Source organism: Myodes glareolus, chromosome 1 (genome assembly GCF_982192425.1).
Source record: "Myodes glareolus chromosome 1, mMyoGla1.1, whole genome shotgun sequence".
In the NCBI taxonomy this organism is placed as follows: domain Eukaryota; kingdom Metazoa; phylum Chordata; class Mammalia; order Rodentia; family Cricetidae; genus Myodes; species Myodes glareolus.
Window position 1 is genome coordinate 55,196,091 of NC_142026.1, and position 138,574 is coordinate 55,334,664.

General features: G+C 49.9%; 8 protein-coding genes and 3 long non-coding RNA genes across 22 annotated transcripts in view; 8 read left to right on the plus strand and 3 right to left on the minus strand.

Moving 5' to 3' along the window:
- The first annotated feature begins 9,416 nt into the window (after nt 1-9,416).
- LOC125403107 (uncharacterized) lies at nt 9,417-18,236 on the plus strand. Of its 2 annotated transcripts, XR_007232839.3 has the most exons (4): nt 9,417-9,552; nt 13,766-13,844; nt 14,568-15,710; nt 16,563-18,236. It is a non-coding gene; the product is annotated as an uncharacterized LOC125403107 (long non-coding RNA). The 2 variants fall into 2 exon arrangements; XR_007232838.3 differs by having other exon boundaries at nt 14,568-18,236.
- A 336-nt stretch (nt 18,237-18,572) lies between these two features.
- Fam187b (family with sequence similarity 187 member B) lies at nt 18,573-31,758 on the minus strand. 3 transcript variants are annotated; one of them, XM_048438297.3, is made up of 2 exons: nt 31,025-31,758; nt 18,573-18,996 (listed from the first exon to the last, which is right to left on the minus strand). In XM_048438297.3, exons 1-2 carry the CDS (start codon nt 31,735-31,737, stop codon nt 18,609-18,611), a joined length of 1,101 nt encoding a protein of 366 aa, XP_048294254.1. In that variant the 5' UTR covers nt 31,738-31,758; the 3' UTR covers nt 18,573-18,608. The 3 variants fall into 3 exon arrangements, with proteins under 3 accessions (XP_048294254.1, XP_048294253.2, XP_048294255.2); XM_048438296.3 differs by lacking the exon at nt 31,025-31,758 and adding an exon at nt 25,324-26,474; XM_048438298.3 differs by lacking the exon at nt 31,025-31,758 and adding an exon at nt 25,452-25,557.
- Nucleotides 31,759-32,694: 936 nt separating this feature from the next.
- On the minus strand, nt 32,695-36,779 carry LOC125403110 (uncharacterized). Its single transcript, XR_007232841.3, has 4 exons — nt 36,640-36,779; nt 35,472-35,928; nt 35,147-35,360; nt 32,695-34,852 (listed from the first exon to the last, which is right to left on the minus strand). It is a non-coding gene; the product is annotated as an uncharacterized LOC125403110 (long non-coding RNA).
- Nucleotides 35,696-51,353, plus strand: Lsr (lipolysis stimulated lipoprotein receptor). 2 transcript variants are annotated; one of them, XM_048438300.3, is made up of 10 exons: nt 35,696-35,835; nt 36,715-37,059; nt 43,150-43,269; nt 46,551-46,607; nt 47,166-47,312; nt 49,784-49,948; nt 50,062-50,121; nt 50,219-50,350; nt 50,504-51,135; nt 51,226-51,353. In XM_048438300.3, the coding sequence occupies exons 1-10, from the start codon at nt 35,742-35,744 to the stop codon at nt 51,259-51,261; spliced, it is 1,788 nt and encodes a 595-aa protein (XP_048294257.2). In that variant the 5' UTR covers nt 35,696-35,741; the 3' UTR covers nt 51,262-51,353. The 2 variants fall into 2 exon arrangements, with proteins under 2 accessions (XP_048294257.2, XP_048294258.2); XM_048438301.3 differs by lacking the exon at nt 46,551-46,607.
- Nucleotides 51,354-51,890: 537 nt separating this feature from the next.
- Nucleotides 51,891-61,564, plus strand: Usf2 (upstream transcription factor 2, c-fos interacting). 3 transcript variants are annotated; one of them, XM_085695357.2, is made up of 10 exons: nt 51,891-52,437; nt 52,701-52,747; nt 52,864-52,982; nt 53,132-53,332; nt 53,685-53,835; nt 53,923-54,010; nt 54,316-54,374; nt 60,520-60,614; nt 60,714-60,842; nt 60,927-61,564. In XM_085695357.2, exons 1-10 carry the CDS (start codon nt 52,376-52,378, stop codon nt 61,014-61,016), a joined length of 1,041 nt encoding a protein of 346 aa, XP_085551483.1. In that variant the 5' UTR covers nt 51,891-52,375; the 3' UTR covers nt 61,017-61,564. The 3 variants fall into 3 exon arrangements, with proteins under 3 accessions (XP_085551483.1, XP_085551563.1, XP_085551641.1); XM_085695437.2 differs by having other exon boundaries at nt 53,132-53,251; XM_085695515.2 differs by lacking the exon at nt 53,132-53,332 and having other exon boundaries at nt 51,895-52,437.
- A 1,794-nt stretch (nt 61,565-63,358) lies between these two features.
- On the plus strand, nt 63,359-65,092 carry Hamp (hepcidin antimicrobial peptide). Its single transcript, XM_048438302.3, has 3 exons — nt 63,359-63,517; nt 64,747-64,806; nt 64,895-65,092. The coding sequence occupies exons 1-3, from the start codon at nt 63,431-63,433 to the stop codon at nt 64,997-64,999; spliced, it is 252 nt and encodes an 83-aa protein (XP_048294259.1). The 5' UTR covers nt 63,359-63,430; the 3' UTR covers nt 65,000-65,092.
- A 6,324-nt stretch (nt 65,093-71,416) lies between these two features.
- Mag (myelin associated glycoprotein) lies at nt 71,417-86,461 on the plus strand. Of its 3 annotated transcripts, XM_087906535.1 has the most exons (12): nt 71,417-71,507; nt 73,384-73,447; nt 74,345-74,417; nt 74,546-74,914; nt 76,761-77,057; nt 77,427-77,684; nt 78,944-79,204; nt 83,674-83,961; nt 84,521-84,617; nt 84,899-84,998; nt 85,256-85,300; nt 85,941-86,078. In XM_087906535.1, the coding sequence occupies exons 3-11, from the start codon at nt 74,372-74,374 to the stop codon at nt 85,286-85,288; spliced, it is 1,749 nt and encodes a 582-aa protein (XP_087762661.1). In that variant the 5' UTR covers nt 71,417-71,507; nt 73,384-73,447; nt 74,345-74,371; the 3' UTR covers nt 85,289-85,300; nt 85,941-86,078. The 3 variants fall into 3 exon arrangements, with proteins under 3 accessions (XP_087762661.1, XP_087762657.1, XP_087762658.1); XM_087906531.1 differs by lacking the exon at nt 85,256-85,300 and having other exon boundaries at nt 85,941-86,461; XM_087906532.1 differs by lacking the exons at nt 71,417-71,507; nt 85,256-85,300 and adding an exon at nt 71,513-71,602 and having other exon boundaries at nt 85,941-86,461.
- A 21,191-nt stretch (nt 86,462-107,652) lies between these two features.
- Cd22 (CD22 molecule) lies at nt 107,653-123,590 on the plus strand. 4 transcript variants are annotated; one of them, XM_087906550.1, is made up of 14 exons: nt 107,653-107,755; nt 111,425-111,482; nt 111,684-112,019; nt 113,576-113,875; nt 116,385-116,642; nt 116,789-117,052; nt 118,807-119,064; nt 119,321-119,587; nt 119,668-119,931; nt 120,965-121,061; nt 121,160-121,235; nt 121,679-121,797; nt 122,130-122,214; nt 122,855-123,590. In XM_087906550.1, the coding sequence occupies exons 2-14, from the start codon at nt 111,446-111,448 to the stop codon at nt 122,984-122,986; spliced, it is 2,493 nt and encodes an 830-aa protein (XP_087762676.1). In that variant the 5' UTR covers nt 107,653-107,755; nt 111,425-111,445; the 3' UTR covers nt 122,987-123,590. The 4 variants fall into 4 exon arrangements, with proteins under 4 accessions (XP_087762676.1, XP_087762672.1, XP_048294267.3 ...); XM_087906546.1 differs by having other exon boundaries at nt 107,655-107,755; nt 111,684-112,061; XM_087906557.1 differs by having other exon boundaries at nt 107,693-107,755; nt 111,713-112,061.
- On the minus strand, nt 122,355-128,679 carry LOC125403114 (uncharacterized). The gene is made up of 3 exons (XR_007232842.3): nt 128,486-128,679; nt 125,173-125,218; nt 122,355-122,501 (listed from the first exon to the last, which is right to left on the minus strand). It is a non-coding gene; the product is annotated as an uncharacterized LOC125403114 (long non-coding RNA).
- Nucleotides 128,680-132,627: 3,948 nt separating this feature from the next.
- Nucleotides 132,628-138,104, plus strand: Ffar1 (free fatty acid receptor 1). Its single transcript, XM_087906570.1, has 2 exons — nt 132,628-133,009; nt 133,838-138,104. The coding sequence occupies exon 2, from the start codon at nt 134,148-134,150 to the stop codon at nt 135,048-135,050; it is 903 nt and encodes a 300-aa protein (XP_087762696.1). The 5' UTR covers nt 132,628-133,009; nt 133,838-134,147; the 3' UTR covers nt 135,051-138,104.
- Nucleotides 138,105-138,167: 63 nt separating this feature from the next.
- LOC125405030 (free fatty acid receptor 3) overlaps nt 138,168-138,574 on the plus strand; it is a 2,467-nt gene continuing 2,060 nt past the window's right edge. Inside the window, exon 1 of the mRNA XM_087906296.1 lies at nt 138,168-138,574. This exon is cut by the window's right edge and continues 549 nt beyond it. The gene's annotated coding sequence lies outside the window, so the exon portion shown is untranslated.

Sequence of the window (138,574 nt, forward strand, 5' to 3'; positions counted from 1 at the left end):
GGTAAGTCTACGGGAGAGATGACTGCAAGAAAGATCTGGGAGGTGGAGCTCTCCTTTTGCTGCTAACGTAAGGATGGGGTTGCTGGAAGCCGTGTTTGCCCCTAGGAGAAGAGAATACACCAGCACAGGAAATCAATATTAAAGAGGGAAAGAGGGGGGCTGAGGAGGAAGAGGGAAGGGAAGGAGGGGACTCAGTGGATTACTTAAGTACATGGATTCAGTCAATTCTGAGACACATACTCCCCTGAGTTTTCCAAAAAAAACCAATGAATTCCCTTTCCGCTGTGTTTTCATCACTCCTTCTAGAAGGCCTGATACAGGTCTCAGAGAGCTGCAGAAGCTGTAGCTGAGATACCCGACCCTGGAGGGATGTGGGCAAAGGCTTCCTTCTCTTGGAAATCACTTCTACTCCAGGGACTCCGGGTCTTGGAGACCTGAGCCTGGGCTGCAAGGCAGAATTGAAGTGCAAGGTCAGAGGCCAAAGCCGGCAGAAACAAAAGGAGGGCAGAGGGCGGAGCTGGGTTTGCATCTTTAATGAGTACATCCATTTTCTTTGATGCCTTTGTAGGGACAGCCCTAGCTTCATTACCCTGCTTATTAATTCTGGCCACTATTCAGGAAAGGTAACTTCCGTCCTTGTGTGGTCTGGGATCACCACCCCCACATCCCTGTCTCCTTGGTGGGATTGACTCTGGAAAAGGTTGTCATTCCTACTTGTGAAAAAGATGGGAGGGGCGCCAGGCAGTGGTGGTACATGCCTTTAATCCCAGCACTTGGGAGGCACAGGCAGGTGGATCTCTGTGAGTTCGAGGCCAGCCTGGTCTACAAGAGCTAGTTCCAGGACAGGCTTCAAAGCTACAGAGAAACCCTGTCTCGAAAAAACAAAAAACAAAACAAAAAAAGAACCAAACAAACAAACAAAAAAGGAAGATGGGAGGGGAATTCCACTGGGGGCTGGTGGGCAGGAGACTTTAGGGGAGAAATGCTTTTGTTTGTAAGAAGTAATAGTACAGAGGAGCTGGAGAGATGGCTTAGGAGCCCAAGCTTAAGCCTCTAGGAGCATTGGTTGCTCTTCCAAATTTGGTTTCCAGAACCCACATGGTGGCTCACAGCCATCTATAACTCCAGCTCCAGAGGATCTGATGTCTTCTTTTGGCCTCTGCAGGGACCAGGCATGCATGAGATGCACATACATATATGTAGGCAAAACACTTATACACCTAAAATATAAATAAATAGATACCACTTTTTAAAATGTAATATAGACAACTGGAGAGATGGCTCTGCAGTTAAGAGTGTAAACTGCTCTTACAGAAGACCTGAGTTCAGTTCCCATCAGAGCCAAGGGCCCACATTGGGTGGCTCACACCTAACTACATATAACTTTATTTCACTCCAGGAGATTCCATCTTCTGAGCTCTGCAGGTACTTGTACACACACGTGCACACACGCACACACACACACACACACACACACATACACGTATACGCACACACGCGCGCACACACACTAATAAAAACCTTTTTCAAAAAAGTAATATAAGAGATCCAGGTATGGTGATACACACCTGTAATCTCAGCACTTTCAAGTCCAAGACAAGTTCAGAATCAAACTGGGCAATTCAGTGAGATGCTTTCTCAAGAGAAAGAGTAAAAACAGGGCTGAAAGCATGACTCTGTGGTAGAGCCCCGGCCCAGAATCCCCCAGTGAGGGGCTGAGGCCTGGCTCAGTGGTAGAGCCCCTGCCTAGGATCCCCCAGTGAGGAGTGGGGTGTGGCTCAGTGGTAGAGCCCCTGCCTAGCACCAATCAGGCCCTGAATTCAATCTGCAATACAGTAAAGAAAGAAATTCTCCTCCCTCCCTCCCTCCCTCCCTCCCTCCCTCCCTCTCTCCTTCCCTCCCTCCCTCCCTCCGTCCCTCCCTCCCTCTCTTCATGTAGCCCTGTGTGAATCAATAGCTGCTGTGGAACTCTCTGCAGCTCTCTTCAACACCACACTGACATCTCTGCTTTTCTCCCATCTGCATGGGAAATGAGGGGATGGTAATAACATAATTCTGATTCAGAAAAGGAAAAATCCACTGCTATTTACTCCTCTGAGTCTACATGTCAATTCAGTGTTATTCTCAGGGCAATAGATTATGAAGAAATACAGTTATTCCCAGTTATGACTTTAGAGAAGTATGAGTTTCCCTTTACAAGACGCTCTGAGCCCTCTGAAGCCGCCTTGGCCTACAAAGAACACAGTCGTGTGGGATGTGGGCAGGTATGTATGCAGAGGCCAGAGGAGGGCGCTAAGCATTCTTTATCAAATGCCTCCTTATTCCTTTGAGACAGGGTCTCTCAGAACTGGGAGTGCAGGTGGAGCTTCAACCATGCTCCTGTCTTTCCCCATCATGTTGTCCAGTGATTTCCTTAATGTGGAAACATTTCATGCTGGAAGGAAATTCCTAAAGACTCAGAAAGGAAACAACTCAGAAGTCCTAGGAAGTTCCTGAATGTGACCAGATACAAAAGTCCCCTCCCACCCCCCAGGTCATAAGCAGTAAGAGTGCTGGGGAGAGGGGATTCTCTGACTATTGAGCTCCCAGCAGGTCGGCAGGGAGCTCCAGGGTTGTGACTTTTAGTGAAGCAGCTGCCCCTGAGTCACCCATGCTCCTGCATGTGACCCCAGTCAACTCGCTACTTCACCAAGCTGGACTTTGATCTGTGTTGGGTTCCTTTTCTGGGCTGAGTAAATGTTTGTTGGTGTCTCCCCCTTAATCACCTACTGTGAAGAACAAGACCCAAGAAACTAAGTGTTTAAAAAAAAGGGGGACTGGATGGTGGTGGTGCACGCCTTTAATCCCAGCACTCAGGAGGCAGAGGCAGGTGGATCTCTGTGAGTTCGAGGCCAGCCTGATCTACAAGAACTAGTTCCAGGATAGGCACCAAAGCTACAGAGAAACCCTGTCACAAAAAAACTAAAGAAGAAGAAGGAGGAGGAGGGGGGGGGGGGAGGAGGAGGAGGAGGGAGGGGGAAATAGAGTAGAATTTGAGAATATATATATATATATATATATATATATATATATATATATATATATAAACAAAATGATGAGTTGTAACCATGGCAGACATTTTGCCACCACGAGGGAAGACAAGTCAACATGGCAAAAAGACTGTGTCCCTGAGGATGCCTGCTGCTGCTACGGACTGGTTTAGGGGAGCCACTCAGACCGTAAGGGAATCAGGGCGAAGGCACAGGAGAAATCAGGATACGACGGAGGAAATTGACAGACAGTCACTCTCAATGTATTTTTGAAAATGCTGCTGTGTTTTACTTACTTCAGTGCAGGATTATATATTTTTTTTTTTACAATCAAAGAACTTGGCAAAGGCATACATCATCAAATCATAGAACAGAAAAGAACAGCATAAAACAGTTTACAAAAAGAATCTTTGAAGATGCTTTGACTTGGGTACAAGGACTTCTGCTCTCTCACACTTTGCAAAACAAACTCTCTCCTCTTGCCTTCATGGAGATCACTGCCCTTGAGCTAGACCATCTTTATCAGCTTGCAGGTGGCTGGTTGGTTTAAGTTAAGTGACCTTGTGTGCCTGGGTGAGAAAGAAAAAGGCTACTATCTCCCTGGGAAAGCTTTCTGCTAGGAAATTTCTAATACATAGTCTTGAATCTCTCTGAAATTTACTTTATATCACTAACTTCAACTCTCCTTCTTTCTCAATTCTCAGGCTCAGATATTGTCAGCTTAGGTTAGGTCTTTTCTTCCCACAAGAAAGGTTTCATAGGCCTTCTATTTACAACTGTACATATTTCTCAGGCAAATGCCTAAGGCTTCTAAGGTTTTTCTTAGTAAAATTAACTCCTTTTGTTCCACATCATCAAGGAATTGTCCTAATGATGATTCTGCCAATTCCCAGAACTGGCTACTTTTTTAAGGTTTTAATTAATAGTGGAGTAGAATTCAAGAATGTCCTCAGCAGTCTTGTTTGTATCCGCAACTGCCTGGAATAGTCTGATCTGTTAGCAATATGCAAGAATCACAAAGAACACATAAACAAGGGAAAAGACAGACATATAGCACCAAGTACAGTCAGGTCGAGTCAGTACAAATGGCAACTCAGGTGGCACTACATCACAACTGATTGCCACGGGGCAGCCAGGGACTCAACTCCGAGGAGTGCGAATCCCTATCCTCTGGCAACACTTGCTCATCCAGTCAGCATTTCTGCTACACTGGCAAGACAGCCGTGGATGTAGCATGCTGCAATTGGTGTACTCATCACTGGGGGTGGTACTTTCTTTCTTCTGTGAAATTACCTGTATTATAAGAAGCACCTTAGTTCTCAGAGACTTGAAATTTGTTCCTCCCTCATGCGCAGGCAAGACTTTCTCACACGGTGTAGTCAAGTGAGTGATGCCCATAAGGTGTGGGTACACTGATGTAGTGAAGACAAGTAGACATGTGGCCCAGACTGGTGGCCTCTCTGAGCGTTCTCTGCCTGTCCACATTGAGAATTCTTGTCGTCCTCTAAGCCCAGTCACAGCTGCGGGTGGCAGAGGGGGCCCCCATACAGAAGGGAACTGTAAGTGGTTTTTCTGCCAGTGCTTGCCTTCTTTTGGGATAAACACCCCAACCAAAGCAACTTGGAAAAGATGCAAGTTTCACCTGACAGATTACAGTCCATCACTGAGAGAAATTAGGGCAGGAACTCAAGGCAGGAGCTGATGCAGAGGCCATGGAGGATCGCTGCTTACTGACTTGATCCTCATAGCTTGCTCAGCCTGCCTTCTTATAGAACCCAGGACCACCAGCCCAGGGATACCACTCACAATAGGCTGGTCCCTCCCACATCAATCACTAATGAAGTAAATGCCCACAGGACTGTATAAATGCCAATCTGACAAATGTGCTTTCTCAACTGAAGTTCCTCTTCCTGAGTTACTCTTGCTTATGTGAAGTTGACAAAAACAAAACAAAACAAAACAAAACAGAAAAAAAAACACCTGACTAGATAAATCACCAACCCACAAAGTCTAATTGTGATCATTCCTAGAACAGTTTGTTGTCAACCCCAATAATTCAACAGTAGAGTTATAAAGAACAGAAGAATCATGAAGAGCCTTTGGGCTGCAATAGGGTTGGGGATTATTTTGGATGAAATACGACAGCTTTATTGCTGGTGGAAATGCTATCATAACAGTGTTTAGATTATGTAAATGGTTGCTAGGTCAGAACTCAGCCAGTGTCTGCTTTTTTGTGTACTTGTCTGTTTTATTTTGGGGATGCTAGGGATTAAACACGGGGCTTTGCACATATTAAGCAAGGACTCAGTCACTGAGACATGCCTCCAGCACCTCACTGGCAGATTCTAGGCATGTGCTCTACTATTGAGTCATGACCCCCAGTCCTTCACTGGGGGATTCTAGGCAGGGGCTCTACCACTGAGCCACACCCCATCCCCTCACTGGGGGATTCTAGGCAGGGGCTCTACCACTGAGCCACACCTCAGCCCCTCACTGGGGGATTCTAGGCAGGGGCTCTACCACTGAGCCACACCCCAGCCCCTCACTGGGGGATTCTAGGCAGGGGCTCTACCACTGAGCCACACACCACTGAGCCCTAGTCCAATTCCATTCTTGAACATTACAAGGACAACTAATAGGGAAACATAAGCATGATCAACTTTGAAGAGTCCCTGCCAACCTACTAACCTGATGGAACATAGCTGTGGGCAAGATGGTTTATGTGAGCTAACTCGTTTCTCCTCACTTCTAACCTGAGAGGTGAGTGTGGGTCCTCCACAGAGGCAGGCAGTGTGCCCCAGCAGGATACATGGGAAGGGCTGGGCAGTGAGTGGAAACCTGCCTTCTGAAACAGGAAGTCAACAAAGAAAGGCTTTGTGGGTAACCGATGAATCACACCCCAGCGGTGTAAACATCGTGCTACGAAGGTCTCTCACCGCAGAAGCTGGGCCTGTTGTTGGCCCGAGAGGAAGGAAGGGGTGGTTAGAAAAGAGATGGGGTGGCATGACCTGCAATAAAGACAGGAGGCCGAGGTTATGAGGCCTGACCTGGAATCGGTGGGGCTCCCCTTGTTCAGCCTTGGCCTTACTCCTTAAACACCCACACCCTCCTGATGGTGGCTGAAGCCAGAAATAATAAAATCAGAAGTGAGGATCGAGGCTTGGGGACCAGCCTGGAAGCTGAGACACACAGCCTCATAAAACCTGGAATATCCCCCCCATATGTAGCCAGGCAGAGCCTTCCTAAGTGTCCCTGAAGCTCTCCAGAGCCAGGCTGAATAGCCACAGCTCAGCAGCTACAGGAAACGCCTATGAAGCCCGTGCCTGGCTTCAGAGGCATCATCACTTGACACATGTGCCCCCCTTCCCTCCTCCCACACGAGAGTGAAGCAAACACAGGCACTAACCTTCCTTCACACCCTAAACTCAGGAACAAAGAAAGGAGACGCTACAGAAAACCACTGTACCAGGGACCCCTTCGTGTATCCTGCCACGGAGGATCGCCCAGCATCAGACCCTCCATGGTGGGGACTGCTGGCTCATTCATTCGTCATTGCCTTTATTGCCCTCTCTTGACCTTTAGCCACACAGAACCTGGCATGGGTAAAAGCAGCGACTGTGCAATCCAGAGGGCACCAGAGACAGCAAGGACGAGCTACATAGTCGCCTGATGGCTCTGTGTGTGCCCAGCCTCCATCTGAACAGTGGGCTACCCATGCTGTTTGCTACAGAGTCCGCCAAAACCAGGTGACTGCCTCATGGGGAGGAGCTGAGACCCCTGAGCCCCTCAAATACCAGTTGTGTAACAAACAGGACCCTGGCATCAATAAAATAAGTAAGCGGGCAGAGCAACCCACACCTATAGTCATAGGTACTACTCTTGAGGTTGAAGCAGGTGCATCAGTTGAACCAGGAGTTGGGTGACAACCCTGGACAACATAACTAAACCATATCTAAACAGCCGAGGAACAAGGAACAGTCTGGATGTGGTAAAATACACCTGTAATTCCAACATTTCAGAGGCTGAGGCTGGACCATTCTGAGGTCAAGGCTAGGCTGGGCTACACAGTGAGGGGAGAGAGAGGGGAGAGAGAGAGAGAGAGAGAGAGAGAGAGAGAGAGAGAGAGAGAGAGAGAGAGAGAGAATATGGAGAGACAGAGGGCAGCATTTTACCAACATAGAAGAGGATGAGATGGGAGGAGGCTGAAGATAGATGAAGGAAAACAAGAAAACCTGGCATGGTAGAATGTTTCCAGAGAGTTCTGAGAGAAAGACCTCAGTCCCCCAAGGAGCTGATGGTTATTTGGTGAGCTATGAGTCTACATGGTTTCTGTTTCACCAACTGGTTGTGGTGTGGCTATGAGGAAGCAACCACACCGCTCTGAAACTCAGTTTCTCTTCTGGAAAAGGAGATGACAGTCTCCATGTCTGCAGCATGGCTGGAGAACTGAGTCCGTGCAGCCAAACACGCTCCTGCCTCCGTGGAGCAGCAGGCGGCTTTCCACACAGAGATGCCGCTGCGTCCACCCAGCTCACGCTTGGCAGACAAATCAAAAGACTATAAATAGACATGTCTCAGTTCTCATAAACGGGTTAAATATGACTTGGCGTCTTGCCCAGGCTTCCTGTTAGGGTAGTGGGTGAGGACTGTTCTCTGCAGGGGTCTGCTGGGCGTCAAGGTCACCGGCAGTGGAGAAGGCGGGAACTGGACTTCAGTGCAGGTGATGTCCCTCCTAGACACAGATTGCCTCCAGCACTTTGAGCCCTGGCAACAGCCCTGCCCAGTGACTCAGGCTGGGCCACTGGCCCGGTTGCCTGGACTCACCCTTCTGGCCCAGCCTGCATTAGGTCAGCCTGTCTGCAATGAGTCCTGAGACTCTGGATAAGCAATGGGGGAGGGGAGAAGAGCAGGAGACAGCACACTGCTCCAAGAGAGCTTGGACTTCCCTGGGGTCCCTTCCCATCTGGCTCCAGGAAGAGCTCAAAGTGGATCCCACCCTGGCACCCTGATACTTAGAAGTACGTTCTGGAGATAGTACTGGTGGGTCCCCAATGCCTGGGCTGAAGTCCCAGCTGCATCAGTTTTCCCATCTGTAGAAGGCAGAAAATAACAGTACCTCCTACACAGGGTAAGGGGATTTCCTGGCTCTCGGCATAGAGTATCTGTTCTGGATGGCAGAGGGTGTGCCACTATCATTTGTTTTGTAGGAAGAGTTTTTCTGTCCTGCAGCCACTTTCAAACAATCACTCAGAGGCTGAATATTAATTACAAATGCTCGGCCAATAGCTCAGGCTTATTACCAACTAGCTCTTACATTTTAAGTTAACCCATATTCCTATTCATGCTTTGCCGTGTGGCAGTACCTTTATTAGCATGGCATGTTCATCTCTTGCTCCCTCTATGTCTGCTGGTGACGTCATCCCTTCTTCCCATCATTCTCAGTTTGGCTCTCCTGCCTAACTTTATCCTGTTCAGCTATTGCCCAGGCAGCTTGTTTATTAAACCAAATATAGTGACATATATTCACATGGTGTACAGAAGGATTATTCCATAGCATTGTTTTGTTTTAATTTTGAAACAGTGTCTTACAATGTAGCTGCCTGCTGGTCTGGAATTCACTATGTAGCTCAGGCTGGTCTCAAACTCATGAGATTTACCTGAGTGCTGAGCACCACCATGCTCTATGTTATGATTTTTATTCATTTATTTTTATTTATGTGTAGGTGTGTGGTGTGTGTGTGTGTGTGTGTATGTGTGTGTGTGCGTGCACGTGTGCATCTGCTTGTCTGTATAAGCATCACATGCATACAGTGTCAGAGCATCTCAGAAAAGGATGTTGGATTTCCATGGAACTAGAGTTGTAGAAGATTTGAGCTGCCATATGGATGTTGGGAGTCAAATCTACTGAGTCTTTGTCAAGAGCAGCAACTTCTCTTAACCACCGAGCCATCTCTCCAGTCATTGTTATTTTAAGACAGGGTCTTACTGTAGCCTAGGTTGATCTTAACCTTGTAATTCTGACTCTCCCAGATATGGAGAGTCATACCTGTATGGGTATACAGGTATGTGCCACCCTGCTTGAATTAGTATGACTGTTTTTAGTTAGCCCTATATGGTACTCAAAAGCAAGTGCTATAACATAGATAAAGTGGTGCATAGCTCTAATTTCAGTTGATGGGAGGTGAAGGCAGGAGGATCAGAGGTTCAAACTGCCATCCTTGGCTCATGGCAAACTCAGTGCAAGGCTGAGCTATCTTCTACTTTCTCTGAAGGGTTTCTGAACACAGATGAGAACCACAGGGGAGGCAGAAGGAGCAGGGAAGGGACCCAGTTCAAGAACAACAGGATGGTGAGGCAGTGTGTCTCTGTGTTGGGGGCGGTCCCAGCTGGGCCACTTCCTTTCTGTAGAGAGTGCCTGCAGAAGGCACGCAGCTTCCCTCCCCTGATACAGCCTCACCGTGTGACTTTGACTGTCTGTCCCTCACGAGGTGGGGTCCATTCCCTCATCCCTGTGTCTGACTTGGTAAGTCATCTGGCCGACAGGCTGTGGTGAGAGAGATGCTGCGTGGGACTCAAGCTCGAGCTGTGAGAAACCTTGCAGCCTCTGATTACTCTTTTGATCATTTGCCATGACCTTTATGAATAGGACCAGCCTGGCCTGTTGGGAAGGCGGAGATGAGAGAGGAGGCATGAAGGGGCTGGGCAAGACCCTAAGAAGTGCCTAACTGAGTGACTCAGGATTTGACCCTGTGTCATATACCTAAGAAAAATAACCTAATGGGGGAAGGATTTGGTTCCGAGTTTGAGCATTCTTGGTTTGTGGCTGGCTGGCCCAGTTGCTTTCAGACCCGTCGCAAGGCACAGCCTCATGGTGGCTGGGGTGTAGAATAGGATCGAGATGTTTAGTTCATGGCAATCAGGAAAGAGAAAGGCGGGGGGGGGGGAGTGCATGGGGAAGATGAAGAGAAGGGAGGGGAGGGAAGGAGAAGAAGGGAAGAGAGAACAATTTATACCTCCCAAGGACACCCTCGCAAGCAAGCTACTCGCTCAGAAGAGGTCCCACTTTCTAGTTTCTGTCATCTCCCAAGAATTCATTTAGAAATTCATTTCTGTCCTCTGGGAAGAGGGAAAAAGAGCTCCCACTCTGCGAGTTTGATGGCCTAAGTTTGAATCCCTAGCACCCATATTAAAAGAAAACTTGAATGTGGCCGCCCGGGGCCTGAGTCCCAGCTTTGGCGGGTGGAGACTGTGGATCCCGAAAACTCATGGACCAGCCAGTGGGGCTCAATCCGGGAACTTGCGGGTCTGCTTAAGATCCTGCCTTAAGGCAATTGGTGGAAGAGTGATAAAGAAAAACCCCAGCTCCTGTTCTGGCCTCTGTACACATGCAGAAGGGTATGCATACCCATATTCTCACATGCATGTGCACACCCACATGCTCACGTGCATGTGCACTCGTACACACGCGCACGCACACGCAGTTTATGAAGTTGTCCATGGATGAGTCCATTGATCAGCTCAGAGCCCTCATGACCCAGTCACCTCCCTGTGATTGCATCTGACCACTGGGGTCCGGGTCTTCTGGGGGACACTTCAGGTCTAATGTACGTTACCAGTTGAGTTCAGCCTGCAGCATGGCAGGGAAGCCCTTCGCTACTGTTGGAAGGCGCTGAATCTGGGCTGGTCTCTTGCGTAGCAGTAAGTGATTATTACATCTCGTTCATCCCACTTTTGTCAGATGTTAGAAATATCATCTGACGGTTTATTTTCAAAGGTGCCTGAAGCCAGCTTAGGTCCAGCTCCAAACAAATAAAAACACAAGGCTGCTGCCAACACCTGCTAGTCTAGCTATTCCCTTTTACCCAAACTCCACTAAGCAAGGCCCCATTCCACCCCAACACACACACACACACACACACACACACACACACACACCTAGAAGTTGAGAGTAGAAAAGTACAGCGAAGCTTGCCTAGTAATAGATTTTCCGTAGCCCCCAGATAAATAGGTTTCTCTGTCGATGCAGTAAGCCAGATCGGGAAAGTGAAAGAATACCAATATATACTGAGCAAGGCAGCTCCTGGGTGAGCTCTCCAGTCCCAGAGATGGAGGCCAGAGACGTCATAGGGCCGATCTAAAGCAGGGAGCTTTTACAGCTTGTAGGTGAGGGGTGATGTCGTGTCTGCCACAAGCTGAGTTTATGCCCAAGTGTGGCCAAAAGCTGAATGCTTTAGGCAAGGACTTGGGCAGCTGGCAACTTCAGGGGAGGAAGCTGCAGTGGCCACCAAGAATGCGAAACTGGGTTTTTTGGTGCCTTCCCTTTGCTAAGAGATTCTCTGAGTGGGCAGGGTTTGGAGAGACAGAAATGGGGCTGACTGTCACCCCTGAGACAGGCAGGGGTGAGCTGGAGGCTCCAACTGAACACCTACAAAGTCATGTATCTGATAAACTTTAAAATAAACATGGGATTGGAAAATTTCTCAACAGCTAAGAGCAGGCACGGCTCTCACCCAGAGGACCTGGGTTTGGTTCCCAGCACCCCCATGGAGTTGCTTATGAGTACCTATAATTCCATTTCCAGTGGAGTCAGTGCCTTCCCAAGGCCTCTGAGGGCTCTGCATGCGCTCGGTGCACATAAACACATGAAGCTACACGCACATACACATGAAAACAAAAATCTTCCTGGCGGTAGTGGCATACACCTTTAATCCCAGCACTCAGGCGCCAAAGGCAAGTGAATCTCTGTAAGTTCAAAGCAAGTCTGGTCTACAGAGTGAGTACGAGGACAGCCAGGGCTACAAAGAGAAACCCTGTCTCAAAAAAATAATATTTAAAATAAAATAGTGGTACTAGAGAAATGGCTCAGTAGTTAAGAACACTGACTGCTCTTTCAGAGGACCAGGGTTCAATTCGCAGCACCCTCATGATCGATACAGCCATCTGTAATTCCAGTCTCATGGGATCCAGTGCCCTCTTCTGGCCTCTTTAAGTACTGCATGCACATGGAACACAGACATACATTCATAAACATGAAATAAAGAGGGTGTGGTGATGGCACACACCCTCAATCCCAGCATTGGGAAGGCAGAGGCAGGTGGAGCTTTATGAATTCAAGGCCAGCCTGGTCTACAGATTGTATTAGGGCTACGTGGTAAGATCTTGTCTCGAACAAAGAGAAGAATCTCAAAAGATAATTATAAAATAAAATAAACATAAGGCTGGAAAGATAGCTCAGTGATTGTGAGCCCACACTGCAAAGTGAGTCAGGTTCCCAGCACTCATGCTGGGTGGCTCACAACCACCTGTGACTCCAGCTTCAGAGAGACTCAATGCTTTTGGGCCTCTGCAGGTACCTGCACACACCTGCGCGCAGCGCGCGCACACACACACACACACACACACACAGAGAGAGAGAGAGAGAGAGAGAGAGAGAGAGAGAGAGAGAGAGAAGGAACAGAAAGAGCTAGTGTAAGAATCTACCCTCCTGGCTATTCTGAATGGGAGCAAGGGCCCTGGGAGGGTTTATCCACTGTTTCCTGCCATCACCCCTACCGTTTTAGGAGGACGCCTTACATGACAGTAAATAAAACCGCTTCCTTTCTCTTCTGAGTCTCTAATACTCTTACTATGAAGCAAGGACTGCCATTTCTCACGTCAGGCCCTTTCTAAAATCTTGGACTTTAGTCCCAAGCTGTTACCTGGAGACTCTGTGTTAGATTGCGCTGAGCCTGCTCCCTGACTCTCACCCCCATGTGTGGCCTTGCAACTTTCTTTGGTTTCTTGGATCTATGCCACCACCTTGTGGACAAGTCTGGGTTGCCCTGCTGGAGAGACCACATTGAAAACTCAGGGGATCACATTTAGTCTGACTTGCAGAAAGCCAGCTTCCAGATGAAGAAAGCCCTGCCAAGCACAGGAAAGCCAATGGATGATATGATAGCTAATCTTATATAGATAGATATAGATACAGATACAGCTAATCTTATACAGATAGATATAGATATAGATACAGATACAGATACAGATACAGATACTGATACAGATATAGATATAGATTTGCTGTTGTTGTTTTTCCAGATAGGGTTCCTCTGTGCAACAGCCCTGGCTGTCCTGGAACTAGCTCTGTAGACCAGGCTAGCATCAAACTCACAAAGATCTGCCTGCCTCTTGATTGGCTAAAACCTTGTAGATTAGTGGGCCCACCTCTGAGTGTGCCTGTGAGGACATTTCCAGGAACAGTCTGTGAAGGGTTTGATCCAGCCACGGTTTAGCCAAGGGATGGATTTAATGTGTGAAAAGACAGAGCAAAAGCGATGGCTCAGTGGTTAAGAGCACTGACTGACCTTCTGGTGAGCTCAGCTCCCTTCAGCCAAGCTGGACAGCTCACAACCAAGTGTAACTACAGTTCTGGGGGATCTGGCATCCTCTTCTGACCTCCACTGGCACCTGAAGACACATGACTTATGCTCAAGGGCACACACACACACATACATGCAGAGGTATACACAGGCACATGCACACACAGACACACACACAGGCATACACACACATGCACATCCACACACTTCAGGGGTTGTGTGGCTGTGGAGGTTGGTGCTTGGGAGATATCTTTGAGAGGCGTGCTGTGTCTTGCACTCCCTATTCCTCCTCTCAGCTTCCTGGCTGGCATGAGGCCTACAGACATCTTGTTATGCCCTTCTGTGACAATCTTTCTGCCTTGCTATTTGCCCTCACAGCAATGGAGCCAGCAGGCCATGGGCTGAAGCCTCTGAAGTCAGGAGCAAAATACATGCTATATCCTGTAAATTCTCTCAGGTAAGTTCTCTCCATGACAAAAATAAGAATCTAACACGAAACCCACAATTGCTGCTGACCAGAGAAGCATGTGCATTCCCGGAGGGGTGTCTTGCTGACCTGCAAACATGTAAAATGTATTTTTACTGTTATTTTAAATCTCTGGTTTGGGTGTGTTTGACTTCACAGCCATACTGGTACATGACTGTTTGACCGTTTCAACTATGAGGAAAGGAATTCACTTTTCTGGGTCTCCGTTCCCTCCTGTCTGTTATTGTACTTTTATTAACTTTGTATGTTGCAACTCTTTCAGAAGTTGGGCTTATCACAGAGAAATAGCAAATTTCTGACCCAGAACTCTGTTTAGCTAACTAGAAAAAAATATTAATTCTATGGTGACAGACAGAAGTGGAAAGAATGATAAGCCTAGTAAGAGTTTTAGACGGAACATGTGTCAGTCAGGATGCACCAGGCTATGCTTGGTAACAAACATCTTCTGTGTCTTAGTGGCTTACAATCACACGAGCTTATGTCCTATGTACATGTCTGTTGTGGACTGACTGGAGCTCTGGTGGCTGACATCTCTGATACTGGGGCCTCCACACAGAAAGCAAAAGAACCCTGGGTAATCTCTCTCTCTCTCTTTCTCTCTCTCTCTCTCTCTCTCTCTCTCTCTCTCTCTCTCTCTCTCTCTCTGGAAATTTGATGTAGTCTGAAAAGGTCTTACGTTATTTCTTCCCACAGCTTGTCTACCAGGGCTGGTCCATGACCTCCTGTACTCTAACAAGGTCATAAATCATCTTATCCTATGCCGAGGAGGTAGAGAACCAGGGAGATCCTGGAGCTGCTCCAGGGGCTGTTCTAGAACTCTCTATGTGGTGGGAAGACTCAGTTCCTGCTGGCTGGATGATCAAGGACTTGGGATTTTGTTGACTGTCACCTGGAGTCCACTTGCAGGTGTTCCTACAGTCCACAGCTCTGCAGTTGTTAAACGGCTGAGAGAGTTGGCCTTCCATCACTGTGACAAAATGTCCGAGATGATCAACTTATCGGGAGAGATTTATTTGACTCACAGTTCCAGAGGCCTCGATGCACGGTTGACTGGTCCAGCCAGTGGCGAGGGAGCATGCAAGGCCACATGGCACAGGAAGCTGCTCATCTCATAGCAGCCGGGAAGCAAAGAGAGATGGGAAAGCACCAAATCCCCTTCAAAGACACACCCCGATCCTTCTAAAGGTTCCTCCATCTCCCAACAGCCACAGGCTGGGGGCCAGCCTTCACCAGGTGGCACTTTGTGGGGCATGGATTGAAACCACATCAGCTGTATACGACATCAAGCCATCAGACTCTGCAAAAGTCTGAGACAGGATTGTGCAATGTCACATCATCATGATAATGATGACCCAAGACCTTTGCCAGAAAGTCAGAAGCAAGGGACCAGAGAAACAGCTCGGTAGTTACAAGCACTCACTGCTCTTCCAGAGGATATGGGTTCGAATTCCAGCACCCACACGGTGGGTCGCAACCATCTATAACAGTAGTCCCATGGGATCCGATGCCCTCTTTGGTGTGCAGACATATGTACAGACAACGCACCTATTTATGTAAAATAAATGTATTTTATGAGAAGCCAGCTCCCAGGTCCAGGGAGCTACTCTCCTCTTCTCTGTAACATAATGCCTGGTGAAGGCAACTTCAGGAAAGATGCAGCACCTGGTCACATCACATCCGCAGTCGGGAAGGACAAGCACCCACAGTTAGTCCCTGGAAATCCCTTTATGGGCACACACAGAAGTGTGTCTTCTAGGTGACCCTAAGTCCCTCAAGTTGACCATCAAGCTCAGCCATCAAGTCTAGTCCACATTCAAGTGAAAAAAACACACAAAGGTGTGGGCACCGGGAGGTGGGAAGTCACGGCAGTCACCCTGGGGTGCCAAGACCTCCCACTTTGGTTTTGTATCTTCTGTGCTGTATAGACGGGCCACTGGCTCAATGAAGAGGCTTCAGCTCTTTGTCATGGTTTCTTCTCCAGCTGCCATAGCTGGGGGTCTCTGCTGGGGGGGTGCTATGGTGTGTATGTGTAGGTGTGTGTGTACAAGTGTGTGTACAGGTGTGCAAGTGTGTGATGTGTGTATATGTGTGTGCACAAGTGTGTGCAAGTGTGTAAGTGTGTATACAGATGTGTGAGTGTGTGCAGGTGTGTGCAAGGGTGTGTTTGTGTACAGATGCTTGTGCATGCGTGTACAGACATGTACACCATGTGCACAGGGCACCGCGTGTCCTGCTCTGTCACTCTCATTCTCCACCTTATTCCCTAGAGGTCTCTCACTGAACCAGGAGCTAGGATGGCATCCAGCAAACCCCATGGACCCCTCCTGTCTAACCTGAGTCCCACTCTGAGGTTATAGGCACACGGTGGCCATACACACCTCCGTTATTTTAACGTGGGCCCAACCCAGCTCCTTAAATTCTTACCCACTGAGTCATCTTGCCAGCCCCTGAGGTCTCTTTTGAATGACCTATCCATCTCCCACCCTTCCCCCAAGCTCACTGTGTGACCTCAGGCCAGTTGCTTGTATCTTCTGCGCTTTAATGTTTCCAGCTATAAAACAAGAGGAGGTGAATAGTCTCAGCTGCCTAGTGGTGGCTTGTGGGGACACGATGTTTATGGAAAAGTCTGCATATTGACACATGAAGAGGGCCAAACATATTAACTATTTTTATCATTGTTATTCTCAGCTTCTGCCTCAGTCAGTTCCAAACGACTCTGGAGGAACCTTCTCTCATTCTGCAGATATCACGGGGAGCCTTCGGTGTGTGGTACGTGGGGGTAGCTCTACCCCGTCTTCCTGGGCCCACGTTCTGCCCTGGGAGCCCTTCCTATATGCCCTGTCAGGACTTCACCGTGCAAATTTAGGACAATGAGTCTTAAGAGGCATTAATATTTCATGCTTTGCTCTGGTGTTCTGCTAAATCGTGTGTGCAGTTTCTGGGAACAGCCAGGCCCAGCTGTTCCTGCCGGTCAGCTGAGCACGGCCCAGTGTCTTGTCCCAGTGTGGCACTGGAGGGCTCTCCTCTCACCACAAGAGCCTGGAACAAGATGTGTCTAAGCTAAGGATGCAGGGAGGTGTGGCTGAGTCTGAGGCTGTGGCACAATAGAGGAAGATGTCCTGAGGGACAGGGAGGGAAAGGCATCAGAGGACCCGTGCAGACTGGGGACACCGCAGAGATGCCCGTGTGTGTCCTCCATCTTGTCCTTGGGAGGCAGGGTTGAATGAAGAGGCCACAATATACCACAATAGACGCGCCCTGTTGTGAAGCTATTAATATTCTTTCTGACTGACATGTTCCTTTGGGGGAGGGAGAAAAGAGACCCAAAAGATTCAGGAAGCAGAGGGGATAGACAAGGCTCAGGAAGCTTGGAAAGTTCCATGATTCACAAGACCCGCCCCGTGGTTGCACAAGCAGTAACCATTCTCTGGGGAGCAGGCAGCCCTGAGGGAGCTGTCTACAAGTTCTACAGAAAGCTTAAGAAAGCAGCTTCCAAGCATGACATCACCTGTGCTGGATCTCATGACATCACCTGTGCTGGATCTCATGACATCACCTGTGCTGGATCTCATGACATCACCTGTGCTGGATCTCATGACATCACCTATACTGTGCTGTGGGACAATGATTTTACCCTGAAAAGATTTGTTTCTTGTACTTGTTTAATAAAATGCCGATTGGCCAGTAACCAGGCAGGAAATATAGGTGGGCGACCAGGCAGGAATTGGAGGCGGGGCAATGAGAACAAGAGAATTCTGGGAAGAGGAAAGAGTCAGTCTGCAGTGGTCATCCAGACAGAAAGGAAGCCAGACACAGAGCAAGCAAGAGGAGAACGCTTCACTGACAAAGGGTACCAAACCACATGGTTAACACAGGAAAGAATTATGGATTAAAATGTAGGATGTAAAAGTTAATAAGAAGGGGCTGGAGAGATGGCTCAGTGGTTAAGAGCACTGCCTGCTCTTCCAAAGGTCCTGAGTTCAATTCCCAGCAACCACATGGTGGCTCACAACCATCTGTAATGAGATCTGGTGCCCTCTTCTGGCCTTCAGGCAGAGTACTGAGAATACTGGATGTATAATAAATAAATAAATCTTTAAAAAAAAAGTTAATAAGAAGCCTGAGCTACCAGGCCAACCAGTTTAGAATTAAAGTAGACCTCTGTGTGTTTCTTTGGGGATGAACGGCTGTGGGAACAGGCGGGACAGAAACCTCTGTTAATAATGCTGGGCCTCAAGAGTGACATTATCCATTCTGGACCTTTGGATGATGCCGCTGCTTTAGAGTCACCCTCATGCATATAAGCACCCACATCATTCCTCCTCCTGTAAGGAACCCCAATAAACTCACTTGTTCACCAAACTAGGCTGGGGTGAATTGATTCCTTCAGTCTGTCATTAGTGTCCAGTCCGGGATGAATAGATGCTTGTTCACACCTCCCTAGAGAAAGTCACACCACACAGCCCGAGAAGATTCCTTCCTCTGAGGAACCCCAGAGTCCCAGCTCTCCTGTCTAGACAGTCTTGCCTCAGTTTCCTTATCTGTGCATTGGGGTGACCAACAGATTAGCTGAGCAGGGCATAGAAGAAGGAGTGAAGTGACCATTGGATATGAATCCAGGTCTGTATCGGCTCACACACCTCCAGGGGCTAGTGCAGGGCTGCTGGGCATAGCTAGAGCTAAGGATGGGACAGTGGAGAGAGGCCAGGTCCCCTTGGGTACAGAGGGCTCAGTTTATTTCACCAGGAGGACCAGATTCCTCCTCTTGCCCCGGGTGGGACGAAAGACCACCTTACAGAGAAGCCCCCCCACAACGAGAACAGAGACCATCAGGAGCATCAACTTCAGGCCCCTGAGGACGGAGTCTGCTTTGCCTGGCTGGGTCCTGGGCTGCCAACGCCCCTGGCCTTTGGTTTGTCTCTCGGCCTCCAGCAGCTCCACAGAGACTGCGGGGTTGAACTGGGCTATCAGTTCCTGTTCCACGAAACATCTGTAAATGGCTGGCTGGAAGATCTGCAGCTGCTGGCCACCGCTGACCGGGTTCATTAAGCTGCCTGTGACCTTGCCAGAAAGCTGGTCCTGCCAAGTCAGAGCAGTGTCGTTGGCTTCCCAGTGAACCGGCCTGAATGGGAGAAACAAAGAGTCAAACTTCAGGGTCCTGCAGAGAACGGGGGACAGAAGGGAGCTGGAGACAACAGCGCCCGGTTCTCTCCATGGAGCACTGTAAACGTCACCAGGGGGCTACTGGGAAGGTATGGCCCGGGAAGCTTCCAGACATTCCCCTCTGACTGGCTGGGTGGCCACTAGTTTCCATTTCCTCATCTGAGAGCAGGGCTGTAGTGGTGGCACCTGCCTCGGAGTAATTTGAAAGACTTTGGGAAAACCGTCCCCTCCATCGGCGTTGCCTCCCCTCTGCTTCCTCCACATACAGTGAATGCCCAGACACACTAGCACACTAGGACTTTCCAGCCACGCTGCCCCAGGCCTCCATCTTTTCCCTGCCATCTACCTGGAGCACCGTCCCCCAAAGCACAACTTTCTCTCGTCTCCTTCTGCCTTGGCAAAAGTGACCGGTTCTCAGAAGAGCCTTCCTTGACCACCTCCCCACTTAAAATTTTGATCCCTCCCAACTGCCACCAGCCCTTAGCAGCGTTTAAAACACTGCGTTTCAAGCTAAATGGGCGCGCACCAGGGATCCCTGCACTCAGAAGGCTGAAGCAGGAGGATGACAAATTTGATGCTAGCCTGGGCTACATAAGGAGAATCCCCATTCTCAAAAAGAGAACTCATCAGTTTAAAACGTCGTGTGGTCTTATTTGTCTGGAACGAAAAGGAGAGTTAATTAATTGGAGTAAGTGGAAGGCTATGCTCTTTACACTGTGTCCTGGGCATCCAGGACATCACTGAGTAGGTGGATGAATCGGGTCCTCCTGTCCAGGGATGACAGAGGGGATCCTGAGCAAACAGGGATGTGAGGTTAAGAAGGCCTCTGTAGAACACGAAAGTTTTGCCAGACCAGATCCTGTGGCCAGTGCCCTCTCAAACATCACAGTTAGTCCACGAGGCCCAGACTAGTCTTAAGCTGGATAGTGTCTATCTGAAATCTCTGCATTTTCCAGAATCTCAGAATGTAACCTTACTTGGAAACTGGGTTATTGTCAATGCGTTACAATGACATCATATTGGAGTAGAGTGGTCTTGAGGTCCAAAGTGTCTGGCGACCTTTTGGAGCCAAGACAGATAAAGATACCCGGGATGGAGGCCAAGAAGTGATGGAGGCGGGGATGGGGAATGAAGCTTCCAGCCCGGAAATGTCAGAGGATCTCTGGTTCTCATAGAGGTTAGAAAAATCAGGGGTGGAGAGGAAGGGCAGACTCCTAACGGTTTGCTTCTGACTTCCAGGCTCCAAAGTAGTAAAAGAATACAATTATCATCATCACCGTCATTGTTGTCTTTGTTGTTGCTTTGAGACAAGGTCTCATGATGTAGCCTTGGCTACCCTGGAACTCATAGGAATCGACCTGCCTCTGCCTCCCAAGTGCTGGGATTAAAGACATGCACCACCTACCCAGCCGGTTTTATTGTCTTAGGCCACCCCAGTCTGCGGTGCTTTGTGCTATAAATGAATGCAACTCCTGTGGTCAAAAGTATCATCAGTGGACAACACATCAGAGAAAAACAGTTGTGGGTAGTCATATGGGTGCTGGAAACTGAAACTGGGTCCTATGTAAAAGCAGCGATTGCTCTTAACTGCTAAGCCATCATGTGTATGTGTCTGGGTACGTACATGCATGTGTCTGTATATATATATATATATATATATATATATATATATATATATATATATATATGTATGTATGTGTCTGTATACTGTATGCATGTGTCTCTGTATGTGTACACATGTGTCTGTGTACTGCATGCATGTGTCTCTGTATGTGCATGCATGTTTGTGTATGTGAATGCATGTAAAGTGCAGGTTCCTGAGGAGCAGGTACTTCTGGAGCTGAAGTTACAGGCAATTGTGAGCCACTTCCCTAGTCCCCCCACCTTTATTTCTTGAGATAGGGCCTCTCTCAGTTCTGCTATGCTGGCCAGTCAATGACCTCCAAGACCCTCCCAGCTTCCAGGGCTGGTGTTGCAGGGGCAACATGCCTGGTGGGTGTTGGGGTTTTGATTTCAGGTCCTCATAGTAGTCCAGCAGGCATGTTACTGTTATGGGGAGGTAGGTCCCCCAATATGGAGCATTTCAACAGTGAGGCAGGCGCAAGCCCTGAGGGCAAAGCAGGCAGCAAAGAGCTGGTTGCTGATAGCTGTCAGCGCAGCAGCAGCAGAGGCAAAAGAAAACAATCACCTCTGCTAAGAGACCTCCCTCCCAAGCATAATCGACAGCCAGAGGCCTGAGCAAGATGCCTTCATGTGTCATCACTACAACATGGACAATTTTCTCTACCTCTATAGAGACCAAGACCAGAGCAGACCTGACTCAGAACTTTCGCAACTTTTGCCGGATTCAGGGTTCTTCCTTCTTCAGATAGGTTTGACATCTTTACCCTGATTGGTCCCATTTTCACCTTATTTGTATATGTACACTCAGTCAATCAGGACCCGGATGGTTCCCTGGCACCTCTATAAAATCAGACTCCGGGGCAGGGATGGCGCACTCAGGAGGCCGAGGCAGAGGCAGGTGGATCTCTGTGAGTTCAAGACCAGTCTGGTCTACAGGGTGAGCCAGGGCTACAGAGAGAAACCTGTCTCAAAACTACAACAAATCAGACTCCCTGCAGTTTTAGGGACAGGATGACTGCCGGAGTCAACAGAGCAGGAGGGAGAAGATTGTCTCCAAGACTCTTGGGGGCTCCCTGGACCCAAAGCAAGGAGCTCGCTCCAGGACTCTGGCAGCGGCTGCAGGCAGAGAAGCAATTTCCTGCCTCAGACTCTGAGACTCCCACAGGAATGAACTTGTGTCTGTGTTGCTTTCCATCCTCTTAGACCTGTGCTGAGACCTGCTGCTCCAGAGACCTGCGAGTGCTACTGTAAACCCTTAGCACCTGCTGCTACCAAGAGTTCAAGCCTGCTCCATTGATCAGACTGCCACATTGTTTCCACACTTTAAGACTGACAACAAAGTTCCTCCACTTTATCTTCTTCCCACTCTGCCCAATCCATTTTTGGAGGAGGGTAGGACAAAAACCAGGCTGAAGGTGGGAGATGGTCTCCACTGGCTACTTCCTTACAGGCCCAGCCACCTTCCCAAGGCTGAGCCACCTTCCCAACCTTCCATGATCTTATCAGTTTATGCATTGATCAAAAAGCTCAGGTCTAAGGAGAGGGTCCTGCCCTAGTTAGCTTTAACTGTCCGTCTGACAAAGCTTAAGATCGCCTGGGAGGGACTGCCCAGATCAGACTGGCCCTGGATGTGCCTGGAGGGAATTGTTTGCTGATGTATGAGGACCCAGTCCACTGTGGGCAGCACCATCCCCTAGGTATGCGGTCCTAGGTTGAATAAGAATGCCAGCCACACGTGAACCTATAGCAAAGAGTATCCTCCCACGGTTCCTGCCCTGATTTCCCTCAATGAGAGGTTATGACATGTAAGCCATAGTCAACAAAAACCAATGAAGATAATCAATATTAGCAACTTGGAAGGTTTTTTTTTTTGTCTTATGGACACTTTTGACCCAGCTGGAGATGATTTTTCTGGCCATTTCTGTCGCCTACATTCTGACACTGACGGCGGAAACAACTATACTTGTATTATTCCCGAACCTCAGACTCCATACACGCGTGTCTTTCTTCCCCTTCTCCCTGTCCTCCCTGATTTTTGCTCCAAGCACCTTCCTCCAGATGCTCCAGAATCTCAAGGGCCCAGAGAAGAAAATTTGCCATGTTTCTGTGTGACCCGGCTTTACACGACTTGAGAACTGAGCTTCACAGAGTGTGTGAGTCTTGCTGACACTATGACCACATTGAAGCTTTTTCCCAGTATGGGGTCATCGCACACCCAAAGGTCCCCTAGCAGCCGACTCCAATGGCTCAGGCCAGTGGTTTTGTGACTTTTACCTTGACCCCCCCAATTGCCTCTCTGTAGCCATCCCAGGGTGGTGATTTTGTAGGGAGCCTGACTAAAATTCTTCGGTGGACACAACTTTCCTGAAAAATGAACTCTCCATGGTGGTGACTGTCTTCTGGCGGGTCACACCAGGCCTTTACCAATAAAGTCTTATGCCTGCATTGTTAAGGGCATGCTGAGGAAAATGACCCACAGAAGACACGGGGAAGCCTTTGGGGCTTGTGGGTCTCACTTGATTGCTGCCATTTTATTCTTTAGGGATATATAATGTCTGTCCACACTTAACCACAACACAAGTTCACAGAGAATCATGGGAAAAATCTTTTTCCTGCCTACCTTCACTCAGTCCTCTGCTCTACACCTGAGAAATGAAAGTCAAATAGATGATTTAAAAAAAAAAAGGTTGGTGGCAAAGAAGTTAGGGAGAAAAAACACTTCATGTACATCTTGGACTCAGGGGACTTTTAGGCCCATATAATTATGGTTTTTATCAAGTTGGAGAGACGGCTCAGTGGTTAAGAGCACTGGTTGCTCTTCCAGAGGACAACCCAAGTGGTTGCTCACAAGCATCTGTCACTCCAGTTCCAGGGGATTCTATGAGCTCTCTGGCCTTTTCAGGCAATAGGCATACACATGGTGCATGTACACATATGCAGACAAAACACGAATACATATAAAGTAAAAATAATTTTATATTTTTATGATATGTATTAATATAAAGTAATAATAATTTTAAAATTGGCCTACTGGAAAATCACTACAACCTAACAGTTTGCTGAGTTTTGGCAATACCCATTCTTGCTCTTTAAAGATGGGGCAACAGAGGTGGAGAGACCTGCGAGTCTGGTTAGGAACACTGTCTGCTCTTTCAGAGGACTAAAGATACATTCCCAGCACCCACATAACAACTCACAACCATCTGTAACTCCAGTTCCAGGAGATCTGACGCCCTCTTCTGGACCCCAAGGGTACTGCACACACATGGTGCCTATACACAGATGTAGACAAAGCACTCAGCACATAAAATAAAAATACATCTCTAAAAAACTAAAGAAGGGGTTTCTGGGATTCCATTAACTTGGGCCTCTTTCTGATTATTCTCACATACAAAGAAAATGTGAATACTGACAGAAAGCCATCTATCAGGTAGCAGTTGAATTTTTCAAGCATCCTTTATCAGTCTAAAGTAGCTTCCAATCCCTCCTCCTTTTGTTGCGACAGGGTCTCACTGTACAGCCCTATGTGGCTTAGAACTTGATATGTAGATCAGGATAGCCTCAAACTGAGAGATCTGCCTGAATGTGCCTCCCCAGTGCTTGAATGAGAGGTGTGCATCACCATGCCTGACTCAGCTTTCTAGCCCTTTGGATCAGCCCTTTGATTGTAGTACTGGACTCTGACAATGTACTCTGACAAAGTACACACAAGTACACACACACACACACATGCTAACACGCACACACATGTGTGCACATGCATACTTTAAGTATTGCCACTAATCCTAAATATTTAAATATCACAAAAGTACATTAATAAATAAAAAGTTTTGTCATTTAAGGCATATTTTAACATAATTATGTAGAATTGTGAGATTGCTTTTCTTCATGTTGAGTACAATGACTTTATTTGTTCTAATAAAATGTTTAATAGTTATAGCATATAACTAAAAAGAAGAGGAAAGAATAGTACATTTAAAATAGTCACACTGTTTTCAAAATATTCACAATCTTCACTCACAAAATGTTCTCCTACATTCCTAGTGACTTCCTAGTGACTTTATGTACAACCATGGACTATCTCATACCTAATGCTCTATTAAAATGGTTTTATCAGAGATTAATCCTATAGATTCCTCTATGTGACTCTTACAAGCTGAGCAGATAAACCACCAGAGGCAAGAGGAAAAGTGATTTAACCAGAAGACCTCAACAAGGCAACAAAAGCCCCGACTAGCACCTGCTCTTCCTTTGCTTATATTTGCACCAAGACTGGCATCAACTGTGTTCACAATTCCAGAGAAAACTTAACTGATGTCTTTGGAAGGTCATGTAGTCAGTGAGCAACACGGTTCCCTGGATCTTTGAAGACTCTTGTTTCAAATAATAAATAGAAAAATTAATGAGTGTGAGGCTCTTAAGGATGTTAAAAAAAAAACTCTTCCCATACAGTCAGGATACTTTGGGACACATATTATTCTAGCCACGCATTTCAGAAAGGTATGTTCCAGCATCCTTGACTTCCTACCCTGCTCTCACTGACTACTGATGACTGCCAATGGAGCTAACCTGCCAAGATACCCCTACTAGCCTGGCACAGAGTCACCACAAAGAACCCTGGGACTGGGGACCAGGATCTGAACTGGCAGAAGGGTCCCATCACCTGTAGATAGATGCAAAGGGACAGATGATCTCTGTCGATACTGATTCCTCCGTGAGCCTGAAGCTATCGAAGATGACATAGTCTCCACCAAACATATAGCCTTGGCACATCTCATAGCAGAATTTCACCTGCATCTCCGGCCTCACTCGGTCATAAAGGGTCTTTGTATCTCCCAAGTAGATCCCACAGGGTACAGGCTCCTCCAAGGGTTCCTTAACATAGCAGTAACCCAGGCGTTTGCTCTCGCCCAGCCGTGTATGCTCGCCCGGGTTTTGACAGTTGTTGCATTTCTGCCAAGGTTCCCACCGGGTGTACAGTATCTCTCCGTGGCCCAGATTCAGTGTGTCATTTGTCAGGGGCTCCCGATTCAGGCCTAGGTGCGTGACATGCAGCCTGGTGACATCCTGGAAATCAATCTTATACCCCGTCACTCGGATTCCATTCTCGTCCTGGCATTCGTAGAGGCCTGTGCTGAAGGGTGATGGGTTTTGGATCAGGAGATTACTCTCTGGATCACTGGAAATACCAGAGACGCTAACGGGTTTGCCATCCAGGTTCAGCCCGAAAAAGAACCAGCGTGCCTTGGAGACGTTGCATTCCAAGAGAACATCATTGTTGGAGAGGAGGGCCAGTTGACATTCCTTGTCCTGGGGACATGAGACAGGCAGGTGGATCCCCAACACCGGGAGAGCAAAGCTGAGCAGTATCCACAGGATGGTAAGCATGGTGGACTGAGAAGGTGGCTGTGTACTGGCCACCAGCCTTGACACTGTGAGGTCATTCATGAACTCAAGCCTTTGTTGAGCAGAGAAGTGAACAAATAGGCTCGAAGCCACCACCTCCCACTGTGACAAGTTGAGACGTAATTTGTCTGGTCAGAGTCTTTCTCTGTCATCTGTGTCGCCAAGAGGTGATTTTCATGTCCAGGGAGTGGCACTGGTCTCACACGTGTGAACATTCAACACACTGTTCCTGTATGTGTAGACTATGTCCCAGACAGATTGTCTCTCTGTGTAGCCCTGATTGCCTTGGAACTAGGTAGCCCAGGTTAGCCTCAAACTCACAGAGCTCCATCTGCCTCTGCCTCCTGATGGTGGGATTAAAATTAAATAAATTTTAAAAATATTTTTTAAAAAAATATTTTCATGTATGCGTATGTATGTTTATGTGAGTTTTTGTGTCCTGTGTGTGCAGGATCCTAGAGAGCAGAAGAGGTGTCAGGTCCCCTGGAATTAGAGATACAGACAATTGTGAGCCTCTGTGTGGGTGCTGGGAACTGAACTCAGGCCCTCTGGAAAAGCAATGTTCTTTAAAAAAAAAAAAATTTTATTCTGCGTGGATTTCACATCATTTGCATCCCAATTCCATTCATCTCCCAGTCCCCTCACTTCTGCCCTTTGCCCTTGCAACCGCCCCAAAATTCAAAAAAAAAAAATTTTTTTTTTCAAGACAGGGTTTCTCTGTAGCTTTGGAGCCCGTCCTGGAACTAACTCTTGTAGACCAGGCTGGCCTCAAACTCACAGAGATCCACCCGCCTCTGCCTCCAAAGTGCTGGGATTAAAGGCATGCACCACCACCGCCCGACCCAAAAATCAAAATGTAAAAGTAAAATCAAAAAACCAAAAATCAAACCAAAACAACAAAATTAAAAAAAAAAAAAAAACTCGGCCTGGAAGCTGTAGTGTGGCCAGTGAGTCACACAGCATATATACTCTTTAGTCCAGACATCTTCACTTGTAAGTGTTCATTGCAAGAAGTCACTGGTCTGGTTCCAGGCCTCTGGCTTCTGCTGCCCTATCAGTAACTGAGGTCTTCTTGGGGATCCTGTTGTTGCCTGTGTTGTGGAGATCCTGCAGCTTTGGATCTCAGGTCCAGCCCCTTCACCTGCTCCAGCAGATCACAGATGAGGTGGATGTTGGGACGGGCTAACTCATGGCTGTCCCACAGTCCTGGTTCTGGGCCTGGGTTGATCAGTATGCCAGCCTTCCCTCACCATCACCACCCAGGTGAGCTCTCCAGCCCTGCCCCGGCTAGCTCCCCCAATGCAGCAAACAGCAAGGACAGGGGCCAGTTCTCCTGCCCTCACACCCTCAGGCCAGCTCACCCACACTCACACCACAGCCAGCTCTACCATTTTGCCCAGGGGAGGCGCAGGGCCCATTCTCCAGACTGCTGCACCTGGTGGGGGGACAGGACCAGCTCTTTCCTTCTAATGCCACTGAGGCCAGCTCTCCCACCTGTCACAAGTGGCAATGGGTGGGGGGGGTCATATTTCTCTTACCCTTGCCACCCCATGGCATATGAGGGACAGGGTGGGGGCATCTCTTCTGCTCTCATGCCCACAGGCCTGACTCACCTGTGCCCCCACTAACAGGGTCAGCTTTAGTGTGCTGCCCAGGCAAGGTGTAGGGCCTGCTCTCCTGTGTGCTGCTGCTGGTGAGGGGCAGGGCCAGCTCTCTCAGCTGCTGAAGGTGGCAAGGGGTAAGGGGTAAGGGGAGGGAAGAAAGTTTTTGTAACCAGTGATCTTAATCACTGAGCCAACTCCCTAGTTCTAATCCCTGAAAGAAAAAAAAAAGTCTTACTTCCATGTGTATAGGTATTTTACCTCTATGTGTGTCTACCTACCACATGTGTGCCTTTTACCCGAGGAAACCAGAGAAGGGTGCGGGATTTCCTGGCGAGGAAACCAGAAGAGGGCGCGGGATTTCCTGGAGTCACAGCAGCAAAGCTCTTCCCCCCTGAGCCCTCTCTTGAGCTCCCTGACACACTTCTTAACCCTGAGGTAGAGCTGTGGCCAAATCCTTGCCGGTTCTGATTTCCTGTATCTCTCTGGGCACCCCATTCATGTTAACTTCTGCCCTGTTTTCCAGAGCATTCCAACCAAGCAGAGGCATTCCTGTTTCAGGACCTTTGGACATGTCGGTCCCTAACTTTGCCTCCAAGATAGCTGCAAAATTCAATTGATCTTAAATAAATACGTACTGTTCACAGTTTCTTCTGGCCCAAATCTTTCCCTAAATACCTTCTCAGACAGGAAATTTGAGATGATCCAGACATTGTAGCAGAAATCCAGTAGGATCATTGTATCTGGGGTAAACGTTAGCATGAAATAGTTGTTTGGTACTGTGTTGGGGCAAACCTCTGAATGAATAGTTCTTTTCTAGAAGTACTTCGACCTTGAAGAACTCCGTGTGGGAGACGACAGTTCTTTTCTGCTATCTACAGCGTTGTTTTTCTGGAGGAACGGAGAGCCCTTGCATGACTTTAGTCACTGGATGGTCCTGGCACACATGGATATCCTCGATTCTTTGGTACAGCAAACAGTGTGCGATAAGGACTGATGTGGGGGAAGGCCATGATGATTTCCTTCAGAAAAACATATAGGGTAGGCCAGGGACTTTACTCTGAGGAACTTGTTTTACCCTCCCTCCCTAAAAAACAGCTTTTCAGCTTTTGTATAATAATCAATCAATCAGCCTTTGATGATTGTTCAAGGTTCAATTCACAAAACTTTCTCCCTGAGTCTTGGAGTGACCCCCTTCTACAACCAACCCACACAACACAAAACACCCGGCAAGGCATGATTTTCTGTGGTCCACCCACTGCAGAGATATTTTGGTGAATATCAAATGCCAGCCATCAACTCTTTTTTTGGTGGGGGGGTCGTTTTTGGTTTTGCGAGACAGGGTTTCTCTGTGTAGCTTTGGAGCCTGTCCTAGAGCTAGCTCTGTAGACCAGGCTGGCCTTGAACTCATGGAGATCCTCCTGTCTCTGCCTCCCGAGTGCTGGGATTAAAGCTGTGCACCACCACTGCTCTGCACCAGGCATCACACTTAATAAAGAAACAAGGCTTCTAGCAACACACATCACACAAGGTCAGATGTTACTATCTCTGCCAGTCACAGGAGTTACCTTTGAGAAACTTGCTAGAATGCTGGCTATGGATTAACTGTTCCTAAGGGAAACAGCCCCTGGCCATTCAAATGTCCTCAGCTAGTCCTTAAGAACCGTGCTTTTATGAAGATTTTTCTTTAAAACTACCTGATTTTTGTTTGGTTGGTTGGTTACTCTTGTTTTTGTTGTTGTTTACATGTATTTTCCTGTGTGTGTGTGTGTGTGTGTGTGCATGTGTGTGTGTGTGTGTGCATGTGTGTGTGTGTGTGTGTGTGTGTGTGTGTGTGTGTGTGTGTGTGTGTATGGTGAATCAATGAGTTTATTGGGATTGCTTACAGGAGCAGAAATGACTCAAAGACAGCTGCATCAACAAAAGCCACCCCAGCACCGGTGACAACTCACAAAAGCTGGGAGCCTGGAGCCCACTGCACAGCCCACTGACAGCTCAACAGGTTGGAGAATGTCCTTTCCAGGTGCCTCAGATGGTCTAACCCTCTTCCAGACAGCTCAGCTGGTTTCTGCTTCTTCCAGGCAGCTGGTTTGATCTCAGAATCTTTGTAGTTTTTATTGTTTACTCTGGCAGGAAGGGACCTAGTGAATCTGGTCAGTTCCAGGGATTTCCTGAAGCTATTTTGAGTTATTTACCTTCCTGTAACTCCAGTGCCAGGCAATCTATCGTCCTCTTCTGGCCTCTGTGGGCACTGCACACATAGCGTGCACATAAATAGATGTAGGTAAAACACCTATACACATAAAATACAAATAAATCTTACATTTAAAAATGAAGTAACTATGAGATTCTTATGATGATTTAAAAACCAATAAAAAAGAAACCAAAATATCATCCACAGCTGTAACAACCAAGGGCAGTCACCAGGAAACATTTGATAAACCGTCTTCCGGCAAGTTTGGGGGTTGGCTTTTTTGCTTATTTGTTTTGCTTGTTTTTGACTTTTATTTATTTATTTATTTTTGAGATGGGGCCTTACTACATACTCTGGCTGTCCTGATAAATCTATGTTTTTACCAATAGCTTTTGCATGCAGCACTTATAACTGTTGATACTTCTTTGTCTAATAATTATTTTGTCATATCATGACCCTTCGCCTACTTACATAAAATATTGACAGAGGAAGAAACAAATATGTGCCAGGTGTGGTGGCGCACACTTTTCATGCCAACATTCAGGAAGCAGAGCCAGGGAGATCTTTTGTGCGTTTAAGGCCAGCCTGGTCCATAGCAAGTTCCAGGCCAGCCAAAGCCACATAGGGAAACCCTGTCTCAAAAAAAAAAAAAAAGAAAATCCCAGCACTTGGGAGGCAGAGCAGGTGGATCTCTGTGAGTTCAAGGCCAGCCTGGTCTACAAGAGCAAGTTCCAGGACAGGTTTCAAAGCTACAGAGAAACCCTGTCTCGAAAAACCCAAAAGAGAAAGGACTAAGACACATGTTACTGGTGCAAGGAGAGAACATGGGCAAACCATGTTCTTCAGGGTCTAGTCAGCAGACAGGACCCACATCCATGTTTCCATTGGCTGAACCTGAACCTGAGTCTCTGGCTCCAGGTTGCCTGTGCTGGCAGAAAATAGATCCTTTTTCAGTTACCATGTTCCTCAGCATCTCAGAGATCTCTGGTGCGACAATGTCTAAGCAAGCCAGTGACTCTAGGCTCTCACCTATCATGAAGGCTTCTAGGTATGGAGGAAGAACTTATCTACTGGATGGAGACCTCCCCCTAGCAGCAGACAGACCCCAGAGAACAGGACTGATGGAGAGCCAAGAGAACGGCTGTGGGCCCTGCTCCAGTTACCTGTAGATGGAAGCCAAAGGACAGCTGAGCCACCCGTGGTTGGCGGTTTTGTCCAGCTGAAGAGTGTCAAAGACGAAGTATGGCTGGGTGGTTTCTGTGATGGTATCACAGGGCACCTGGCAGGCTTGTAGCTGGAGTTCAGGCCGCAGGCGGGTGTGGGTCACCTTCTCCTTTCTCAGGTAGAGCCAGCAGGGCATGGGTTTTCCTAGCGGCTCCTCCACGTAGCAGTAACCCAGACGTTTGCGCTCACCCGGCTTTTCGCAACGGTTACAGTCTTGCCAAGGATCCCAGTGGGTAAAAACGAGTACCTCTCCTTCTAGGTTCATGGTCTCATTTTCCAGGGGCCTTTGGCCCAGGTCTTTGTGTGTGATATGCAGCAGGGCTATATCCTGAAAGTCTATCTCATATTCCACCACACGAGCCTTGTAATTATCCAGACAGCGGTAAAGCCCCGTCTGGGACGGCTGAGGGTTGGATAACTGCAGGTTGCTCCCAGACAGTATCTTCACACTGGGCATGGAGTTGATCAGGGACAGTTTGTCGTCCAGAGAGGAAGAAAAATACCATAGTGCTTTGGGGTGGTTACACTGCAGAATCACGTCATTGCCCGAGAGTACGGCGTACTGGCACACATTCTTATGGGGACAGTTGATTAGTTTCTGGGCCCACAGCACAGGAAGAGAAAGAGTAGCCAGCCACAGAGTGGCCAGCATGGCTGAAGACTACGGGAAGAACTTAAGAACCTTCTTGAGTACTGTGATGTCACCCATAGAACTTGGGTGCTAAGCCCTGTGTACCAGGGTCCGGAGGGTTTTCAGAAATACACATCGAACATATAAGACTTAGGCTGGAGAGATGTCTCAGCAGTTAGGAGCACCAGTTGCTCTTCCAGAGGACCTGGGATTGATTCCTACCACACACACACACACACCAGCTCACAACTGTCTGCAATTCCAATTCCAGAGGACCTTCTGCCCTCTTCTGGCTTCTGTGGGCACCAGACACACATGTGGTGTACAGACATGCATGCAGGCAGACACATGAACATAAAACAAAAACTGAACTATGTATGAGTAAGATATAACTTGATGTGAGATTCCTCTCTGTATGCTGTGAATATCATTGGTTAATAAAGGAACTGCTTTGGGCCCATAGCAGAGCTATAGGGGGAACAGAACTAGGTGGGGGAAACTGAACCGAATGCTGGGAGAAAGGAGGTGGAGTTAGGGAGAAGCCATGGAGCTGCCACCGGCGACAGATGTAGTGAAACTTTACTGGTAGGCCACAACCTCATGGCAATGCACAGATTAATGGAGATGGGTTAAATTAAGATGTAAGAGTTAGCAAATAAGAAGCTAGAGCTACTGGGCCAAGCAGTGATTTAAATAACATGATTTCTGTGTGATTATTTCAGGGCTTAGTAGCCAGGAACCAACAAGTGGCTTCCTCCAACAATAATTTACATAACCCCAGTAAGTAGATAGGATGAACTCAAAAGGCAAATTATCCACCCTCACATATCCAGTACATGAAGACAGTGCGTGCTTTGAATCCAAACATACACTATAGTTCACACGTTTGAGTCGCAGATGGTGGTACTGATGTTGATGGTATTGAAAAACATTAGTGTTTATCCCACCGAATGATAGGAAAGACCATTACCCAAACGCTTGGGTTAGATTACACAAGCTTTATTTTCTGTCAGGGCCATCAGTCTAAAGGTGGGGTTTAGTAGCAAACATGGAAGAAGGTTGGGTTTATATTAGCCTCAAATTTCAAGGCCAGGGGGTTTTTAAGAATTTTTAGTTATGTAGGAGGAGGAACATCTCAATATTATGTGGCAGAACATCATACCGGGCGGGGGGGGGGTCAGAATATAGGTGTGGGACATGTCAACTTCCAAAAAATGGGTCAAGACATGGTCAAATTCAATTTTTCAGAAAACAAGTATGAACGTACTTTGGCGAGATGGCTTTTAATCTTAAGATGGAGTCAGGCTGGTCCATCATTGGAAAGCGGAACTCAGTTGGCAGAAGTAGGGCAGTCCTTGGGTCTCCCTTGTCCCTGGCCCCTTCCTGTCTGTCTGACTGTTTCCTAGCCTCTGTGAAGCAAGCAGCAAGCTTAGTTCTCTGCCTCACCAGCCTTGAAATGCAAGCTCCCAAATGATGTGGCCAGCCAAACATGTCCCAAAACCTTTGATAACATGAGCCAAAAATAAAATAAAGATTTTACAAAACAAACAAAAACCCTATTTCTCACAGGCCTATGTCTCGGAGACAAAAAGTGTCTGACATGGGAATGGGACAAGGGCTTCGTGTCCATCAAAAGGGTGACACACAGATACTGAAGTCCAGTGGGAAGCCCTGACAAGGACCACCTCTCCTACTCCTAGAGATAGAATTTTTGTTTGTTTGTTTGGTTTTTCAAGGCAGGGATTCTCTGTGTAACAGTCCTGGCTGTCCTGGAATTCGCTTTGCAGATCAAGCCAGTCTCAAACTCACTGAGAGCTGCTGCCTGCCTCTGCCTCCTGAGTGCTGGGATGCAAGCCTTGTGCCACCACTGCCCGGCCATAGGAAAGATTCTTAAATCATCATTAAATCATCCCCTTGGTGTCAAGGGGATGTACTAATCGTGACAGTCTAGAGTCCATCATTCCGGAATCTTAGTTTTATAACCCCCTTCTTTTTTCACATTCATACCCAGCACTGGTTAGTGGGGAGGGCTCCCCTGCAAGGTCCCCACAGACGCTGTCCGAAACAACACTGGTTGCTGGGGCAGGGGAAGGCATCCTGTCGATTAAATGCTCTGGACTGGGAGGGGAACCCGCTCTACTTTTGTACAGATGCTACTAACCATAATTGACCTAATGTAGCCCCCCCCCCATAACTGCAGGAGGGCCGGGAGATACAGAGGTGGAATATTTACTAAGCAACGTTGTCTTTAGGACAGGAAAAGATAGGTGGAGAAACTGTAGCTAGTAAATACCAGATGACAGTAAATGATTCGAGAAGGAAACAACGGGAGAGAGACGTTGGGGAGAAGCCTGCCCTGGGAGGAAGCACGCATCTATCTTTGTGTAGAGATGGGGTATATAAAAATGCTGAGTGAAAATGGGGTGATTAGAATGGGTTCTAACCTAATACAGATTCTCTTTCCTACGTTGAAGATGATGGATGACCAAGGTCCTAGGTATCCATAACAATGATAATAGCAAGGGTGTACAAAACACAAAGTAATGCGTATTACGGGTTTAGAATTACAAACGGTAGCAATGATGGCTATGATGATTTCCTCTATTTTTAAATCATAACGGCTCATAAGCAGGGTGAAATTTTATGAGAAGGGTTTGCCTTTGAATGCGACCCTGAGGAAAATGGGATGAGGTGTCCTCAGCAGGAAAGAAATTCTGGTAGCGACACCAGCCATGTGTCTGATTTGGGACACACCAGGTCAGTGTGGCCAAAGCCAAATAAGCGAAGAGAGCAAAGTGACGTTGGGGAGGGACAATCAGGCCGGTATGAGTATTTTGGATTTTTCTTGGGAGTAAGGAGGGGCTACGGGATATTCCTGAGCAGAAGGATGTGACCGAGTTTTACAAGACAGAAGAAAATGATAGTATTCCCAACGCACCGGTCAGTTCACAATCTCCCAGAATGCGCTTCCCCTCGACGCCACCAGGGAGCAGCAGTGTAACGCTGAGAAGGCCGAGAGCCGCTGGCCGCTCCCGGGGTGCAGGTGACGGCCTGGGAACCTTTGAACCGAAACAAGTCTCCCGGCCTCCAGTCTGGGCACAGCGCCTTTAAGCGTCAGAACTTCCGGAAGCCTGACCTAGAGTAAGGGATGACCGAAGGGGAGGTGGAGAGGGAACCACAAGTAAGTAAGGAAATTGCCAAAGAACGACTGCAACTTTTTCAAAAGTTCCGTCTCCACGAGCATCGCCTGCGGGGCCAGAGCATCACTTCAAGGGGGGGCCTCATTGATACTTGAGTCAGCCAACTTGGGAGCCCAGAAAGCCCGCGACACCTCCCCCACCGGGACGAAAGTGGGAAGGCAGGCAGCGTCACCGACACGCCTCTGCCAGCCGGGACCTTGCTCGGCCTGGCACCTCCCCGCAGGGCGCACCTAGGCGGGTCCATCGGCGCCGGAGACAGGGGTGGGGACCGTCATCGAACAGGTGCTCAGCAGGGCCGGCCCCTCTCGGCAGGTGGAGCACCCCCAGGGGGTCTCTGTCTTCCGGGAGCGCGGTCCTATCAACTTTGGCCAGAGCAGCAGGTGGTTGCACATGTCGCCTGGGGTGCGGGCGCCCTCCGGGCTAAGTGGTCACTTGGTTCAGACCCTGAGGGCAGGAGCGCACCTGAGTCAGCCCACTTCCGGGGAGGGAGACCCACAAGCCCCTCCTCCGCCGCCCACCCCCAAGCCCAGCCCCAGGGCTCCCACCCTTGTGTACCTGGGCGGATCCATTCCTGGGAGTGCACAGGGGGGTGGAGTGACCCAGAGAGCCATCGCGCACCGGGTCAGTTGTCCCGGGAGAGCCGAAGACATGAGCTTCGTCCAAGTTTTTTTTGTAGGTTAGAACTCCTTCAGTGTGGAGAAAATGGACTTGGATTAAGGGCCGGGCGGAGCAAGTACCCTTCTCGGCCTTGGTGTTCGCCGTGCCCCCTACTCTTGGGATACTTGGGAGGGGACGCGCGGGCTCCGTCGCTGCTAGACGGCCGCGATGGCGCCGGCGCCCAGCGCGCCTTTTGAGGCGCCTGGCTCCCGCCCGACCACTATGTTCCTCGTGTGGCTCTTTCTCATCACTTACTGTCCAGGTAAGGAATGGGGGGTCCCCGGTGCTGTGGGACGGCGGGAGGGCACTACAGAAGGTAGATGGAGGGCTGCGGTTTTCACCGGTCCTGGAGGAGCTGGAACCAAGAGGCGGGGGTGATGGCTAGTTCGAGGGCACAGATTCGAGACCACCAGATTCTGCCTAGCTGGGGAGACCCCTGTGTGCCAGAGGAAGGGGATTTCTTTTATTGGCGCGTCCAGCCCGCTCCTCCGCCTTTGTTGGAGATAACAGGAAGTGAAACTCTGGGGATTCTAAGCCTGAGAACTGTACCCTTTGTGGGACAGGAGCAATGCCCTCCCCCGCATCACGGGAAAGCCAGGCACTGGAGTCTTGGGTACACCCCAAGAATTCTAAGTGTTGGGGTAACGGGGAGAGAGCACTCGAGGGCTAGATCCGACGTTCCCTGAAAAAAGAGCTCGAGAAAGAGTAGTCCTGGCTTGGAGTGGGTGTGGAATTGGGGACTCCCCACCCCACCCACCTCCCGGGTATCTGTAGGGTGAACTTTAGAACCTGTAACCATCCTCCGCTGGCCAGTGCGCGCTTACATTGAATATTGGCTCAGTTGGGGCCCGAAGGGTTCTATTTGTGTTTGGGTGTGCATTTTGAGGAGTCTCTGAGTAGGAAAAGGTGGACAGAGTATTCCAGGAACCTGGCCTATGGGGCTACATATATATCACTTTTCAGCCCCAAGGGTGTGTAAAATGGGCCACCTCATCCAATTTGCCTCACCAGTTTAAGGGATTAAGGAGCAGTATGCCAAGTGCTCTAAAAAAAAACCCGCACTCACTGTTAAGTGGCGTGGCTCCTTGCTGGTGCGGGACCCACTGAGTTCAGCTCTCTCTGTTGGCTCCTCTGCTCCCAGCTCCGGCCAACACCATCCAGGTGACCGTGTCGGACCCCTACCACGTGGTGATCCTGTTCCAACCGGTGACGCTGCCCTGCACCTATCAGATGAGCAGCTCCATCTCAACCCCAATTGTGATCTGGAAGTACAAGTCATTCTGCAGAGACCGCGTGGCCGATGCCTTCTCCCCCGCCAGTGTGGAGAACCAGATAAATGCCCAGCTGGCAGCTGGCAACCCTGGCTACAACCCCTATGTGGAGTGCCAGGACAGTGTGCGCACTGTCAGGGTGGTGGCCACCAAGCAGGGCAATGCCGTGACCCTTGGAGACTACTACCAGGGCAGGAGGATCACCATCACAGGAAGTATGTGGGGGCGGGGCTGGAGGAGGCTCGCTGGGGTGGGGGGCGGGTGAGAGGGTTTGAGTGTCTCGATGGGATAATGATGGGAGGGATCCTTCCATTTACCCACACATCCATCCTATCATCCGTCTATCCTTCTATCCCATTACCCCACAATACAGTCCCTACCCTGTGACAGGTGTGTTCCAGGCTCCGGGAACACAGATAGAGTTAAACCATCTGATCACTCTCCTATGAAGCTCACAGTGTTGTAAGGCAGAGAGATTCAATGTACAATGTCAAAAGCTTGCAGATTTAAGACAAACAAAAGCCTGTTATTTTATAATTGATACTAAACATGCTAGCAGTGAGAAATAATGCTTCTGCCAGCTATGGTGGCTCACACCTGTAATCCCAGCACTCAGGAAGTTGAGGCAGAAGAATCTCAAGTTCAAGACCAGCTTGTGCTACATATAGTGAGACCCAGGGCCTGATTCAAATTTACCTGGAGTGGATTAACTCAGGAAGACCACACAGCAATTGAGTGGCTCTGTTCTATTATTGTCATTTTTTCAGAGGCCCCCTAGAGACAAGTGACTTGATGGGGTGTCGCCCAGTTGATAACAGCTGTGTCCTAACTCCACCACTGTAGATCTAGTCTTCAATCGTTCATTCATTCATTCATTCATTATTCTTGTTCTCTGGTGTTGCTATAGATGGAACCCAGGGCTTGGAACATACTAGGCAGGGGCTCTACCACTGAGCCACACCTCCAGCCCCTCACTGGGGGATTCTAGGCAGGGGCTCTACCACTGAGCCACACCCCAGCCCCTCACTGGGGGATTCTAGGCAGGGACTCTAGCACTGAGCCACCCTAACTCCTCACTGGAGGATCCTAGGCAGGGGCTCTACCACTGAACTATCCCAACCCCTTACTGGGGGATTCTAGGCAGGGACTCTACCACTGAGCCACACCCCAGCCCCTCACTGGGGGATTCTATTCAGGGTCTCTACCACTGAGCCACACCCCAGCCCCTCACTGGGGGATTCTAGGCAGGGGCTCTACCCACTGAGTCATGCCCCCAGCCCCTTACTGGGCAACTCTAGGCAGGGGCTCTACCACTGAATTATATCCACAGCCATTGCCTTGGTGTTTACCGTGGATCTGCTGTGTCCCAGGTGCTGATAGACACACTGGGAATAGAGTGGTAAGCACAACAGCTCCAGACCCTGTCCCTGCCCCACATTACCTTCCAGAAGTCACACTGCTAGTGAAAAGACTTGGGAAGACTGGCAGCACTGGGCATGGTAGTGCACACCTGTAATCCTAGCCTTGGGGAGGCGGACCACCACCCTCAGCTATGTAGCAAGTTGGAGGCCAGCCTGACTATGTGAGCCCCTGTCTCGGGGAGTTTTGTTAAGTATGGGAGATTTCTGATAGTTTTACAAGGTCCAAAGAAAGTAGCATTTGGCGGTGTGTGTTTAATGACTTGGATCTTTGCTAGTGTGATCTGAAGGGTAGAGGAAAGACATAGGGGCAGCCAGGGACAGCAGTGGGCCAGGGGTGCAGGCTTCCCAGGTAATGGATATGTCCATCCGTTCCTTGTCTCACAGGCAGCGGGGTGGCTCTTAGCAGATCCCTAGAAACCAGGCCGTAGAGTATGCCCTCTCCCCTGCAGGCCACAGATGAACGGCAGGGTCCCAAGGGATCAGGTCTCAAGGAATTGCCTTGAATCTCCATGGAAATCCTAAGCTTCCAGCTGCCCTTGAAGCTGGGGAGAGGTTGGTTTCCTTGGGGGCTTACACTGGGCCTAATTGCCCGATCCTAATCAGGACACCACAGACAGAGATTGTCCTTAAGGGCTGGCTGAACCTGGGTCTGTTCTGAGGGACACAAAACTTGGGAATGCCCATCAGGATATACCCTGGAGGACCCTCATGACCAGACTGGGTGTCTCCAACTGGATTATTTCAACAGTGGTAGGTAAGTGGCCCTCCTTTCAAAAGTAATCATGGGAACATCTTTCCTCTTCATCCTTGAGGATAAAGAGAGGAGAGGTGGGCCTCTCAGTGGCATCCCTAGGGTCATCCACTCTCCTAGTTTTAAGAGTAAAAGTGACTGTGGCCTGTTCCCAGCCACTTAGGAGGCTCAGGCAGGGGAGCAGAAGTTCAAGGACACTTAGTGAAACCTTGTCTCCAAAAGCAAAGAGTCAAAGGGGCTGAGCTGCAGCTGGTGGCACCGCGCCTGTCTAGTGTGGGTAAGGGCATAGGTCCCCAGGAGCTGCACAAGAAAAAAGTGATGGGAAAAATAAATGTCCGCCACCTCCCAGTGCCTCTCTTCCACTCCTGCTTTGGGGGTGTGGGGTGTTTTATTGGAGGCCCTAGTGTTAATCTCTTCAGGCTGCTTAGAGCCACGTGCCCCCATTTTCAGCAGCACTGAATAGGACCCTAAGGACCTGAAATCTTGACCCTTCTCTCTGCCGTGTGCAAATAAGGAGTCAGGACATAGCCACGGAGGAGCCCAGCCTTCTTCCCACTGGAGACCAGTATCGTGGCCTCTCACCTCACCCCCGTGGAATCAGTGCCTAGCCCCTGTGATGTCAGGGGCCAGCAGAGACCAGGAACAGGGTGTGCCCCACAGGAAGGAGGTGGGCCCAGGCCTCAGGAGTGATCAAAAGAAGCCGGAAAGCCTTGCTGTTCGTGGGTTCTGAAAACATCAAATGGGCCAAATACAATACAGCAAGGCCCAGAGCTGGTCCTAGAGGCCCTTGGTTGTAATGCCTGGCCTGTGTAATCACTTCCTGCAGCAGGGGGTTCCTGTTAGCTCCTTCCTTCATCTTTGGACAGGACCTGCTATTGAATCCGTAGGAGTGGGCACCATGGCCAGTGGGCCTCCCTGCCAGCCAATTCCTTGAATCCAGGGTCCTCTCCAAGAGCATTAACCATGGGTGCCCCAGTTCACGGCACCCAACACCCACTGTTGTACCCCAGATACATAAATGGGAAATCCTCCAGAGAGTACAACAGAAAAATCTGGAATGCTTAGGACAGTCTGAGTTACTGAGTTTCTGAGGGTTTTGTGAAAGGATGGGAGTCTGCATTGGAGGGATCTGCAGGCACACAACCTCAGTCAACAGGGGCCAGAAGCCTGACCTTGGAGGGACAGTCGGTCTTCACTCCTCCAAGGTCACCCCCGGGCAGCCTTCCCAGAGTTGACCGGCTCCCCACTTCCACGCCTGGCACTTTCTATGCCTCCTAGGTCATGTCCTTTAGACCACACTCCCCATCTGATAGACAGCCTGTGTTTTAGCTCTGGTCGGAAGCCCTCTAAGGACAACTTTGTTCCATGAAGTTTCCAGGTTCTTCTCAGAACCTCTGAACATCTTATTACTGGAGAACTCTTGAGAGGGTTTCTGGCCTTGTCTTCTCTAGGATTTCACTCAGCAGCCCAGACGGGCACTGAATTCACCGTCCTACTTCAGCCTCCCAAGTGCTGTAATTATCATATTTGTTTATATTTGTGCAGTCACACCTGGCTCAAGCTTTTGTTTTTATCATTAACAAATTAACATGTGAGTTCAAGGCCAGCCTGGTCTGCACAGTGAGTTCCAAGTCAGCCAATCAAGAACTAAATGTCCCTTTTATGAAAAAAAAATTCCAAAACTAAAAATGAATTATTTAAATGAGCTAAGTGGCATTATTTTTTTTGTTCCCATGCATTTCCTTGGCCGAGCTCAGTAAAAGCAAGGTTCTCCAAGCACCTTTGGTTTGCTATGAGATTATATAATCACATGGAAAATGCCTTTGAATGTTTCTGAGAGGTTAAGGCTGGTTGTTTGTTAGTGCTGTAAAATAAGTGTACCGTGGAATCCCTGAAAGGACCAGGGAAACCCAGGGTCCCTTAGCCACACTGAGAACCTTCATGCACTTTTTTTGGTTTAATTTTAATTTTGTTTGCTTCTTTGTTTGTTTATTTCAAGACAGGGTTTCTTGATTGTCTTGGAACTCAGAACTCACTCTGTAGATTAGTCTGTCCTCAACTCAGAGATCTGCCTGCCTCTGCCTCCCAAGTGCTGGGATTAAAGGCGGGCGCCATCACATCCAGCTCAAGCTTTGCTTTCTAATGAAGGTTACTTAAACACTTCCTGGAACATGCAGTTTGTTGGGGGTCAGGGGTTGAGGTGGTCTCCCTATGTAGTCCAGGCTGGCTTCAAACTCTCCATCCTCATGGCTTAACCTCCCCAGTGCTAGAGATCATAGGCATGTGCCAACCATAACCCCAGCCATATTGAATGCTGAGTGAATGGGACAAGCAGTAAAAGCTAACGAGAGGGATGGCCCTCCATGGAATCAGGTGACTGAGGCCAACTCCGTTCTTCTGACATTGTCATAGGTGAAGAGTGGGGATTAGCACATGAGCAGGGTGTCAGGCTTCAGTGAGCCAGCAGGGGAGCCTTGTAAATTGGGGTGGTCTGGGAGAGTGCACCTCCAGGTTGGGGCTTGAGAAAGGAGAAGCAGCCTCCCTGGATGGAGTAGGCAGAAAGGATGACTGAGAGCCAGTGAGATCATGGGGGTGACATGGACATAGCCAGTGACCAGAGAATGTGCCAAGGGCTTTGCAGGACTGTGCTTGGCATGATCCAGGTGGGTTCTGGAAAGGGGTTTCTTTTGAGGAAGCTTAGACCTTGGTAGCTGGTGTCCCAGTAGCTGCCAGGTACCATGGATTTGGGCAGCCACAGTTGACATGGGTGTGGTGGACAGGTTGTCATGCAGGCTCCTAGGTCCATGGGAGCCGGTGGCAGGCAGGTCATTAGGAGCCTAAGATCGTGGCCATGATCCCCTGGGGTTCTACCTGCTAGAAGAAATGCTTACCACTAGGGCAGAGTCTCCAAGCAGAGACTTCCCTGTCAGGTGGAGGAAAGGATGTAACTAATTAGGGCCTGAGGAGTCCAGAGGAAACCGGATGTGCTAAAAGACTTTCATTAGTGGTGTAATTAGCAGGTTCCTTGCCTGGGGCTGCTTCAGACCAGAGCGTCCCCAAGCCCTGGGACTGGCCTGGAATGTGGGGGACAGGAAGGGAGGGGGTGGGCTTGGAACTGGGAAGGTCTCTCCCACACCTGTCACACCCACTCCTTGGTGCCCAGGCATCTCCTATCTGGGATCTGCCCTAGTTAGCGTGGCTTCCTTGTTATGCGCCCAGCCTCAAGGCCTGCCAAAGGAGGTGAGACTTGGTAAGACTTGAGTCAAAAGCACAGACACTGGAGTCAGACCGCCCCTGCCTTTGCCTGGATTAGGTCATCACTCCACACCACACGTCTCACCCCCAAAACCATAATGAGAATGGTGCTCCCCTGCTAGGCTTGGTTTGGGCTAGTTTTGTTTCCATGTCAGTGCTGGGTGAAGTCAGGGTCTCTGTGTGCGAGGCAAACATTCTACCACTGAGCCACAGCCCTCGCCTGTGTTTATTTTGAGGTAAGGTCCTACTATAGCCCAGCTTGAGACCATGCTGCCTCAGTTTCCGGGATGCGGGATGAGCAGCCTGTGCCACCATGCCTGGCACCCAGATGTTTTCAAAGAACCCATTTTTGGTGTTCAGAGAAGTACATAAAAGGTAGTGTGCACTTGGATGAACGATGCTGTTGTAGCTTGGGTGGACTGTGTCTGCAATCCCAGCACTTGGGAAGCTGAGTTTGGGAGAATTTTCAGTTCAAGGCCACTGCTACTGTATCAAACAAACAAAAATCTAATGATTTAGTACTCAATTCACGTGGATGATTTTCGCCTATAATGTCTGTGCATCATATGCATGCCCGGTGCCTGGGGAGGTCAGGGAGGGTACCGGATCCTCTGGAACTAGAGTCATAGATGTTTGTGAGCTCTTTTGTGTGGGTGCTGGGAACTCAGCAAGTGCAACAAGTCCTCTTAAAGGATGAGCCATTTCTGCAGCCCCAACTAATGATTTCATTTTTACTGGACTCACTGCAGCCCCATCCCTTGCTGCCTTCCCATGGTATGTGTGTCTGTGTAGGGGGGGGAAACGGATGGATGGACACCCAGCCCCTGTTGATCTCAGTACCACCCCCTGAGGTGTCTTCATACTGTCTCCTGACCCAGATGCTGACCTGACGTTCGAGCAGACGGCCTGGGGGGACAGTGGGGTGTATTACTGCTCTGTGGTCTCAGCTCAGGATCTGGATGGTAACAACGAGGCCTACGCAGAGCTCATTGTCCTCGGTGAGTCTGAGTCGGGCTGGTTCCCAGGGCCCTGGGGTGGGGGAGTGGGAACCAGTACTCCTCTTGTCCCCTCTTGTGTGTTCACCCTCTGTCATCCAGCTACCATGCTGGGCCCTGTCGCCTGCTTGCTACCACTCTGTGGCACTGCCAGTCACTTGGGGTTCTCTGTGCCTTGCACCCCGGACAGAACCCTTCCCTGTACGGCATTTCAAAACAGCCAGAGTCAGAGTGGAGAGAACCGAGGAATCTATTGGTCTCTGATTTTAAAAGCACACACATGGAGGCAGAGGCAGGTGGTGGAAGGGTCCAAGAAATGCTGAAGAAGACCCCAAACTTGAATAATATGTAGAAACAAAGAGCGTTTATTTTACAGAAATAACAAGCATGTGGGGTCAACCATTTGTACACAATGGCGATCCAGAGAGGAATACACAGGCTCCATTAAAGCATAGCTAGAGGAATTCCATAGCTAGGGGAATAGTTAGGTCATCTTAAACATAATTGGTTTAAGTGGGGAGCAGTTAAATTAGCACATCTTTGATAGGCTGAAGTTTTGGGTTTTTTATCTTTGGATAATACTTGGGTAAGTCTAGATATGTTTCAGGGGGATTACAGGAACTGTCCTTTTTTGGGTCACCACCTTGAAATACTGTGGGGCTAGCTCAGGACTCCCGTTTGAGGCCAACCTGGTCTACAGAGCGAGATCCATGGTAGACAGATCTACAAAACAGAGAGACCCTACCTCAAAAACAAAAGTAGAAGGTGGGCAGAGTTGATCGGCAGCAAGAACTTCCTTGACCGCAGTGTGGGGGGGTTGGGGTTGGTCCTGGGTCCTCTGTGACCTGGAGCACTCAGTAGACTCCAACCTTTCCATTGCTCAAGGTTACTTAGAAAACCTGATAAAGCAAGTACGTTACTGTACTTGTACTTGTACAGTACAAGCTGCTACATTGTCTCCGAGAGGACAACAGCAAGAAAAGTCCACAGGTGTTTGAGAGGGTGTATTCTGAGAGGGAGGTGGCCCATGCTGGAATCCCTGCCCTCGGGAGGCTGAGTCAGTAAGATCAAGAGTTCTAGGCCAGTCTTAAGCCAAATAGTTCCTTTCAGGACAACCTAGGCTATATTGAACTTCAGGGTAGTCTGAGCTCCACAGTGAATTTCTAGCTAGCCTGAACTACATAATGAGACCTGTTTTAAAAGGGAGTGGGAACATTTTCTTTTTTGTTGTTGTTTTTGTTTTGTTTTCAAGATTTAGTTTGTATAGTGCTGTTTTGCCTACATGTTATGTCTGTGTGAGGGTACCCTATCCCTTGGAACTGGAGTTGTAGTTATGAGCTGCCACGTGGGTGCTGGGAATTGAACCCAGATCCTCTGTATAACTGAAGTTGGACCTACCTTCGGCCACATTCCCAGGACCACAGTGTACCATGAGTCCCTCGTCCAAACACAATGTTTGTCTTTTGTTCTTCTGAGGGTTGTGCTGTGTGTGATTTATGCGGTATGTGGAAATTTGAGTGTGTCTAAACAAGATGGACGGCAGGGGCCGGGGAGAGTGTCCCCAAGGTCTCCAGTCTGGCCAAGTGGTTTCTTTGCGTGGGCCAATCAGAAGCCATCCCGTAGTCTTACCTGGCATGTGCTGGATGTGAGAGAAGCTTCGGTTGCGCACTGCCATCCTCATGGTGGGATCAGGTCCAGAGAGAGCACAAGCCACAGGACAAAGGGCAAGTGGTGGAATCCACCCTCCGATGACCTAGGGACCTTTATTGGCATGTGTCATCAACAGTTCTTGGAGCTACTCAGGATCTCACAATGTTTGTGGTTTATATCTTATGTTAAAATTGAACTAGGAATGTGGTTTGAAACAGGCTATGTGGCCCAAATTGAAGTGGTGATCCTCCCATCTCTCCTCCCTCATTAGCCACACCACTGGCTGAAACCGGCAAGATTTTTAAAATCCCAAGGTAACTCGACTGTACAATACTAGCCACTAAGGTGATGGTGGTGCGTCAGGGAGCCTCAGAAGGAGATGGGGGTATACTTAGTGTCAGGAGACAAAGTTCTGGCCTCCTGGACCACACATTGTTTTGGGTTTTTAACTCGTTTATTTGTTGTGCGTCAGGATCTCCCGTAACCTTCATCAGGTAGCTAAGACTGGTTTAAATTCCTGTTTCTCCTGCCTTGGCCAAGTGCGTGTGCCCTGAAGGGAGGTGTTTTGGTGTGGAACCACAGTTTCCTGCGTGTGTGTGTGTGTGTGTGTGTGTGCGCGCGCGCGCGCGCGCGCGCGCGTGCATGTGCATGAGTATGCACTCTCCTATATGTTTGTGGGGCACAGGACCTCATGGCACCTGGGTCTTGAAACTCAGGACCAGACATGATTTTAAGGAGTCTTCATGGCTCCTTACTACACTGGGAAAAACTATAGTGGGCCCGAGTGTAGCTGGGTGGTAAAGCATATACTTAATATTCATGAGGTCCTGGGTTCAACCCCCAGCACTTCAAAAATATACTAATTGTATTTCACAATGATGTTGCTGTATAGATAATTTATTATGATATACTTGGTATCATTTTTCTTCATATTTTACTATTCAAAATTTAACTTTGATATAATCTTTATTTATTCTGTTTCATACCAATATATAATGTTTTGATTATATGCATGCATATGCCCCACACCCCACTTCCAATTTACCCCAGATACCCCCAACCCGCTCTCCTCCCAAATTCACCTGTTTTTAAAAAATAACCTGAGTCTTGTTATTATTAACTAGATGCTCATGGGTGTGGGACCATCCACTGGAGTATGGGCAAACCTACTCTGTGGCCACATCCCCAAAGAAAAAGTGACTGACTTCCTCAGCAGCTGTAAGTTGGCTAAAAGTTCATTTTGAGCCCTGAGTGGTGGCTCCTGCCTATGATCCTGGAACCAAGGAGAGCAGCAAGCTTGCTTCAAGTTCAAGACAACCTGAGCCACCGTGTGAGACCTTGTCTCAAACCAAACAATAAACAATTTTTGGTGGTCTCTAGAGTATACCTACATGCCTGACAGGACCTGTATACGTGGAAGATGGGAGTGCCAGGCTGAGGTCAAACCCTTCAGATGGGGCCCTGTGGCAGGGTAGAAGGCGTGCATATACCTCCAGTCAGGACTGTCCTAGGTGACCATTGTCTCTTGTCTCTGCTCAAGGCATGTTTTCCACTGTTGAAGCTGGCTGTTCTTAAGGGTGTTGGCTTTGGCTGGCCATGGCCAACATAATCTTGTTTCTCTTTTGTCCCTTCAGGCAGGACCTCAGAGGCCCCTGAGCTCCTACCTGGTTTTCGGGCGGGGCCCTTGGAAGGTATGGGGTGGAACCCCTGTTAGATTGCTTCTGTTTCTAGTACTCTCCCTCCCTAATCTCTTCTCGCTGTGGACCTCCACTAATGCCCCATTCTGTGACATCTAGTGGCCTGGCTGTGGGCTCGGGGTGGCCTGGGCTGATTGAACAGGTTCCAGGGTGCAGGCAAGGGACTCGAGTGACTGGTACCTGCTGTGTTCTTCTGGGGTTCAGGTATGGGCTGTGGCTCTTTCCCTTCCTAAAGGCTACTTTTTGTTTGTGTTGCTCCAGCCAGGCTCCCTCTTGCTCCCTGCTTTAGCTGTCTGAACTCAGGATAAGGTCTCCCATGTGGTGACTTAACCTGACTGCAGTGGGGTTTGTGTCCCTTTGTCGCTATGCCCTAGTCTTGGGCACAGAGAACCAAGCGGTAGTTGCAGGTTCTCTGAGAAGCTTTGCAACTAGTCCCTTGTCCCAGAGTTGGCTCCACACCACCCCGTGGAGCCTGGGTGTCCTACCCATCCCTGTCCATCTTTATCATTACTCAGGCCTCCCAGCTCAGGGCCCGTTTTCCTTTCTCTGCAGATTGGCTCTTCGTGGTCGTGGTCTGTCTGGCGAGCCTCCTCCTCTTCCTCCTCCTGGGCATCTGCTGGTGCCAGTGCTGTCCTCACACCTGCTGCTGCTATGTCAGATGTCCCTGCTGCCCAGACAAGTGCTGCTGCCCTGAGGCCCGTAAGTGCCCCTCACCCGCTTCCCCCAGTGAACTCTACTGGGCACATGGGCCTGCCCACCGCTCTGCAGACTGAGGCAATGTGCAGAGCAGGCCGCGCAGACCTATTACTTACTCTCCGTTATCAGTCACTACACTTTTCATTTCCTTTATTTTGAGGCTTCTCTTATGGTGTTGGGGATTGAAGCAAGGGCCCTGCGCATGCTAGGCAAACACTGCCACTGAACGACAGCCCTAACTCTTGAGGTTGTTTTCTTTTGAGAGGATAATTTATGGCTGTGGTTCAAAAAACAAGATCACCAAAAGTAATAATGTCCAACATTATAAGATATTATTCCCAGGAAAGTAAAGACCCCTTTAAAACAAAATCCAGGTGGGTTTGACAGTTTTCCTAGGCCGTCCCAGCACTGTGGGAAGAGAAGGTAGAGACAAGAAAAGCTGAAGTTCAAGGCTAGCGTGGGCTACACAGAACCATCTCAACATACAAAACAAAAACCTCAAGGTAAGAAAGCAAGCAGGGTTTGTAGGGCACATCATTTCTTCAACTTTAAGCAGCACACAGCACTCAAACTGCCCCTCACATGGAGCCTCTGTATTGAGACATAGCCCCCCACATCCAGGCGAGCACCTGTGAAGGGCTGGGAAAATGGGACCAGAAATGAAGGAAGCACCTACCTAAAGCAGAGAGAAAGAGAAGGAGAAAGTGGGTAACTCCACCCCGTGCCTCTTAGGGGACTAAGCTGCTGGCCCTTTAGTCTTCCCTGGGAGGCTGTTCTGTTCAGATAGGTCTGCCCCTTGGTGTTTAACCCAAAGAAAAGAACAGGCCAGATGGGGCTTTGTGGCCAGCTCGACGCCTGACAGGCTGACACAGCTTGGGCAGAGCTCTGCACAGCAGAAGTTTGGGGGTTTTCATGTTATGTGGGCCCTATGAAAACCCCCAAAACTTCCTCAATTACTCAAACTGACTGGCCTTAAAACTCTGTAGCCCACCAGGTGGTGTTGGTGTACGCCTTTAATCCCAGCACTCAGGAGGCAGAAGCAGGTGGATCTCTGTGAGTTCAAGGTCAGCCTGGTCAACAAAGCAAATTGAGGACAGCCAGGACTGTTTCAGAGAGAAACCCTGTCTCAAAAATCTGAAAAACAGCAACAAAAACTTTATAACCCTTTAAGACTGGAGAGATTAATCCAGTATGGTGGCACATGCCTTTAATTCCAGCACTCGGGAGGCAGAAGCAGGTGGATCACTATGAGCTTGAGGCCAGCCTGGTCTATGTCAGGCAGCTCATAACTGCTTATGACTTCAGCTTCAGAGTATCTTATTCCTTTGGTCCCATGGGCACTTACAGTCAAATGCACATACCCATCCCCCAACACACACACACACACCAATGAAAAATAATGGAAGTAACTCTTTAAAACAAACAAATTCCAAGGACCCAGGGCTGGTGAGATGGCTCTGCTAGTAAAGGGGCCCTACTGCTAAGCCTAACACAGTCTAATCCCTGGGACCCACCTGGTGGAAGGAGAGAACAGAGATTTCTGCAAGTTGTTCTCTGACTTCCATAGACTGCTGTGGTGCACACACACTAGACATAAATGATGTTGGTAATAAACAGGCAAAAAACCCCTCTGATAGGCGTTGAATATGTTGTGACCCTCCTGTCTCAGCCTCCTAGGTAGCTGGTATTATAGTCCTACACTAGAAAGCCAAGCTGGACCCAGTGAATTGAGTTAGGAATTGCCACCAGTACCCAGCCTCTAGGATTTACCCTTGAGCTGTCAAGCCAGAATGAGCTGCGTGGATAGGGGTGGGTGTGGCCAGCAATTGGAAACCCTGGAGGTATGTGCTACTCCAGGGTGTGGGCCAGGTAAACTTCCAAGGCTCCTGTGTGCTTGCCTCACTCCACAGTCACGACTTTTCCATAGTATAGTCTAGGGTGCCTCAGTTTATGGAGACACTAGTGGTCCCAGAAGGGGGGGGGGACTGTCTCTCTAAAGGGAGTGACTTTGCCTACTATGGCCTTTAGGAGCAAGGCTGTCAGGCTGTCATTCTTATTTAGGTCTGTCTTGACTACAGAATGAATCTAAGATCTTCCTGAGTCATTTATGAAGCCTCATCTCAAGACAATGGGGGGGGGGGTATTGGGAACATGGCTCAGTGGTGAAACCGTTACCTAGGAAGTCTAAAGTTCTGGGATCATTACAGAACACAGACACATGATCACCCTAGAGTTTCACATGAAACCTTTCCATTGTCATCTGTTGACAAATAACCATAACATGCAGATTGGGAGCCTGATCTACCAGTGTGCACCCCTATTCTCAGAATTCCATGTGAAGTCAGATAGGAAGTGGAGACCTACAGTATTGTAGGAATGGGATGGAGGGCAAACTCAGGTTCCCCCAAAATCCTATTCCAACATGAGACAGCATAGCTTCTGATCACCTTTCTCGTGCCAATTTGCCCTCCCAGTTTATGCTGCTGGCAAAGCAGCCACCTCAGGTGTCCCCAGCATCTATGCCCCCAGCATCTACACCCACCTCTCTCCTGCCAAGACCCCACCGCCGCCGCCTGCCATGATTCCCATGGGCCCTACCTATGGCAGGTACCCTGGAGACTTTGACAGGAATAGCTCAGGTAAGGCCTAGGGGAGACCAGATGGGGTGGGATAAGGCTGGAAGGGAACATGGACTATTGGGAGTGCCCTGCTTTGCTCCAAAGAGTAACTGCTGACAACCCATCTCTACTAGTCGGTGGCCACAGCTCCCAGGTACCTCTGATGCGTGATGTTGATGGCAGTGTATCCTCAGGTAAGAGCCTGTTGTTTTGAGGTTGAATGTGGCTGGAGAGTTGATCCACATGCACCCCCCCCCCAAAAAAAAACAATCACCTTGTTCCTTTCCACAGAAGTACGAAGTGGCTACAGGATACAGGCTAGTCAGCAGGATGACTCCATGAGGGTCCTATACTATATGGAGAAGGAACTAGCCAACTTTGACCCTTCCCGGCCTGGCCTTCCCAATGGCCGAGTAGAACGGGGTGAGCTGCAGACCTGAGTCTAGGGGATGATGCATGCTTGGTAACAATGTTGCATGCACTCCTTGCCTGCTGTGCTCGCAGGGAAGGGTGTGTGCCTCTGGGTGACAAGGCTGGACTTATCCTTAGTCCCACTGACATCTCCCTTCTCTACAGCCATGAGTGAAGTCACCTCCCTCCATGAAGATGACTGGAGATCTCGGCCTTCCAGGGGTCCTGCCCTTACCCCAATCCGGGATGAGGAGTGGAGTCACCACTCGCCTCGAAGTCCCAGAATGTGGGAGCAGGAACCCCTTCAAGAACAGCCAAGGGGTGGTTGGGGATCTGGGCGGCCTCGGGCCCGCTCTGTAGATGCTTTGGATGATATCAACAGGCCTGGCTCCACTGAATCAGGAAGGTCTTCTCCCCCAAGTAGTGGGAGGAGAGGACGGGCCTATGCACCTCCCAGAAGTCGCAGCCGGGATGACCTTTATGACCCCGACGATCCTCGGGACTTACCACATTCCCGAGATCCCCACTATTATGACGACCTCAGGTCTAGGGACCGGCGTGCGGACCCCAGATCCCATCAGAGATCCCGGGATCCTCGGGATGCCGGCTCCAGGTCCCGGGACACTCAGTATGACGGACGACTCTTAGAAGAGGCCTTAAAGAAAAAGGGGTCTGGAGAGAGAAGGAGACTTTACAGGGAGGAAGACGAGGAGGAAGAGGAGGGCCGCTACCCCCCAGCGCCTCCACCTTACTCAGAGACTGACTCGCAGGCCTCACGGGAGCGGAGGATGAAAAAGGTTAGCTAGGTCCCTCTGATTTCAGATTGCCCCCAGACCCTCCTCCTCCAGCCCGTCCAGTTCACATTCTTTTCTTTTCTCTTTTTGCAGAATTTGGCCCTGAGTCGGGAAAGTTTAGTCGTCTGATTCCACGTTTTGTATGTAGCTTTTATACATTTTTTTAAAACTGGAGTACTGATGAAACTCTTTACCAAGCCTAATAAAGTACTTAATCACAAGTTCTGAGCGTCTGTTTTGCTGCGCGACATGGGTGGGTAGACTAGTGCAGGAAGGGACCAGACAGGCCTTCTGACTTCTCCTTGGCCTGCCGCCTGGAGTACGTGCCCCATGCCGCCTCCGCCCTGCCCCGCCCCAACGTGCGCATGCGCCCCGCGTTCGGGAGCGCGCACGCGCGCTCCCCCTACCCCCATCGTCTGGGTTCCCCTCACGACCTACTTTACAGTCTTGAAGCCCTGTGACCCCGGCGATCTGAGCCCCGCGTCCTTGTGGCCCGGCATTCTAGCCCGGCCCGCGTTCCAGCCCGCGGTGGTCCCTGTAGAGTTCCCGGGCCTAAGCGCGTGCGCGCCCGGCCGCCACCAAGAGACAGAGCGCGCGCGTTCCCCGGAGCCTGCCCTCCCCCTCCTCCCGCGCGCGCGCCCGGCCGCCCCGGGATCGCGCCGTCACCGCCACCGCGCGCGCGCAGCTCCAGTAAAGAAGGAAAAAAAAAAAGGAAAAAGAGAAAAGGGGGGGGGGGGGTAGATAGAAAGCGGCGGCGGCTGCAGCCACGATCCGCCGCCGGACCGGGCCAAGCCGGGCGGCGAGCTAGCGAGCCGGTGATCCAGGGAACAGGGCGGTCGCCATCCAGGCTGGGCCGTGTTTAAAAAAAAAAAAAAAAAAAAAAAAAAAAGCTCAAGTCGCGGCGGCGGCGAGCGCTCAGGGAAGCAGGCCCCAGGCCGCGTGCGGCGGACCGACCGACCGACGGGCGGGAGGGCGGGGGGCAGCTGAGCTGCGGCCCGGAGCCTCAGGCCGCCCGAAGCCGGCGGCGGCGGGCGGAGGCGGCAGGAGGAGGCGGCGGCTGCAGGAGCGGCGGCGGCGGCATCTCCTCCTCACATGACCCCACTGTTTGTCCCCGTGATCAGCGCGAGCGGCTCCCGTGTCTCCTCCGTCCCCTCCTGCCGCGCGGCGTGAGCGCCGGGCTCGGGCCCCCCCGGCCGCCCGCCCCCTCCCCTCCCTCCCCTCCCCTCCCCCCCCCGCCCCCCCCATGGACATGCTGGACCCGGGTCTGGATCCTGCTTCCTCGGCCACCGCTGCTGCTGCCGCCAGGTAAGCGCGCCGGCGGCTCGCGCCCCTCCGCGCGCCCTGGGCCCCGGCCCCTCAGCCCCGCGCGCGGGGGCCGCCATGATCCCGAGCGGCCTCCGGGCCCGGCTCAAAATGGAGGCCGCGGGGAGGGGACCCGGGCGGGGGCTCGGCAACACTGTTGACCCTGGCAGGGCCCGGGCCTGGAGGGGCGACCGGCGGGCCGCTGAGCCCCGGCCGGGCTGCGGGCCTCGCTGACCCCGGGCCCTGCCCCTCGTGTGCCCCCGCAGCCACGACAAGGGACCCGAGGCCGAGGAGGGCGTCGAGCTGCAGGAAGGTGAGTGCTTGCGGGGCCACGGGGGCTGCGGCCCGCGCCGGGGTTGCAGGCCGGGGACGCCGGGGAACCCCCCGCGTGCCCCGCTGAACGTGTCCCCTGCCCTGCTGCCCCCACAGGCGGGGACGGCCCGGGGGCTGAGGAGCAGACGGCGGTGGCCATCGCCAGCGTCCAGCAGGCGGCGTTCGGCGACCACAATATCCAGTACCAGTTCCGCACAGAGAATAATGGAGGCCAGGTGAGGCGGCCGCTGCCCGGGAGCCCCGCGGGCCAGCGCCGGGGCGAGCTGAGGGAGGGTGGATGCGTGCGGCGGGTCAGGGAGAGGCCCCCGACCTGGCCCCTACCCGGGCCCTAGCGTCGGTCTCGTCGCTCTGCCGCCCCCTGCAGGTGACATACCGCGTAGTCCAGGTGACTGACGGTCAGCTGGACGGCCAGGGCGACGCGGCCGGCGCCGTCAGCGTCGTGTCCACAGCTGCCTTCGCGGGGGGGCAACAGGCTGTGACCCAGGTGGGTGTGGACGGGGCAGCCCAGCGCCCCGGCCCGGCCGCTGCCTCTGTACCCCCAGGTCCCGCGGCACCCTTCCCGCTGGTAGGTGGCCCGCAGTTGCCGGGGAGGGGCTGGGGCGGGGGAAGCCCCATGGGGTCGGGTGTGTGACACACACACATGTTCTCCTGGCCGTCGAGCTGGGTAAGGTTGAAGTTTTGCACAGAGATTGGACAGGTCTCTTGAATTTTTTTTTTCTATAAGACAGGGAAAAACTTAGAAAAAAAAATAAGTAGAGTAGCTGAGCTAGTGGCAGTTGAGTCAGAAATGAGATACTAGAGAGAAAGGTACCCACAGCGGGCTTCCCCCTGACCTCACAGCATAGTAAATAAACACCGACCCCAACAACAAAGGTGGGGAAACCCTGGCTAAGAATGGCCTGTGTCCTTGTCCCTAGGCTGTAATTCAAAATCCATTCAGCAATGGTGGCAGCCCAGCCGCAGAAGCAGTCAGCGGGGAGGCACGGTTTGCATATTTCCCAGCATCCAGTGTGGGAGATACCACCGCTGTGTCTGTCCAGACCACAGACCAGAGCCTACAGGCCGGAGGTAAGGGGAGGAACGGTAGCGCTAGGGAAGTCACTTAAGCAGTTCCGCCTTGACCTCTCACTGATGCTCACTGCACATCTCCTGCAGGCCAGTTCTATGTCATGATGACACCCCAGGATGTGCTTCAGACAGGAACACAGAGGACAATTGCACCCCGGACACACCCCTACTCTCCGTATGTGCCGTAGTCCCATTGTCGGGGGGCCAAGGAAAGGGAGGGTTTTTTTTTTGGCCTAACAGCTGGGTCTGTCAGTACAGAGCAGGAATGGGGTATGGGTTTTGTTAGCTTTTGCTTTTGAAGTACCCGTTTAAAAAAAAAAATCTGGACTGGAGAGGTGACTTAGTAGTGGAACGCTTGCCTCACATTTTGCAAAGCCCTGGGCTCTCCCCCAGTGCCATGAAAAAAAGGTGTTTGCAAGTCTGATAGCTTGGTAAATACTTGAAGAGACTAGGTATCTGCTATTTCCCCTTCTATTCTAGAAAAATCGATGGAACCAGAACTCCTCGAGATGAGAGACGAAGAGCTCAGCACAACGAAGGTGAGGATGGGGGTGTGGTCCTTGGCCAGCTCCTGGGCTCCAGGGCGCTCTGAGCCCATCGTCTGGCATGCCCAGATACCAGAGAGGTGTATGCTGAGTGCGTGGGTCAGGGCTGTTGGGTGAAGGGGCAGTAAGCTGTTAAGAAAGATAGAGGACACGAATTGGGTTTGACCAGATGTTTTCTCATGCCCAGCCTGTGATCTTGATTTGCTCTATTGGCCAGCCTCTTAAAATGGCTGACCTCACATCCACATGTGTTTTTTACCCTCTCAATCCCTTGCCTTCCACCTGTAGTTAGGCAGCCTATGTGAAAGGAAGTTGCTCCTCTGACCAACTGAAGCCAGAGCCTCCCACTCTTCCGGGAAGCTTTGCGTTCCACCCTGAGGTCTTTTGTCTGGTAGTGCTGTTCCTTGGTCTCCCAGCCTTGATTGGTCACCATTGTAAAGCATGTAACAGGCCCTCAAGGCAAGGCAGTTCTGACACCCAAACTCCATCACTCAACAAATGTTTGTTGACCCTGGATCCCAGTCAGGGCAGCAGCATAGGCCCTGTGCCAAGACCTCAGCCTGTCCTAGAGGCTTCAGTCAGAATTGCTAACAAATAACGAAGGGCACAGAAGGGAGGTTTCCCCAGGAAGATTTTTCTGGGAACTTAGCAAGTAGAGAGGAACACAGGCCAAAGAGAGTCAAGATGTTTCAAAGATGCTGTTTGCTTGTCACTGAGGTTCTGTGTGGTTCCTTTGAAACTGAACCAGGATGAAGGCCTCGGACCCTGAGTTTCCAGGGTGTTTTGATATAAATAGGAGTATAGGGTACTGCTGTTCTAAGCGGCTGGCAAGCTTTTGGCCAAGCATACACCCAGGTTCACCCCAGTCTAGACCTCAAGTGCAGTGGATAACAGCAGAGACAAGGTCTGGGCTCTCACCATCGCTGAGAGGAGACGACGTACACACTTACCATGTGCCCTCAGCACTGGAAAGAGACTGCTGAATGAGTGGAACAGAGTACTTCAGAGTCCTCTCAGGGACCCGAGGAGACACAGAGGAATGCCCAGGCCCCTCAGCTATAGACACTTGAAGTTTGAGGAAGAGCAGAATGGGGAAGGGAAAGAGGAAGGTCTTAGGGCTGGGAAAGGACCTGCCAGGCTGGCTCACACCAGGTCTCTAGAAGCTCTTCCCAGAGCGGTTGTTCTGACCCTGGGAGTATAGTCTGGTGATGGGGACACCAGTGTGGGGTCTGTGTGTGGAAGCAGGATGATAAGGTGATGGGAAACCAGAGACTAAGAAGTCACATGTTAGAGATGACTTCTGGGAAGGGGGAGGCCTGGTCCAAGGTAGCAGGCTGTGGAGAATGGGCATAAGGAGAAGACTCTGGAGCTGCTTGGTTGAAGTTTAATGCCCTAATGCCCAGGTCAGGTGGCTTTGAAAGGAAAGGATGAACTGGGGCTTGCGGTTGGTTTGGAAGTGATGCAGGGGCATTTGAGGGTCCTCTGGTGCAGGCTGTTACAGTTCATCTACCCACCTCAGGCTGGTTTTTCAACCTTGGCACCTGTGTTGTCCTGTAAAATGACTAAGACCCTCAGTGATCCTAAACCCCCACCCCTAACTGCAGCCTCCCACTGAGCAGGGCGGCCACCCGCCCTCCAGTTCATTCTGCCTTACCCTGGATTCATCCAGCTTGGAGCCTTTGTTTTTTCATCCTCCAACAAGCAGTTTCCATAACCTCTCCACCCCCACCCTCCAGCTACAACCAGCCGTCTGGCTTCTAACCTGTAGAGGTTTGAACTACCATCTGCCTGTCCTCCTTGTGGCTTGGCAGTCTGGCCTACCAGACTGGCTCCACTGAAGGTCACCTGTGACGAACTCATTGCCAAATCTACTGGCTTCCTTTTCTGTCTGAGCTCCAAGCATCTGCCCCTGCCTGTTAACCCCAGGTCTACCTCCACTGCTTTTGAGAATGTCCCTTCTTTTCCTGCTCACTCTTATTCTAATGTCGCCTGCCTTTGTTTCTCCTCCCCACCCATTCCTACAACAACCAGCTCTTAACCTGCTCTCCTGGCTGAGCCTTGGGGGTTCTGACTGAAGTCAGAGGGGAAGGCAGATGGCTGTCTTACAGCAGACTTCCTCCAGAACTGGGAACTGGCTTTGACTGGCTGTTCCTGAAGGCCTAGGTCTGAGTCCCTTTTCCATCTACTAGTAAGCACCCCCCACCCCCCACCCCCTACCCCGGCCAGAGGTGCAGAAAAGCTCCCCTAAGACTCATCCCAAGCACCCAGAAGTCTTACTTTTTTTTCCAGAAAGGTGATAGTTGCCTCTTCCCAACCTCCTAGGACTCCCCCGCCCCCCATGGTACCACAGGATGGGGTTTCTTTCTCTTCTTTGGGCATTGGAAATTGCCACACAGAATCTCCACGTCTGGCTGTCCATGAGACTTAGCCCAACTTACCCACACAGAACATGCTGTCTACCCTCCCAAGAGCCTCCATGTATGCAGCTTTCAGAGTTCTGCCCTTGCCTTCCCAGGACTCTACTAGCATGAGTTTCCCTGAGGCTTCTCTTTCCTTTCTCCCTCTGGCTTTTCTGCAGGGGTGGGGGTTCGGAGCTCCAGAGGGCCCTAAGGGAGCAGTGAACCTTTGGCTGCTTCAAGGGGGTATGTGGGGAGCTGTTGTTAATGGTAGCAGAAGTTATTGTCTCTGGAGGCGGAAATGCAGTCTTTACATGAAACCTGACTTTAAATGCTGAGCCTGGTTGCTTTTTCTATTTTATTAATTTCACTGTGGTAGTCTTTCTACTTGGGGTCTTAATTTATGGTAGTGGTCTTGTGGAGAGTTTTTTCTGATGGCCCTGGGGTAGAGCCTAGGGCCCCGTGCTGGGGAAAGTGCTCTCCTGTAACTAACTATCCCCAGCCTTTTCACTTTTTTTTTTTTAACTTTTGAGACAGTCTTAGTAATTTGTCCACGCTGGTTTGAACTTGGAAGCCTCTTGCTTCATAGTCCCTAGTAGCAAGGATCTCCAAATCTGTACTTTTTAAACTGGATATGGTGCCCGTTTGTAATCCCAGCACAGGTGAGGCTGAGGCAGAATCATGAGTTTGAGGCCAGCCTGGAGTACATTGTAAGAATCTGTCTTAAAGATGAAACAAACAAACTTTTTCCTCGTGCAGATCTGTAGCTGCAGACTTTTGTTTGTCACATTTGGACAAATATTTTCATTATCATTTATATCAGGATGTTTTTCAGATTTCTTATGACTTCTTTGACCCCATGTTATTCAGGAAGTATATTGAGCTTAGGATCTCATTTTTGTTTGAGTTCTCAGATCTCTGTATGCGGAGAGTAGCTGATGTGATTCCAGTTATTTGAGGGTGTGGAGCTTACCTTGGACTCTGTGTCCAGTCTAACTTGGAGAAGGTGCCTCGTGTACCTTAGTGGATGTGCGCCTGCTGCTGGGAAAGGTCCCTCCTCGGGGAGGGCGGGTTGACTGAGATGGCTGGGGCTTTCCTGGGGCTTTCCGGCCTGGTGTTTTCTTTCTTTTCTTGGAGAAAGGCATGCTAATGTCTCCCACTGTTAGTTCCATCCTTCCTTCCATCCTGACAGGTTCTATTGTGACATGAGGGGTTTTTTTTTTGTTTTGTTTTTTATTTTTCAAGACAGGATTTCTGTGTGTATCTTGCAGGCTGGCCTCAAACTCACAGATCCGCCTGCCTCTGCCTCACGAGTTCTGGGATTAAAGGCGTGTGCCACCACCACCAGGCTTATTTTGGTTTTTGAGTCAGGATTTTTCTATGTAGATTTGGCTATTTTGGAACTCACTATGTAGGCCAGACTACTCACAGAGTTCTGTCCTGCCCCTGCCTCCTGAGTGCTGGGATTGAAGGTGTGTGCCCCCACCCCTGCTTGTGAGATGTGTTTTAAGTGTTGTTGTAACTGTGGACTTCTGTGAGACCGGCCTTCTGCCAATCCAGTGTGTCCTAATAGTTTTTCCAAGCCATGGGCCTAACCATGTTACTACCTGGACACAAGCTTTAGATAGCGTATGTAAACACAACACACACACCCTACAAGTGGTTCATGTAATCTTTTGTGTGATCTTATTATCCGTGTGTCTGGGACCCTTCTCAGAAACCCAAATGGTTTTTTTTTTGTGGGGGGGGGGGGGTTCAAGACAGCTGTCTCTGTGTGACAGCCCAGCCCTTGCCCTGGCTATCCTAGAACTAACTTTGTAGACCAGGCTGGCCTCAGTCTCACAGAGATCCACCTGCTTCTGCTTCATCATACTGCAGGCTCCATGCAGAGTGCTGCTCCACGCCTCCTTCCATGGGCACAGTACCCCCGTTTACATATCTTCTCAATCATGAGCACCACCAGGGCAAAGCCAGGTTGAGTCCACTGTGTTTAAAGCCACACACCTCTACATTTTGCAGAACTAAATGCAGACCAAAGGAGCACTGTCACACACATCTACCCTTAATCCTGACAGGTTGAGGTGTGTTGTCAGGTACCCAGACTCTAGAACAGTGGACAGTAGCAGGTGGGGAAGCACTAAGTGAGCCCTGTAGAGCCCGAGGTAGAGCACTCTGCCAGGGAACGTGGTGGGTAGTGCTTCTAGGCCCTGGCTAGACCCAGCTCTGCTGCTGCAGTCTGCCACCAACTTCTCAGAAGATTCCACCATACTTGATGGTGACAGTGAGCTAGCCCTAAGCCTAGTGGAGACATCCCAGCCGTTACCAGACTTGGCATGGCTGTGTCCTTGGCAGGACATTGGGAAGATCTCAGAGAAAGAACCATTGCTATGAAGAGGGAGTGGACAGAATGGGAGAGTCCTCTTTGGAAAGTGAAATCACTCATGCCTGAGTGGGAGTGACCAAGCAGAAGCAGTGACCTCCACCTGTTCCTGGGCCTGAGGTCCTTTCAGGGAACGTCATTGGCAAGGTGTGAGTTCAGGTCTGAGGAGAAAGGAGCCCTCCTTACCCACCCCTCTCATTTCAAGTTTTCCCATTTTCCAGCCTCACTACCCTCATTAGGAAATGGCCCCTCGCGCTTTTCCCTCAGCCCATCAGGCCCAAAGCCCTGTTTCCCTCCACAAATTTGACAGGTGTCTCCAGTCCTCCTGCAAAAGGATGGGGGCTAAGAGGAGGCTTGGGAGTGCCAAAGTCTTTTGTGCCCCAACAGTAGGAGGTCTGTGCCCTGGAGGTAAGGAAGGACCCCAAAGTCCTGTTCCAACAAGCTGTGGAACTGGTTCCAAGTCAGGTAGTTCCTGGCAGGCATCCTGTACATATGACAAGCCAGAAGAGGGCACAGGCCTTGTCTGCAGACAGTTGTCACTCAGCATAGCTAACAGTAGGGGTTACAGAGTTTCATTAAAGCACGGGTCTGGACTTTGAAGTGAAATCTGTGACTTGCCATGCTTTGCCTTCGAAGTATGGGGTTCACTTTCCAAGTGAGATGAGGTCCACAAGGCCAGGCCTCAGAACCATAGTCCTGGTCTGGAAAGTGCAGCTTGCCAAGGCTGTGGAGGAGAATTTTAAACAGGCAAGGCATGATCAGATTTTCACACTGAAGATAAAAAGGGGCTGGGATGTAGCTCAGTTGTAGAGGGTGGACTTCCATCTCAACAATGAAGAAAACCACGTATAGAGCGGCCACTTAGGAAATGGAGGCCAGAAGGTCAGAGAAGTTTAAAGTTGTCCTTGGCTACACAGTTTGAGGCCAGCCTGACCTACATGAGACCCTATCCCCAAGGGGACAAAAAAAAAAAGAAAGATTGGAAAAGCAAAATGAGAGAAGCCAGAGTCTAGGGACATACAGAGAATGAAATGCAAGGATTACAGGAGCTATGGGGGTTGCTGGATCCTGCATGAAGAGATTCTGCCCCTCAAAAAAAGGTGTGAGTCCCAGTGCCCAGAGCTGCATTTTCAGAGTGTGGGTGACAATATAGTTTTTCCGTGTTGGCTCCAGTGTGTAGCGTGTGCTAGGCAGGCAATGAAACAAGCCTGCAGTTGGTAGTGTGGGTTCCTGTCCTGACAGCGTGACACTTGAGGATTGAGACTTGGTTGGTCTCATGAAGCAGTGTGGCCCATGGGGAGGTGGAAGCCTAGAGCCCCTGTGAGATCCTTACTAGTGCCATGACTGCCACTGTCTCCTACAGTGGAGCGGAGACGGAGGGACAAGATCAACAACTGGATCGTCCAGCTTTCAAAAATCATTCCAGATTGTCATGCAGACAACAGCAAGACAGGAGCGGTGAGTGGCCCCAGTGTCCTGTCCGTTCCAGGAAGTCTAACCTAACACCAGGCACAGGAGCTGTCCTGTCCTCTGACTCTTGCCTGCTCCCCTCTTTAGAGTAAAGGGGGCATCCTGTCCAAGGCCTGTGATTACATCCGGGAGCTACGCCAGACCAACCAGCGAATGCAGGAGACCTTCAAGGAGGCCGAGCGGCTGCAGATGGACAATGAACTCCTGAGGCAGCAGGTGGGTGCAGACCTGAAACCCACTGGGAGCACCAGGATGCCAAGGCTAGCCCCCTGGCTCATGTATCCTCTGTGGTGCCTGCAGATTGAGGAGCTGAAGAATGAAAATGCCCTGCTTCGAGCTCAGTTGCAGCAGCACAACCTGGAAATGGTGGGCGAGAGCACCCGGCAGTGATGCCCACTGGCCTACCCTGCAGCTGCTGCCGGCCTCTGCTGCCCCTCCCCCAGCCCTTAGCACAGAGAGGGAGGTGCCCCTCCCCAAGCTGCGTTTTTTTATAGTAGATTTTTAACAAAAACAAGGAGACATAATGCATTTCTGTGGATACATTGCCCACTACCCTCCTCCTTGCGAAAATGATGCCCACCTGCCCACCTGTCCGCCAGCCTCCCTTCTCAGTCCTCACCAGGAGGAGCAAGGGAGGAGGACAGAGGCCCCGCTGCCCGCTGCCTCCTTGGTCTCTAGGGGTATTGAGACAGGGTGCTTATGGGAAGGAGGGAGCTTTGGGGGCGCCTTCCCTGGGGCCTGGACCTGTGCAGGAAGGCCACGTCCCCCGTCCCTCTTGTTTCTGGATCCCTGCTCCCTCTGGGTGTGTGGGTGTGTGTGTGGGTGTGTATGCGTGTGTGCGTGTGTGTGTTTTAATTTTCTTTATGGAAAAATGGACAAAAAAATAGAGAGAGAGGTATTTAACTGCAATAAACTGGCCAGTGTGGCCCCGCCTTGTCTGTCTGTGTTTCGGTCCATGTTGGGCATGGGGACAGCAGGGGTCCTAGGGCTGCCCTGAGATCTAAGCTTCAGCTATACTGTGGCTATGTGAAAGTGCCTGGAGAATTAAGGACTGAATTTCTTCACTGAGGCCCTGGGGTACAGATTAGGGGTGTGGGATCTGTGATCAAGGACATGCCCCCTGGTGTTGGTGGGGGCTGGAGTCTCCCAGGTCAGAGCTTCTTGAAAACAGGGCCTGTGAGCATCCCTAGGACCTGGGGCTGAAGCCCTCCCCTCTGCACTAGCCAATGATGGGCCCTGGCCTTGAGCCCCCCACCCCCAAGAGAGGGCAGATGGCCAGAAAGCGAAGCTTGGCCCGGCAGTCTGTCGCCTCACACTGTGTCTCTGGCGCCTGTGTGTGACCCCTGCCCTCGGCTGATGATGAAACCTGTCCTGAGTAACCACAGTGATGCCTGGCAAGACTGAGGGATACCATCATGTCCTCAAGAGACTGGCTCACCTGTTCCCAGGATCCAGGACTGCCTCAGTTTCACCTTGCTGCCCTTTTGACCTTGCCACAACCTAAGTACATCTACCTGATAGCCTCCATTTTCTGAGACCCCTGTCTTTGGCCTTACCACTCCCTAATGCTCTCTTTGAGAGGCATGTGAAAGAAGTGAGGGGCCCTAGTGAGCAGCAATAGCAATGGAGGAATAGCAGTGTTCCCAGGGCTTTACACAGGATCGACTCTGGGTGGTCCCTGTGTGAGTCAGGCATGGTGTCCAGTAGCCTGTCTCTGGAGTCAAGTTTGTTACAATGCCTCCGCGTCCGTGACACCAAGGGATCCAGGTAACAGATCAGAGCGAGGACACCACCCAGGATTCAGTAGTACCCCAAAAACAAACTACAAATGCCCTGGTGTGTGCTGCGTACCAGTTTCTGTGGTGTAAATTCTCCGAGCATGGCAATTGAGAAGGTTTTGTCCGAACCACTGCACTTAGGAGTTGCGTGATGTGCATAGTCTGCTCTGCCAAGCCAAGTCGAACATGATCCACTCCTGTGTCTCCTGTGCTTAGAGGGAGATGGAAGTTTTGATGACTAGATCAGGCCAGGCCCCTGGGGTCGGTGCTGAGAAGGCAACTTTAGGCCTAAACACTAATAAAGCCTAGGAGGACGCAGGCATCTACTTGGAGGCCAAGTGGCATCAGCTGTTAACACGAACGTGACTTGGTACTGGTGTGAAAGACACAGTGAATTAATGTGCACCCTGGCGTGTGAAAGAATGAACTAGTTCATATGCTGGACTGTGAAATGTGTTGACTCTGGCTATGAATAATGACCACCACCACCGTAGGCACAAGGTGACTTCAACACAACTACATCATATGGTCTGGACACTGAACACCATGGTGCAACCTATGCTTGGGCATCTGTCCAGTCCTTTGGCTGCTGTCCTGACTCACTCTAGGATGCACCCTGCACATGTATACCCCATTGCTGTGTCCTGAAGAGCCCAGTGAATGACAGCTATACTGAAGACACTGATAAGAGTGAGGGGCAGTGTCTAGGGGAAAAAAGGGGAATTTTTCTGAGAGCCACAGGGTGACAACACAGGTGGCTGGCTGGAGGCTTGTGTCCATGGCCCTAGCTGCCCCACCCCCTGGGTGCACCTCTGCTGGCTGAGGGTGACACAACCCTGTCCCCTGTCACTCTGTTCCCGCTTATCTCTCCCGCCTGTTCGGCGCCACTATCTTCTTGGAAATGAGTCAGGGCAAAGGGGAGGGGGCTCAGGCGTCCCCTCCTCCAACTGGTCCCATAAAAAGGACTAGGACTGGGTCCCAGACACCAGGCAAGTCCTTAGACTGCACAACAGGACAGAAGGCAAGATGGCACGGTGCACTAAGATCCAGACTGCCTGTCTCCTGCTTCTCCTCATCGCCAGCCTGGCCAGCAGCTCCTTTCTCCAACAGCTGGTGAGCACCCCAGGCCTACTGCAATGGGAGAGCCATTCCCCGGGAGGCAGGGGGCTAAGCACCGAGTGTTCAGGGCAGCTACTGAAGGGGCAAGGGTGGTCCTGAGAGGAAGGGCTGAGGCACCCCCTCTAGCTGCACAGGCATGATGGGAAGTGGACATAAGGAACATGCTGGAAAGTCAGACAAAATGTTCCTCTGGCTGTCCCATCCCGGTCAGAGCATTTCTTAAACTGCCTCTCAATGACTGTTTAGAAAACACTTGTTTGTGGATAGCACAAGAGATGACGGGCAGAATGACTATCATGAGGAAGAACCAGAGCTGGGACAGAGATGCAGAACACCAAGCAAAAGTATTTTATAAGAAAATGATACTGAAGGGACCAGAGAGGCGGCTCAGCAGTTAGAGCATTTGATGCTTGTGCAGAGGATCTGGGTCCGTTCCTAGCACCTGTATGGTGGTGACTCACAACCATCTTTAACTCACTTCCAGGGCATCTGATTGATGCCTTTTGAGCTACATGGGCACTAGATATGCATGTGGTGTACATGCAAAACATTCATACACATGTAAGAAAGAAAGAAAATGCTACAGAACCAGGCTTGGTGTGGGCACTCGGAAGGTGGAGGAGGGAGAACCAGAAGTTCACAGTCATCCTTGGCTATATAGCAAGTTCAAGACCAACCTAGGCTATGAAAACCCTGTCTCAAACAGCAACAAAGACACCAGATTTATGCCTTGGAGCTGTGACAGGAGAATGGGCACTCAAGTGAAAGGCACTCACAGGATCCTTGGGTCTGTAGGGTCTGAAGAGTGGAGTCAGTGTTGGGAGTAGGGAGAGGATGGTGGTGGTTCCGGCTGTGCCAAGCTTTGTGGACAGTTATGCAGACGATGATTGGTCCTTGGGTTGCTGAGAAAGGGAAAACCACAATCGCAGTAATAATGAGAAGTTACTGTGTTATGTGATGGTTGGCTTATAAGGGTTTATAAGATGCAGGCAGACCCGTTGGGAGGGTAGTGTCCAGGAGGAGGGTTCAGCATCAAAAAAGGTGGGTGCTTTTAGGAAGCAGAACATACAAGGAGTGGTGGGAAAATCAGGGCAGTGAGGCCTCTTCCAGGAATTCCATCTAAACAGGTCCCTAAGCCCCTGGGAAAGGAACAAGTTGGCAGAGTTGAATCAGAAAGCTATGCTGGAGACTGCAATACTCAGGTACCCTTTCTGCTTTCACAGGCCAGACAGCCTGAAGCACTACAGCCTGGGCACGGGGCAGAAGGCAGGGCCGACGAGACGGTAAGAGCAATTGGGGCTCCCTTCCTGATCCCCCCAACCTTTGCCACGCCCAAGCAAAGCAGCTCACTTTCTCTTCCATTCCATGCAGCTCCCGATTTCAATGCGAACGAAGCGGGACACCTACTTCCCAGTCTGCGTCTTCTGCTGTCGCTGCTGTAACAATCCTCACTGTGGCATCTGTTGCAAAACATAGAGCCATGTGTCCAGTTCTCTCAGCACCCTTAGCTTCCCCCTCAGCCCCCATTTATTTATGAACTCAAAATAAATGTGACAATTTTGTTTTCAAGCTATGGTGTCTGGTTTTTAGTTTTGCTTTTCCTTAACAAAGGCTCATGGACTTAGTGCAAGCCCTGATGCCCAGGGACAGTCACTTGGGAGGGTATGTGGGTCTAATGCGGGTCTATGTGCATTGAGGCCGCTAGAAACTTGGGTGAACCCATTTGTTGTCTATTCTTCAATGTGTCTTCCACTTCAGAAGGTCTGGAGTTTATGGAACCCAGGAAGAAAGCTGAATAAACTTGCCTCTCCTCGGGCTTGTTCTTCCTTTCTTTTAAAAAGATATTTATCGAAAAACATTTAAGTCTTGTGTGTATGTGTGTGCGTGTGAACATGTGTAGCAGCCAGAGTAGCCACAATTGGTATGAAACTTGCTTTGTCAAACTCACAGAGATCCTCCTGCCTCTGCCTCCTAAGTGTTGGGATTAAAGGCATGTACTACCATATCTAAGTCACTTGTTTTTCTTGGTTTTTATTTTCTTAGTTTTTGTTTTGTTTGTTTGCTTTTTGTTTTTGTTTGCTTGTTTTACCTTTTGTTTTTGAGACAAGGTCTCTCACTGAGCCTGGAGCTCACTGATTCCCCCAAACCGTGTGGCCAGTAAGTCTCTGGGATCCACCTGTCTGCTCCCCAATGGGGACACAGACATGTGCGGTCACACCAGCTAGTAATGAGTGCTGGGATTCCAGTTCCTATGCTTGTATGGCAAATACGTTACTCACTGAACCATCTCTCCAGCCCGATTTCTCTTTTAATAGGGACATAGAGAGACACGAGATGTAATTCACTGTCGTCCCAGCTTATATGATTACAGCAACCTTAATGATGAAAAAAGACATTGATCATGTGGCTGCTGTTGTATCCAAGTAGGGAAATAATAGCCTAAATACATGGAACCCTGTGAGCCAGCCACCATGTCCAGAGGTTCATGCTGAGAAGGGCATGACCTTTGTCATGAGAGTCTGGAAACCCTTCTTGTGAGATACACTAATACTCTGAATGTTGACACTCCACTGGAAAGGCAGTTCAAGCTAGCAGCAATAACGACAACAGAAAGTTCTTCTCAGTTGTCCCCTCTTTCCCCCAGTACTGGATGATCAAACACAGGCCTCACACAGAACAGCCAGATGCTTATAAAGTTATACCCTGAGCCCAAAGAGATTTCTTTTTATTTATCTTTTTAGGTAGGGTATCAAGTAGTCTAGCCTGGCTTTGCACTCTAAGTAGCAAAGGATGACCCTCACCCCCACCTTCCGAGTTCTGGTTTTACAAGCATGTGTCATCCTGTGCAGTACTAAGAATCAAACCAGGGCCTCATGCATTCTAGGCAAGCACTGTACTCACTTTGCCTACATCTCTATCCCTATATGTAGCCCAGGCTACACTAAAACTCACTATGTATGCAGACTGGCTTCTACACCTGCATTCCTTTTACCTCAGCCCAACTAGAAGTTAAAAAGAAAAAATTGGGTCCATTGGACAAACTCAGTCAAACTAAAGTCAGCATCAACCTCATCCACCACCACCATCTACCTTCAGGAACTGTAAGAGGCCACTCACTCAACTGAGGGAGGGGAGAAGACCGAGGACACCCCACACACACAGCCTGCTTTTCTACAACCTTGCAATCCCTGTCACTCTGGCTTCTCTTGCGGTTACTTTGTTGCACCAACAAACGCAGGCTTGATGAGGCACTAAAACCAGAGGCGCTGATCACGACCTCTGGTGGGGTTGAGTCCAGGTCAGGCAGTGTACTCAGTACAGCAGAAAGCAATACCCCTCCCCCAACAATGACATCATAGCCCCTGGTTATATGACTGAGACACACACACACACACACACACACACACACACACAGATAGAGCAAATAAAAATAAAAAGAAAGTCTCAGCCTTGGCAACATCTTCCTTGAAACTCCTGTGCCAAGAGAGCGAAGGGGAGGAAAAAGCGCATGCGCAAACTGAAGCTCAAGCGAAGAAAGAGGAAGCCGAGGTCCAAGTAAATTAGCTTGTGCACCCAAGAAGGCTGGAGGAGCAGAAGTGAGGGGTGCTGACGGCTGCGATGCTGGGACAAGTTGTTGGCCTGTATGCTGCTGTCGATAATAAGTCTGTGTCAGTGGATCTGGTACATCACCGGCTCCTCACCGAGACCACCAAAATGACCAGTTTCCTTACAACCAAGACAGTCCCTTGGCAGAGTTGGCACTCTGCCCTGCACCTGGAACATCCTGAATTAGTTCTGTTCTTACTTGTGGCCAAATGTAACTGGCCTTTAAAAGCTTTCCCACTGCCTAAAAAATTAAAAATACAGATTAGTGGAGGTGTGCCTTTGAAGCTTCAAGAGGGCATCTATTTCGCTTTCTGCTTTCTGGCTCCGTGCTGGAAGCAAGTGTCCACTCCTGCCATGATGCTTTGCCTGAGGCCCACTGTGCCTGATGGAGGCAACTGACCACTACAGGAATGGTTGGACCCATAAGCTGAAACACATTCTTCCTCCTTTTAGCTGTTTCCAAGGGCGTTTTGCTACATTGGCAAAAAAGTAACTACCCTGTAGCCGTGCTGATTACAGGGAACAGCTCTGGGAACCCTTCTCTCACTTTTGGATACATCTCTCCAAAAGGTCCTAGAGCGTGGCACCAGAAGCAGAGGGATTACAACTTTAGTGTGTGTGCAAGCTCTTTGTGGTGGTACACACTTTTGATCCGATCACTTGGGAGGGCAGGCAGGGACAGGCAGATCTCTGTGAGTTCAAGGCCAGTCTGATCTACAGAGAGAGTTCCAGGACAGCCAGGGCTATTCAGAGAAGTTCTGTTTTGAAAAACCAAAAAGCCACCACCAACAAAAACTTTAGAATGCATCAGGTGGATCCTATGCAAGCCTATTCAAGTGCACACTGCTGAGCCCCATCCCCGGGGCTTTCCACTCAGCAGACAGACTAGACCTAGCAATATTTGCTTTTGAGAAAAAGTCTCACTGAGTAGCCCTGGCTGACTTGCAACTTGCTATGTATACCAGGCTGGCCTCCAACTCACAGGGATTCACCTGCTTCTGCCTCCGAAATGCTGGGATTAAAGGCGTGCACCACTACTGCCCAACTTCACTCCCCATCTTAATCTCTCCATCTCTTGCCTCCTTTTTTGAGACAAGGTCTCTGGTAGCCAAATTTGGTCTTGGACTAGGTCGGCGAGGACCATCTTGAACTTCCGATCCACCGTCCTCTACCTTCTGAGTGTTTAAATTATAGACATATGACAGTATACCTCGTATACCCAGTATATGTGGTGCTGGGACTCAAACACCAGGCTTGATACAAGGTAGGCAAGCGCTCTACCAACTGAACTGTAGTCTCTTGACTTGCTACAGGACACAGCCCTGTAGCTGCTGCTGACCTGAGAACCACACTGTGATAACCCTTGGCAGGAAATAGCCAGTCTTAACTAAGAGCAACAAAGGAACTCTGGGCTGGCTAAGCCCAGGCCCTGGCGGAAGACAGCGCCAGGAGATGAAGAAACTAACAGCACTACACATTTGGAGGTGTCTTCTCTAGTTTGCATGCTATTTTGGATAAAATTGGGCTAACAAGCAAAAATCATTACACTATACAAAATTTCTATGTCCGTCCCCATTTATATACTGATGTCTTAAACCTCAGTTCCTCAGAATGTGACCTTAGTTAGAGATGGGGTCTTTCTTGAGGGAGGGAAGAAAAGACAGGGTCTAATGTAGCTGAGAATGACCTTGAATTTATTGATCCTCCTGCCTCCACCTCTCAAGTGCTGGAATTACAGGTGTGTGTCATGACACCTGGCTTTGGTGGTAGGTCTTTACCGAAGGTAACAGTTAAGAAGAAATCATAATGGTGGGCTTCAATCCAACATGATTGGTGTCTTGGCAAAAGCAGAGATTTGAACAAAGACAGATCCAGGTAGAATTCCGTGTGAATATGCAAAGCTCCAAGTCCCAGGCTGGGAGGAGGAGGGGTTGGGGGGGCTGGGGGGCTGGGGGGCTAGGGAACTGGGGGACTGCAGCAGAACCTTTTCTCTAAGCTCAATAGGAAGTAACCCTGCTGGCAACTTGATTCTGAAATTGATGCTGAAAGGATGTGGCATAAGACATTCTAGTTTAGAAATTCGGCCCCAGCCCTTGAAGACTGAAAACCTGCTTTCTTGAAGTCTTCAGCTGATCTGTGTGACAGGTAGCCCCTTTACCCAGCCCCTCTCTGGCTCTCACTCCATCTGCTCCTCCCTTATGGGTGGGTGCCCAGTCCCCTGGCTCAACAAAAGACTCTCTCAGTGGCACTCACCTGCCCATTTCCCTTCTCTGGGGACTGCCTCTGAACACCCGAAGCTGACAGACCACCCCCCTCTGCACAGGAACACCAACTCAGTGGCACTGCTGTGGTTAGACATCTGTGGCCAGGGCACCCCGGAATCTTCATATCTACCCTCAGAGTCCAGGCACCAGGGCTCTCTCTTCTCCGGAACCTAGGCTTCCAAGCCCCGCCCCACTTTCAATAGACCATTGTCTCAGACTGGGAAAGGCACGGGTAGAGCCTGACGTCATGAAGCCTGAGGTGGGGGTGGCACCCCCAATCCCAGTCTCCCTAACTCCCGACTTGCTCCCTATTCTAAGGGATTTCCCTGCCCTCACTCCTGGAGAAAAGGACTCCTCCTCCCGCACACCACACCCCTCACCTGCTCTGGCCTCTGCAGGGCAGTGTCCTGCCATCTCAACCACCCTGCCCACTTTGCAAAGCTCATGCTTGATTCAGGACCATTGTGGACTCCACCCTAGAGGGTCCTCACCCAGCTCAAAGAGCTAACGTGGCTCTGTGTGCACAAAAAACTTGTTTTTAAAGATCCCAAACAAATCCACAGGCAGGCTTCTGTGGCAAGTCTGCTCTCTTCAGAGCTCCTGGCTACATGAGAAGGCAAGGTAGGGTTAGGGACCAGACAGCATTCTGAAGGGCAAAGTGGCCAGCTTCAGTCATGTTGAGTTCTATGGGAAGAAAGGACAGTTTTTGAATGGAGGGCAGGGGCCAGATGTGGTGGCACACACCTATAACACCAGCACTCCGGAGACTTGGGCATGTGGTATTCAAGACTAGCCTGGGCTACATAGTGAGCTGGAGGTCAGCCTGTATACATCAAGACAGCCTTTAAGAACAAATTGAAAAAAAAAAAAAAAGAGGAGTGGGCCAGCAAGATAGGTCAGTGGGTAGCAGTGTTTAATGCCAAGCCTGATGACCCGAGGTGGACCCCTGGGACCTCCATCCTCCATGATAAAAGGAGAGAACCAGCTCCTACAGATTGTCCTCCACATCCAGCTGAGGTACATTTACAAATCCACACACATACACTAAATAAATAAATAAAGTAGGAGCTGTAGAGATGGCTCAGCAGGTAAGAGCACCTGCTGCTCTTCCAGAGGACCTGGGTTCAAGTCCCAGCACCCACATGGTAGCAAACAACCGTCTGGAACTCCAGATCCAGGGGATCCTCATGGGACTTCTATGAGCACCACACAGGCAAGCAATGCACAGACAAAACACACAACAAATCGAAAATAAGCAAATCAATAAATGTGACTTTAAAGAGCAGGAGCCACTGCCTCCAGCGTTAAGTCCTGGGGAGCAGGGCTTGGGTCAGGAAGGATGAGGCGGGGACAGCTCTCCAGCAAGGAGGGTCAAGAATAACCTGAGTCCCAAACGCCACAGGGCATTAGCAGAATATATGCAAGCACCTTTTGAGCCGCTGGAGACTCAGAACGACACAGACAGCCCTTATTCTCACCAGGGAAAGGTGGCGATCTCACCAGAGGAAGGTGGTGATCTCACCAGGGGACAGAGGCTAAGGTCATTGAAGAAGGACAAGAAGGGGCAAGGAGAAAACAGACCAGGAAGGGAAGCACCCCATGGAGGGGACTCAGTATGGTGGAGGTGATTCTGGAGCCAAACGGGGAGAGGGCGTGCCTCCTCCTCCTCCTGGAGACCAATTTCTCTCTACTGGTCCTTTGGGACCAACATCACACTTAATGTTGCTACCAATTCCTCGAAGACAACAGGTTCCACCTTTCAGCCAGGAACTTTCAGAAACATGAGGCCACTCTTACCTCCCCAAGCCCAAAATTAGGGTATATGCTCATAGAGGAAGGGGGAAGAGGAAGGCAGGCAGACCCCCATTTTCTCTAGGAAGGAGCTAGTAGGACCCAGGCGTCGGGCTGCCTGGTCCAAGCTTTGTGGTGACAAGGGCCCCTTTGTACCCCCCTCCCCCGAGGGCAGGGAGGAGCTGGGCCCTGGAGGCAGGCGGCCCCTGGCACCCGGGGGGGAGAGGAGGGGCTGGCAAGTGGGGGCCTAGACCCTGGGAAGCCGAGGGACAGTGTGTGAGCTGGGCCAGAGGAGCAGAGGGCGCAGAAGTCAGACCATTCAAGTGAGTACTGAAGTAGAGACGGCTAAGACGAAGGAGGGGCAAACCGCCCCAGGGGGTCGGGAGCATTGGCATGGCCAGGGCATGTGCAAGGCCAGGTACGCCAAGAAGCCGAGGAGTGTCACTGTGAACTGGAGGGTCACTCATTTGGAATGGGGCAGCGTGTCGCTTTGGAACGGACTGAGATCTTAACGGAGACGGTGGTGGGGTGGAGACAGCAACAGGGCATTGGGAAGAAGAGACAAGGGGACCTCAATCATGGGCACACCTCATGATGGAGGTGGCTTCCGCAGTGCCAACTCCTCTGTGGTTCCCAAAATTGGGAGTAACGGTAGAGTGATCTGGGCTGGGGGGAAAAGGGAAGGTTGTAGAGCCATCAGACACTTGAAGCCAGCAGGCTGTGAATATCTGGGTCCACGACGGGGGTGAGAGGGTGAGTGTGCGTGTCCGCCTCCCGCGTGGAGCCATCTGTATTAGTGCGCCTTGACTCTTTTTCATTATACTTCTCTAAAGAGATTTGCAGGTGTGGTTCCCCCCCCCCATCTCCACCCCTTCCTTGGGTTTCTTTCTGTTTGTTGAAATGGGGCCATGCGTCGCCCAGGCTAACTAACCTCCAACTTGCTAAGGGAGCCCAGGCTGGTTTTAAACTTCTGATCCTCCTGCCTCCTTTCCTGTGTTCTGGGATGACAGGTGGGTGTGCTGTCACTATGCCTGGCTTCTTCGCTGGAAATTTAACACTACAGATGTGGGATCTATTTGTTTTACAAATACTAGATTCTTTAGAAAACTCCAAATCATCGTCCTAACACCCCAAGACCACAGTTTGCCCCAGTAGTGCGCTCCCATATCACCCATCTGCTTACATTCATTGGTTGGTTCTCACCTCTGGGTACCTCCAGGTCCTTCCAGCCACAGCTGCACTGTGCCCTTAGGTGGAGAGCTCCGTAGTCACACCTCAGTGTGTGTGCAGGTCCTTGTGACTTGTGAGCGTGACAGTTAGAGCATGACTGCCCAGATGTGTGTGTCGAAGACCGAGGGCAGTCAGGTGGTCTCTGCATTGCCGGTGCACAGCCGCTTCTCTGTAGAAACAGGGTCTCGGGGTGGGGTTGTGTCCTCACGAATCTCCGAATCGCCATTGTGTGAGTCTGTTCTTGCTGGCTGCTACATTTCCTACTAGCGTTTGCCTGTTTCTGGCTGCACATCTGCATCAGTGGGAAGAGGGCAGTCAAGGCCGGGTTGGGGGGGAGGCAGGGTGGAGAAGCAGCCACTTCAACATCCTGGCTCCAGTCCCAAACGACCCACAGAGCAGCGGGGGTACCAAGGGGCCATCACCTCTGGCCCCTCTGGCCCCTCATAGAGCTCAATCAGGAGCCACCAAGTTCTCACTCATGCCCCACCTACCCTCAGGAGGTCCCTAGGATGGGGCACCCACACCCCCAAGGGAACAGGGCCCTTTTGTATTGGCCACTGGCCTCTGGTGAGGGTGGGGACACCCGGGGCCTGCTGCGGGTGGGAGAGGGCGGCAGGAATTCACACGGCATGCTGGGAATGCTGATGTTGTGAAACCGAGTCATTGATGGTACCGGGTCCCTGCCTGCCACCCCCAGGCCTCATCTGCTCCTTCACCCCACTCACCATACTCTGCTCTCCCCAGCCCAGAGCTACCACTCCCTTCCCCTCTCCAGCTCTCCCACACCCCAGCTTTGGTGGGGTGTTGTTATGGGGCAGTATCTTTGAGGCTGTGTGGGAGCATCCCGGGTATCCATGGGTACCAGAGACCACAAGGTTCTTCTTACAACAGGACACAACCCATAATACACACGGAAGAACAGGGGTGATGGGCGCTCGGGTTCTTACCCCCTAACTCGTGTCTGACTAGTGTTCTAGGCTGACTGACCATCTCAAGTGGAATCAGGAGATATTCTCAACTCAGGGAGACTGAGGTAAGGGCTAAAATACCAATGTTTTGTTAAGCCTGACACCCCGCTTCTTACCGCAGAAGGAGTGTTGGCTCTGTCTTTGCCTAGAAACTCTCTGGGAGGTGGAGAAGCAGGACGATGGTGCTTAGATCACTGTTAACTTACCACTACCACCCAGAGACAGCACAGCTTGGCCACTAAGTCTGCAGACCAACTGTGGTGTGACCTTGGGCAAGCTTTGTACCCCTCTGGATTTTGGATGTGACCAGTAATTGTACCTATCTCAAAGAGACCAGAGTTGAGCTATGAGAATGGCAGACATGAGACAGACGGAGCCCTAAATGATCTAGCTGCCCACTGAAGAGCAATTATTCCGATTATTCCTATTATTCTGGAGACATCTGGGGGAGAAATGGAGTCAGGAATGAGGTGTCTGGGCCCCTGCTTGAGCTGGGTAACGTCAGGCAGCTTGCTTAACTTTCAAGTCTGGGAGCTGAGCTTGGCTTGTGGCACCCCACCCAGACTAGCAGAATGTGGGAGATCATTGTAGAACGAGGCAGTGAGGTCTGGCATTTATAAATGGCAACAGCAGATAGCCTTGGCCCAGGTCCCCCCTTTTGTGCCCCTGCCATTTTTTTTCAGGACAGGGTTTCTTTGTAGCTTTGTAGATTAGGCTGGCTTTGAACTCACAGAGATCAACCTGCCTCTGCCTCCTGAGTGCTGGGAGGAAAGGCATGTGCCACTACCGCCTGGCTTCTGTGGCTCTTTTAAAAGTCACTCTTAGCTGGGTGGTGGTGGCAGAAGCAGGTGGATCTCTGTGAGTTAGAGGACAGCCTGGTCTACAGAGTAAGTTCCAGGAGAAACTGTCTCAGAAAAACAAACAAACAACAATGCCAAAAACTCAATCTCGTTCTTCTTCAGCCCTAGCTCGCTCACTTGCTGGACACGATGATATTTCTCACCACGCTGCCTCTGTTTTGGATAATGATCTCAGGTAATGGCTGGGGAGACATGTCCCAGCCCCAACATCCCAGCCAAGTGGTCCATGTTGGGCACTATTGGAGATAATGGGTGGGCTCTCCCTCAGCTTCTGTGCTCCCCCCCCGCCCCCGCCACCTATAGCTTCTCGAGGAGGTCACTGGGGTGCCTGGATGCCCTCGTCCATCTCAGCCTTCGAGGGCACATGTGTCTCCATCCCGTGCCGTTTTGACTTCCCCGATGAGCTCCGACCCGCTGTGGTACACGGCGTCTGGTACTTCAACAGTCCCTACCCTAAGAACTACCCACCGGTGGTCTTCAAGTCCCGCACACAAGTGGTCCACGAGAGCTTCCAGGGACGCAGCCGACTGTTGGGAGACCTGGGTCTCCGTAACTGCACCTTGCTTCTCAGCACACTCAGCCCCGAGCTGGGGGGCAAATACTATTTCCGAGGGGACCTGGGCGGCTACAACCAGTACACCTTCTCAGAGCACAGCGTTCTGGACATCATCAGTGAGTTGGTCCCCCAGGGTTGGGTGGCTTCTGAGGGGCTACAGCAAGGCTGGCTGGGAGAGGGAGGAACAGGTGGGCCTCCTCAGCCCCTGAGCCGCCAGTTCTGAATGCAGGACCCAAAAGAGGTCGATTTAACTGGGTGCAAACCCCAATGCCCACGTGGGTCACATGGATGACAGCCATAAACAAATTGGGCCCTGAGTAGTCTGGCTGCCCTCTGAGGCTGCTCTTATTCTTCCAGAGACATCTAGAGCTAAAGACAGAGGGGACCTGGGGTCAGGGGTAAGGCCTCTAGATGCCTGCTTTAGTTGGATGACTTTGGGCACCTCAATTAAGTTTTCTGGGCCTTGGTTTCCTCGTGTGAAGTGGAACAAAGATCAGCAGGCACAGCAGGGGGTGCATGGTTTGAAGGCTGGGAGCTGTTTACAGTACCAGATCTAATCTCTGGCTGGTAAATGCAGGACCATTGCTGTCAAGCATGCTGTTTGCCATAGAAACCAACACCAGAGGTTTGGAGTTAACAGCTGAATTCTTGTACTTGCCTTGCATGGTTCTATTCCTAATACAACAGAGGGAGGCAGGTGGGATTGCAAAATAACTCAGTGGATGGTGGTGCTTGCCCCTAAGTCTGACAACACAGATCAAGGATGTAGCTCTGTGGTGGAGTGTTGACCACATGCACGAGGTCAAGCCTCAAAACTGTGGAGGAGAAAACGAGAGAAAGAAAAGGGAAAACCATCTGCTGGTAGCTATGGCCAGGTTTGGTAATTAAAACAGAGGCCCCTGCCTGGCTTCAGGGACTCCCACTGCCCGATTTATGAGAGGTCCCCCTAATTAGAGATCTTAGGTTAAGTTTCCCAGCAGCATTTGGTCTTTGTGGGTAGCCCTAACACAGAAAGGGGCCACGCCACACACACACACACACAGCACACTAGAGTATCCATTTTTCACACACTCAAATCATGCACATAGGCCCACAAAACAGGCCAGCTCCCTGCCCCTATAATATACCTGTCTTAATGTGCTTTCTATTGCTGTGATAAACACAGGGATCAAAAGCACCACGGGAGGGCGGAGGGTGTTACAGTTGATGTCAGGTCAGAGTTCACCATTGCGGGAAGCCAGAGCAGGGGCTCCAGGCCTCCTGGAGGCAGGAACTGAAGCCGAGACCACAGAGGATTGCTGCTTACCGGCTTGCTCCTCAGTCTCACACACGGCAGCTTTTCTTGTACCTTCCAGACGCTTGCCCAAAGACGCTACAGCCCACAGTGGCAAAATCCTCCCGCACCAATTGTTAATCAGAAAAAGCTTCACAGACTTACCTGCAGGCCCATCCGACAGAGCCATTTTCTCATCTGAGAGTCCTCTTCCCAGCTGACTCAAGTTGACACAAAACCAACCAGGACAATATCATATTCTCACACATATGCACAGCACCCTGCCAACTGCTCCCCCCTCCCCCACCCAGCAGCTCAGGTAGGGGATGCATACAGAAACCAGAGAGGAATCTAATGAAATAGAATCTACAGATGCCACCGAAGCAGGGGACAAAGTCTGAAGCCCAATTTTATGCTGCCATAGCAGTGGCCTCAGCGTCTTCATACGCAAAGTGGGCATAACAATAGCGCCCTTTTAGTACCTGCTGTAGCTTTATTCTAGGGTCCTGATATGCTCTGTGAAGTGCCTAGGGCCGGGGTGGTGGGGTAGGAAAGTGACCAACACCCTGGGAGAGTGTAGTTGTGGGGCACTGGGGGATAAAGTCCCAGGAGTGGAGCCGGATAAGGCGGGTATGACTTCAGCCTGAGACTGTTTCCAGAACCCTCCTTTTTCTCTACCTCATACACAGACACCCCCAATATCGTGGTGCCCCCAGAGGTGGTGGCCGGAAGTGAAGTAGAGGTCAGTTGTATGGTGCCAGACAACTGCCCGGAGCTGCGCCCGGAGCTAAGCTGGCTGGGTCACGAGGGACTGGGGGAGCCCACTGTTCTGGGTCGGCTGCGTGAGGATGAAGGCACCTGGGTCCTGGTGTCGCTGCTTCACTTCGTGCCCACTAGAGAGGCTAACGGCCACCGGTTGGGCTGCCAAGCCGCCTTCCCCAATACCACCTTGCAGTTCGAGGGCTACGCCAGCCTGGATGTCAAGTGTGAGCCTGGGTGCGGGTGGGGGCAGGGGCGGGGCCTGGAAGAGACGGGACGGGGGAGTGGCCGGGGAGGGAGAATGTGAGAGGGGCTTGTTTGGGTGTGGACTAGGGCGGAGCCTTGTTGGTGGGCGGTGTATTGAGGTGGGACCTGTCTGGTGGGTGGGACCTGGAGGGTAGGGTTTGGGGCGGGACCCAGGCTGTTTGAGCAGGCTGGGAGGGATGAGGGTCTGGGGTGGAGTTAGGTCTGGTTGGTGGGTCCGGAAGGTGTAGGAACCGAAGAAGGGGCCTGTAAGGTGGGATCTGGGGGCGGGGCCCGGACTGGTGGAGGGGTCCGGATCTGACCCTGACCTTTTGCCTTATCCCGGGCCTCAGACCCCCCAGTGATTGTGGAGATGAATTCGTCTGTGGAGGCCATTGAGGGCTCCCATGTCAGCCTGCTCTGTGGGGCTGACAGCAACCCGCTGCCTCTGTTGACTTGGATGAGGGACGGGATGGTGTTGAGGGAGGCAGTGGCTGAAAGTCTGTACCTGGATCTGGAGGAGGTGACACCAGGGGAGGACGGCGTCTACGCCTGCCTGGCAGAGAATGCCTATGGCCAGGACAACCGCACGGTGGAGTTGAGCGTCATGTGTGAGTTCCCCTACCCGGGGCACCCATATACCCTTTCAGGGAACAGACATCGGCAAGGCTCCACTCTCAGAGGGACCAGCTTTAAAAACCAGGAACTTATTTGCATTTTAAAATACGGACAGTTGCAGCTAAACGTATTTAATTTTAATTTAATTTTAAACACGTATTTAATTTTTATTTGTGCGTGGGCGGGGTCGGTGCTGACTTGTACATGCCAGGATGTTGTGTGGAGGCTCAGTCCTGGTTTTCTATCGTATGGGTCCCAGAGATTCAGCTCAGGTCATCCATCAGGCTTGACTGCAAGCTTCCTTACTGGCTGAGCCATCTGGGTGGCCCTGGTTGTAGTTTAATGGGAGGATTGAGGAGACCCCAGGCGTCAATCAGCCTATGGCGTGGACCTGGTTGTGATAGAAGATGGATACCGTTAGAGCGGGGCACTCAGCTGAGAAGCAAGCACAGGCCATTCGCGCACGTCTTCATTCATTCATTCATTCATTCACAAATATGTATTGGGGCACAGTGCCCAGGGCTGGGGATAATAAAGACAGTGCCAGCCAATGTTCACTCAGCACTTCCTGGCTGCTTCATACACATGCTCTTTGCCCTGGCATCCCCACGCCTTCTGCTCAGCTCCCTCAAGCCTTTCTTCCCCATCCTCCTTAGAACCATGGCCCCCTGATTCCTCCTCCATAAGCTTTTGTTTTTTAAGCCCAAGTCCTCTGGCTGAAAATGTGCCTGATTTCCTTACGCAGCCCCTTCCCACAAGGGCCTTGCTCGGCAGCGCCTGGCATTTGTAAGGGTCTCATCCCATGCTAGATGATCACCCCTGTTCTATGAAGCTGGAATTCCTAAGCTCATCTTCAAGATGGGAAAAGTGAGTCCCAGGGTTAAGACACGAGTCTGCACTGCTGGGAAGGAGTAGGTAGTGCTAGCATCCAAAGACAAACTCCCAGGCCACAGATGTAATTCCAACATTTAGGAGGCTGAGGCAGGAGGATTGCCGTGAGTTCAAGGCCAGCCTGAACTATATAGTGAGGTAAAAGGCCAGCTAGGGCAAGAGCCTGTGTCAAAAGCAAATGAACAAATAAATAGCATTTAAAAAAAATTAAAAAGGGACAGGCTCTCTGTATCTATCTATGTAAATAGATAGCCAAGACTGGATGTTGTAGATCTGAGGTGTCACAGGTCACATTTAGTGGTGGGAACTGGCCAGCAAATAGAAGAGTTCCCATGGGTTCTGATATTTTGTCTCCCCCCAGATGCACCTTGGAAGCCCACAGTGAATGGAACAGTGGTGGCCGTAGAAGGGGAGACTGTCTCCATCCTGTGCTCCACACAGAGCAACCCGGACCCCATTCTCACCATCTTCAAAGAGAAGCAGATCCTGGCCACGGTCATCTATGAAAGTCAGCTGCAGCTGGAACTCCCTGCAGTGACACCCGAGGATGATGGCGAGTACTGGTGTGTGGCCGAGAACCAGTATGGCCAGACGGCCACTGCCTTCAACCTGTCTGTGGAGTGTGAGTGCCCCTCCCCCACGGCTTCCACCACAGGGCTCAGAGGGGACACCTGGGTGATTGGGAGGACCCCATGCATCCCAACCAGGGCCTGCTTTGCCTGACCCTGGTCCCTGAGAAGGATGGGGAACAGCAGGGAAGCTGAATCCATGCTAACAGCATCCTGGGAGTGTGGGGCGGGGGGAGCTTTGGACCAAGGGGGTTTAGTATCTTGTGGTCACTGCCCATCTGCACAATTAAAAAGGGAACTCTGGAACTTGTCCGTTGGAGAGCATTGCTAGGTACCAGACATTGTTGGAGATGCTTTATGCAGGGTCCTATTTCATCTTCGTGACATCAATGCCCACCTTACAGAGAAAGAAACTGAGGCCCAGAGAGATTAGGACACTTGCCCAAGGCCATGCAGCTGAGAAAGAGCAAATTTTGAGACTCGGACCCAGGCAGTCTTGCTCTACTCTGCACTGCCTAGGCTCCACTGCCCTGAGCTTACACACCGACTGAGCTCTTGCAATGTGCGGGGGATGGGGGCAGGGAGATGCCAAGCTTATTAGCAGACACAGCGCAGCCAGGGGAATGCTAAGGACACATGTATAAGCTAATGTCTTGAGAGTGAAAGTAATTATTACGCTGCCAACTAGCACCTGGCCTGATCTCACTGTGGACCACTTCCCCCACTCCGCCCAACCCTATGCCTGTCTTTACTACATGAGGTAGCAGCCTAATCCCAGGTTTGACCCCTCTTCCTCCTGCTTTCCAAGAATTTCTCAACAGCAGACGCCATTTCCTTGTTTCCAGGTCCCCAGGCTTTTTCCACAGCTTTGCCTGACTCATAGAACTGACCTCTAAACTGTACCTCTTTAACAGTGCTGAGCCTGAACCCCTGGGCCTTCCGCTCTACCACTGAGCAATGCCCCTAGCCCCCCACTGGGGGATTCTAGGCAGGGGCTCTACCACTGAGCAATGCCCCCAGCCCCCTACTGGGGGATTCTAGGCAGGGGCTCTACCACTGAGCAATGCCCCCAGCCCCCCACTGGGGGATTCTAGGCAGGGGCTCTACCACTAAGCCACATTTCTCCCCCACCCCAAAGCTCCTTCTGCAAAAAGAGACAACAAAAACACCTCATAGCTAAGATGACTGAGGATGAAAGGAATGTGTTCAATGCATTCCTAGATATCACTGTCTTGTCCCATTGGCTTTTCCTTGGAATTCAAGCCTGGGACTGCAGCCAAAGCTTTGAGTGCTTCCTCTGCTAGATGCTTTATCTACACAGATGTGAGCACTTGGCTGGGATACCAAGAACTTTATACACGCTCATTCGTTTACCTGTCTTTGGAGTCCCAAAGCCTCTTGTGAGCTAACAGCACCTCTCCTTCTCCAGGGACTGGGAATGTAGCTCAGTTGGTAGCACACTTAGCGAGCATGTACGAAGCCCTGGGTTGCATCCCCAGTGCTGCATAAGCCAGGCAGTTTGACATCCCACCCTTAATTCCAGCAGTCAGGAGGTAGAGGCAGAAGAATCAGAAGTTACTCTTGGCTACCTAGGGAGCCCGAGGCCAGCCTGGGTATCTTAGTTTGTTTTTGTTGTTGTTTTGTTTTTGCTTTTGTTTTTGGTGTTGATACAATGCTCCCCTGAAAGCAAGTTAGGGGAGACATGTTTGTTTAGCTTGTGTTTCCAGGCTACAGCCGGTCATTGCGGGAATATCATGTTAACAGGAACTTGAAGGAGCTGGTCCCGACACATCCAGAGCAGAGAGCGATGAGTTAACGCCAAGCTCAGTTCTCTCTTTCCTGTTCATTCAGTGTGTGTCAGGGCATGGATGACCCCGTGAACCGATGTTGTTCGCTTTCAGAGTGGGTCATCCTTCTTCAACGAACTGTGAAGAATGAATCTTCACAGTCATGCCCACAGGCCAGCCTACTCTAGACAGGCCCTCACTGAGACTCCCGCCCAGGTAATTTCACAGTGCTGACCACTATCACACTGGGGTACCCAGGACTCTGACTCAAAAAACCCAAACCCCAAAACCAAAGTTCCCCTCCATCTTTACTTTCCCATTTCAAAGGCTCACTGACCACACACAGCCAGTAGATGGCAGAATTGCGTTGCCAAAGCCAGGCACCCCCACGACTCCGTTGTTTGACTCATGCCAAAGGCTCATACAGTTATTCTGAAACTTCTGAGGAGCCGAACAGATACTGAATACACACACAGTTAGGGTGCCGGCACTCTGGCGTCCGGAGTGGGCACTTGTCAACAGTGTGTTGGCTGTGATGTCCTGAACGCCAGCATTTCAGAAACGTTCCTTTAGTTCAGGTTCGGTGTCACTCATTCCTCAGCATTACAGCGAGCAGAGTGTGCAAGGGGCCTATCGGTGGTAGCATTGCCGGTTTAGAGACATGCGCAGTGAGGCTCCAGCTGGAAGGACCCATCTCTGGTGCAGATCCATCTGCTCCTATGACTTTCTGCCCATCGTTGTTACTGATCCACTCCTCTGGGTTTGGGAATGGGCGGAGTCAGTGAGCTGATGGTCCTTTGTCTTTTGTGTGTGTGAACAGATTTGGGTTAGAAATCACTCTGTACCAGCACTTTGTCTAGAACCAGCAGAGAGGTGTCAGATAGTTCTTGACAGATGAACATAGTTTTTTTCTTTTTCTAATTCTTTGGCTTTTGTTAATGATTTATTTTATTTTTATTTGATGTACATTGGTTGCTACATGTATGTGTGTGTGAGGGTACTAGATCGCCTGGAACTTGGGTTACAGACAGTTATGAGCTGTCATGTGAGTGCTGGGAATTGAACCCAGGACCTATAGAAGAGCAGCCATTGCTCTTAACTGAATCATTTCTCCAGGCCCTGGATGAGCATAGTTTTAAAGGCATACTTTAGGGGATGGGGAGATAGCTTTGTGTGTTATATACTTTCTGTACAAGCCTGAGGACCTGAGTTCAAATCACATGCATCATGTAAAAAGAAAAAAGAAGAAGAAGAAGAATGCCATGTGTGATGGCAGGCACCTGCAATCTTAGTACTGGAAGCAGAGACAGGAGGATTCCAGGGACTTGGTGGCCAATTGGTGGCCTCTAGTATTTGTTCTCCCCCCCCCCCCCCATGCCCCCGACAGGGTTTCTCTGTAGCTTTGGAGCCTGTCCTGGAACTCACTCTATAGACCAGGCTGGCCTCGGACTCACAGAGATCCGTCTGCATCATTTAACTGGTCATGGTGACTCAAGCCTGGCAATCCCAGCACTTGGGAGATGGAAAACCACAGAGAGTTCCAGGCTATTCAGAGTTACATAACAAGGCTCTGTCTCAAAACAAAACAAGATGAAAATAAACAAATAAAAAGCATTACTCAATATTCTAATATAACTTCTATTCTGAAAAAAATGAAAGGAAAAAACCATCCTAGACTAAATGTGTAATCAGAGCTATGGAAGCAAGGCTCAACCATGTAACCTTGGGTGGAGAGAGTTGTTGGTAATGAAAAAGGGGATCAGGATTCAAAGAGTCTCCAGGTGAGGAAGCAAGTTGAGGAGCATCATCAGGGCCAGGGGAGAGGGAGGAAAGCTGCCGAAGGAGACTGTAGCTTAGAGGGGTCAAATGGCAGAGCCCATAGGTCCCTCTTGGAAAACATCACCCCAGCCATGATGAGAGTCCATGGTCAGAGATAGTGCAGGTGGGAGAACATGGCTGTTCTGTCCCCATATCAAGGCTGGAGTCGCCTCAAAGGTAGAGGCAGGAAGTCTCACAGGGAACACCTCAAACACTCGGGCTAGTATGGGTCCGGATTCCAAAGAAGAATCCTTAGGTATCATGGTGGTCCACGTAAGGTGTCTATTGGGAGAACTTGCGCGTGGGAGGGGTCAGATGGACTATAATCTCCCATCATGTGCAGAGTGAGAAGCGAGTGTCCTTCTGAAGTGCCTGTCCTTTCAAACTCCTCTCTCTCTCTCTCTCTCTCTCTCTCTCTCTCTCTCTCTCTCTCCTCCCCATGACAGTCACGGAGCACAGGAGGCCTGATGGTGTGTACAGTGTGGGGATGTTGGTTTAGACTGGTGTACTTGCCTGTTTGAGACAGGGTCTCACTCTGGAGCCCTTTCTGGCCTGGAACTCTCTAAATAGGCCAGGCTGGCCTCAAACTCACAGAGGTCCACTTGCCTCTGCCTCACCAGTATTGGAATTAAAGGCAGGTGTGCACTATCATACCCAGCTCCGGTTAGTGGATTTCAGCGCTTAGGGACAATCTAAACACTTTGCCAGGGGCTGTGAAATCCCATGTTGCTGCTGGATCGTGTTCAGTCTGAAGGGACAACATGTAGTGGGCAGGGTTACAGAGGGATTGGGCGTCCATGTTTCTAGGCCAGGACTACACAGAGCTAGCTTGCCCACCTCTGGACACCCTGGACTTGCCCCTACCAATGAGTTCTGGAGGCCCCATCTCACCCTCAGCCTTGGTTTTTATCTTGCAGTTGCTCCCATAATCCTTCTGGAGTCCCACTGTGCCGCGGCCAGAGACACAGTGCAGTGCCTGTGTGTGGTGAAATCGAACCCAGAACCCTCCGTGGCCTTTGAGCTGCCTTCCCGGAATGTGACTGTGAATGAGACGGAGAGGGAGTTCGTGTACTCGGAACGCAGTGGCCTCCTGCTCACCAGCATCCTTACTCTACGGGGGCAGGCCCAGGCCCCACCCCGGGTCATCTGCACCTCCAGGAACCTCTACGGCACCCAGAGCCTAGAGTTGCCCTTCCAGGGAGCACGTGAGTGATGTGATCTGGGAGTGGGAGCCGCAGGAGGGGGCCTCTTGGATCTTCCCCACTCCTACTCCAGGCCACTGAGCATGGACCAGTCACATAGGCTGATAAAATAGCAAAAGATGTTATCCAGACTTGTCAACTCAGCTATTGGGAGGCCGAGTCAAAGGATTATGAGTTCTAAGCCTGCTTAGGCAACTTACTAAGATTGCAAGTGGCTGGGGGGGGGGGTAGAGTCCCTGCCTAGAATCCCCCAGTGAGGGGCTGGGGTGTGGCTCTGGGGTAGAGCATGTGCCTAGAATCACCCAGTGAGGGGCTGGGGGTGTGGCTCAGTGGTAGAGCCCCTGCCTAGAATCCCCCAGTGAAGGGCTGGGGCCCAAGGATCAAGCAACTCCTTGGGCGGCCATGGAGTTCAAACTCTAGTACTAAAATAAGCTCACTTTGTATCCGGTGAGCAAAGGCTGCCTAAAAGTTTGGTCTCTGACTCCCTGGGATGTCCTGACAACCCAAGCATCCTCAGGTCTATCCATAGTCCTGAGAGCTCTTGCCCCTTCTCTGTCCCTAGACCGACTGATGTGGGCTAAAATTGGCCCCGTGGGTGCCGTGGTCGCCTTTGCCATCCTGATCGCCATTGTGTGCTATATCACCCAGACCCGCAGAAAGTGAGTACCGGCTACGGTCTGGAGATGTGGAGACTCCAGGCGGGGTCGGGGGAGACTGTGGGAGGCTGGGGTGAGCAAGTCAGGTAGTTCTGTACGGGTGGGCAGGACAGATGCTGTACTGGAAAGTCTCCCCGGGATGCAGCATCCTGGCGTGCTTGAAGCTCTCCGCCTGTGAGCAAGCCCAGGCACCCTGGAAGCAGCTAGGGAGGGAGTCACTCAGGTGTGGGGAGAGGGTGACCCAGGAGTCCCCGGTAAAACTGATGTGTCACGTCTCCCTGCAGAAAGAACGTCACAGAGAGCTCCAGCTTCTCGGCGGGGGACAACCCTCACGTCCTGTACAGCCCCGAATTCCGAATCTCTGGGGCACCTGATAAGTATGAGGTGAGAGCCACATCACTGTGGCTCCCGGTTAGCTAGGGAACATCACAATGTCAAGGTTGCTTGACGGTGGGGCGGGGGAGGCCGGTGAAGCCAGGGCAGAAAGGAGGCCAACCTCAAGGGTGGGTGTTTGGAGGGCTGGTTTGGGGCTGAAGTTTGGGGAGGAGGTACCTTGGAGGCTCCAGAGGGCTGGAGAGGTGTGGCCTGGGTAGCCTCGCCCTCCCGGCCTGTGCCTGTGACTTCATTTCCTTCTTCAATAGTCCAGAGAGGTCTCTACCCGGGAAAGTCACTGAGAGCCCCAGGAGGTAGGTTCCGGGGGCCTCAGTGTGTCAACCTCTGGGCCCTAGCTGGGCCTCGGGGCTGGTGTGCATGTGTGTGTGTCCCAGTCAGGCGTCTGTGGTGCTCTTTGGTTAATCCCAGCCTCGCTCAGCAGCCCTGGCCTTGTCTAGTCTGTCCCTCCGCTGATCCCCTTTTTTCTGTCTGTGGCCACTGTCCTACTGTGTGTCCAAATGCTGGTGGGGTGGGAGGCAGAAGTAGAGAGTTGGGGAAGTGGGGAGTTGCACCCCAGGATCTCCTCAGCTAAGGAGAGAGACCTCATGCCATATCCAAAGAGATAAAGATTTATTGAACCAGGCAACTTGCAAACTTCCCAAAAGGGTGGTCCCACCAAGATATAATCTAGAGAGGTGTTCTGGGTTAAATCCCGCACCCTAAGGTTACTTTCTCAAAGAGGGCTTCCTGGAGCCTGGGATTCCCAGGCAGTTGTCAAGGTTAGCAGTCAGAAGACAGCGGTGTTAGTAGGTGCTGGTGCTCGCAAAGGCCCCCACCCTGAATGGGACTCTGTGACTGTGGAACTCCCTGATTTGGTGGCCCTGTAGAAAGGGGTGCCAGCGCCCCAGGAAGTCAGAAAGAACTCTGCTGATGGCTGTCTTCTCCCCTCCGTAGAGCAAGAGGCGCCTGGGATCTGGGAGGAGGCTGCTGGGCCTTCGGGGGGAGCCCCCAGAGCTGGACCTCAGTTACTCCCACTCAGACCTGGGTAAACAGCCCACCAAGGACAGCTACACCCTGACAGAGGAACTGGCTGAGTATGCTGAAATCCGAGTCAAGTGAAGCTGGGGGGCTGGCCCTGTGGCTTACCCCCTCATCAGGACCCTTGCTGGCCCCCACTGGCTGTGGGCTCCCTTCCTCTTGAAAGTGGTAGGGGTGAGGGCAGGCAGGGGCAGGGCAGGAGATAGTGAGGTCCTGGGGGTCTGGCCTCCCCCTCCTTCCCAGCTGTTCCTCCTTGTCAACATACCATGCCCATATTTCAGCTCCCCTCTACCCCCTTTTAACCTCAGCTGTTTTAGAGGGGCGTTCTGTCTGTCCATGTTATTTATTGCAATCCCTTTCCTTGTCTTCTTTCCCCCATCTGACCCTGGGACCTGTACAAAAGGGACATAAAATAAATGTCCTAATGTTAAATACCAGTCTAGACCCATCCTTTGGAGGAAAGGGCTGTATCAGTTATTTTTCTCATGGCAGCCACAAAATACTAGGCAAAAACAACTTTGGTAATTATGTTTCTGTTACTGTGAGAGAATCCCATGACCAAAAGCAACTTAGAGAAGAAAGGGCTTTTTGTTTTGCTTTGTTTTTAAAGCTTTATTCATCTTCATTTTATGTGCACGTGTGTTTTGCATGGATGTATGTGAATATACCACATCTGGGGTCTGCAGAGTCAGAAGAGGCCATCAGATTCCCCGGAACTGGAGTCACAGACAATTGTGAGCTGTGGTGTGTGTGCTAGGAATTGAACCTGGGTCCTTTAGATTAGCTGTGAGTGCTCTTAACCACTGAGCCATCTCTCTAGCCCCAAGAAAAGGTTTCTTTTGGCTTATGGTTCCAGTATAGAGCTCATCATGATAAGAGACACTTGGCAGCAGGCATGATGGCAGGAGCAGGAAGCTGGCTGGTCACATTGTTATCCACACACAGGAAACGGAGAGCGACAACAGGAAGTGGGACAAGGCTCCACTCAAAGCTGCCCCCCCCAGTGCTCTGTTTCCCACTAAGGCTCTCCATCACCTCCACAAATAGCATCACCAACTGGGGACCAAGTGTCTAAGCCTTTAGAGAACTTTATTCATTCAAACCACCCCAGCAGTTATTTTGGCCCCTGGTTTGAGGGTACAGTCCATCACGGCAGGGAAGGCACAGCAGTGGGAACCCGAGGTGGTTGCTCACATTACAGTCAGTCAGGAAGCAGTTTCTCTTTATCCAACCCAGGACCACAACCCACAGTGTGACACTATCACATTCAGGGTAGGTCGTCTCCCTTCCATTAAGCCCTCTGGGAAGTTCTCATAGCTCTATCCAGAGGGTGTCTCCTAGGTGATTCTAAATCCAGTCACGCTGACAGTGAAGAGGAACCACCGTGGGCGTCAGCCATCTTGTGTCTGGAATGACCTCAGAGCTTTTCCTTTCCCTCTGCTGGGCCCTGTGTTGGGGCAAGATCCTGAGCTCACGACTGGCAAGCCGCAGACTTGTCCTGGTCTGCCACCTGGATGTCATCTAAAGATCATGCAGGCTCCCCATATGCCTCAGTCCCCACCACTCCTGGCGGCCAGCACCCTGTTGACTTTACCTAACCTTCCCTTACCCCGTGGCCCTTGCGGTTAAGGTGGGAACCATAGATAGACCTAGCATCTCACAGTGCGTGTTGGCTGCACTGTGGCCCCTCACCACCACACTGTACTACAAGCCTCCAGCTTTCCAAACAAATGTTAGGCCCCAGTTGTATACTGAACCTCTTTACAAAGACAAGGCTGTTCTGAGAAGGGCTGAGCCCCCCCCCAAAAAGGGCTGTGAAGTGCGACTCTTTATGGGGAGATGTGTACAGACATATATATACCCTCGATAGGGTGGCCGGGACAGATCAAACAATCTGACCCCAGCTCAGTTACTCAAACACAACTGCACCCCTGAACAATCCATCCCAGCATGGGCCATGTCTCACAAAAGCTCACGCCTGGGTTGTCCCCAAGACTTGGAGGCAGCATAACTGGGCAGAGAGTCTCCTCTCCCCAACAGCTGCTATTGCTCTATAACCTTGTGGGGAGGGGGGCTCGGGAAGCCAGCAGCATCTAGATTTGGGAACTTATTAGAAAGGCAAATTCATCCCCTTCCTGGCCCCCACTTAGGACTCAAACATGGCTGCTCTCTGCAAAAACTGATGGTCCCTGGTGTTGGACGAACAGGAGGACCTGAGCCTGGGAGGTTTAAGTAGCTTCTTTAAATCTCCCCATTCGCTGGCACCTGTAGAGTCCAGTTTTGAGTCACAAACTCTGTCTCTTTGGCCACTCCATCACCACTGGGCCACCCTGACACTTTGGTTCGAACCATTAGCAATGCACAGGGTCCTGGGTCTCCCCCACTCCCCTATGGCTTCCAGTCTTTCAGGGTTAAGAACATGAAAGGACCAGGCTCATATACAGGATTGAACTGCAACTCATCAGAACTGGACGTAAGGAGACGTGTGGGACTTTCGGAGCACAGGACCAAAGTGAGACTTGGGGTGTTAGGGGCCAGGGGCCCTGCACGAGAGTTCCATCTTTGTCAAGACCCTTTCCCACAAGTGGTAGGGCAGCTTGTAAAATCCCAGGCTCTAAACCATGTGTGGTGGCACATACTTACAATCCCAGCTCTCAGAAGCTGAGGCAGGAGGATCACCATGAGTTTGTGGCTAGCCTCAAACTACAAAGTGTGTCTGAGGCCAGCTGGACTATGTAGGACGACCCTGTCTCAACTCCAGGAGCTCCAACACCAGGAGCTAACACAAGGGCGGCGCGGCAAGGTGAGTCTGAGAATAAACCAGTGTCTTTTGAGACAGCTGGAGTGGAAGTTTGCTCCAATTCCCACAAGCACAACATACGCTAGTGGGCACACCCTGACACACCTTACCAACAGACTCTGGCTCCAGCTGGTCTGGCTTGGTAAAGCGGCATCCTGAGGACTTTGCCCTTGGGAAAAGAGCCGTATCAGTAAGTAGGGTTAGGGGAGATAGCCTCTGCCCTAGCAGCCGCAGTCTGGGCCTGTGGTTCTCAACCTCCCTTAAGGCTGCTTTTGTGGCTTTCAACCTTCCTAATGCTGCGACCCTTTCATAAGCTCCTCATGTTGTGGTTAGCCCCAAACCATAAAATTATTGCTGCTTCATAACTGTAATCTTGCTACTGTTATGAATTGTAAATATCTGATACACAGGATACCAGCTATGCCACCCCAGGGAAAGGGTCATTTGACCCCACAAAGAGGTCGTGTCCCACAGGCTGAAAACCACTGGTCTCGAGCCATGCTACTTCGAAAGATAATCTAGAAAGGATGTCCTTGTTGCTGCCTCATCTAGCGTCTGCCGGAACAGAAGCAGCACACTGACACAGAGGTTTCTTAAGCAATAGAAGCACAGGAAGAGATGCAGTTAAGAAAGAAAGGTCAAGGGGCTGGAGAGAGGACTCAGTGATTAAGAGCACCAGCTGCTCTTGCAGAGTACCTGGGTTCCCAGCACCCAAGGCAGTTCCACGAGTGACAACCATCTGTAACCTCAGTTCCAGGGGATCCAGCACAGTATATAGACAGACATTCAGGCCAAACACTCATATACATCAAATAAGAAACAAAAGAGATAGAAAAGTTAAAACCAAACCCAAAGAAAGTTGGGTGTGGTGGTGCGTTCCAGTCATCCAAACACTCAGGGCGCTGAGGCAGGAGGACCTGAGCTCGAAGTCAAGCCAGGCTATGCAGTAAGATGGTGTTACAATACAATACCGAGTTGAAATTTCAAAGGATTGATTTGTTTTGTCTGTGTGCTTGCCCGCTTGTCTGCCAGAAGAGGTGGTCAGAGCTGCCGGTGGTTGTGAGCTGCCTAAGCTGGGTGCTGGGAACCAAACTCAGGTCTACTGCAAAAGCAGGATGTGCCTTTGACCGCTGCGCCATCTCTCCAGCCCCTCATGTGATTTGGTTTACAACAACAAAAACATAATAAATGGAAACACTTCAGGTCATTTATGGACTCAGCTGAAGAGATGAAGGTTGTGAACAAACCTCCAAAGTTAAACAACAACAACAACAACAACAAAATCACCCGTATCAATTACTTCTTTCATAGCGGTGACTGACAAAGCCCTGGCAGAAGCACCGTAAGGGCAGAAGGGCTTCTTTTGGTTCAGTTTCAGAATGTCATGGCAGGGAAGGTGGGGCCATGCTTGTCCATGGTGAAGACAAGGAACCAGACAATGTGTACCTGAACCACAAACAAACCTTCAAGTGTTGCCCGAGAAACCTCAGGAGGCACTCCTGATAGCTGGGTCAGCATTTCAAAGGTTCTATATTCTTCCAAAAAGAGTGCCAACAGCTGGGGACAGAGTGTTCAAATGCATGGCCCTAAAACAAAAAACAGGAATAAAATTGATAAACAAACACTGGAGCCTGTGGGAGACTTTTCGCATTCACATCCTAAGGCCATCTCTCTGGAGGCTGATGTCCCATGAGATGCTCTAGCAGGACCAGAAGTCAGGTCTGGGACTTCCTCCACACATCTCTTGAACCCCAGAAGAGTGTCACATGTGATTAGTGAGCCAGTGCCAGGCCCCCAAACAGCCCCTCCCAACCTCTGGAAGCTGACAGTGTAAGGAGACAGGTCACACTCAGATGAGCAGGTGTCCCTTGGCTCTTCTACAGATAGTGAGGACGCTGACATGGTGCCCAAGCATGACGCAAGGTCAGGTGTGTCACGGAAGGCTGAGCTTTTAGGGAGAGGGGCCGTCTGGGTGGAGCCTGGGAGGAAAGATAGAGGCAATGCATCTCATTTTTGGAAAAGGAAGTTCTAAGGAGAGCCACAGCCAAGGGCAAAGCCTCGCAGCCAGGATGTCGTTGTGGTTGTGGAAGAAGGAAATCGTGTGTCTGAGCAGAGAGATGGAGCAGGCATGACTGTTCAAGGGAATCAGGACAGTGGGAACGGTGAAGCTCATGGACAGGATGAAGATTCTACTCTGAGCAGGATGGGCAGCTCAGGATACTTGGGAGAATGTTCTGGAGGGTTTTGAAGGCTGACCGGCAGATGTGGAGAGAGAGTTTGAGAGTTCATGGTCATTGATGGAGAAAGGGAACAATGTGGGGAGAAAGGACTCATGGAGGAGGAACCAATGGGATCCAGAATGCCCGCGAGAAGAGCGAGCAGTCCAGATTGAATGCCAAGAAAGAGAGGAATGGGGTTGAGTGGAGGCCTAAGAGTGGTTTCCTCTGGCCATGTGTGGGCCGTATCTGGGGACAGGAGAGGCTGCTGGTGTCCCTACCTTGAGAAATGCCTAGCAAACAAAATTGGAAACCAGAACACAATGACTTACAGCCCTAACTCTAGAGAGCCAGGGATGAGGCGGGGCTGACTGGAGGAGGGCTAGCTGGGTCTTCTGGTCTCAGAGACTCGGAGGCCCGAACTGCATGTCCTAGACAGAGGACACCCAGCGCCAAGCCATGGTTATGACACAGGCCTCTTCGTGCCTCTGGCCCCACTTGAAAGGTCCTGGACACAGGTTCAAGATGGACACTGAGATGGATTATGATGGGTAAGAAGTTTATTAGAAGGGCTTAATACCATGAATAGACAAACAGACAGACAACATATCAGGGACTCTAAGTTCAGGCTCCCAGATCAGAGATAGACAGCATATTGGAGTCCCCAAAGAGAGGAATCAGACCCACCTGGCAGAGGTGAGTACCTTATAATAGCTTTCTAAGAAAGGGGCCTTCACAGTACAACCCTGCAGCCAGGATCTCTCTGATTCCCAGGCAGCCAGAAGGAGGGGAGAGGTGGGGAGCAGGATGTGTGGCTGGCTGTACCTGCTTTGATGTAAACTCACTTCACAGGTGAGAGACCCGAACACCTGGATGTCTGTTGGCTGGAGATCCTCAGACAGTCATGGTGTTGCCTGGTGTCTGTGAGAGCAGAGGAACTGCAGGTACCATGGCCTGAGCAGCAGGATAGTCTGGATTCTAACATCATATCTCCCAAGTTATATTAAGTTGAGATGGTGCAATTCATCCCTGACCTGCCCCTATCCTAGATATGGGCCCCAGGTAGGCACTTCTGCTACCCTCGCCTTTAAGAAGGCTACAGGCCACCAATGTCACCAATGTCTACATCTAGAACTTTCCCCGGGCTAGGATGGCTAAGCAGAGCTGGGTTCTGGCAACAATGGGGTGGAATGGAAGACTCACAGTCAGGAAGTACCCACATCCATTCGTCCCCATTGCCCTCACTCTTAGATTCATCTGCTTCCTACACAAGAGGGGGTCACCTCCCCTCACAGGCAGGGCAGCAGGCAGGATGGCAGGCAGGATGGCAGGCAGGATGGCAGGCAGGATGGCAGGCAGGACAGCAGGCAGGACAGCAGGCAGGACAGCAGGCAGGGAGGAGTTCCCTCATCACCCCAAAGTCCAATCTCCCTGAACTATCTTCCCTGGGAAGTGAGTGGGAAGCAATGTTTTATTCTCAAGGGACTTTCTGTCCAACTTTCTGTCCAACTCAGTCGTCAGAGGTATGTGCTGTGGATTATACTCATTGTTAATGAAAAGTTGATTGGCCAATAGCTAGGCAAGAAGAGACTGAGCTCAAGAGCCAAACTAGGAGAATTCTGGGAAGAGGAAGGGCAGAGTCAGAGACTTGCCAGCCAGATGTAGAGGGAGCAGGAGACGAACATGCCATGTTAATAAAGGTATTGCCATGTGGTAGAGCATAAATAAAGAATATGAGTTAACTTAAAATGTAAGAGCTAGTTAGCAATAAGCCTGAGCTATTGGTTGAGCATTTATAATTAATATAAGCCTCTATGTGGCAATTTGGGAAGTGACTGCCGGATATTGAAAACAGGAGGTCAGGACAGGAAATGTCCGATTACAGGTGTGATCTGTCATTGTGACCAAATACCCACAGAAACAGCCCAAGGGAGAAAAAGGTTGCTTTGGCTGATAGTTTCAAAGAGATTCCAGTCCATCATGGTGGGGAAGGTGTGGCATTGTCGGAGGGCCAGGATGTAGGAAGTGAGACTGGAACCAGGGCTTGGTTGTCACCTTTGAGACCCACCTCTAGTGTCCTGCTTCTGCCCATCAGACCCCATTTCCTTAAAGCTCCAGGCATGGTCTCTCAAAATAGCACCATTATCTGGAGACTGTGTGTTCAAAATATGAGCCTGTGGTGACATAACAGCTACCATGGAGTGACAGCCAGCAGAGCAGGCGGTGATATTCATAGCAGCGACAGCTCCTCCCTTCTTCAGAGCACCCATGCAAAGTGACAACAGACACACGGAAAGTGGTTCACAAGCTTGTGATTTAGAAAGGGTGACCACGGAACACACCTATGAGATTGATCACACCAGCGTCAGCATTGCCCTTAGACTAGATACAGAGATGTCACAGCAGGCAGATAAGAGAGTGGAATCTAAACCCTGGTCTGTTTGCCACACGTTTGTGCTGGCTCTCTGTATGTTGTGGAGCATGCCACAAGCATGATTTTGTAAACCCTGGGTGGGTGGGCACCGACATTATTCCCATTCCGAAGGCCTGCCTACGGGCTTGGGGCTCCCTACAAGTTCTGGAATGCCATCCTGTGCTCTCACTTGCCTGGCTCCATGGCTTCCCTGGGGGAGGACCGACAGCCCAGTCACCTTCAGTGGATACTGTTTCTCTCATTGGAAGGAAAAGGGATGATATCAAAGCTGCTGTTTCTGGGAGTCCTGCCTCCATGCCCTGGTACTCTCTAGTAGCTCTTGGCTACCATGAAGCATCCATGACCTGTCACCTAATTTCCTCTGGTGACAAGACTGTGCTCAGTCTCAGCACCCTGGGAGGCAGAAGGCCCAGATTTCCTGCCAGGGCCTGAGATGGGTTCAGTTCCAGGTTGTGACCTGAGTGCCTGGGCTTGAGCTCCACTCTAAAATCAGAGTTTTATTTTATTATTAGTTTTCTCCCTTTCTTTGCTGCTGTCTTAATTGGAATATTAAACCTAGGACCCTTTACATAAAACAAAGTATGCTACCATAGAGCCACATTCCCAGCCCCTCACAAGTGACTTCTCAGAAGAACCACACCTCTACCATCTCATTGCCAAATCGAGAGATTCTAGACAGGGGCTCTACCACTGAGCCACACCCCAGCCCCTCACTGGGACTGGCAGATTCTAGGAAAGCATGCTATTGTTGAGCTGCACCCAAAGTCCACTTTTAATGTTTAAATTTTGTGGCAGTCTGTTACTCAGGATGGCTTTGAACTAACTTTGTTGCCCAGTGTCCTTGAATTTGTGATTCTTCTGCCTCAGCACCTGCACCACCAAGCTCTTTTTTCTTTTAGCTTTCTATTTTAAAGTAATTATAGATAGAGGAAGTTGCAAGTGTGGAGCCTCGAGACCTGTGTGCCAGTCACCCGATTTACATAATTGCCGTACAATATCCACAGCAGAGACCTCATGGTGGTAAGGTGTGTGCACAACACAATCAAGAGACAGAGTCACTCTGTGACCACGAAGACCCCCGCCCCCTGTGCTCAACCCTCCTTCGCCCCGGTCCTAGCGCCCTGGCGCCCTGGCGCCCTGGCAACCAGCCATCTCACCTGCATCTCCACCATTCTGCCATCACCAGAACACTGTGGCCCTTTGAGACCGACTCCCACTCTGTAAAGCAACCTTCAGAATCACCCAAGCGAGCTTCTAATTCTCACAATGCCTCATCTGAAAAAACTGTGTTTGGTCTTTGAAAGTCTTATACATTTATAGACTGTATATTGGCCAAGTCACCTCTCCGACTCCTGTGTCCTCTACCCAAATCCCCACAACTCAATGAGTGTCCTCCCCACCCCCAATCACTTTTTGGAGCTGGAGCGATGGCTCAGCAGTTAAGAGCACTTGTCTCCTCTTGCCAGGAGGAAATGAACCTGGGTTCATTTCCCAGCACCTGCATCATGGCTCACAACCATCTGCAACTCTAATTCTAGGAGGTCCAACATCATCTTCTGGTCTCTGAAGGTGCTGTATGCACATGGCACACATATATACATGCAGTCAAAACACTCATATACATATAACTAAAGTATTTTTTGTTGTTGTTTGATATTTTTTGAAACAGTGTTTCTCTGTATAGCCCTGGCTGTCTACTCTGTAGACCAGGCTTGGCTTCACACTCACAGAAATCCATCTGCCTGTGCCTCCAGAGTGCTAGGATTAAAACTGTGCACCACCACTGCCCAGCATGCTGTTTTGGTTTTTGAGACAGACTCTCACTGTGTAATCCTGGGCTGGATAGAATTTGCTGTGTAGACCAAGCTGGCCTCGAACTCACTGAGAGACCCTTGCTTCTGCTATGATTAAAGGGCTGTGTCACCACACCCAGTTTTTATTGCTTCAGGGTACAACCCCAGTATCTGCAAATTCCACAGCCACAGATTCAATAAACCATGGGTTAAAAACATTTGAAAAACTCAGGGAAAGTGGTACACACCTGTAATCATAGTACTTGAGAGGCTGAGGCAGGAGGATTGTGAATTCCAGGGCAATCTGACTCTACATAGACTCTCAAAAAAATTTTTTTTTTTGAAAATAAAAACAGAAGCCAGGGCTGTGGTGGTACAGACCTTTAATCCTAGCACTTGGGAGGCAGGTGAATCTCTGTGAGTTCAAGGCCAGCCTGGTCTACAGAGTAAGTTCCAGGACAGCCATGGCTACATTGAACACTGAGAAACCCTGTCTCAAAAAGCCATAAATAAATAAATAAATAAATAAATAAATAAATAAATAAATAAACAAAGTTGCAGGTAGGGGTACTAAAACCGTGCAGGTACAGTCTGTGTCATCGCTCCCTAACAATTGGCTTGGATAACTATTTGGGTTTGTTTTGTTTGTTTATTTTGTTTTTTGAAAGACAAGGTTTCTCTGTGTGGCCTTGGCTGTCCTGGAACTCACTCTGTAGACCAGGCTGGCCTTGTACTCACAGAGATCCACCTGCCTTTGTTTCCTGAGTGCTGGGATTAAAGGAGTGTGCCACCATAGCGCGATAACAATTTACCTAGCATTTGCAGCATGTTCTATACTATAATGGAATAATTTAACGAAAGCAAGCAGTGGAGGTGTAGAACTCAGTGGTCAAGCATGTATGAGGCCGTGGAGTTAACTCCTAGGACCACAGTGAAATAAAAAAGTGAAATGGACAAAAATCTATACAATAGGGGCTGTGCATAAGTTATATGCAGAGTGCTTATACAATCAACATCAGATCTGAAGACTTGACTGCCTGCAGAGGACCCTGGCCCAGTTGTCACAGATAATAAGGGCTGGCTGTATTCCATGCTACGGATGCAACTGGGTTTGTTTCACTACCCATCCATTGAAAGGCGTATTCCTTCTTCCCAGTGTTTGGATGCCACAAAGAAAGTAGCAATAAGCAATTTACACAGATATCTCTACATAGGCATAATTGTCTTCTTTATTGACAACAAAATGCCTAGGAATATAATGGCTATGTCAATGGTAGGTACATTTCATTCAGCCTTTCAAGAAACTGACAAACCATCATCTGGGGTGCTTGTAGCAGTTTACAGTTCCATCTGCAGTGTATGAATGATCCAGTCTTCTGCATCCTCAACAGCGTTTGATACTACTACCATCATCATCACCATCATCATCATCACCACCATCATCATCACCACCATCATCATCACCATCATCACCACCACCATCATCATCACCACCATTATCACCATCATCATCATCACCACCATCACCATCATCACCATCATCATCATCACCACCATCACCACCACCATCATCATCACCACTATCATCATCATCACCATCATCATCATCACCACCATCATCATCACCGTCATCACCACCACCATCATCACCATCACCACTATCATCACCACCACCATCATAACACCATCATCACCATGATCACCACCATCATCATCGACAGCGTTGGCATCATTGTCATCATAGTCTTCTTCATCATCATCCAGGCATAGTGGTTCAGAGCTGTTCCCCAGCCCTTGTGGGGTAGAACCAGAAGAATCAGGAGTTCAAGGTTATCCTCCCCTACATAACAGGTTTAAAGTCAATCTTGGGTAGATGAGACTATGTATCAACATAATTACTGTTGTTGTGAGACAATGTCTCACTATGTAGCGGACCTGAACTCATGACCCAATCCTTCTGCCCCCATCTCCCAAGTGCTGGGATTGCACATTGTGCCTCCAAGCCCAGCCCAATAGTTCAATATTTTTTTCTTTGAGCTGTTCTGATAGCTTGTCACATCCTGGTGTGCATGTGCCTAATGCCTAATGGTGCTAAATGTCCTTCCTGGTGCTGATGTACCATCTGTGCATCTTCCTCAGCAAAAGCTTTCAAGTCATTTGCTCATTTTCTGACTGGGTTGACTTAACGAGTCATGGACCATACATCACATCCATTTAACAAGGACACTTCGGTGGCAATGTACATGGATTTTTGTATTTATTTTATGTGTGGGTACTTTGTCTGCTTGTGTGTCTATGTGCCATAAGCAGATATGGTGCCCTCAGAGGTCAGAAGAGGGCGTTGGAATCCCCAGGGCTGGAGTTACAGATGGTCCTGAGACGCCATGTGGGTGCTGGGAATAGAACCTTCCTCTATAAGATCAGTCAGGGCTCTTAACCACTGAGCCGTCTCTTCAGCCCCAGTTCAGTGGTTTAAAGTATATAAATGGAGTTGTGAAAGTAACACCATCTCCAAGTTTAGAACATTCGATCACCCCTAAACAATCCTGTCCCATTAGCATCCGTTCCCCATTTCCTCTCATTGCTCCTCACCCCTCCCCCAGCTAACCACCGAATCTGCGTTCCTTTTCTGGACTTCTGACATTACTGGCATCATGAATATGTGGTATTGTGTGCTTGGTGTCTTTCCTGTACCGCGTTCAAAGTTCATTCAGATTGTTGCTTTTATTATCAGGGCTTCGCTCCTTTTTCGTTGTCAAAGAATATTCCACAGTCTGGATATGCCATGTTTTTGTTCCTTCAGTCTCGCTTGATGGACGGCATCCGGGCTGTTCCTACCCTTTGCCTTTCATGAATAACACCGCCTCGGCGTGCAATGCGCTTCTGGGTGGGCACATTCTCACTTCTCTCAAAGGCCTAGCAGACTGGGGGAGGAGCAGCGCTCTCTGCTTCATCTCTGAGCAGCTGTTTTGAAGTGAGTGCCGGGACCATTTTATGTTCACACTAGCTGCATATAAAACACGCCATTTTTGCACAAGCTCTCCAGCTTTTCATATGCGTACCACTTCTTGTTTTGGTGGTTTTTAATAAGTGCGTTATGGCGACACTCCATTTTCATTTCCTAAAGGCTAGTGACCAGGGCCTTTCTCCGTTGACCACTCTCCCCCTGGTTTCGCTTTGCCCAGGCTGCTGACCTTGAACTGGCTGGGAAGTCAAGAATGACTTGGAAACTCTGTCCCCACCTTCTGAGAGCTGAGATTTCAGGAAATTTCAGCACACCTAGACTATGCAGTGTCTTGGGATGAAACCTAGTATTTCCTGAATGCTAGGCAGACACGCTACCAACTGAGCCACATTCCACCCTTAACAATTTTCTTATGATGTTTTTTGTGTTTTTTTTTTCAAGACAGGATTTCTCTTTGTAGCCCTGGCTGTCCTGGAACTCACTCTGTAGACCAGGCTGGCCTCAAACTCACAGAGATCCACTTGTCTCTGCCTCCCTGAGTGCTGGGATTAAAGATGTGCACCACTACCGCCCAGTTTGACCTTAACATTTTTGTGTGGTTATTTTCTATCTATATATCCTCTTTGGTAAAATATCTCTTCATGTCACTGTGTAGCCCTGGCTATACTGGAACTTGCTCTGTAGACCGGGCTGACCTTGAACTCACAAAGACCTAGCTGACTCTGCCTTTGGTGCGCTACCACAACCAGATGGGAGCTTTTAAACCAAGTATTGCTTTCTTCCTGTTTTGTTAGCAGAGCTGGGGCTTGCATGCAGGACTTGGGGTTGCTGCACAATTGCTGTACCATGAACCTGTACCCTCAACCCTGCATGAAACGTTCTCTTTCTTTCTATTTATTCTTCTCTCATATATTATCTCCCAACTGCAGTTTCTCCTCCCTCCACGCCTCCCAATGCCCCTGCCCCATTTCCCCTCTCTTGCAGACCACAGGCCCAGCACTTCTTCATCTCCCTTCTGAAAAGAGCAGGCCTCCTGGGGTCATCAACCAAACACAGCATAATAAGGGACAATAACACCAGGCACAAACCCTCATTTTTAAAAAAGGTTTATTTAGTGTTATGTGCATTGGTGTTTTGCCTGTGTGTATGTCTGTATGAGGGTGTCAAGGTCCCCTGGAACTGGAGTTACAGTTGTGAGCTGCCATGTTGGTGCTGGGAATTGAACCCCAGGTCCTCTGGAAGAGCAGCCAGTGCTCTCAACCCCTGAACTATCTCTCTAGCACCCGACAAAATCTCATTTTTTTTTTTTGAGACAGAGTGTCTCTGCACCGCTGGCTGTCCTGGAGCTTGCTCTGTAAACCAGGTTTTCCTCAAATTCAGAGATCCACCTGTTTCTCTCTCTCTCTCTCTCTCTCTCTCTCTCTCTCTCTCTCTCTGCAAACCAGTGTTGAATTTGTGACCCGCTTGCTTCAGCTCTGGAGTACAAGGGCAGTATGCAGGGGGGTGGGGTAATTTACAAGACAACATTTGAGATGGGGGGTCTCATTATGTAGTCCAGGCTAGCCTTGAACTCATGGAAAGCCTATTGCCCTCAGCCTTCCAAATGCTGGCATATTAGTTATGAGCTACCACACCAGGCTTACATTGAGTTTTTAATGTTTAATGTATGAATGTGGTGTGTGTGTGTGTGTGTGTGTGTGTGTGTGTGTGTGTATAGACAAGGCTTTCATGTGTAGTTCTGGCTGACCTAGAACTTACTACGTAGTCCAGGTTGGCTTCAAACTTCCGGCAGGCAACCCCACCTTTGCTTACCCAGTGCTAGGGTGACAGATGAGCATGCCCTGCCTGGTTCTTGAGAGTTCTTTTGTGTTTTCTTTTTTTCTTCTTCTTTTAAAATAAGATTTCTATTTGTTATTTTTGTTTGTATGCGTGTGTGTGTGTGTGTGTGTGTGTTTCTATATGTGGATATGCCACATTCCTGCAGCCCCTTCAGAGCCTAGAAGAGGGCATCAAATCCCCTGGAGGTGGAGTTACAGGTGGTTGTGAGCAGCTGTGTAGGCGCTGGGAATCAAATCCAGACTCCCTGGAAAAGTTCTCAGTGCTTTTTAACTACTGAGCTACCTCTCCAGTCACCCTTTATAGTAATCCTTAAATAAGATAACTTTTTAAAAATCATATGTGTATGTGTGTTTTGCCTGATATATGTACACCATGTGTATGGTGCCCATGGAGTCTAGCAGAGGGCGTCAGATCCCATGGACCTGGAGTTAATTATGGTTGTGACCCATCGTGTGGGTGCTGGGAATTGAACCCCGGGTCGTCTGCAAGAGCCATATGCACTCTGAGCCACTGAGCCACCTCTGCCTCCTCCCTACCGCGGCTACAGCTTTTACAAACACCCAATACTGTGTGTGCAATTTCCCACTGAGGTGTTATTTCTCTTTTGCTTTTAAGATTATTTTTTTTTTCTTAGAACTCTCTTAAATCTAGAGATACTTTTAGAAATTTGATTATGCGGTGTCTTGGCATGTTGTTGGAGAGTTATCTCACTTCACTCGGTTTCCTGAATCTGCAGCTGTGTCGTGCGGGGATGTTGTCAAATCAAGAAAATTTGCTACCATTATTTGCTCAAAGACGGTTAGGCTCAGGTATCTGACCACCTGGTCTCCACTTGGTGGCTCTGTTTAGGATCCTGGTTAAGGACCCAAAGGAGTGCAATTCCGCTGGAGGAAGTGCGTCACTCGGGGGGTGGGGGTGGGCTTTGGGAATTCAGAGCCTCACCCCACTTCATCTCCTGCTGAAGTGTGTTTTCTGCACCCCCTGCTCCAGCTGCTGGCTGCCCTGTCTCCTCCACCATTACGACCTCTCCCTTGGGACCTTAAACCAAACCCAACTCATCCTGAGTTGCTTCTGGTCTTGGGGCTTTGACACTGCCCTGAAAGTGACAAGACAGCCAGCCGCCTTCCCACCTCAGCCCGGTCAGGCATGATGCTCCTCGAAGCTCTTTTATAAAGGGTCCTTTGAAATCTTTATCAGACTGTTGTAGGAATCTAGCAGAGTCACTGTATCCAGGGTAAACATTGGAGCGCATGGTCATTTTCTGGAAGTACTTCGGCCTGGAAGAATCGCTGTGGAAAATAGAGATTTTTTCCATGATTTGTAGACTTGTTTTTCTGAGGGGGCGTTACAGCCTTCATATGACTTTCGCCACAAGACGCCTCTGGCACCCCTGAGACTCTTGAATTATTGTGTACTGCTAACGACACACAGTAAAAGACTAGAGTCATGGGGGCGTGTGATGCTTTCCTTTAGAGAGACATATAGATCAGGGACCTCGGTATGAGGAAATACTTTATCCGAAAAACAACTTTTGGTAGCAATCATTAAAAATGCCTTTGTACAGCTGTTCAAATTTCATCTTGGAGAGCTGGAGAGATGGCTCAGAGGTATAAAGCACTGGCTACTCTTCCAGAGGTCCTGAGCTCAATTCCCAGCAGCCACATGGTGGCTCACAACCATCTGTAATGGGACCTGACGCCCTCTTCTGGTGTGTAGGCGTACATGCAGACAGAATACTGTATACATAATAAATAAATCTTAAAAAAATAATTCCTCTTGGAATGACCTCTTTCTTTGACTGACTCACGCAACACAGAACACCCTGACATTAGATAATTCAACTCCATTGCTATCAATCCGGCATCTGCAAAGTCTTTCCTCTCTTGGCCCGAGATTTCCTTGTCTTGCTATGATGAGCAGCTCTCAGCATTGTAAGCACTGGGGTCTTATTAGCAGTTGTCACTCTACACCCCATTGCTCCAAAGAAGCAGCACACTGTAAGTGAAAATTTCTCTCCTGACTGCCTGCTCCCAAGTGACCAGTAGCCTCTTCCCAAATAACTGACTTAATTTAAATGCTTGGCCAATAGCTCAGGCTTGTTACTAACTAGCTTTTACAATTTAACCCATTTCTATTAATTTTTGCACTGTCCTGTGGCTCATGGCTTTTAACTCTATCCCATATTGTGTGTCTGACTCATTCTCCATCTGGCTGGCAACTCCTCTGATTCTGTCCTGCCTCATCACATCATTCTCAGTTGGGCTTTCCTGCCTAACTTTATCCTGTTCAGCTATTGGCCAGTCAACTTATTTATTAAGCCAGTCATACCAATATATATTCACACAGTGTATAGGAGAATTATTTAATAGCATTTACCCCTTTTTGTCTAATTAAAAAGGAAGGTTTTAACTTTAACATAGTAAAGTTATATACAGAAAAACAATTATCAAGTAAGAATTATAGTTATAATACCGAGTTTATTTGTATTTAGCAAAATTGAGGAAGTATCTATTTTACCTTTGTGAGTCTAAACATTTATACCTAATTTACTTTTATTATAACTAAGGGAAACTTTATAAATATCTAGTCTTCAACTCTATCAATGACCTCAGAAGGGTGAAATGTTAGCTAATGACAGGGACATCTGGTTGCCTGGACAGTCAGTCAAAGTTCCTCTGTAACATTGGGGTATCCAACTCTGGTCTATAGCTCTAGTATATCTAACAAAATTTCTTATGAAGCAGGAAATTTTGAAGCAATGTCCTACATTGTCTTGGCAAAGTTTGGCAGTTGCCTTTTTTGTGACCTGCTGGCCCAGTTTGGATAGTATATTGCCAGCAATTGAGGCAAGGAGAGTTTCTTTGTCTACATGGCTAGTTTTTACCATAAAGAAAACAAACTCCATTAGAATTTCTTTGATGTCCATCATCTTCTCTGTAGTATATTGTGCTGAAAGGAACAGACATGTCTTACTGTCATGAAAAATCTTAAGTTATTAAACATACTCAATGCCATATTCTGTAGATCTTTGATGTGTTTAAAGACCATCTATCTATCTAAGTATTTGCATATGACCTTGAAAACACACCTAATATGACTATAAATTTAACTATTATAGATGACTAAATAATCTTCATTTTCAATTATACATTACATTTTAAAAGAGTTGCATAAGCACAATACCCCAAACAAGAGTAGAAACACACATACAGCATAACAAAATTAACTTTAAATTTATATCAATAAACTAAAATCTATACCATTTCAAAATATTTAAGATTAATAGTTGATTTTTGGATTAAAGTAGGTTCAGTGATCTACCCTTTTATTCTATCATTTCCATACCCCCCTCTTCTATTCCTGTCACTTGGAGAGTGTGGAGTTTTCTTGAATATTTGTTACGGCCTGGTAGAGGTGAAGGTCGAGACTCACACAGGACCTTCTCCAGCACAGACACAAGTGAACAATTCACTGTTGGGGTTTCCTGTACTCCTTGGTGGACCCACAGAAGTTGCTGATGCAGGGTTCTGACCCCGAGGGTGTCCCTCTCTTTGTGTTTTGACTGAAAAAGCAGGGTTTTGCTGGAGCTTTTTGTCCATGTGCTAGCTTCACCAGCGTGTGGTCTGGTGTCAATGAGGCAGAGAAAGCAATGCAGGTGTGACCCAGTTAGTAGAGTGGTTGCCTAGTGTGTGGGAAGCCCTGGGCTCAAGTCACATCCCACGTGAAAGAAGAGGTGCTGGCTTCCATCTCTAATTACAGCATTGAGAAGTGGAGATATAAGGCTCAGAAGTTCAAGAACATCCTTGACTACATAGCAAGTTTGAGGTCAACCTGAGGTACAGGAGACCCTATCTCAAGAAATGAAGCAAAGAGCCAGGGAAGTAACTGCTGGACTATTCCTTGGGGCTCAGAGTTTTCATTTTCTTCTTCCTCTCTCTCTCTCTCTCTCTCTCTCTCTCTCTCTCTCTCTCTCTCTCTCTCTCTCTCTCTAGCTTTTTGAGACAGGGTTTCTCTGTGTAGCCCTGGATATCCTGGAACTCACTCTGTAGACCAGGCTGGCATTGAACTCAGATTTTCCTTCTTCTGCTGCCCAAGTGCTGGGATTAAAGGCTGTGCTACCACTGCCTGGCCAGGACTCAGGATTTCTAACTGGCATGAGCCTTCTCTCTGCTTCTCTGAGCCTTCCTGCGCTTTTTTTCTTTTTAAATAAGGGCTGGGGGATTTTAGTTGTACTTAGCAGGAGAAATATGGAAAAAGATAGTTTTCCACATCCCTCACTTTGGAATCTATGGACTCAGGCACACATGCGTCAAAAATGTTATAAGGCCCAGCACTCGGGAGGCAGATTTCTGTGAGTTAGAGGCCAGCCTGGTCTACAGAGTGAGCTCCAGGACAGTCAGGGTGACACAGTGAGATCCTGTCTCAAAAATATAATTAGAATCTAGCATGGATGGGGAGGGGCACATGAGGCTCCACTTCCTGAAAAATCCCTGGTTGTTAATTAAAGGTGTGTGCCACCATGCCCAGTTATTTCCTTCTTTTCAAGCATAGCTCTTGTCAGGGATCAAATCCAGGTATTTGCAGTTGTTTTGTGAAGTTTCTCCACCTTGGTTATGTGCCTGCTATGTTACTACTTTGGGGAGAGGCAGTACTGGGGACTAAAAGTAGGTCTTCATACATGCTAGACAAGTGTTCTACCACTGAGCCACACCCCAGCCCCTCACTGGGGGATTCTAGGCAGGGGCTCTGCTGGAGCCCATGGGTGTGGATTTGTTCCACCTTGACCAAAGGTCAGAGACTTTAGGTCTTTTCTTTCTCCTTCAAGGTTATGACAGGAGATTTGACCCAGGGTGTGGCTGCCTACAGGATGCTTGGCTTAAGGTGTAGTTGTTGCATGCCCTGCCTAAACAACAGAATATTTAACTTAGGTTATAGCTACTTGATGTTTCAGGGGTTGAAGAGGTAATTGCCTGTTCTTTGTATCATGGTAAAGCAGTCTCTTTCTTTCTTTCTTTCTTTCTTTCTTTCTTTCTTTCTTTCTTTCTTTCTTTCTTTCTTTCTTTTGGATTGGGGTATATAACTGATTCTCTATTCACTGGGTTGCCTTTCCGACACTGTTCTGTGTCTCTGTTCATTTCTTTTGTGTCTCTGTTTTTTCTGCTTAACATTTCTAATCCACACACCCTACTCTGGAACATATGAACCTGTTGAGGCTGGACCTTGACAGATGGCCCTCAATGTGAGGACCAGGACAGGGCTCTACCACTGAGTCACGCCCCTAGCCCCTCACTGGGGGATTTTAGGCAGGAGGTAGGAGCTCTACCACTGAGTCATAACCTAGGCCCTCACTGGGGGGATTCTAGACAGGTAGAAGATTCTACTTTGCTACCACACTCCCAGGCTCCCATTTTTTATTTCAAGACAAGGTCTCATTAAATTGGTGAGACTGGTCTTGAAATTATTCTGAAGCGTAGGATGACCTTGAACTTTTGATCTTCCTGTTTCAGCTTCCTGAGTAATTTTCAAGACAGTTCTGTGGCCACCCCCACCACCCATCACTATCTTCTGCAGTTCTTCTTAACCCTTTCTGATTCTGTTTGTGTGGCCGGCTACTCTCAGGCTATTCCCACGCCCAGTGACATGCATCACATGTAGAGCCATGCCCCTGACATGTATCATATGTAGAGCCATGCCTGTGACAAGTGTCACGTGTAGAGCCATGCCTGTGACATATAGCACGTGTAGAGTCATGCCTGTGACATGTATCGCATGTAGAACCATTCCTGTGACTTGTATCACATGTAGAGTCATATCTGTGACATATAGCACATGTAGAGTCATGTATCACATGTAGAGACAAGCCCGTGACATGCATCACATGTAGAGCCATGTCTGTGGTATGAATCACATGTAGAGCCATGCCTGCGACATGTATCATGTGTAGATTCATGTCTGTGACATGTATCACATGTAGAGCCATTCCTGTGACATGTACCATGTGTAGAGTTCTTTAGATAGCATGAGAAGACCCCCAGTAGAGCCTCCTGTTGAGGAGAGGACACGAGGTCTTCAGGTCTTCACAGGTAATCCCAGAGCAACCAGGAATGTTAATCAGGCAGGGGTGTCTCCTGTTTCCCACCCAGAAAACTAGGAAGGAGTGGATATAACATTCTGGTGACCTTTGCTCTCTGTAGAGGCACACCTCATCCAAATCCCCCAGGTTGTTTATCCCAGACTCCCCTCCTCAGTTCTCAGTTAATGGAACCCATCCTTGGGGGAGATGTCACATGCACTGTTTATCTGGCTGACCTCTCCGCTTTCTCAATCAGAGGCTGCACCAGCTCCTAGGCCTTTAAGCTATAGAATTCATCTTCACAGGCGCGTGTACTTTGCAAAGAGTTTATTGACTCTGTGGTTTGTTTTCCTGCCGACCTACCGTGAGACTTGCAGGGACACAATCCTCCCCCATCCCCCATCCCCACTCATTCTTTTCCCAACCAGCTGTGACCTTGAAGACATTTTTGTGCAACACATTCCCTGTGCCTGGAGAAGACTGAGGTCAGCTCTGCCTCTGATGTTCCCTGTCCCTGCACTGTTCCAGTGACTGCTGGAGAAGCAGGATACAAGTGATGAGATTTCAGTCTCAAGACTTTCCCATTTATAGTGGGTGACAGTGGGTGTACGCAAGCGTGGCGACCCAAGTTTCACCCCTGAAACTCACATAAAGGTGGAAGGGGAGACTGACCACAAGTTGTCCTTTGACTTCTATACAAGCGCTGGTACACACCCACCCACCCCACATACAAACACCACACACAACACACTAATACAAACACACATTCACACACATGCACAAACAATATACACAACACACAAACATAAACAACACACACAACATGCAAGCACACATACAACACATAACACACACATAAACACAACATACGGACACACCTACAACACATAACACACAAACACACACATACAAAAATACACAAGTGCCTATATACCATCTCGAAGAAATAAAAATCAAGCGCCAGGCATGGTGGCACATGTCTTTAATCCCAGCACTTGGGAGGCAGAGGCAGGTGGATCTCTGTAAGTTTGAAGCCAGCCTGGCCTACAGAGTGAGTTCCAGGGCAGCCAGAGCTATGCAGAGAAACCCTGCCTTAAAAGTTTCTAAATAAATAAATAAATAAATAAATAAATAAATAAATGTCAAGCAGAAAAGACTCCCATCCAGCAACTCCTCCTTCCCCAGACCTTTGGTTCTTCCCCAGCTTGTGGAGATGCTACGGCATCCAGGCCCAGGGCCAGAGTCCCCTGTTCCTGCCTTTGATGGGAATGCTAGGCTAGCAATGAGATGGTATCACCAAACTAACACCACCTTCAAGAAGACTTGCTACTTCGCAGTTGGTGAGAGCTCTCAAGAGCAAGCTTTCATAGAAGCTTGGAGGCTCATCAGACCCAGCAGATCCACAAACTAAGACCTGACCGCAGAGTCAAACATCCCTTCCAATTTGTTCTCCGCCATGGCCTCTCTTCCCCACTCCGCCAGTCACGCCAATCACCCATCTGCTGGTCTCAGAGCCACAGAGAGGAAGGGGGTGTGGCCAAGCTTGGGAGACTTCACTTTCTTTTACTCTCAGAGGCTGCTGGGGACCCTGAGGAGCGCACGAGGAGACAGGTAAACACTATTTTAATCTTTTCTCTTGTCAACAAGTAAATATGGAGCAGCCTTTGTGCGCCGGCCATGAAGACCGGTGTTCCTGTTTACCTAATGTACAATAGGCACAGCATCCCTTTAGCCAGGTTTTCTGGGTCCTCTGAGGTAGAAGAAGCTGTTGGATGCCCAGGAGGGAATGGTGGGGCCAGGAAGCCAACCCCCAAGGCTCTCAGTGGGTCTGAACAGAGTGGATCATAGGTCTCAACAGTGTGGTCCTGTTCTAAGTTTCTGGATTTAGTAACTGTTCATGCCCTACGCCACGGTACCCTCCTCATTCATCCAGCCCCCAGGCTCAGGTCCCTGCTTCTGATGCTGAGGTGACCACTGGAAATCCTGTGGGCAGGTCGCTTTGCTCTGGAGCTGCCCGCTTCTTGATCAACTCCAGTTCTCCAGTCAAGCCTTGCTGAGGGTGTAGCTGGAGGCCCTGCCAGGGAGGCGCAGTGGTCCAGCACCTGGGGCCTGATTGTTGCCACAACCCTTGTAGCATCCCGGAGGGTCTCAAAGTGAGTCCCTCAGAGCAGAGCTAACACCCCTGCATAGCTTGTGTGGCAAAGGATTAAGAGACCTGCAGCCTAGGTAGTAAGGGGAACTGCCTGTCTACTCCATGTCTAGTGACATGTGTCACATACAGAGCATGGGAAGTCCCACAGTAAAGCCTCCTGCTGAACTTGGCTTTTCCCAAGGGACCGTGACCTTGAAGATTCCCTGCACATGGAAACCTGCAAGCAGTTCTGCCTCCGATGACCTGCCCCAGCCTCTGGCCCCTTACCTCTCACACACCCAGGTCAAGCCAACACTGCACTGGGGATAGAAGCCAGCTGGCTTTCAGGCAGTGGACGAGCATTCCCCATACCTGCTCCCATCACCCAACAGCCCTCCCCTCCTGTTCCCTGCAGCCTGGGAGGGAAAGGTGCCGAGGCTGTGTGAGGTAGGGTAGGAGGAAGGGACGCAGCTCTGCCCTGACACCGGAGACACACTTGGTTGGCACATCCTGCAAGATCCCTGGGGGCTGACACAGGTCACAGTCACACCAATAGAGTTAAATTTAACCCTATGTAAAGTGCAGGATGGTGGCAGTGGGGGGGCAAACTCATTTCAGAGATAGATAGATAGATAGATAGATAGATAGATAGATAGATAGATAGATAGATAGATAGATAGATAGATAGATAGACAGATAGACAGACAGGTAGGTAGGTAGGTAGATAGGTAGACAGACAGATCAATCGATAGATAGAGAATACTGGGTATCAGTTGTAAATATATAAACCCCTAAATATATAGTTAAGTTCTGTCAGATGAGCACTCCATATTTCTGTTGTTTAGATTTTTTGAGACAGGGTCTGGCTTGGGAGGCCAGATCAGCATCAAACTCATATTCTCAGATCCAGGCTCCTAAGTGTTGGATTTTAGGTGTACACTACCATGGCTGGTCTTTTGTATTATCTCATGACCTTTTCCTTATTTTATTTATTATTTATTTCATGCCTTCTTCCTTATGGCAAACAGTGGATGGCTGGACAACGGGAGGTTCCATGCCCCCCTGCTAACAACTGCCTGGTGCTGTTAGAAAAGGAGTACCTTTGCCCTGTCTCCTATCAGGAGGGCGTCCTTTGAACCATCCTCTGTTTCTAAGACTTTCTAACTGCCTCAAAATGTTCTCCTGATGTCATACTTAAGTATGAGTTTAGTTTTACTTTTTGGGATAGTATGAGGGATTAAACCTAGGGACCACACCTAGACAAGTGGTCCACCAGTGAGCCACTGGGAGATTCTAGGCAGGGGCTCTACCACTGAGCCACACTCCAGCCCCTCACTGGGGGATTCTAAGCAGGGGCTCTACCACTGAGCCACACCCCCAGCCCCTCATTAGGGGATTCTAGGCAGGGGCTCTACCACTGAGCCACACCCCCAGCCCCTCACTAGGGGATTCTAGGCAGGGGCTCTACCACTGAGCCACATTCCCAACCCCTTACTGGGGAATTCTAGGCAGGGGCTCTACCACTGAGTCACACCCCAGCCCCTCACTGGGGGATTCTAGGCTGGGGCTCTACCACTGAGCCATATCCCCAGTCCCTCACTGGAGGATTCTAGGCAGGGGCTTTACCACTGAGCCATGCCCCAGCCCCTCACTGGGGGATTCTAAGCAGGAGCTCTACCCACTGAGCCATACCCCAGCCCCTTACTGGGGGATTCTAGGCAGTGGCTATACCACTGAGCCACACCCCAGCCCCTCACTGGTGGATTCTAGACAGGGGCTCTACTGCTGAACCACATACCCACTTTCCCACTGGAAGATTCCTCTATCACAGTAATAAACCCCCAGCCCTATTTTTACTCTTTGTTTAGAGACAAGGTTTTATTAAGTTAATAAACTGGACTTGAACTTGCTTTGTAGTTAAGCTGGTCTTGGACTTGCAATTGTTTAGCCTTAGCTTCTGGAGCATCTAGAATTCCAGGCCTAAAGCACTTGGTTCAAATTTGGTTTAATGTGATTTCCCCCACCCAAGTCTTTCAAATCTCTCTGTCTTCTATGTAAAATCTTGCACCATTAGCCTGGGCAGATCCTTGTTACCAGGGTCTGGCATTGAATACATACGGCAGTCTGGCACCACAGAGCCTGAGAACATGACGGGGAGTTGTAGTAGTTAGAAAAGCCAGCAAGATGGCTCAGTGGAGAATGTGTTTGCTGCGTAAGCCTGACCGTCTGAGTTGGGTTCCTGGGACCCACTCAAAGGTGGAAGGAACGAGTCAACTCCACAAAATCCTTCACCAAGGTGTCCTCAGATCTCCACACATGCAGAGTAACTTGCACATGCCCCATACATATCATACACACACACACACACACACACACACACACACACACACACACTAATAATATAAAATAAAAGTTAAAAACAAATAAATGGATAGGAGAGGTAGAGAAAAAAGAAAGGAAAGATCTCTGCTTGAAGAAGTATAGTATACCTAGAAAAGGTTTTATGAGCACCCCAAACATCTTCATCATATAACCGGATTTGCCTCCTCAACCCAGGATCAGAAAAAAGGAATCAGAGTTCAGAGGATGGAACAAGCAAAAGCAGCTAGATGGCTCAAAGGCAAATTTGTTGTTGTTGTTGTTCAGACAGGGCCTCAGAATAGAGCCCAGGCTGGCCTCAAACTTGTAGCAATCCTCCTGTGTTGACAGAGGTTTCTGTCCCACCCAGTACCACAGCCGTTCACTTCCAAATAAATACACAGAGGTCTACATTAATTATAAACTGGGTGGCCCATTAGCTCAGGCTTCTTATTAACTCTTATAACTTACATTAGCCCATAATTCTTGTCTGTGTCAGTCATGTGGCTTGGTACTCTTTATCGGTGAGGCATTTTCACCTTGCTTCCTCTTGGTCTGGGTAACGACTGCAGACTGACTTTTTCCTCATCCCAGAATTCTCCTGTTCTCATTGTCCCACCTCTACTTCCTGCCTGGCTACTGGCCAATCAGTGTTTTATTAAAACAATGTAATATAAGTAACAGGGTGCAAGACCATTGTCCCACAGCACTCCTGCCTCAACTTCCTGAATGCTGGGATGATGGTCACACACCAACACACCCAGTTTACAGACTAACTCTTCTATCCTTAGGTGCCACCCAGACGTGACATCATGAATGTCCACTGCCCGTGGCTCCTCCTGATTCTAGGTAAGACCCACACTAGCACCTGGGTTTGGAGAGGTCAGTGGGCAATTTCGAGAGGGAATGGATCTGGGGAACGAGAAGAACTGTTGGGAGGCAATGCTAAGCTCCTCCTCCACTGTGAAGTACCAAGCTTCTCCTCCCCCTACCTCCTATGAAAGTTCTCACACCTCAATAATAGTTTCTGACCAGTGTTGTGTTCTTTAGGACACGTGGCTTTGTTTGCTTCATCACAGAAATGGGAGGTTGAGCATCCCCAAACCCTCTTCGCCTGGGAGGGAGTCTGCATCTGGATTCCTTGCACATACAAAATGCCAGTTAAAGACGCCAACCTGCACATCCTCTTGTATCAGAAATATGAGTTTAACAATGATACCAAGGACTTCACCGGGACTGTCCTCTATAACAACACAGAGATTGGGTCATCCCCTTCTAAGGATGGAAGGGTAACATTCTTGGGAGACAGAAACTCTAACTGTACCCTGGAAATCCTCGAGATGCGCGAGAGTGACCGAGGGCAGCTGGGGTTGAGGATGATATCAGGTACTAACAAGTGGATGGAGCACATTTATCTCAACATTTCCAGTAAGTGCACGCGGGACACTGCACCCAGTGAGTGTATGCGGGGCACAGCACCCAGTGAGTGTATGCGGAACACTGCACCCAGGGAGTGTATGTGGGACACAGCATCCAGTGAGTGTATGAGGGACACAGTACCCAGTGAGTGTATGTGGGACACAGCACCCAGTGAGTGCACGTGGGACACTGTACCCAGTGAGTGTATGTGGGACACAGCACCCAGTGAGTGCACACAGGACACAGCACCCAGTGAGTGTATGCGGGACACTGCACCCAATTCTGGCAGAGGCAAAGAGGGAGGTGAGAGTACTGAGTTGCATGCTCACTGTGAAGTCTCAAACCCTGGGACCAATGGCCGAGCAAGGTGCCTACATAACAGATCTAAGCGACCAGGTTCTCCCAGTGTCTGTCCCCCTCAATCTCTATCAGTCACATCTACAGGGTGTGGCGAGCAAACCCCACCCACTACCCCAACTCTCCAGCCCCCATCTCCCCCTTTCCTTATAAACTCAGGCATTTTAGTTACTCACCTTTTTTTACCTCTGCCCTCTTGGATGCTGCACCTGGTTCCCCTCTGTGCCCCTCTCTCCTCACCTTCCTCTCACCTGGTTCCCCTCTGTGCCCCTCTCTCCTCACCTCCCTCTCACCTGGTTCAGGGTCCTGTCCACTCTGGACTCTCCCAGGTCTCTTTGCCTTTGACTATGCTCTCCCTCTCCTCCACCATACATACCCGGGGGGGGGCAGTCACATCCTTTCCTATGTATTTCTCTTTTTTACTCAAATAGGAGATGTTGATGGCACCGAGATCAATGGCAGCACAAGCATTTGTCCCATTTTTTTTTTTAAAAATATTTCTTTCCAAAGAAGACAGAGGTTTGGATTTTCAAATCTCTTAGCATGTTAGTGATCACATCTAAGGCTTGGTTTCTAGGCTAGATGACAAGAACACAGGGCTCAGACATGGCTGACAACAGCCAGGGGCCTCAACCCTTGGCGGTATCATCAGTCCATACTAGAGCTGCCAGGGTTATGCATCTTGACATCACGTGTGTGGGGTGGGCTAGCCTGGTGGGGGTCTGAACCCTGGGTCTCAGGATCACCCCACTATGGGGAGGTCTGCTTGGCTGACTCCAATAATGAGGCTGCCAAACAAACACAGGCACGGACACCAACGCTTAGCATGCATGCAGAACCAAACCAAAGAAATTCACCCTGGGTGATCCTGAGGTCATTTAGAAAGTAAAACAAAAGGAAGTGAAAAACAGAATAAATATAAAATACAATTTCCTAGCTTGCTTAGTGTCCCCAAGGCCTTTCACAGAGAGGTTGAACTGAATGGGAATAGAATGGCTTTGCAAAGGATTGTTCCAGGTCATATGGGACAGGGCACCTGAAGTCAGGAGTCAAATGCTAAAGTGCACCCTGTTCCCCAGCTTTTAGGATGCTTGAAGCCAGTGGTGGAAGGCTAGTCTGTGCCCTGCTCCCAGCTCCCAGGCCTCCTCTCTTTTTCCTTCTTCCAGAGACACCCTTCTCACCGTCCGTCAAGCTGCCATCAGAAATCAAGGCATCCGAAAGTGCCACTCTAACCTGTACACTGAACTATGTCTGCCCTCGGTACCCCATTCACTTGGAGTGGTCCCTGAAAGACCCCCAAATCAGCTCCGTCAGCAACTTCACCAGCTATTCCGTTAAGAATGTCTACACAGAGAGCAAGCTCACCTTCCAACCAAAATGGACGGACCATGGAAAGAACGTGACGTGCCGAGTCTTGCACCTTACGAATGTGCTCTCTGAGAACACAGTGCGCCTGGACGTTAAACGTGAGTCTCTGTGTGGAAGGACACTATTTTGTCACCTTCTTCCTAAATCCTGTTGCGCCCCACTAAGGTAAGAGGAGTCTGTGTCCGTAGAAGGTTCAGCTGTCAATCACCTGTTTCTGGCGTGGGCACAGGCTCCTCCACTGTCTCCTCTGGCAGTCCTGAGTCTCAAGACACAGATTCGTTTTAGCCTCTGCCTTGACCTAAAAAGTAAAATAATCTAGTTGAGTGTGAAGATATAGGCCTGGAAATGGGTATTCAGGAGGACAAGGCAGGGGACTCTTGAGTTTGAGGATAGCCTGGGCTACATAGTGAGAGACTGTCCCAGAAACCTAAGGGCTGGAGATGTATCCCAGGGGTACAGTGCTTGCCTAGCATGTGCGAGACCCTGGGTCCACCTCCAGGACCACTCAGTCCGTCAGTCAACTCTCAAGCCATAGCACACTTTGAGGATCATCTGGTTAGGTGTCTCTGTTTTCCATACAGGGAAGTTTGCACAGCATTATTTTATGCCCCGTTCATCCATTTAGTCATTTATCTATTCAATGAATATTTACTGTGGAGCCTGGCATGGTGGAACACACTTTTAAATCCAGCCCTCCTGAGGCAGAGGTAGGTGGAGCTCCGTGAGACTGAGGCCAGCCTGATCTAAGTAGTGAACTCTAGGATATGGTTATACCCTATCTCAAGACAAAAACAAAAAAGAAAAACCCATGTGAACTGATTAGGTGCCAGGTCTTGTCTTGGATGCCAGCTTAGGTGGAGAAGAGAACACAGCACTGAACCAGGTTTTGCCTGTGTGGAGTGAGTGTTGCAACAGAATAGACACATAAGAAACCTATTAGTCAATAAATACAGAGCAGAAATGCCAGAAGGAGATGTATATATTAAAAGAAAATGAGGGCTGGGTAGATAATTCAGAGTATTTCAAGCCAACCTAATAAATTCCCTTCGTAATAGTTAAAAAAAAAACATACAAGCCAAAAAACCAAAAACTTAGTACTACATAAATTTTTAAAATATTTTTAACTTTCATTTTTATGTGTATGGGTGTTCTGCCTGCATATATGTACAGACATATTGCATGCGTGGTTTCCCTGGAGGCCAGAAAAGGAAGTTGGACTCCCTGGGACTGGAGTTACAAACAGCTGTGAGCCTCCATGTGGGTGCTGGCAATTGAATCTGAGTCCTCCAGAAGAGCAGCGAATGCTCTTACTGGCTGAGCCATCTCTTGGTTTTTGCTTTTGTTTTTTACTGGAGGGATGGCTCAGGGGTTAAAAGCACTTACTGCTCTTGCAGAGGACCTAAAATTCAATTACTAGTACCCATATCAGACAGCTGACAACTACCTGGCACTCCAGAGCCACAGGCTCTGAAGCCTCTAGCCCCTCCAATGTGAACATACACAAAGAAAACAAATCTTTGTTAAAAAGTTCTGACTTACAAGAATAAGGATTTGAGTTTGATACCCAGAACTCACATTCAAAAGTTGAGTGTAAGCCAGGCATGGTGGCACACACCTTTAATCCCAGCACTGGGGAGGCAGAGGCAGGTGGGTCTCTGAGTTCAAGGCAAACCTGATCTACAGAGTGAGTTCCAGGACAGCCACGGCTACACAGAGAAACCCTGTCTGGAAGAAGAAGAAGAAGAAGAAGAAGAAGAAGAAGAAGAAGGAGAAGGAGAAGGAGAAGGAGAAGGAGAAGGAGAAGGAGAAGGAGAAGGAGAAGGAGAAGGAGAAGGAGAAGGAGAAGGAGAAGGAGAAGGAGAAGGAGAAGGAGAAGAGGAGGAGGAGGAGGAGGAGGAGGAGGAGGAGGAGGAGGAAGAGGAGGAGGAAGAACAACAAAATAAAAATTGAGTGGTGGCATGTACTTGTTGTCTTGGCACTGGGAAGGCAGGTCTGGATGGATCCTTGAATGCGTTAGCCAACCAGTCTAGTCTAATTGATGAGCTCCAGGTCAGTAGGAGACCTTGTCTCAAAAAAAAGTAAAATCAAGATGGGCAGCTCCTGAAGCACAACACCCAAGGTCATCCTCTGACCTCCATATCCACGTGGGAACCCACAAATACCTCCAAAAGTTAAAAAGAAAGCAGGGCGATGGATGGAGACTTCTGTGAAGAAGGTGAAGACCCTGGCTGACAAGACAGAGGGACTAAGGCAGGCAAAGAAGATTCTAAGGAGGGGGAAGAACAAGTGGAAAGGGGCTGAGGTGCAAGCGTGGTGTGCCCAGGGCAGTGTCTGAGGATCAAGCCCCCTTTGGAGGTAAGAGAGGAAGTAGGACACTGGGTCTCCTAGAGCCCAGCAGACAGCTTTGGTGTCACTCTCTGACAGCGCTAGGGGTGGTGGCGGAGACAAGGTGGTAGAGGAGAAAGGGGAGCAGGGAGACGAGCGAGGGGCTGTGACAGTGACCTGGGTGGACAAAGGAACCACACGTGTGCAAGCTGCTGCCACCCAAATGACAAGAGCCACCGAGAATTCCCTGTCCTTCCCCCCACTGCTCCTCTGTTCCCGCAGACATCCCGCAGCTCACGATCGAGGTCAATTCTACAGAGGTCATGGTGGGCGGCTCTGTGAACATGACATGCCAAGTCACCAGCAGCAACCCAGAACACAGTCCGGTGTCCTGGGTCAAGAATGGGGACCCCCTGCAGAACCAGACGCCCACACTAATTCTGAGTGAAGTGACCAAGGACATGAGTGGGAAATACCGCTGCCAGGCTACCAACGACTTGGGCCTAGGACTGTCGGAAGAAGTGGCCCTCACGGTGCTGTGTGAGTTCCCATGAAGCTGGCAAGGGAGGTGGGGAATTAGCAGGATCCTCCAGGGATGATAACGGAGGCACTGGTACCTGCCTGCCTGCCTGCCTGGGTTTGCGGGCTCTGCTCACCTGCCCATTTGCCTCTGTGACTTCTTCTAGTTCCTCCAGAACCTTCCAGGGTTCACATCTACCACCCACCTGCTAAAGAGGAGCAGTCAATTGAGCTGGTTTGTGACTCACTGGCCAGTCCAAGAGCGACAAACTATACCTGGTACCACAATGAAAAAGAAGTGCCTGGAGAGACACAGGAGAAGCTCTTGATCCCTAAAGTCTCCCTGAGGCATGCTGGGACTTACTCTTGCTTGGCAGAGAACCGCCTGGGTCGAGGACAGACGAAAGAGAAAGCTGAACTGGATGTCCAGTGTGAGCAGCCAACTGACTTCTGGTTCTTGGAGGAAAGAACGAAATAGAGAAGGAAGGAAAACATTGTGTAGGGGCTGTGGGGGTGCAGGAGGTGTGGGTGTATAGGATGTGTGGGTGGTACATGAGGTATGGGGTGCAGGAGGTGTGGGGGTGCAGGAGGTATGGAGGTGTAGGAGGTGTGGGGGTATAGGAGTTGTGGGGGTGCAGGAGGCATGGGGATGTAGAAGGTGTGGGGGTGTAGGAGTTGTAGGGGTGCAGGAGGTGTGGGGGTGCAGTATGTATGGGGTGCAAGAGATGTGGGGGTGTAGGGGCTGTAGGGGTGCAGGAGGTATGGGTTGCAGGAGGTATGGGGTGCAGGAGGTGTGGGGTATAGGAAGTGTGAAGTGCAGGAGGTGTGGGGGTACAGGAGGTATGGGAGTGTAGAGGTTATGAGGGTGCAGGGCGTGTGGGGGTGTAGGCGGCATGGGGGTGCAGGAGGTGTGGGGTGCAGGAGGTGTGGGGGTGTAAGGGTTGTGGGGGTGTAAGGGAAGACAAACAGAAAACCAGGGAACTGGGGGTTACAGTTGCGTTCTAGATATGTAGACCAGAGCCTTGACTTGTGGTAGTTACTTAGTAGATGTTTGTTGAATGAAAGAATGAATGTCACCAGCCTGGTGGCCCAAATCTGTCATCCTAACTCCTGAGGAAGCTAAGGCAGAAGAATCACAAACTTGAGAACTGTCTGGGCTCCAGAGTGAGTTCAAGGTCAGCGTAGGCCATTTAGCAAGACTGTCTCAAAAGTAGAAAGGACCCATGATGCAGTTCAATGACGGAATACTTTCATACAACATACTTGGAAGAGACTGGCAGCATGGCTCAGCAACCAAACACTAGTCTAGAATCCCCCAGTAAGGACTGGGGCATGGCTCAATGAGTGGTAGAACCCCTGCCTAGAATCCCCCAGTGAGGGGCAGGGAGCATGGCTCAGTGGTAGAGCTCCTGCCTAGAATCCCCTAGGAAGGCGCTGGTGGAGTGGTTCTGCTGGCTAGAATCCCCTTGTGAGAGCCTGGGGGTGTGACTCAGTAGGTGGAATGCTTAGACATGAAGGCGGAGCATCATAAACTCAAGGTCATCTTGGCTATGTAACAAGTTCGAGGCCCACCTGGGCTAATGCTGGGGGCCTCACAGGGACATGGAGACAGAGCATCAATGGCAGCAGGAGAGGCCCTGAAGAAATACTGAAAGATTTGAGAGCCAGAGGGAGTGCTGATCTATCCCGCCATGGTTTGGCATTCCTTAGGAAGAGCTTGGTGGTGCCCCACTCAACAGATGGGTAGATGGAGGCCCGCAGCCCACAGTCACACAGCTTTAAACAGCATGGGCTCCAGCCCTGTACCTCACAGCTGCAAGAGGGATGCAGGAGGGGTTTGCGAAGGCTTTAATGAAAACCAGCCTTGCAAATGGCTCAGGGTGGCGCATGCCCAACCATTTCAGCTATGCAGGAGGCTAAGGAGGGATGATCACAGTTCAAGACTGGCCTGTGCAAATACACAAGATCCCAGCTCAAAAAAAAAATAGAGTAGGGTGAGCAACATGGTTCAGTGGCAGAGCTCTTGCTTAGCCTGCATAAGGCCACGAGTTTGTTCTCTGGCCTGGGAGCAATGTGGTTCAGTGGCAGAGCTCTTGCCTAGCTTGTCCAAGGCCACGAGTTTGTTCTCTAGCACTGCAAAGGGGAACAACAGGGCCCATGCTTTCTCACCTCTCCACTCTCCTAGATGCCCCCAAGGAGGTAACCACAGTTATTCAAAACCCTACACGAATTCGGGAAGGAGACAGCGTGACCGTGGCCTGTCACTACAACTCTAGCAATCCTAAAGTCACCTCCTATAAGTGGAAGCCTCCAGGTTCTGGGGATGAGATCACACCTGGAATGCTGAGGATTCAGAACGTTGCATGGAACCCCGAGCCCATCAGCTGCGCTGCCTGTAACGAGTGGTGTTCGTGGGCCTCCCCCGTCAGCCTGAATGTCCACTGTGAGTAACAGGGCAAGGGGTGACCAGGAGGTGGCCACACTGAGACATGGGGAAGGAAGGGTAAGGGGTTGGGAACCTGGACTACAGGTCGGGAGAGAGGATTGACGTAGGACTCATAGGACAGAAAATCCTGATCCTTGGGAACAGGAACACTAAACAACGGGATAGGAAGTCCTAATCAAAGGCATAGGATATTTTGGGGAGACATCAAGAAGATTAGGGAATCAAAACATCACCTGAGGCTGTGGCCCTGCAGATGCCCCCAGAGATGTGAGGGTCCGGAAAGTGAACCCCCAGTCACCAGAGATCCGTGCTGGGGAGCCCGTCCTCCTCCGATGTGAATTCTCCGGGAGCCACCCGGCAGAGGTTCGCTTCTTCTGGAAGAAGAACGGGAATCTTGTGCAGGAAGGGAGAGACCTGAGCTTCAGCCCCGTCTCCCCAGAGGATTCTGGAAGTTACCATTGCTTAGTCAACAACTCCATCGGAGATACCCCGTCGCAGACCTGGTACCTCCACGTGCTGTGTGAGTGGCTGGAACTGGGGACCACATGATGAAGATGAGGTGACCAGAAGTCCTGGCCTGACTCGGTTTCCCCTTCACAGATGCCCCTCGGAGGCTGCGTGTGTCTATTAGCCCCGGGGACAGCATAATGGAAGGGAAACAGGCCACTTTGTCCTGCGAGAGTGATGCTGACCCACCTGTCTCGCAGTACGTCTGGTTTGATTCCAGTAACCGAGACCTCCACTTCTCGGGCCAGAAGCTGAGGCTGGAACCGCTGAAGGTCCAACACACAGGCTCTTACCGCTGCCAAGGGAGCAACAGGCTGGGCAAGGACGTGTCACCGCCCAGTACCCTCACTGTCTACTGTAAGTTCCCATCTTCTCTTAGTTCCCTTCTCTGTCCTGGAGGTTACCGCCCTCTTCCCCCACCCCTCCTGTGTCCAGCTCAGCCCAGGCACACCCTGCGACCAACCAGTAGCTCCTGGTTGGAAGGTCACCCTGTCCTGCTCCACAGGGCTGGCTTCCTTCTTCCCTCAAGAGGCCTGCCTTTCAGAAGCTCTGGGCGCTCCTTGTCTCTCTGTTGCCTTCCTTTGCTTCTTCCCTCTCTATATGTATCTCCCCCTTGATGACTAAGATCCTCATTTATCTTTTGATATTTTAGTGTTTTAAACAAGATAATACAAGTGCATGGTTTTTAAAAACGGTTTCAAGAACAAAGAGGAAACTGAACCCAGATGCTTGAGAGACTGAAGTAGGGCTATCACCAGAACTACAGGGCTAACCTGGGTTATGTAGAAAACTGCCTCAAAAACAAAACAACCCAGTCTCTGTCCTCTAGGAAACCTGCCCATGCTCTTTCTGTTTGTTTGAGATTGGGGTCTTGCTATGCACCCCAGGTTGGTCTTGAACTTCAGGCAATCCCCCTGCCTCAGCCTCCTGGGTGTTGGGATTACAGAGATGAGTCACCATGCCTGGTTTGTGCTCTGCCTCTTTTAAATGACTTTAGCCCATCCCATCTCTCTAGCACCCTCTTCAGGTAGAGAACTGCTGAGCCTCTTGCTCTGGACAGGCCTGCAAGGAGTGTGGGACAGTCTTCTGGGGAGCTGGGTCTGCTTGGGTGCACTTGAAGTTCTGACTGTCTGATCAAACTTCTCTCGGGCAAGGGTCACAGGCTTTGTTTGTGACCTGTCTGGAAAATAGCTCTTACTGGGACAAAGAATTGGCCCTTCTCTCCTATCAGGAGTGAGGAGGCAGAGACCACATCTTGATCCTCCTCCGCAACACTCTACCATAGAACTGCAGACAAGAAGGAGCAGGCTTTGTGAAGGGAGACGGGAGAATGCTCTGTCCGTCACCATCTTTACAAGGCAGAGTGAGCTGTTATCTCTTTCTTCACCAGATAGCCCAGAGACCATCGGCAAGCGGGTTGCCTTGGGACTAGGGTTCTGCCTCGCTGTCTGTATCCTGGCTATCTGGGGGATGAAACTTCAGAAAAAGTGAGCTGCCGCTGTCCCTCCTCCCTCCGCCTCCCCCTCCCTCAGCCCTTAGCCTGCTGGGTCATCCCCACCCACCCTCACACATCCTTGATCCTTAGATGGAAACATACTCAGAGCCAGCAGGGGCTTCAGGAAAATTCCAGTGGCCAGAGCTTTTTTGTAAGGAATAAAAAGGTAAGATGGGAAGATGGAGCCTGGTGGTGGCGGTGGGGCACACCTTTAATCCCAGCACTCGGGAGGCAGAGGCAGGTGAATCTTTGTGAGTTCAAAGCCAGCCTGGTCTACAGAGCGAGTTCCAGGACCATCAGGGCTACACAGGGAAACCCTGTCTCAAAAGCAGAAGTTAAGACGGGAGGAAGGTGAGCCCAGAGTAGCCCTTGAAGACAAGAGGTGAGGAAAGGGTGCGAGTGCTCCGAGGATACGTGGGCAACCGAGATCTCAGCGATCAAGAGGATAAGGCATGGGAAGGGCCAATTTGAGGTCAGCTTGGGTTACACTTCGTAAGATCCTGTTGGAAACAAACAAACCACAAACCTCCAGGACGTTATTGGGGGTCAAAGGCCAGGAGAAAGAAATGAACGGGAGAGAGGGTGACAGCAGCAACCTGTGTCTTCCAGGCTAGAAGGACCCCTCTCTCAGAAGGCCCCCAGTCCCAGGGTTGCCACAACCCAATGATGGATGACAGTGTTAGCTATGCCATCTTGCGCTTTCCGGAGGCTGACACACCTAGAGCTGGGTATGGAGGACACTGGAGTTTGGTACCTGCGACTCAGGGGGAGCGTGGGAGGAAAACCTTGCTTCCCCGCCTGCCCTCTTTGTGCTAAGCCCATGCCAGTCACCACCATACACTCACTGCATCATTCTTGCTCCGTGACAATGGGACCTGTTTCCTTAGATCAGCAGCGGGTGTCCCGAGCCCGGCTGCATGATGCATTCACAGGATGCATTTTCATAGCTGCTGCTGTGGTACTGTGCACACAAGAGACAAGGTGTCCCCCCCCCAAGGGTTGAAGTCGGGGTGCTGCGGCTAGGGAGAGCTCACGTGTAGCCCTCTTCTTTCTCTTTCAGTGATGCAGGGACCTCAGCAACACAGGGTCCTTCTCCAAACAACAATGACACAGTCACTTACTCAGTGATACAGAAACGTCACGTGGTAAGGGGGCAGAGCTACGGAGAGCTGGGGCACCTGGGGCCTTGATGAAGAGCCCCTCGGGGAACACACTTGGCAGACAGTGAAGTTGGAAGGGTGGCTGTCTTCAGTTCATTGTCCATTGCGACACTTGAATACTCCTGGTCGTTTATAAAGGAATGAGGTTTATTTTGGCTTGTGGTTGGTTCTGGAAATCCAACATCAAAGAGCTGGATCTGTTCGTGGCAGAGTCCTGAGGTGACACAAAACTTTCATGACCAGGGGGCATATGTCGGAGAGAACCCAACTTTCTAAAAAAAAAAAAAAATTTACATTAACTTTCTAAAAAAAAAAAAAAGAAAATCTCTACATTGATTATCTATTTATCCATCAATCTAATCGCCTCCTACAGATCCCACAATCTGTGCATTTCTGACTCACAAAACTCAGGGGACACACATCCAGACCACAGCAGTTCAGGCAGAGAGCTGGGTTGGGAGTCAAGACAGGTGTCTAAGGGGCAGAGCATAGCCAATTATAGACAAGATGACCCCATCTGGACATTTGGGCCCCATGCAGTGGGGAACCGATGAGAGAAGGCGTCGGAAGAGAATGGACAGAGGCTGGTCACGTGAGTCCTGGCTTCCCTTCATCTGTTTTGCAGGGTGACTATGAGAATGTGACTCCAAGCTGCCCTGAGGATGATAGCATCCACTACTCAGAGTTGGTTCAGTTTGGGGCTGGGAAGCGGTCTGAGGCAAAGGAAGATGTAGAATATGTGACCCTCAAGCACTGATGTTGGAAGTAGCTGCAGTAGAAGGTTCTGGAGCTCAAGGAAGACCTATAACTTCATTGTCCGCTGCGGCTCAGCTGCTAAGTCACCCATAACTTCCAAGGCAGCTCCCTGGGCACACACATGGGTGTGCAGGCCCGCACAATCATTTAAAAACCTTGGGTCTGGCCAGACCCAGCCAGCCTTCTCCGCACCGATGATGCTCAGCCCACATGTACAATGTCGGCTTCTCCAAGCTCAGCCATCTGCCACCATCCGCTTCATCTTGAGCCTCACTTCAACTAGATGTGTTCCTGCTGTGATCATCTGGGATTTTCACCGACATTTCTTCTTCTCTGTCCCCTGGATACTCCACCCCCACTCACTAATCTTATTACTCAGTTTCTGGCCCTGGAAAGAAATCCCCAGGAAAGGTAGAACTAAGGGAGCGAGAGACACTGTCCTCAGCTGGCTTTTCTCCTACAAATATGTCTCCCAGTAAGTCAGGCCTTCCGTGGAGATAGTGCCTTCCCTCTGGGGTCTTGGGCACTGACTAGGCAGGATGACATGGACCTATGTATAATCCACTAAGTGCTTCATAATAAAAATAGAGCAGATGTCACATGAACTCTTTCCCACTGGTGACTGGTGTAATTATACTGGAAACCTGTGGTGGGAATGGCTTTTTGGAACTTGGAGGGAGGGGAAGAGGCCATGGTCAGTGGTAGAGCCCCTGCCTAGAATTCCACAGTGAGGGGTTGGGGTGTGGCTCAGTGGTAGAGCTCTTGCCTAGAATCCTACAGTGAGGCACTGGGGTGCGGCTCAGCGGTAGAACCCCTGCCTAGAATCCCCCAGTGAGGGGCTGGGGGCGTGGTTCAGTGATAGAGTCCCTGTCTAGAATCCCCCAGTGAGGGGCTGGGGTGTGGCTCAGTGGTAGAGCTCCTACCTAGAATCCCACAGTGAAGGACTGGGGTGAGGCTCTAGGATATTTGCCTGGAACTCATGAAGCCCTAAGTTCAATACCAACACTGCATGGAAATGGTACCTCTATTTGATCATGAGATTACCCTGAGCCTCTTTCCCTCCCTCTTTTTTTTTTTTTTTTTTTTTTTTTTGTAGAATACTGACTGCCAGGCAGGTACTTTGTGCCTGCAAGCTGCCCGCTGCCCCTGGGAGTAGCTGCTGCACTTCCCCCTCCCTTCCTTCCTGAGCCACATTCTTCACTGTGGACCAAGATCCTCGCTGCCAGTTACTACCCCTTAGCCTTTTTCTATTCTGACACAGCCTAACTAAATTATGTTTTTGTTTCCACAAAAAGTGTGGTTTTTGTTCATTCAGATCCAATGGGTTATAAATATTTGCCATCATTATAGGGGTTGGTTACAAACTATCATTGGTTAGGGTAAGAAAAAAACTGCTAGTCTCAGATGTTTCTTGTTGGTATAGGTTTTTATGTAGCATTATTTCTGTTACAGTATATGTATGTTTCTATTCTTGTTTAAAGTACTATATGCATACAATATTCTAGACTACTAAAGAAAACCACAAAAGGGACTTTGATAAAAGTTTTCATGTTGTCTAAAAAAAAAAAGACAGTAAACTAAAATAATAAAGAAAAGAGAAAAAAAAGTTGTCTAAAGTAAAAATGTCTGACTGAAGCAGAGTGGCAGTGATAGGAACTGAGGAATAGAGTAAGTTGTAAAAGGTCAGAGGAGGGGTGAGATTTGAGCATGTTATGTTAATTCTAGTTGCTTTTCTTCATTAAAAAAGAAAACAAAGCTAATTCACTACAAAATGTTTGTGTTGGGAATGTGATCATACTCTTTAAAGGAGAGAGGGGGATAGACCACTGCCTGCCGCACCCCTGTACCCTGTCTTTCCTTCTCCAGGCGACTTGGAGGAGTTCTTTTCTATGCCACCACCCCACTCCCAGGCACCCCAGGATGAGAGGCCCTGGAGGGCAGAAGGGGAGGAGTGGAGGAGCCCCCCACATATGCACACATTCTCAGAGGGAGGAGCTGCCAGCTGGAGCTAACTCCACGATCCTTCCATATTCCACTTTAGGCCAACCTGATGCTGAGGGCAGGCAGCAGCTAGTCCATTGGTCCTTTGCCATTAGCAACCTTTATAATTAAAAATTACAAAATCCTAAGTTTTCTAAAAAGCCTGCAAGGCTAGTTGACCTGTTGGAGTCTGTCCTTTTTACTCACCAGACCACATGGGATGATTGTTTCCAACGGCTCCAGGTCTTCTTCACTATTGAGGAGAGGGACTGGATTAGAACAGAGGCTTGGAAATTGGTTCCAGGCCCAGAAAAAAGACCAGCCACTAATGTAGACCTTATAAATGTTGGGGTTCCTGTGACATGACCCAGTTGGGATTTCAACACAGAGAAAGGTAGGGAGAGACTGAAAGTCTACCACCAGACTCTACTTGGGGGCTTTCTGGGCTGCTGCGAGGTAGCCCTCAAATTTGTCCAAAGTTAGTCAGGTATGCCAGGGGCCTGAGGAAACACCAGCAGCATTCTTAGAGACCTATAAACCCTTGCATCCGGAAGTACCAGAGAATTGGTCTACAGCCAGCCTGACTTCTGTCTTTCAGCCAGCACCAGACATCCGCTGTAAGATGCAGAGACTGGAAGGTTTTAAGGGTAAGAGGTTGGCGGAACTCACTGTGGTTGCAGAGCTGGTATCACTGATAGGGAGATCCCAGAAGACAGACAGATACAGGGGCTCACCAAAGTCCTTGTAGCTGCGTCAGGCAGCCTAGAGGTTAAAAGACAGGCATTGGCCTTTGGAGACTCACTAGGTAAAGAGAAAGGCCTCAAGCAGGAACTGTGCAAGAGGCCCAGTCTGCAAAAAGACCAATGTGCCTGCTGTAAAAAGTCGGGTCACTGAAAAAATAAATGCCCTAAATGACAGGGTTCAAAAACAAAGGCATTAATTGGAAAAAAAAAGATTAAAGGGGAGCCTCTCCCTGAGTCTTGAGTAACCCTAAAGTTGGAGAGGAAGCCCATAGATTGTCTACTGGAAACAGGAACACAACACTTCATTCTAAAGCAAACCCTAGGCAAAATGCCACCAAAATGATCCTGGGTGCAAGGGGCTCCAGAGATGAACCAGCACTCGTGGACAACTCAAAGACAGTGGACATAAAATGGGGCCGAGTAACCCACTCTTTTATGGTCACATCCCTGAGTGCCCATACTGTGGAGGCCTGAAATTATGATCCTATTTCCACATTGACCAAAGGTCAAAGAGTTGGGGTTTAGCTCTAGTTCCTTCCAGGTTACTGTGCTTCTACCTCAAACAAAGGGCCCACCTAGGTGTTGCTCACAGAGTTCTGCTCTGCAGGTGATTGTCTACAGGTGTGGTAATTGCCGGACCTTGTGCTCCAGGAATAGAGAAGTAGATCTGTTCCCACCTCAAACAAAAGTCTAAGGACTCAAATAAGTTCCAGTTCCCTTTATGAAAATAATTTGGGATTCCACCCAGGGAGTGGTTTGCCTACAAAGTGTTTTACTCTAGGGCGTGAGCGTGACTTGGTGACTTGTTTTGTGCTAGTAACAGACTTGCAATTGGTATGTTCATTTCCTTGTGCCATGTTAATGCAGTCTTTTGTCTTACTCCTAACTTTTGGGGTCAAGGGTGTTTTAAGCACCCTTGGAAATGAAACCCGGGTGAATTTTCGGCACTCACTGGAACTCCCTCCCGATACTATCCTAAATGCTTCTCTGCTTTATTTTCATTCACTTCTTCACAGTCTTTGCTATCTTTCTAATCCCCACACCTTTACCCTGGTGAGAGGTGTTTTTGTCATGGCTGGTTCCCAACACCATACCTACTGTTTGGAAGAGTCTTATTAACTAAGATGAGGGCCTACAACCATTTAGATCAGATTGGAGTATCAGCGATTGATCAAAGGAAGAGCACTACACATGCTCACCATGCCAGTTAAAGGGACCATCCTGAGGGTCTCCAGACCCAGCAACCACCGAGAGGTCAGGGAATTCCTGGGTTCTGCTGGGTTCTGTAGGCTCTGGATGGATCCCTGGGTTTGTTGAATTAGCTCAGCCTCTATATGAGGCCACGAGGAGGGGAAAGACTCCCCTTGTTTGGGCCCCACAAATGGAAAAGGCCTTCAGTGAAATTAAGGCAGCTCTACCAAATACACCTGCTCTGCCACTACCAGATCTACCAGATGTCACCAAGCCCTTCCACGCCTTTGTGGATGAAAAGAAGGGAACGGCCAAAGGGGTATTGGTGCAAGCCATAAAAATGGCCAGCAGCCTTCTTGTCCAAAAAGCTGGATCCAGGGGCTACTGGTTGGCCTCCTTGTTTCTGCATAATCACAGCAACAGCTTTCTAGTTAAAGACCCAGACAAACTAACTTTGGGGCAAGCTCTTAAAGTGGCCACCCCCATGCTATCGAGGGAGTCCTCAGACATCCTCTTGAGAGATGGCTTCCTAACACTCGGCTAACTCCTGATCAGGCTTGGCTCTTAGCCCACCCAGGATCAATACACCTACAGCAGTGCCTTCGAACCTGCCACCCTGCTCCCAGACCTGGACCTGGATCAGCCTCTCCACGATTATCTGGACATCCTCAGCCATCTCCACGGGATCAGACCGACTTCAAGGATGTCCCTTTGTCAAGGGCTGAGGTAGCATTGTATACAGATGGCAGTAGCTTCATCAACACGGTATCAGTTTGCAAGGGCAGCCAGGGTTACAACTGAGAAAGAAGTCATCTGGATAGAGGCCCCACCTCCTGGGACATCAGCCCAGAGGGCCAAGCTGATAGCTCTAAGAAAGGCACTGCAGTTGGAAAAGGGGAAGGGACTTAATGTCTGTACCAACAGCAAGTATACGTTTGCCACACTACATGTCCATGGTGTCGTCTACAGGGAGAGGGGACAGTCGACTACAGAAGATTATTAAAAACAAACAGGAGATTTTTGAAGGCTTACAGGCTAGATGGCTGCCCCAAGAGATAGCTGTCATCCATTACCCTGGGCACCAGAAAAAAAAAGACTCAATCTCAAGGGTAAACAGTTGGACAGACAAGGCAGCAAAGGAGGCTGCCCTCCAGACAGCAGCCATCCTGCTGGCCACACCAAAGATGGTGACACCCACATTGTCAGAATTTCCAGCCTACACTGACCAAGAACTCAAAAAAAAAAAATCCATTCATGCACAAAAACTTACAAGGAAGAAGGATGGCTCAGGACCCCAGATAAACAGATCATGCTCCTATAAGACTTTAACACTCAACTAGTTTGATAAATACACCAAAGCACTCACTTGGGAAAAAGGAAAACCACAGGACCTCTTGTGAAGAGCACATCTTAAGGTCTTTGACCTTAAGGCCAAAACAGCGGAAGCTGTAGGCCAATGTCCCACAAACTGTCTCGTCAATGCAAAAAGTGGAGTCAGAAAAACTTGGTGCCAACTGGGAGACTGACTTCACAGAGGTAAAGCCAGGCTTGTATGATTAAAAGTGTTTGCTAGTTTTTATACATACCTGTTCAGGATGAACTGAGACTTTCTCAACTAAGCACAAGACACTGCCATGATGATCAAGAAGCTACTGGAAGAAATTATCCCGATCTCGAGGTGTGGCCTCCCTGTGCTCTTGGGCTCAGATAACGGACCTTAACAAAATTAGCCCCTGATACTGGCAATGACTGGGTGTCTCTCTTCCCCTTTGCTCTCTACAGGGTTCACAATTCTCCTTATAATGCAGGCCTGGCCCCGTTTGAGGTCATGTATGTCAAGCCACCGCCCTTTCTGCCTAATCTTAGGGCAGAATTACTGACTAAATTTAATGACCAAAGATTTCTTTCCTCCCTACAAGTTCTGTCCCAGGTGCGGAAACAACTCTGGCCTCAGCTGTGTGCAGTCGGTGAGAAGACACCGGCCCTTGTGCCCATAGGTTCTGGTCAGGGGACCTGGTGATCATCACAGATCTCTATGGTCCTGCTGACAGTTGTGAGACAGCAGTACAAGCCTGCAGATCCATATAGCATCTCCAGGATTCGGGACGACCTCAAGGGGGGAAAGAAAAGAGTGGAAGGAGGGGGCAGCAGAGCAGAGTCCTGGCAGAGACCAGACCTTAGTTTCACTTCACTAAAATGGGACAGAGCTGAGCAAGCAGGTCTCATAAAAACTGCAACTTATGGGTGACCCTCAGCAAACACCCCCAAAGCCCCTCTGCTAGCTCAGCAGACACTCCCCAGACTTCTGCAGGCTAAAGATAGCTTTCCCTACCCTGCCGTCGGAAGGTCCCTAACCACTAGGACCTTCCACCAATCAGCCCCCATACTAATCTTTCCTCTACCAATCAGCCCAAGATTAATCCCTCCTCTCTGAAATTCCCCTAACTCCACTTAAAAGGAGCTTATGACCTTCTTTGGGGGTCGGTCGCCAATTGCCAGCCCAATGTTGGAATCAATAAAGCACTCTTGGTATTGCAAACGTGAATGTTGGTGTTCTTTGGAGGCTTCTCTCAGACCCTAACAAAAACCAACAAACATTACCACCACCTCAGTTTCTCCAAGACAGAGATGTCTGTCACTCTCTACTACACACGTGGCTCAAGGAAGGAAAGTTCAGTCTCACACTCAATGGAGTAACATTTCGAAGTCATAGGCAGCTGGCCATGGTGGCACACGGCTTTAATCCCAGCCCTTGGGAGGCAGAGAGAGGCAGATCCCTGGGAGTTTGAGGCCAGCCTGTGCTACAGAGCACATACCAGGACAGGCAAGACTGTTAATACAGAGAAACCCTGTTTTGAAAAATAACAACAACAAATTAAAGCCAAGTGTAGAAGGCAAATCTCCCAAAAACCTCAATCCTAAATTCCATCTTTTACATTTCTTGAAGAGTGAATAAAAGGGAGAAGAATTAGGTGTTGAGCTCCAGTCCTGTAAACCAGAGCTGGGAGGGCAGAGGCACAGAGACAGGAGTCAGCTGGGCTGCATAGTAGATGCAACCTCAAAACAACAACGAAGAAATGAGAGGAAATGGATTCATCCTCAACAGGGGGCTGTCAGGTTCTTCCACAGCCCAAGTCCATGCAGAGAAGCAGCGCATACCTCCCCAGTGCACTGCTGGCTCCTCTGATTTCAGGTCCAGCATTCCATCCACCCATTTACCTGCTCAACCAGAGAGCAGAGCAAGCTGTGCTCAGCAACCACAGAGGGAAGCAATGTGCAATTCAGGGCACACGGGAGGGTCCCTCAAAGGGTTCTGTTCCTTTCTTTTCTTCCTTCTCATCCTTCCAAGTGCCAGAGCATGACACGCATTTCCTCTTGTCCCCAAATTGACTTCCTGTGAGTACCATTGACTACTTTTGGTGGTGGGGGGTCAGTGGGGCTTTAAATGCCATTTAAGTGGAGGGCTGAGTAGATGGCTCGGTGGTCACAGGCACCTGCCTCTGAACCTGATAACCTGAGTGTGATTCCCAGGACCCACATGGTGGAAGGAGAGCATCAACTCCACCAAAAGGTGTCCTCTGACCTTTACGTGCACACTATGGCACACACACACACACACACACACACACACACACACACAGAGAGAGAGAGAGAGAGAGAGAGAGAGAGAGAGAGAGAGAGAGAGACAGAGACATAAATGTAAAGTAAATATTTGAGGGGAGAACTGGAGATGTATCTCAGCAATTAAGAATGCTTGTTTTTTTCAAGGCCATTTCTCTGGTGTTCTCATTTTTTACTTTTCTTATATTTAAATAAAAAAAAAAACTTTAAATGAATGAAAGCAAGCTTTAGAGGCTCTTATACTCACAGTGAATTCCAGCAAACTCTAACCCATTCATTCATATGTATGACAAGTATTTGTTGAATTTAAATTTGCAATTGGAGTGTGTGTGTGGAAATTTGGCTCAGTAGGTAGAGTGCTTGCTCCTATGCATAAATTGCTAGGTTCTATGCCCAATTCTGCGTAGGTTGGTGGGGGGGATGTCTCCCTCCTATCTTAGCACAGAGGAGGTAGGGTGAGTAAGGTCAGAAGTTCAAGGTCATCCTCCACTGCAAAGCAAGTCTGAGACAAGCATGGGCTGCTTGAGACCTCATCTCAAAACAAAACAGAAGCAACAATTAAAGAAACCCACATCTGGCAGAGGCCATTGTTAGGGTGCAAGAATTATAACACAGAACCAATCTCATGAAGCTGTCAGTTAAGCCTGGAGTCTCCAAAGATCTCCTAGGTCAAGGTCTTCTCTAAGGAGCAGAAGGCAGCCCTGAGGCTGAGGAGGTCAGGATCAGGCTTCCTGGCAACCACCAGGTACCTGTTTATCCTGTGCCCAAGCCCAGCTGCTGATATGAAGCTACTTCATGATCCATTGACCACGAGATGTGGATGTCAACAGCCTCGCTGAGGCGTGAAAAGCAGGTGGCCAGGAGGCCCAGAGGCCTGGACTCCAGAACACTACATCCTTCCACCTGAGAGTAAGCAATTCTCCTGAGACCAGAGCACCTACGGGGCGCCATGCTCTGGGCAAGGCAGACCTTGGCACTCATGAGCCCAGGCTTTTAGCAGAGATAACAGACATGGGGTCGCACAGCCAGAGGAACCATGAAAGACCACCAAGCAAGCCGCTTAGGGAAGATTGTGAACTCTCAGTGAAACTGTTGCTGCATAGGATTTAGATCAGAACTTCCAGGTGTGTATATAGGCGAAACAAAAATTAAAAATAAATTATGGGTTTAGAGCTGGAAATCGGACCTTGTGTAAGCTAGGAAAGTACTCAACCACTGAGGTACACTCCTAGTGCCTCACTGGGGGATTCTGGGCAGGTACCCAACCACTGAGCCACACCCCAGCCCCTCATTGGGGGATTCTAGGCAGGGGCTCTACCACTGGGCCACACCCCAGCCCCTCACTGGGGGATTCTAGGCAGGGACTCTACCACTGGGCCACATCCCAGCCCCTCACTGGGGGATCCTAGGCAGGGTCTCTACCACTGAACCACACTTCCAACCCCTCACTGGGGGATCCTAGGCAGGGGCTCTACCATTGGGCCACACCCCAGTCCCTTACTGGGGGATTCTAGGCAGGGACTCTACCACTGGGCCACATCCCAGCCCCTCACTGGGGGATCCTAGGCAGGGGCTCTACCACTGAACCACACCCCCAGCCCCTCACTGGGGGATCCTAGGCAGGGGCTCTACCACTGAACCACACCCCCAGCCCCTCACTGGGGGATTCTAGGCAAGGACTCTACCACTGGGCAACACCCCAGCTCCTCACTGGGGGATCCTAGACAGGGGCTCTACCACTGAACCACACCCCCAGCCCCTCACTGGGGGATCCTAGGCAGGGGGCTCTACCACTGGGCCACACCCCAGCCCCTCACTGGGGGATTCTAGGCAGGTAGTGCACCTCAGGGCCATATCTCCAGTTCCTTCATCAGTTCTCACTTTGAGACAGTGCCATTTTACATTTTGCAGGCTGAAGTTGAACTCACTTGGCAGCCCAAGTTGGTCTTGAACTTGTGATGCTCCTACATCAACTTCCAGAACAGCTGGAATTACAGGTTGCAGCACCAGACTTAGGCCACTAAGTGATTCTTTTACTGTCAACCTATGAATGAAACCATGCACCTGCTTCGGTTACTGAAGTCTTCAGAAAGGTTTTTTTTTTTTTTTTTTTCCGTTACCTAGGAGCAAATCTAAAGAGCCAGGGTCTGCCTATGAGCTTATCTGGCGCTGGGGCAGATCCTGCTCTGTGTGGGTGGGTTTGAACAGGCAGTAAATGAGTCAGAAGGGCACAATGTTGTGCCCTATGAACCCTGCCACTTTAAGGTCTTCAACCAAGCCAGTCATACTCCCATCCTTCCTCTGGACACCCTCACCTCCTGCAGACCATCATAGGATGCTCCATCAGCTGCTCATCCAGGCTGCTAGTACCTCCTGCTAATGACCACCCCGCCCTTCTCTGCCTTCCAGCTCACTGCCCATCCTGGGCATCATCTAATAGCCCTGCAAGGGGACTTCTGAGCCTCAGAGGCATCCTGCAGCACCAGGAGGTGAGTCCTGTTTTCGAAGGCTCTTCTCTTCTCTGGGTGCCTGTGCCAGGATGTTCCCTGAGGTGTTATATACTGATGGGAACTGACTTGCCATGGGGCTGTCACCTTACCACCCTCTTTGCCTGCTTCCTCCTGCCTGATAAACCTACTGTTCAACAAGCACTGGTCTATCTCTCTCTCTCTCTCTCTCTCTCTCTCTCTTTCTATTTCTCTCTCTTTCTCTCTCTCTCTCTCTCTCTCTGTGTGCATGCACGCGTGCACACGCGCGTGCACACGCATACATGCACGTGTGTTTCTAGCTCTCCCTCTGAAACGACCTCACTTTGTATCCCTGACTGTCCTGGAACTTGATATATAAATCAGGCTAGCCTCAAACTCACAGAGATCTTTCTGCTTCTGCTTGCATTAAAGCTGTGTGCCACTATGCCTGGTTTTTCTCTTTAAAAAAATATTTGGCCTGTTGTGGTAGCAAGAGCCAGTAGGATCTGCTGAAAGAGACAGAGGTAGGCAGATCACAAGTTTGAGGCCAGCCTGGGCTACACATTAAAAAAATTACTTGTACAGAGGCCAAAGAAAATGTAACTGGATTTAGAGATGGCTGTAAGGCGATTGTTATGGCTTCTGGTATTCCCTACTCTGATCTCCTGGAAGCTGCATGCATGCTTAACTGCTGAGCTAATCCTCCAGCCCCTGGTTTCTCTGGTGAAGGGTCTTTCCTATTGAGGGAGTCTGGCAACTCTGGTCATGGAGTAATGGACCGGGAAGAAACTCAGGAGTTTGACATGCATGCAGCCTGATTCTGACCTCCTTCTGTTCCTCTCTTCCCAGGCTCTACAGGAGCAGAGGTCACCTCAGCTCTGGAACCTTCTGTCTCTTCCTGTTACACTGAATCGTTATCTTGCACTAAGAGATGGTACTGTGGAGATCAGCTGGGGACTGAGAGGACTCCTTGATTCTGCTGGGGCTGTGGCTCTCCAGCCCCCATTTCCTCCTGTGATCCTAGGCATCATCAGCGGCTTTGGTACTGCTTGGGCAGTAGGGACAGCAGCGTGGGGTTCAAGAACCTTCCTTCCTCTGCTGATGAACTGAGAACAGTAAGCAGGAGCAATAGAGGCCAGCACCCACCGCACCGTGCTCCATGGCCCTGCCCCCACAGCTCTCTTTTGCCCTCTATGTGTCTGCTTTTGCCCTGGGCTTCCCGCTGAATTTGTTGGCCATCCGAGGTGCGGTGGCCCACGCAAAATTGCGTCTCACCCCCAGCCTGGTCTATGCGCTCCACCTGAGCTGCTCTGACCTCCTCCTGGCCATCACTCTACCCCTGAAGGCTGTGGAGGCCCTGGCTTCTGGGGTCTGGCCACTGCCACTCCCCTTCTGCCCTGTCTTTGTCGTGGCCCACTTTGCTCCACTCTATGCAGGTGGAGGCTTCCTGGCAGCTCTCAGTGCTGGCCGCTACCTGGGGGCTGCCTTCCCATTTGGGTACCAAGCTATTCGGAGACCCCGCTATTCCTGGGGTGTGTGTGTGGCTATTTGGGCCCTTGTCCTCTGCCACCTGGGCCTGGTCTTTGGCTTGGAGGCTCCTGGAGGCTGGCTGAACAACACCACAAGTTCTCTGGGAATCAACATAGCCGTGAATGGGTCTCCGGTCTGCCTGGAAGCCTGGGATCCCAACTCGGCCCGCCCTGCCCGCCTCAGTTTCTCCATTCTGCTCTTCTTTCTACCCTTGGTCATCACTGCCTTCTGTTATGTGGGCTGCCTCCGGGCCCTGGCCCACTCAGGCCTGAGCCACAAACGGAAGCTCAGGGCAGCTTGGGTGGCTGGAGGAGCTCTTCTCACACTGCTGCTCTGCTTGGGGCCCTACAATGCCTCCAATGTGGCTAGTTTCATAAACCCAGACTTAGGAGGCTCCTGGAGGAAGCTGGGGCTCATCACAGGGGCCTGGAGTGTGGTACTCAACCCACTGGTCACCGGCTACTTGGGAACAGGTCCTGGCCGGGGGACAGTATGTGTGACAAGGACTCATGGAGGAACAATTCAGAAGTAGCATCCACCTCTGGGGGCAAGGGTCATTGAGTAGATTGGATAAATTTGCCATGCCCCAAGAGGGCTGCTCTACCACAACCCAGGGGCAGCCGGGTCGAAAGCCATCACGGAAACCACTCATGGGAAGGGTTGCACCTGGAGAGAACAGTGTCCTTGTACAAAGAAGAGAGTGAAGGCCCAGAACTGGGGGACAGTATGCCTGCCTGATATATGCCAGCTTGCCTTCTACTGCTTCTGACACTTATGTCCTAACCACCTGCCTGCCTAGGCTGTGCGCAGCCCCGCACTCCTGGAGGTGAGGAAGAGGCTTGCTTCTGCTCAGGAGCATCATTACCACCGTGATCTGATTTGGAGTATTTCTGTGAAGTAACTTCTAAGGGAAGAGCATTTTCATTTCTGAAGAGTGGAGGCAACATCATGATCCTGCCAATCCTCCTTTTAACCACTAGAGGACAGCGTTTGAGTTGACGGCAGAAAGCAGGCTGGAGAGTTGCAGGGGTTTTGTGGACTGACCTGCACTGAAGCAGAGGCAGCTTCAAACTGTGTCTCGTCTTTCCAGTTGTCTCATTTCAAACTCCTGCAACCCTTCCGAGAGTAGCTCCACCCGTGTGTGTGTGTGTGTGTGCGTGTGTGTGTGTGTGTGTGTGTGTGTGAGCCTTGCACCTGCTAGGCTAGTGCTCTATGGCTGAGCTATTTCCCCAAATACTCCCCTTCACTTATGTTGTAACAGAGTTTAGGTGAAGTAGTAGCCAGGTTGGGCTTGAACTCCTGGACTCAAGTGATTCCCCTGCCTCAGCCTCCAGAGAAGCTGAGGCTGTTGGCATCGGCTACAGTTGCCCAACTCACACAAGCTGTTCATCCAGCCAGGTGTCTTCTGTCCAGATGGACAGGTTGCACCAGACACAGTGCCCAGCAGAGGGAGCCAACACCAGTGAGAGTCTGTGGCTTGTTTGCTCTATCAGCCCTGGGGAGCATCCATTCTGATTTGAGCAGACTCCTCCTGCAGCTCTGGGTTGAAGGTGATGCTCCCAGATGAGGGATGTCTTCCCCTAGTCAGTCCATACTGCAGTGATGACCATCTTCATTTTCGGGGAGGTCATGAAGCTTTATTGATGACCCCCAGAAAAGATGGGGTGAGGTGGGGTCTTTCCAAGCAGGACCCCGAAGGCTTAGTGGACATCTCGAAAACCTTGTGGTTCATTTGGAGAAGAAGAAGAAGCACACCCCAGTCCACAAGAGAGAGGGCAGAGGAGGGCGGCCATGAAAAAGACAGGCATTGGGCATCTCTGATGAAGCCAGGTGTCAGAATCAAGCTTGTTCTTCTCACGACAGTAAAGCTTCCAATGAGCAACAGCATAGTGGCCAGAGCGCACGAACTGATTCACAGAAATTATCTCTTTGAGAATACAAATTATCTGTCTGGGTGTTCACAGCAAGCCTGGGTCTTTATAGTGAGTTCCGGGACAACTAGGGCTACATAGTGAGACCCCATCTCAAAAAGAAAAAAAAAGAGTAAAAGATCTCCCAGCGTTCCTCAGTACCTGTGGCTCTTCCCAGCTCTCCCAGCATCTCAGTACTTGTAGCTCCTCCCAGCTTTTCTCACCTGGTCTGGCCTCCAACACAAACATCACTGCCTGGGGCTGGGCTTCTGGTTCCCTTCTCCCCATCATGATCCCTGGATAAGGCAGTCATTTTGGCTACAGCAGTCTCTTGGTCAGCAGCTTCTCTCTTACTCTGTCTCCCCACCCCTCCTCTCCTGGTCAGGTTTAGTCTGCCAGCCATGTTCAACCAGGACTCCCCCTCACCACCACCCGCCTGCTTTCTCCTTTATCTCTACAATAAAAACCCTTGCTATGTTTTAGGAGTGATCACGTCCTCCTCCTTTTATTCCGTTTCTTCATTCGCCATGCATGCCAGAAATAGACGCGGCCCCTGGACAGTGGGAAACCAGAGAACTGAGTGACAGTCCATGAGTGCTGCCCCACTGCCTGCCCAGCCAAACCTTCCCTCCCTCCAGTGTTTGGAATCTGTGTTCCTACTGCCCTGAAGCACCTGCTGGCGTTGGGGCTATGGTTCCCAGTTGCCTGTTCTTCCTTCCACTAAAGGGTCAATCCAGTTCCTTCCCTGTGCCCATAAGGCCCGAGATCCACTGGCTCTGGCTTCCTCCACCAGGCCCACCATCCTGACCCTAAACAAGATCTCTTGGTCATCCAACTCTGACAGAAGATGGAGTTTCCCTTTTAGTATTGATGTCTTCATTTATCTCACACTAAATGCAAGCCCGGGAGTAATAAAAACTACTTGGCTCACTCACAGCTACCTGTTAACGAACTAACCAATATAATTTAAACATCAGAAAACCCATATACACTAAATTCACAAGCCAGTTTTTAAAGTAAATTCACAGGGATGTACGCCATTTTCACCAGCCCAGAAGATCATTTTGTTTACAGTGTGTCTCTCTTTCTCATCCCTGCCCTAGCCTTAGCTCCCAACCATTAATCTACTTTGTGATTTAAAATATTTGCCTATTCTGGACATTTCATGCAGATGAAATCATGTGAAGTCGGTCCTGTTGTGTCTAGCTTGCTTTACTTAGCGTGTGTTTTAGGGTTCATCCATGTGGTGTGTTATGTTGTTATCCTGATGCCTCACATGTGTATGTCTATCTGTTGAGGGGTCATGGCCTGATATTTTCACTTGTGAGCCATGGTCACTAGCGCTGTGATAAAGATGATACATGAGCCAATGTTTGTGATCATGCATGTGTTCATATCTCTGCAGCAAATACTCAGAGTGGAATTATTGGTATTGTATAAATGCATGTTTAAGTTTTTAGGGAAACCATCAAATAACTTTCCAAAGGGACTACCCCATGGTGCCTTCTCCTCCGCGATCAATAATGGCTTTGTTGTGTCTCCATCTTTGTCAACACTTGGTTCTATCTGGTGTGGTGCTATAGCCATTCTGGTGGGTGAGCCTTGGTTTTGTGCTTCATAAATATTCGAGAGAAGAGGTGTCCTGCCTCTGAGGATGAACAGAGCTGGATGTGAAACATGACACACCCCACAGCCCCACCCCATCCCACCCCCACTCCGTGGTGAAGTCTAACAAGGAGAGAGACCTGGAGAGAAACTTTCCTGTTGTGAATAAAAAGGATGCTGGATGCAAACTGTGGTCCGCTGAGGGCATGCTGTGGTTTGTGATCCCACTGAAAGGTACTGCAATCCTTGCCACCTCCCCATCACATTCACCCATCATCCCAGATCCTTGCCTGCACCACAAGGTTCAAGATAGGGAAAGGCTCTATTCTATGTGCTTAGCATGGTATGTTTTGTTTGAGACAGGGCTTCATTAAGCCCAGGCTAGCATCAAAGTGTGTGTAGCCAGGAGCTGATGATGACCTTGAACTCTTGATCCTGCTGATTCTTCTTCCTAACAGATTACAGGCCTGCACAACCACATTTGCTTTGTGTGCTGCGGCTCCAACTAATAGTTTCATGCGTGAAAGGCAAGTGCTCTACC

Coding starts and splice junctions, on each gene's coding strand:
- Fam187b (XM_048438296.3), bottom strand. CDS start 26,108: ATGAATGACCTCACAGTGTCAAGGCTGGTGGCCAGTACACAGCCACCT. Junction 18,997..25,323: donor CCCTTTGCATCTATCTACAG/GTGATGGGACCC, acceptor TCTCCCATTCAG/GCCGGTTCACTGGGAAGCCA.
- Lsr (XM_048438300.3), top strand. CDS start 35,742: ATGGCGCCGGCGCCCAGCGCGCCTTTTGAGGCGCCTGGCTCCCGCCCG. Junction 43,270..46,550: donor CGCAGAGCTCATTGTCCTCG/GTGAGTCTGAGT, acceptor TTGTCCCTTCAG/GCAGGACCTCAGAGGCCCCT. Junction 50,351..50,503: donor CAATGGCCGAGTAGAACGGG/GTGAGCTGCAGA, acceptor CCTTCTCTACAG/CCATGAGTGAAGTCACCTCC.
- Usf2 (XM_085695357.2), top strand. CDS start 52,376: ATGGACATGCTGGACCCGGGTCTGGATCCTGCTTCCTCGGCCACCGCT. Junction 52,983..53,131: donor CAGAGAATAATGGAGGCCAG/GTGAGGCGGCCG, acceptor CGCCCCCTGCAG/GTGACATACCGCGTAGTCCA. Junction 53,333..53,684: donor CCGCGGCACCCTTCCCGCTG/GTAGGTGGCCCG, acceptor CCTTGTCCCTAG/GCTGTAATTCAAAATCCATT.
- Hamp (XM_048438302.3), top strand. CDS start 63,431: ATGGCACGGTGCACTAAGATCCAGACTGCCTGTCTCCTGCTTCTCCTC. Junction 63,518..64,746: donor GCTCCTTTCTCCAACAGCTG/GTGAGCACCCCA, acceptor CTGCTTTCACAG/GCCAGACAGCCTGAAGCACT. Junction 64,807..64,894: donor AAGGCAGGGCCGACGAGACG/GTAAGAGCAATT, acceptor CATTCCATGCAG/CTCCCGATTTCAATGCGAAC.
- Mag (XM_087906531.1), top strand. CDS start 74,372: ATGATATTTCTCACCACGCTGCCTCTGTTTTGGATAATGATCTCAG. Junction 74,418..74,545: donor GTTTTGGATAATGATCTCAG/GTAATGGCTGGG, acceptor CGCCACCTATAG/CTTCTCGAGGAGGTCACTGG. Junction 74,915..76,760: donor CAGCGTTCTGGACATCATCA/GTGAGTTGGTCC, acceptor CCTCATACACAG/ACACCCCCAATATCGTGGTG.
- Cd22 (XM_087906546.1), top strand. CDS start 111,446: ATGAATGTCCACTGCCCGTGGCTCCTCCTGATTCTAG. Junction 121,062..121,159: donor GGGATGAAACTTCAGAAAAA/GTGAGCTGCCGC, acceptor CTTGATCCTTAG/ATGGAAACATACTCAGAGCC. Junction 122,215..122,854: donor TGATACAGAAACGTCACGTG/GTAAGGGGGCAG, acceptor TCTGTTTTGCAG/GGTGACTATGAGAATGTGAC.
- Ffar1 (XM_087906570.1), top strand. CDS start 134,148: ATGGCCCTGCCCCCACAGCTCTCTTTTGCCCTCTATGTGTCTGCTTTT.